This window comes from Hydractinia symbiolongicarpus, chromosome 9, assembly GCF_029227915.1.
Source record: "Hydractinia symbiolongicarpus strain clone_291-10 chromosome 9, HSymV2.1, whole genome shotgun sequence".
NCBI lineage: Eukaryota > Metazoa > Cnidaria > Hydrozoa > Anthoathecata > Hydractiniidae > Hydractinia > Hydractinia symbiolongicarpus.
In genome coordinates this window covers 6212746-6356924 of record NC_079883.1, presented here as the reverse complement: position 1 = coordinate 6356924, position 144179 = coordinate 6212746, and the positions used below count along the sequence as shown (strand labels likewise).

Below are 144179 nucleotides of genomic sequence, written 5' to 3'. Positions count from 1 at the left end.
TACCTAGCTAACTGCATTTAGCATACGTTTTATTGCTTAAGAATGTTGTTGTAGCTAAACTGCATTTTTATACTTTTTTGCCAAAGATATATAGCTATGGAGCTAGCTAAATAACCACAGCCTTAACATGAAAATAAATATTGTAATAAGTAAGTCTCTGATGGCTAGCTAGCTAGCAAAATCTTCATTCCTAGCCAAAAATTCTAAAACTGGTACGTTTAAGATCTGTACGTAGCTAAAAAACGTGACAATATATTTATCTTAACATTAAAAACAATCAGAAAACAACTAAAACAAAAATATGTCTTTCAGCAGATAAAAAGCCTACAAACCTGATCACACATGACCACTTTTAAAATCAAAATAGCCTTCGTCCAGCTGCGTCCAGCGAAAATCTTTGATGTTTTAAAGAATCATGCGTCGTGATTAGTATACTACGTGCGAGCGGGCCAAACAATGTCGGTAAAAATATATCGCATTTCGTATCAGTGTGTAATTTACAAAATTCCGTGTTTCCGTAACGGGACACGGCTTTCGCAGACACACAGACAGACACACGACGGCTATTATTAAAGAGATTTGATTTGGAATTGAAAGTTTGGCATGTGCTTCCGTTTATAATATATCATATTTAAATTTGATTGTTTCTTTGTTACTTTTAGTTTGACTTTCGCCGTGTTCTTTCATATTAAAAGAGACATTGCCCAATGACGATATCTTAAAAGATATCTAGACGATATCTAAAGGAATTAAGCATGAGAACGCTATATCGGATTTCAAATTTTCGATTTCAAATATTCTTATATTCTTCTTGATGCACACTCGTGTTTCAAAATTCTTGACAACCATTATGGAATACCGGAAAAATTGTCTAAAAACTTAAGTCAAAGCCCCATATTATGCTGCGCTATAGTTGAAGTTCTACTGCGCAGTAGATCTGTGACTACTGGGCAGCAGAACTATGACTACTGCGCAGTAGAATTGTTTTTACTGCGCAGTGATGATCCATTTCTGCTGCTCGACAATAGTGGCAGATGTGGGCCACCGTACCTCCATGATCTTTTGAACAGTTGAGCCAACGTGCAAGTTTACTTATGCTCACCATAACATCTGAAAAAAATCGTGAAAACTTTTATGTTTTATCTGCAGCATCCAGGAACAGCTGCTATAAAGAGAAGAGATGAATTAAGTGTTACTTTGAACGTAACAGATAGACATGCAGGTGTCTAGTAGATAAATAGTAGTCGGTGACCCGTTGGCAAAATCCACGGTTTTGCCCCTCCTTTTTATACCACATTGGGTGTGACTCGCTACTTGTGGTACCATTTTGCGTGACAGACACACGTACACGGGTATTATAAAATAGGCTAGTCGGTCACCCGTGGATAAATCCACGGGGTCGCCCGTTCTTTATTTATCGCATTTCTTGTTTTCGTAACACGACGTTTTTCTCGCGCACAAACAGAATAGACAGACGGATTACGGCTATTATTAAAGAGACTAGCCGGAAGACCATGCGTCGAAACGCCGGGTTAAGCCACAAGTAACTGTTGTGAACGCCCTGAGGAGCGCTCAATAAGAACCGCAAACTGTGCCACACGGTCAGATTGAGTACAAGTATGCAGTATGTCGTAAATTAAGTGAAGCGTATACACCATAGCAAAACAATCAGTCAATAATATTAGTCAATATATTATAATAATAGTCAATAATAATATTGAATAGAAGAAAGCTCACACAAAATCAAAGAGTTTCAGTTGTAATGTATTTTTTAATTTATAAAAAACTTTACTGCAACTTTAGCGGAAATAAAAAAAACACAATTTACAACCTGTTGTTACTCCGCCATAGCAAAAACAATTAGTCAGTATTATTTAATTTTGCGGAATAAGATTCAGTAAACCTCAACAAAATAATCATGACAACGGACTGAGCACTTGGAGGTAAATGGTGTCACACATGCGTTATAGGCGTAATAGCCTTTGCCCAAAAACACTTATTAATAAAAAGCCCGTTGTTAATACCAGGCTGAACGTTTATTACATGTAAACCGTGTCACACATGAGGAATAGGCGTAATACCATTTTTCAAAAAAACTTTATAACAATTGTTTAAATAAGAACACAGCAAACAGTCCATCATTACCCTGTACATCTCAAAAATTCATTTGTTAAAAACGGTATACTGAATAGCACTAAAAAGGTAATTAATGCCTTTAAGAACATTATAAGGCCATTGTTGTTCAAACAACTGGCTTTATGTGCAATAACTTAGTATGTTTCTGTGCAGAATTTAGAAGAAAATAGCTGGCTAGATAGGCCAAAAAGTTTTAAAGCTTTTGTTACGAGGAGACTTGATTGAAAAGCAAGATAAGTTTATATAAAAAAAATTATGGAGATCGAATATTTGTAAGGCATTTTTCTGTCGTTTTCAGTTATATTTGGGCGTCCAAAATGATATTTAAGATGATTTAAGATATTTTTTGTCCTCCTTGCTCACAAAAATGTTTCCCTGTCTTGAGCTGGACTTTCGTGTAAGTCACTAAAGTCAATCAACAGCTCGTTTTATAATCCCTTTAAGCATGTATTCCAGCGTCACAATGAATTAGAAGATATAATGGCATAGCCAAAGTTCAAATTGCGAAGATGTGGAAGTCTGACCTACCATAAATGTAGCTGCTACTTTTCGCGGGTTCTTAATTTTGCGTGCAGAAAAATTTAAAATTTTGCTAGTATTAGTTAAAGCGGCTAACGTAAAAAAATGTAATAGTTTCTACCATTAACTAATTTTTACAAGTTTCAAAACAAAACCTACAAGTAGCACGTGATTGCATTAAAATTTAAACTTTAGTCAAGCCTAAGTGACGATATCTTGAGGAAAGTGACAACAAAATCTCAACTAGCTTGAACTTGTTTAGAATAAGTTGATTTGCCAGGATGCTACAAGAGAACCCAGCCGATTTTGAGGAAACTCATCAAAGCTGTTACAAATTATATGCATTTAAAATTGAGTTTTGTGACATTATGATCAATTAGGAATAGCTTTCTGACAATCTTCAAATGTCTCCCACTAATTTTGAATTTTGATGACAATATTCATTTTTTATAATATATTGCACGACATCTACTCCAACATTTTATATCTTTATGCCAGATTGGTAGTTTAACCAGTAGTTCGAAGGCTTTTGGGTTTTTACATTGGAAACGAAGACTGATGATTTAACATGATCCAATAAACTTGAATCTCCAAAGACAAGTGGCATTTTAATGTCTTTAATGCAATATTCTCCATGCATTTCGATTGTTTTTAACATTGTCGAGACAAAAACTTAAGGGAGTATCGCGTTTCTCTAACATATGGATAATGTTAAATGCGACGTTCAAAGAAGAATTAATAAAAAAAATCGAGGCTGTGTGTAATCTTTTTTTAATGTTGTTTATTTATTGTTAATACGAGGAGGAGGGAAAGGGGGAGATAAAGGTTAATAACAAAGGGCCAGAAAAAAAAATATTAAGACTGAAAAGACTTTCGCAACATTAGTAAACTCTTTATTTTGTTAAACAGATTTAAGTGAAAAGACACCAAAACTAGACTATAGTTTTTGTTTTCAGAACTTTTGTTTATTTGTGGATATTCACAATTATAAACTTGTTTTGACATCGAATATTCTGTTAACATAACCTGTTTCATGTTTCACATTGTTTGCATAAACATCGAAGCAACAAACTAATAAAAATATAAGCAAAATCTATAAAGAGACAAAAAGTGAATTTTTAGATGAATGCCATGAAATCCGTTTTCTTGTGTCAAAATCTAAGTTAAGTGAAAGATGAAACTCTTTATTTGTAAGTAACTAAAGCAAGGTTTTGTGTTATTTGCAGCAACAAGAGTTAATAATTGCATCACTGTGTAGTGACGAAAAAAGAAATTGTGGTAAGTCAATGGAGTTTAAAGAAATTGACAAATATGATTGTGATCAATAAATATTTAGCTAATAACGCGTCCTTTTTGTTGTTGCGCTTAGACAGCCAAGTGATGTACAACCAGTCTTGAAGAGAAAATAAGAGTGAAAATTCATGTTGTTTTTTTTCTGGCGACTTCTTTCTACTGAATTTATTTTCCTCAATAATATAAAGTATGTTATTACAGATGATATTATGTCAACAATATAGATTTTAAGGGAATTTTTATTTGTGTTTTAAAAACTTCCCCGACGCTATATTGGTGAAATTTGTAAAGTACTTAGACATGTGACGTAATTATTAAAAAGAACCATTACGTATTGTATTTAATTCGCACTGAGCATTAAAAACCGATTTTTTTTTAAATTGCATAGAAACAATACTACAAGATTAGCTTCCAAATAACAGAAACAAAAACATGCATGCGAAGGCGAAAATATATCTAGATTGTGATTGGTTGAATTCGTGTATAAAAAGCTTCCATGTCTCTGAAAAAAAAAACTCTGTAATTGAAATGATTTGAAATAACAATGTTGGTTAATTTATAAATTAACATTTTATAATGGAATAAAAAAGTGTTCCGTTGTATGAAAATATTGGATGCTTCAGATGTGTTTCAAGAAGGCTTGGTGAATGACTAGATTTACATTCTGGAATAATGTGTTTGCCGTAGTTAGCATTTGCAAATTTGTACACACATTTCATTTCAGTGTAAAAACCGACAATGTGTTTATTTTGTGGATTAAGGTGGTAATCAAACTTGATGTCATTTTTTTAAAGCAAGGATATCATTTAATAAGAAACGTGTTATATTGCACTGATAAGAATTTTTTTTCAAAGAAGATAATGTCAATATTAACCATTTTGATAGATCGACTGAGAACGTAAAACATCATGACTCCTGGCTAAGTACTAGTTTCTATAACAATGCCTGTATTTTGCTCAAAATAATATCCGAATCGATATTTTGTGTTAGGAATCCACCGTGGTTCCTATAATATGAACACGGACAAACAACTGATATGGTTAGTTTTGTTATTATTCTAAGCCTTTTAAACCATTTTCTAGTTAGGGAATAATTTATAACTTGGTCTTTTATTTATATACGTAGTTTATTAACAGGATAGTATAAGAAAGAACGACTCACCATGAAGACTGTTTGTGTGCTGTTGCGTATATTATTACTGCTCATATGTGCTGATCAATCTTATGGATGGAGAACAAGAATGCGCATTGTGAGAGACACAAGGAGAGTTAAATGCTCATATTATATGGGAGAGGTTTGTGAAGAATTTTGTAATGGTGGCGACTGCAATGACTACTGCTATCCTGCAAAGAAGAAGAAATGTACTTCTTAGCTTCAACAAAATACCAAGACTGGTCAAGAACCATTAATGATTTTTTTTCTAGTAGTGAACATTCTGGAGATTTTATATACCGGAAATTAAGATTTGGTAAACCGTAAATCGACAGGTAGTTTGTGTGCAACTTTTTTTTCTTGTTAATACGTTAATGGCACATGTTGGAATTATTTAAAGAAAACGCGTCCTTTCCACTTTTAATATGCTTTGTTATTTTGTAATTTGTCAGTATTAAACTTTATACTTAATTTGGATTCAACATATTAATTCAAAATAATTTATATAAATAATATTGTTGCTTTATTTTCCCCCTTAGGGCTTCTTAGTTTAGCATTGAATTTTTTGTGCAAGCTGTTTGTGTTATGTAGACTACACAATACGCACGTTTACAAGCTGACAAAAACAACATTAAATGGTTGACAATTATGTAAATTATCATTCATGGTTAGGTTTTAAGAATGTAAATATTTGTTTTTGCAACTAACATATTGTAAACGAGCTTAGCTGTTGTGTGGTGATATATTTCATAACTTGTTAAAAAAACTTGACAAAATTATCTCTTTGTTAAGAAGATATACATGTTGGTTAAGTACGCATTTTCAACTTTGTTAAAGGAACGTGGCAATTTACTAAGGCAATTTTTGTGGTTTATGATTTATTTGGAAGGATTTGTGTAAATCACAGCTAGTAATACAATGCAATACTAAAACATATTTTTGTCTTGTGTATAAAAAAATATATGTGCAAGTACAAGACTAGGAAAAAAAATTGTATCAGCAGATGAACTCAAATGCGATATAGGATTGATGTGAATCATTTATATCTGTCTATATTATATTATTTTCTATACTATATCTCTAATGTCAATATTTCATAATTTTGCCCTAGAAAAGATGCCAGTTTTCTAAGGACTTGATTCTAAGGTTGATGCCTTTTTAAATAAGAAGAAATATTGACAGCAAATATTTCTATACCAGAATGATGCGTGGTCTCCTTATAACGCTGAATAATAGAAAAAAGAAATGATGTTAAATGTTCTTGAATGTACTTCTTGATATTTAAATTATAGTTTATACTTCAGTTATAGTTTTTTTTCCTCCAAAAACCCTTCCTTCTCCAACTCTAGCTATTAATAAATCCTAAAAGTATTATAATATTTGTTCTCACTTCTACTTAATTGGAATATTAATATAGTTTTTATATTTAGCAAAATGAAATTACAATTGGTATCTATTGCATTTTTACTTGTAGTACTGGTCGAAACTGTTCCTATCAACTGGAAGAAATTACCAGGGAAAATAGACAAGAGTGTAAGAGCAAATTTTGGTGTAAAATGTAAAAAAATAATTGTAGAAGAATGTGAAGAGTTTTGTGATGACAGTGGAATTTTTTGTTGGGATGTATGTGATGATAAAGAAAAACGTATTTGCAACAGTTAGATATTAAAGAAGGAAATAGTACGAACAAACAATATTGATAATCTGGGAATAAGATTACAAAAAGTTTAGGATTTTCAAAACGTTTTCGAATTTTCAACCTCTCTATCTTACACACAAATGTATACCTGTGTATAGATTTTCTTGACAATAAAAATGTTTTCTTGATACTTTTAATTTGTATTAAAACGTAATCTTAAATCTCACTTTCTTAAATCAATGTACTGATTTACAGGGTTCTCCTTCCTTGTATGATCTAAAAGGATAAAAATTATATCCTACCAGGAGTGATGTATAGGTATTCCTGGTTAGTCGATGAATTAACTATGTTTTAAGAGTCGGGTTTTGCAAAGAATGCTACCAATCATTCGATAGAGTATTGATTTAAAATTTTATTTTCAGGGAGAACCAATTGAATGTTTAACTTATGTCCCTGCAATATTGATATGGATATTAAGAAACTTGGTCGCGTGATAAGATTAATTAATTTATCTGTCTGTATTTACTTCTACATAAATAAAACAAAAAATAAAAAATAAATTGTTTATGAAGTTTCAAATTTAAGTTCAAATGTTTTTGATCTTGTGTTTTATTTTATAAGAGAAAAAAACATGAACTTGCAAATAATATACGTTGCATTGCTACTGTTGGTGTTGGTAGAAACTACCCCTATTAATTTCAATAAAGATTTATTCAAAAAAATACTGAAGAAGGGAGGTAATAAAGAAACGACAAGCAGAGGAAACTTTGGTGCTAATTGTAAAGGTAAAGTTGTGGAAGAATGCAAAGAGTTTTGTGATGACAGTGGAATCTTTTGTTGGGATGTGTGTGATGATAAAGTGAAACTTGTTTGCAAAAGCTAAGCTAACAACGTGCAAAAAGAAGAAGGAGCATTTTTTATTTTATAAAAGCTTATGAATGAAATGTAGATTTTCATACATCTGATTCTATTTTAGTGTTTTTCAACATTTCTTATTGTAACATTATTATTTGTAAAAACATTGAAGACTTCATCTAAATATTCCATCAATAGTAAATATATTTGCTTTCTCACTCCAATTCGTTGTTTGGTGTAGTTAAAACACATTAAATCACACTAGCCTTCCCCCATAGTCTCTGATGAACGTTCAAGTTCCTCATTATTACTCTTTTTTCTCTTGGTCAAGAGTAATGAATTTAGTCAATACCTCTCTGCTCCATACAGGTAATTAACCTTCACTTTGTGGATTGTTTGTCACTTAGCCAAAGATGACTTTTAAAATGTTGCATTTCCAACATCACGTTTTCCTAGCGCTTCTTTACACCCAACTATTTTCTTATAGCTTCAGGTAATATGTGCTTTCCTAATTTCCTTAACATTCACATTGGATAAGGTATTTTGTGTCTTACTTCTTGGTAATAATCTTTTTAGCTGTAGATTGTCGAATGTCAATTAATAAATTTACTGCTAGTATCAGGGCGTTGCGATTGGGAGTCATATTGACCTGAACAAAAATATTATAGATTGGGGCACAGGTTACTAAAATTTTCGTCACCTCCAAAAAAAAAATTCTTTAAAAAGTTCTTTAAATTTAACGGATGGATGGGCGAGAAATATATTGACAAAAATTAATTAGGCAAAACGCAAGGGAACAACAGGGAAGGTTGAACCAACACCTCAGTTTCTCGCTGATGAGAAGTTTACTTTTCAGCGAGCGATATCAGACGCCATCTTGGAACATGACATATGTTTCTCCAGGAAAGTACACCTTTAGTTTTAAAGGTGAAAAGAATGTTTAAGTTTTCTTTACCAAAATTTAAATTTCCCAATTCTTTCTCCGTCACATTCACCAAAAATCATTGGTCAAACACTGAGAAATCAGTTGAGTTTTTTGAGGAAACCATCTTTTCATACCTTAATAAAGTTAAAAACGGAAAATGGGTACCCAAATGAGCAGCATTCGTTTATTGTTATGGATACCTTCAAAGGTCAAGATAACGATACATTGAAGGAATTTTGTTCAAAAAATAACTGCGAGGTTGTAATCGTTCTGCACAACCTGACAAATAAATTTCAACCTCTGGATATTAATGTAAATAAAGGTGCTAAAGCCCTCATTCAAAGTTTGTACAATAAATGGTTTTCAAATCAAGTGGCGATTTAGTTTAAACAATGTTTTGAGCCTGCGAATATAAAGATTTCCTCAAAGTTGTCAGATTTAAAACCATTTTCTTTTTTTTTTGGTTCGTGGGAAGTGGTTGTCAATGAAACATTTGTGCAGTTATTAAAAATGATGAGTTGAGTTCGAATTTATAACATCATATATATTTTTTATATTATCGGCGCTCCTTAAAGAGTGCACTCCACAGAGTGCAATTACGATATAATTTGCACTGTAAAAGAAGCGCCAAATAAGAAAAAATAGGTCATCGTGTGATTATACCTATAAAATCGTGACAAGTGTGTTATAAAAGAAAAGTTACCTTTCGTAACTGATTATGTAAAAAATAATTTGCTGCCACCTTTAAAAATATTTTCCAAGTTGTTTTTCAGAGAAAAAGAGAAAATAGATAAATGTTCAGCCTTGACATTGTTCTTATTTTGTTTTTATTTCAATTTTCAGGTTTATTATTTTTCTTTTAAAATTATTCTTATAGAGAAATGAAGTTTATGTAAGTTAAGTTAGCTATGATTTACAGTTACAATAATAATCAAAATTGAATTTTCAAATTTTAGAATATTCATTGATTTTATTTCCCATATTACTCAGTCCTCTTCAAAGTTCAGATTATTGCTAATGGCGGAAATTTTTAAGCCGCAGGGCTTTTTGTTTATTTTTACATGGTTTGACTGTTTATCAAAGTTTGTATTGGAGGTGATAAAGATAAGAAAATGATCAGAGATGTCTGTTTTGATAATACCCAAATATAGTTCTTTGTCGCAAAATCAATTTAGTAGATATCCGTTAATTCGAACACGCAAGGGACTAAATTATTTGTTCGGATTATCGGAAGTTCAGAAAAAACAAAAATTTTAATAAACATTTAAAAGTTTTATGCTAATATAACTTTATTACAACTTTACTACAACTTTTTTATAAATGTCTTTTAACATTGTTTGCTTGGCGATGGGCAAAGTCTCCAAATTTCTTGTAAATTTCATTTTATTGGAAATGCCAATTTAATTGATAAATTGAAAAAAATTTTACTACCATTGATACAATAAAAATGAATAAAAATGAAAACGTTTTTTTTTTTATTTTCCATAAGATTTTATATATCGATACACAAAATTTCGAATTAACGAGCATTGTGCAGCGTTGGACCTAAAAATTGTTCGAATTAGCGAAATGTTTGAATTAGCGGAGTTCGAATTAAGCAGCTCAAAATATAAGACTTTATTAAGACAAACCCAAGGGACTTGGCAATTTGTTCGAAATAACGGAAAGTTCGAATTAAGCGGCATTCGAATTAACAGACGTTTACTGTATTTAATTCATTTCTAATTACAGAAATTGTTCCTAAAAGGTTAAAAATAGCTAGAGTTGCCCCAGTCTTTAAAGCAGGAGATGTTTATAAAGTATCAATTAATCAATTTTCGTAAAATGCTTGTGATTGCTTTTTATTGAAAATTTCTCCCAAAAGCCTAAAAGTTTGTTCAAAAGTTTTATACCTCAAGGCAAGAAGGATTTACTTTTGGTTTGCTCATGCTTGTGATTGAATTGAGCTTTATTGCTTGGATATCGATAAGTTCGAATTCTGAAAGGAGAAAGGCAATTATTAGGTCAAAAAAGCAGTGAGATTTTGAGTCCTTGGCATGAATTTCAATAAATTTTGTTGTAAAAGGACCAGTTGGTTGCCTAAATTCTATCAACAAAGTATAACCTATATGAATTTTCAAGATATGTGGAAATGTTTAAAATATTAGAAAATTTGCATTTGGAGAAATTTTTCGTCGGACAAAAATTTTCGTTGGACAATCTGAAAAATTGTGAAATCGGTTTGCCACGAGTGAAAACTTAGGTATGGTGTCAATTCTAAATTTTGACTTATAACCCTGTCGACAAAGATTTCATAGAAATTTTAGTTTCGAGGAAGCTCTCTGAGTTATGACACCTTAAAAATTGGCAGATCTACGTTTAAAAGATCAATCAAAAACAAAGTATCAGTCTTGTGCAACATAGCAAAAAAGACTTATTAAAAAATAAGAACAGGCAGGGGGGCGAAACACACACCCCTCCCTCCTCTGCACTGAATAGGGTTCGGTGTATCATCACCCTCAGGTAATATTGGTATTTCAATATCTTTAAAACTTTAATAATATAGAATATGTCTCCAGTACATGAAAATTGTAGTGTATTTTGTTCAATATGTAGAAATATATAAAGTTTTTATTTCTTTTTTTTAATTTTTTTAATTATACAAAAAAACAAACTTAAATAACATCCTTTGTTGAAAATTATTAAAGTAAATATTGGATACTGAGGACCGCAAACCTTATAAAAATTTCATTTTTACATGGCAAGCACACGTTATGTTTCCCGTTGTGTTGTTATTGTTTTTGTTACTTACATTAGTTGACAGAGGATATACATGGACAAGAAATAAAACAAGAAGACGATGTAAATATCCTATGAAAGACGTTTGTAAAGAACTTTGTGATTAATGTCTTGATTTTTGTTAACATGTTAAAAAGAAGAAATGCTCGACTAGATAACACCAAAAGTGAAGTTTTTTAACTTGAACAGTTTTATGTTTTAGCCTTATCATCTTAATACAAAAATTATCCTGTAATTTGCTCGTTTTTAACGTTTGGAGAACCCTCTAGTTCAGTGGTAAAACAGAGATCTTAAACGTTAAAAAAGATATTGTATATCTCACTTTATTTTGATCATATATGACTTTTTCATACGTTGCGTGAATGTATGTGGTATGGTTCTGAAAGTTCCTTACAAATTTCCCTGTTCATCCCTGGTTCCCTACCACTGTTTGCTTATGAAAAGTATTTTAGACTTTGTTTGGTATAATAACGCTTTCCAAGGTTTAAATATAACCGACTAGAAAAGTGAATCAAGGCTTTCTTTTTATTTTTTGATAACAAACCTGCAAGAGACTTGTAAATATCATTGAAATCAGTAAATTTCTAATATATATAGCTACAACAACTATGGACGAGGCAATATGTATGGAACTTAAAAAACTGCCTAAAAAATCTAGAAAAAATTCTACAATTTCTACTATCTATCTACAATTTATTTCATTTCAGTGAAATTTTCACTGTCTTTTTTGTCGACTTTTCTTATTGATTTTTCTCCCGATTAATTATATTAGTTTTATAGTGATGTCGTTTTAAGGGTTCTTTGTTCTTTCTAGCACTTTGTGTTTCTGGGAAACTTAAAGGTTATTAACTGTGTAACGTGACGCAACTGCTTGGTAAAAACATTACATGATGTGTTCAGACCGAGCATAAAAACAGAATTTATTAAAAATCAATTCCATGGAAAGAAAATGTCGATTATGACGCAATGAGATAATTGCTAATCGGAGAAAATTAGCCAGAAAAGTAAAAAGAAAACATTTATACGGAAGAAGAAAATATTTATAAACGACTGGAATTGACTGCGAATTCATAAAAGGCTTTCGTGTCAGTAAATTTAAATATTTTAAGCGAAATATTTTTTAAAGTTGTTTACTTTATATTCAATGTTTTGATGAACTAAAAAAGTTTTCAATAACAACGAGCAACCAAAATAATTTAATAAAAAGCGGCTAGATCGAATGCATTTCAACGATCACTTTGTGTTTCGACGTTAAGAATGACTGTGTCTAAATTATGACATTATAGTGTTTCAATAATTATTTAAAAAATTCTTGTTTTTTTAAATAAATACATAATTGTATTATCAGGATAGAACAAAAAAAAGTCGTACCATGAAGAATGTTTGTGTGTTGTTGTGTATGGTATTTCTGTTGACATGTGCTCATCAATCACATGGATTTCGAAGAATGAGAAGTCGCCTTGTGAGAGACTCAAGAAGAGCTAAGTGTTTGTACTATATGGGACAAGTTTGTGAAGAATTTTGTTATGGTGGCGACTGCCATGACTTCTGCTATCATGCAAGGAAGAAGAAATGTACTTTTTAAACATTCAGTGTATTCTTTATTAGCTACAAAATGTTCAGATTGGTAATAAAATTGCTCAAAAATGAATTGACGAAGTTTTTCTTGAGAATGTTTTTTATAGAACACGAACCGTGAATCGGCAGTCGGCTAGTGTAAAGATATTGTTGTTTTTTTCGCAGGTAACATATATATATGAAATTTTTTTAAAGAAAGCACAAGTTTTGGTGTGCCGCGTTTTTCAAACTTTCAAGTAATAAACTTTACATTAATTCTTGGACTAAATTAGGGAAACATTTTTGTTGTCTCGCCTACCCACTTTAAGTATTTGCAAGGTTTTGTTGCAAACTGATTCCGTTGAGACGCGGATTTACTTGCTAACTAAATTAACATTAAATATTTTGCAATTACTTATCAATCATGGTGAACCGTGTCGTGATTGTTGATTTGCATCGCGTCAAACGGGGTTATTATTAAAAACAACTGAACACAACCACGAGTTTCAGAGTCACAAAAGTTGTTTACCCATTAAGAGCACTAAGAAAAGAAAATTATTAGGTTCCTGATTGGTTGTTCTAAGAGGTATCTTTCTGTGCTGCAAAAAGGGTGAAAGCCGAAAATGTAGCAGACACGGTACAAGAAAAAATCAATTACTACAACACTACTTATACCACTGGACAAAGCTCAAAGAGATGAAAAAGTGATATTAGATGCCTATTTCACTTGTTAGCTACATTATAGAGGTAACTAAATGCTTAAAACAGCTTAAATTTGATATTTTATACTGATTTCTGTGCTAAATTTTACAAACAATGGTCACTCAAAAGTGGACCTCGATTTTTCTGACATTGTTGACATTTTTGCGACAGTTTTTTTAGCTAAAGATCCTGATCCTTTGGATTTTTATCCTACTTTTACCTATAGTTATGGCTGATGAACTAAGAAGATAAAGAAAATGCAAAAAAATGAAGCAAGACTAACTAAAAATGAAAACATTGAAGAAAAAAGCACATGCATTATTGGGACCTGTGGAAGGTTTAAAATTCCCGTCATTTTTTCCTGATATTTCATAAGAAGACCAAACATTTCTGACTGAGAATTCCTGACACAGTGGATATCATGATTTGAAGCATTGGAAGGAAAATAGAAAGACGTTTTGACAAAACGATATAACTTATTATTTTATGATTTTTCGTTAAAAATAAATGTGATGGTGACACTATAACCTACCTTGACCAGTTAAATCGCTATTTCAACACAAGGTTATAAAACACTCCATCGTTTGTAAATTTTGTAACAAATTCATATTATGCGTGACTAATACTATAAATACGCAAAAAAATAGAAATCAAGTAATTATATAGAAATTATTACAAATAAAATAGAGTATATTTATAGTGTGTAAAATAAAAGTCGTTGTGCGTGCTAGCTACATGTCGTGGATATGACATTGACAATTTCATGTCAATGCTTTTGGCAAAAATCTAAGAAAAATTGAGGAAGGGGACATTCAAAGAATGCGTTTGCCTAAGTATTCGCCATGCTGTCTGCCCAAAGTTACTTTTGGCATACTCCCCCCTCCGTATGTACGTATTTGAGGCCTCCTCCACAAAAACAAAGTAAGAAAACTTGTTTCCATTCCTGATAACTACCTTTAGGAAATTAAACGAGAAGTCAGCCCCCTCGTAACATTATTAACGAAAGGCAAAAATCCAGGGGGGTGATTTTTTTACGCATCGAGCGAACAATACGACCAACTACTTCTCGAAATTAACTAATCCAATATTGCACAGCCGCAAAACAATCAATCAAAAAGAAAAAAAGAAAAATATTTTTTTTGGAAAGCAAACGTACACATAGTATATAGAATCCCTGGTCGTTTTGTTCGTCATCACATGACCCCCCTTCCTAATTCCCTCAGGATAAACGTACTTTTTGTATGCGACAAGGGGGGGGGGGGGGGGGGTGTCAAAACATGCGACGAAAAATTCCACATTGTAGGCGACACAATAGAAATTTTAAAATACAATTTCCTCCGCCGTCAACTGTGACAAAATAATTTATTTTATTTAAATAATTGCATACCACAATGTTCCATAAAAATGTATTCATGTATAACTTGGAGAAAAGATGCGCTCTAAGTACTTGAAAAAACACGTAAGGACCTGAAAGCACTTGGTATTAGCCCGCAAACATCATCGGATTCACATGGCATTCTGTTTTTCCTTCAAAATAGAAGACCCTGATCATTTGTCAGATAAAAACATTTTGGTTTTTTAAAAGGTTTCTTGCAGTTCATTGTTCTTACAAAAATACTTAATTTTCTTAATAACAAAATAAATTTCAAAATAAAATAAATTTGCACTAAAATACATATTTTAATATCGCGGAGAATAAGCTTTTTATAAATATCTATATTATACAAAAAAAATGGAAAAGATATGTTCATATATTAAAAATATCCGTAAAAAATTATTTCGTATACATCTAATTAGTTACTAGTATCTCTAACAATGAATTAAAGTCTGTTGTAAACAATAAGAGAAAGCTGGAATCGAAGTTGAGTGAAAAAATAGTAATTTATAGCAGACATCAACGTGTTGTAGAAACACGTTTTAGCTAGTAAAAGTTTTTGTTAAATCAATTAATTAGGAGTACTGCGCATGCGCAGTCAAAAATAATTTATGCCACTTAAAATTCTTATTGATCCTTACTATATCAGCGCTTTTCTTCAGTTAAGGTAGGTTCTTCTTAGTGTTTCTATTCAAAAGACAATGGTCAAACTGTCTCAGAAAAAAATCTAAAAACTTTTCTGTCAAAAATCACCGCCTTGTCAGGGCCTAAGCGCAGACTGACAATGAGACTGAATCTGTAATTGTTAAAATTAAAAAAAAAGAAATAGCTCATGGATCATGAGTAACAACACCAACCAGTTGCTGATATTTTTTCACTCTCCAACCTTCCTAGATTGATGTTATTATTGTCAGATTTGCGATCACGAAACACTTCTTCCCATTCATCACCGTCAATAACATGAACTGGTCCATTCTAAAAAAAAAAATATTTCAAAATCCTCGTTTGAAGGTTACTAGATTTACAAGTTATACCTTTTCAAGAACTCACTAACCAAGCAGTCTATTACCAAGAGAAGAAAATTTAAAAATTAGTATCAATAAAATACGTTCAAATGGCGCATGCGCGAAAACGTCATACATGCGAAAACAAGACGTGCAAAAAGTTACTGCTTGTATCAACAAGTCTAGCTACCTCGAATGGATGGTTGGAATCTTTCATGTTATGAATCAGTAACTCAACCGTCTAAAAAAAGGTATCGTATACTATGTAAGGTTACAAATTGGAAATTATTACTGCAGAAAAACAAAATTATAAATGCACTTACTGATTTTACATTTTCTCCCGTTTTTGCACTTGTTTCGTAATATTTCATACCACAGGCTAGTGCAAGCTAAAAATTCAGTTCATTATTTTATACCACAGGCTAGTGCAAGCTAAAAATTCAATTCAGTTATTTCATACCACAGGCTAGTGCAAGCTAAAAATTCAGTTCATTCATTTTATACCACAGGCTAGTACAGGCTAAAAAATTCAGTTCATGTATTTCATACCACAGGCTAGTGCAAGCTAAATAGGCACTCAAAATTCAGTTCTTTTTTTGAAGGATTTAAGCTTTAGAAAGAAGGGTATAATGAAAAGGCAGTTAAGTATTTTATAGCGAATTTTCACTTCAACATATCCGCCCGTTCGCCCATCAGTATCACTTCAATGAATAAAAATTTAAGTTCGCAGGCTAACCTCTTTTCCTTCTTTGTACGTTACTTCTCGATAATCCAGATCAATTTTATTGCCGATAAGAAAAACTTCTTCTTTATCCAAGTTAAACTACGAAAAGTCAAATATTACTTATTAAGAAAAAGCACAAACCTGATTATTCACTATTCAAAATAAAAGCAAGTCAGGAAATTATATTTTTTCGCAGACAGTACTCTGCTGTGCGAATTTTACAGCTTTTTTAATACCCAGAAGACACTCACCGATTTCAAACTAGATACCCACTCCTCGATTAAAACAAAGGAATTTCGGTTGGTGACGTCAAATAATAATAGAACACCCTATAAAGAAAAATGTTTTAATTATGATTATTATGCGATAACAACTTTTATTGTGTGTATGAGATTATTACGCAATAACCACTTTTACTGTGTATGATTATTACGCAATAACCACTTAAATTGTGTGTATAATTATTATGCGAAAACGACTTAAAATGTGTATATGATTAATGCGATAACCACTTTTACAGTGTATGATTATTATGCAATAACCACTTTTACTGTGCATGATTATTACGCAATAACCACTTTTACTGTGTATGATTATTATGCGATAACCACTTAAATTGTGTGTATGAATTTTGCGATAACCACTTTTACTGTGTATGATTATTACGCAATAACCACTTTTACTGTGTATGGTTATTATGCAATAACCACTTAAATTGTGTATGATTATCATGCGATAACCACTTAAATTGTGTGTATGATTATCATGCGAAAACAACTTTTATTGTGTGTATGATTATTACGCAATAACCACTTTTACTGTGTATGGTTATTATGCAATAACCACTTTCATTGTGTGTATGGTTATTATGCAATAACCACTTTTACTGTGTATGATTATTATGCGATAACCACTTTCATTATGTGTATGATTATTATGCGATAACCACTTTCATTATGTGTATGATTATTATGCGATAACCACTTTCATTATGTGTATGATTATTACACAATAACCACTTTCACTGTGTATGATTATTACGCAATAACCACTTTTACTGTGTATGGTTATTATGCAATAACCACTTAAATTGTGTGTATGATTATCATGCGATACAACTTTTATTGTGTGTATGATTATTATGCAAACGTTGTAGAGTTCTGCATACAGATTAGCGTACAAGGAACAATCAATCAGACTGGATAATTATACAACCAATTAACACAAACCTTAGCACCGCGAAAGAAGTTTTTGGTCATTGTTCTGTACCTTTCTTGACCAACTGTGTCCCTGAAACAGAAAATACGCTTTTTGTACGTTTTACAATAACGTAAATAAAAATAAAAATAAAATCTTTTACGAGCTGAAAATAAATAACTGTATTACACATTTTTATAAGAAAGCACACGACAAACAAATAAAAGTTTTTGAGGTCATTTTTCTTGAAAAAGTTTTCTATAAAGTTTCCTAATTTTAACAGGCCTATAGAGGAATATGCAATCAAAATCAGGACTTCGACACAACAAAGACACTTGAATAGTTGAAATAATGCCACTAGCATTTGAATTATCAACAAAATTATGCATGCTCTGTTAAAATCTTCAATTTTCAAGTATTCATTCTATTTGTTAGGATAATCTACTCGATATTCGTACTATATATTGTTACACCAGGTTCTTATATCTGAATGTCATTGACTGATGGGAGACACGTGTGAAAAGTTTACACAACTTGTAAAAGTTTCTTTGGAAGGCGACAAGTTAGTTTCTTATAAAGTTGTTTCTTATACAAAAAATGTGTATGAATGAAAATAAAGTCGGGTGTATAAGATTCGCATGACGTTCAATTTTTTTAAATTAAATATATCATAGATAAACCATCCAAAATGAATGACACTTCTAAGGAAAACAACTAAACTAAATTTATAACTCACGTAATATCGGCGAATAGTGTTTTTAATTTTTATTTCCGTGAGAGTACTTCTTGGTAAAATGAAATCACAATAACTATTGTTCAATGTCTTGTTTATCATTAGCGTGCAAGCTGATTGGTTAATTTTTCTGTTCAAATCAGCACTTTCTGATGTCATCACACGTGTAAGTATCCGCACAATTTCATTGTAAAAGCGCAACAGTAAATTCTCTTTAAATGACGTCAATACACAGTGAAAATTGTTTACTTTGGAAAGTGGTTACAACAATATGATGAGCTAGGCAAATTTTGTGACTATAAATACTCTGTAATTCCTGCAGTTACATAAACTCTTTTAAATCAAAGTTGCCAACACACGCAGGAGAAAAAAAGAAGATTTGTGCAACCTTGTAGAAGTTGACCAGAGACATGTAAGTTTTAAGTTTTGTCATAGATTTAAAGGAAATTTGTTGAGCTTTGATGAAGCAAAATTATATATCTAAACTACGACAACCACCCTGACGAACGAAGTTCCGTGTTGAAATTAAGCCTTAAATTTTAAATATTTTTTTATTTAGAGCAAAAATGAAATTGGAGTTATTTTGCATAATTATGTTATTATCAGTGCGAGTAGAAACCGGTGTAATCAACTGGAAACAAGCGGTTGTGAAACACTACCAAAAAACAACTACAAGAGATAACGTGGGCTCAAAATGTAACACTGTCAATGAAGAAGTATGTGAAGAATTTTGTGGCGGTGGATTTTGTTACGATGTTTGTGACACAAAACCCAGAATAAACTGCATAGCTTAAGACTTGGTGGAATACTGTATGCAACGTGTAAATTACAGAACAAATTGCATAGCTTAAGGCTTGGTGGAACATTTTATGCAACGTTTAAATTACATAACAACATTATTTATTTATTTTTGCATCACCATTCGAAACAGGAACAAGTAAACGAAAATGTAATTATGTAAAATATTATTATTTTGTAAGATATATTTGTAGAGAAATATATATTAGTTATAAAACATGAAATATGTGTCAAAAGAACGCAACATTTAGTTAATTTAAAAGGCATGCAACAAAACAATTTCGGCGCGGTTATAGGGTGGCTACTCTGATAGCAGTTTTAATATTCATAGAAATATATTTGTATTTCAATGAGCCAGTGTGATTGGTTAGTTCATAATAATCACGAAATTAACTTTCGGTACAACACTCAGGGTGAGCATTTTCATGAGATTTGTGAACACCAATTAACCCTCTTCTTCTCACCTCCATCCCATAGAAATGTCGACTCTATTCAAACTCCAGTCACAGCAGAATCATAACACATTTAGCTCAATGATTGTTCTCAATAAGGAAGTTTGTAAATTATACAAATATACAATTCAACGCTCTACACCAACTCCTTAAAACATTTTTTTAATTCCCAATGATACACATAGCAGACCTGAATAAATAAGCTTGAATAAAAAAAATTTCGAACCAACCAAATAATAAGTAATATAAAGAATAATGGTGTTGAAGCAAATATAGAAAATTTAGGAAAATTTATCAATTAGACAAAGGAGCATCAGTCACGAGTTCCACGCAAAAGGTGTAAAGGTAATCTGCTAGTCTCATTACTTTTCATAGTTATTCATCTTAAAACGTTGTCAATACGCTGTATTTATTTTCCTAAGTGTTCAAAATATACATCACGTTTTAATTATTCATTTTATTTTCATTTTGTCTAATTACTGCTCCTCATTAAAAGATGAAAACGTTAAATTAGTGCAATCTTTTAATAGACACTAGTTTTTCTTAACCCGGCATTCTATTGCTGGAAATTAATTTTTGCTCTAAAAAATTGTGATCAAAAAATTCTGCTACGAAATGATTTATAGTATTTATAGTAAAATAGGAAAAATGGCTTATTTTTCGTGCATGCGACGTCATTTCCAACCTTTGCGACGTCATCAGATTAATTTTACCTAAAATGAGTTTGTGTCTATATATATATAGAATCGTCAACAACATCTAATTGTCCAGCCATTCAAGATCATCTGAAAGCTTGTCACACCACATCGTGTCTTGACGATTTCAGTGTCCTGTTCTTGGCTTCAGGTGGATTTCATAAACAAAATAATTCAAAAAAGGTCGACAACAAAGCAGGGCTGAGCATATTTTTTTGTATTTTAGGACAAGGTTTCCCTTGCAGCCTCCTTTCTCACTAAAAAGTATAACAATTTACATGCTTTGAAATATATTTTTAATACAGCCTAACCTCCTTTCGAACATGTTGGTATAATATAGACAGGTCTGAATTTTATATTTAAAATCTTTTATAAATTCACTGAGCATTCAAAAATTCAAGCAATGTATACATTCTGACATTTTTAATTCTCTAAGCAAATTCTTCTCCCTCTCGAGGTTCGATGTAACACAGAAAAAACAGTTTCAATAGAAATATGGTGATATGACGACATAACAGGGTGGCCAAAATAAAAATTAAAGCAATCATTCAAACTGAACCTTGCTGAAAATGATAAGGTCAAACATAACCAGTGTTCGATTAAAATAGGAAATTTGTGGTATACTCGTGATAAAATAACTTTGATAAAGTTGATAAATGATTGTACACACTCATCAGAATCAAACATCTATCAAATGTGTGTGAAAAATATCCTTTCTTTTTTTATTAGCTTTATAAGCAGCTGCATATACCAAATACACAATTGTCATAATTAAATCAGACATAAAACTTTTATTCATATCATAAGCTCAGACACATTTACCTTGCAGAAGAGTGATTCAAAACAGGTAAAAAATATTTTTAGAAGTTAAACAAAAACCTAAAATGCTCTGATTTGGACATACATTATTTTTTTACTTTTTAGTCAACATGAAAATATCAAAAATCTCACTTGTACTCGTAACCATGTTAATGTTGCTTAGCAACTCAAGTCAGACACATGAGAATGTAAATCCTGGACAGAAACACAAGCAACCAAATGGTTTCAGTATTGAGAAAAATTATCTGAGCAAGAGTAGAACAAGAATAAAGAAAACCTGTCGGAATGTGTGCTTTTTTAACACATGCCGAGATTTATGCTGGTACATTACTGTATATTCCACTTGAAGGAATAAAAACATGTAAATATGTTTGTAGATACACGATGAAAATTTATACCATAACTCTTAATTGTGTTGGATAAATATCCCCAATAACTAAGAGTATACATATGGCAAATAATTTTAGTATTCTTTTTAAAGACTAACTTAAAGCCTTGTTTCTATAATGATCTGGACTTGTTAGTTTAGATATCAACGTTGCACTTGCTATCTTTTTCTATAGGTTTACATTTAGGACTTTCACATCCTTTCTATTTTGTGCAAAGAGTAAAAACAAATTGATTAATCCGAATGACAAGTACTTGTAACTCTTCACTTGTCAAAGTTCAATTATCAACATTCACTTAATTGCTTAGATCCAACATCTTAAACAATACTAAATTTTGCGTCACATTTCTTCAGATTTTCTTATCTTTCCTATCGCGCTGAATGTTTTACAATGCATTTTTTGCGGAAAGCACAGGTAGCGCTTTTTTACTTTGTTTACTAGGCCTATACACCTGTCAATGTAGAGCTTTTGCCTATTGGCTAGCAGCGTACTGGTCATGTGATAGTGTTTAGCCATCTAGAGAAATAGCCAACAAACTATTAGGTTCAAGTTTGTACCCTAATATTTTGTTGAACGAAGCTGCTAGAGCGAGTTGGTGGGCAATGTATTTAAATCCACTCATATCCTAATTAAACATATGATTAAAAATATGAATACAATATCCATGCATTGTATTTATGTTTCATGAGAGAAATAAAAATTTTTTGATACCTCCATTTTTCTATTTTTTGGAAGCTTGCAAGTATTTGCAAAAATATGTTGTAAACAAAAAAAATATATAATTAAAAAGAAATATTACATTAAACTAAAGAATTTTTTTTAATAATTATGTTATATTCAAAAGTTTTATATTAATAGAGTGTATTATAACTTCTGTTTTTAGCATAATTTTTTTTCAAAATCCAGATAACAATGACAAAAATGGTGACCATCTTAGGGGTAATTTGTATTATATTGTCCTTAAATCAAGTTACATGCAGAAAGTTGATAGCTGATATAGTACTATCACGAATAACAGGTGGGTTGAAGCCCTATATGCATAATCAGAAGATCAAGAAATGCTCATTCATATGCATTGGTACAGTGTGTCATAACATCTGCAACGAAAAATCCAGAACTAGATATATGAACTAGACTTATATTTTACTTTATTTTACTGTTATTGCGTGTGCATGTGGAGATGTATGGGTGAATAGACGATGTAGCTTAAATGAATTTTCTGCAACGGTGAATAATAGAATGGTACTAATGATAAGAAAAAAGAAGAAACTAAGAAAACCGAGAACAGCAAAAAAAGGAATGTTGCATGGAACAGCTCAGTGAATCTTCTTGCAGGTTTTTAGAATAAATATATGCTTTTTGCAAGTCTACTTTTTTGTTTTCCATTGTCAGCATTCTTATTTTCCCATTCAGCCATCTATCACAATCTATGCTATGGTGATCTTGCTGTTATCTTTTATCTTCCTAAATAGCCAGCCACACCTACATTTGTTTGAAAAATAGTGCAGTGGACAAATTTGGGGAATTTTTTTTTCCTTTTTGGAACCCAAATGGCAAGAAATGGTTACTTTAACAATAAAAGTACTGTTTATTGCATTTGTTATTTGGACCCCTTAAATGAGAGAATGACTGAAATAAAAAAAAAAGGTATTGCACAGCTTGTATAGCAGGCAAAATATTATTCCGCATAGTTCCATTGTATTAGTTAGCTGTATTATTTTTTATATTAAACTTTCTTCTTGTTGTTTAATTTTTCTGCATAACTTTGACAAACAGTTGTTGCGCTACCTGTTGTCAAAAGCAGGTTCAATAAAAAAAAAATGACTCTTTGCAAGGAATAGCTCCACAATATTCAACAGGAAGAAAAATTTACTAAGTACAAAAGTCTCTATTGCAGCTATTATTTTTATTGTTAACGCTATTTTTTCTCTGAAAATGTTATTATTTGATTGACACCTCCAACAAAACCCAAATCATTTACAGTTCCTTTTCTTTCACTATGTTTGCAAATAAACAGTTCATTTCTTTTAAATTTTTAAGAAAAATGCCAAAACAACGAATCAAATAATTATTCTTGCACGAATTATGATGTCATATTTCAGTAGTAGCAAATTTAGACATTTCCTTTCATCAGTTCGTATTTATATCTATGCATTGATAAAGTTTGAATGCACACTTTACTAATGAAAGAAAATGTCCAAATTTGCTTTTAATGATGTATGACATCATATTTCATGCAGCATAATTAAATCTGAAATTCTTTAAATGTGAATATCTTGAGAACGAAAAGAGCTTTTTAAAAAATTTAAAAAGACTTGTTAGCTAACTTTCTAAGCTCCATAATATAAGTCCAACATCATTTTGTAGCTCGGGTTCCCTTTAATAGGAAGTTAAAAGTCAATATGACACAATGATGTTAATGCATATATGTAGGGTACCTGAAATTAATGTATGGTGTCAGCAATTGTTGGCTACTTCATTCTTCTTTTTTTGTATTTAATACCAGTATATTTAAACTCATTTACATAAGCTAACAAGTCCTTTAAGAAGAGTTTATTTTTTAGTCACATTTAAACATGAAGTTACTTTTTAGTTTTACTTCTTTAAAAATATTGTATCAGTATAAAGCATTTCATTTTAAATAAAACATATACTGGTAAAATCAACACCGGAGTGATTGATAAATACATGAAACAAACAAAAAAGATATAAAAAGAAATTTAAAAGTAAATGTTATATATGCAGCTTTTTGTTACTCAACAAATTGTTGATATCAGGTTTGAAATAATTAAAACATGTACGCTCATTTTGGTATTTCAAGATTGCAGTTTTCTAAAATTTCTCTACGCTTTTTATTTTTAATTCCAGATAAAACAATGTGCAAATCGGCAGCAATTTTAAGCATTATTTATTTTGTGTTCAAATCAAGTTGAAAGCACAAATCAGAAGTTGAAAGAAAAAAATAATCATAAAGCATGACAAACAAATTCTGTCATAAAAGTGATGACTATACCAGGAACAGCAGGTGGACTTGCAACCATGAGACAACAGAATGTCAAGCAATGCTTCCGTGTATGTATTGCAAAAGTGTGTCATATCTTATGTGATAAACAGGGAAGACTTGCATACATGAACTAAACTTTTTATGTGCATAAGAATAGGTAAAATGTATTATGTACGATTCAAATTTTAAGATTTCATCATTGGCAATAAATTTAGATGTTTTTAATACCCTGCCATTAAAATTTCACGAAAAAACCTTGAAGACCACAGTTTGCTTCTTGAAGCAATTTTAACTTATACTTTAGTTGTTACTTTTTTCTTAAATTTATGTAACTAGTTATAACGGTTGTTTGACATTTCAATCTCTCCAACCAAAACAATGGAATAAAAATAAGGTTAAAAATATCTACTCCACAACTCGAGCTAAAAAAATAACACTCCTTCACTATTTTAAACACTTTCATGCTACTAATATGTTACATTTACTATTAGAAAATTTTGAAATGGTTTTTAATTAACATACAATTAACATACAAGAATTTCATTTCATACCTTAACAAAACTTTTTACATAACTTTTTTCAATCATCATCAACATGTAATCTTTTTTAATATTATAAGACAATCATTTACTAAAAGACATACCATAATTGAACACGCACTCGCAATCCATCAATGACCATATCCACAGTACGATAATCAATTCCTATTACAAGATAAATATATTTATTTATTTAGATGTTTTTTTTAATTATTATGTATTGAAGCTACAAAAGTTTTAACAGCAAATTAACTGCTCAACTAACTTTCAAGCAGTGGAAATTTATTTACGTTTTCAAAGAAGTTGCAGATAAAACTTACAACCTTTTACTACCAGTCAGTGCACTTAAAGTCACAGTTTGGTAATAATTTTATGTCATACAATAACTTTGAAATACCTTGGCTAAGAAGAAAATAAACATCCAAATCAAATTTCTATGCATCTACAATATTGCATTTATAAAAAGGGAAACTAGACTATTTTGACTTTTTGAATTTCTGCATGAACAAGCTACATGCATTTAAGACAACAGAAATTGGGAAAACGTAATTTGTTTCTTATTTTATAAAAATTATATATTTTTTTAAAAAAAACACACTAACCTATTGTTGGCAAAAGATTCGGTAGTTTCTTATCTGGATTTTTATACCTCCTAACAAGTGCTGTTTTGCCAACCGATGATTCACCAACAACCAATGCCTTGTATATCACATCGTACTCTTTTCTTGGTACTGGCTCTAAAAAATTAAATGTTTAAAATAAAATTTGTTCCTTACAGTTCTCAAAGCCTTTTTTTCAAAAAACATTTGGTATACTAACAACAGATTTTGCTTTTTTTACAAAGAACACTAAGGTATTTTTTTGAAATTAAAAATATTAGGCATCGCGCTAAGCTTTTACACCCAAATATGTTTTCAAAAACAAAAGGTTTGCAAATTTAAAAGCTTTTCAAAAAGAATTTTTAAAAAAATGCTATACCCATACTTTACTTGTATGAAACACTTTATGTATAAGAAAAACTTTGGTTTCCTTTCTTTATGGAAATTCTTACTACACTGATGTGTATACTATTATAACACTCTTTAGATTTTGGCTCACATAAGAATTTAGTAATGAAAGTGATTATTAGTAATCACAATTTAAATAGTAATGGTTTGAAAAACATTGAAAATATTTCTTAATCACTTGAAAGTAAAACTTTAAGTAGAATTCCTAAGAAGTTTAAAATATATAGTTTCAGCACTGAGAGCATGGACTCCTTATATCAAATTTAAGCTTTAGTTAGATTAGTTTCTAGTGTCTTTCTGAAAATTTTCTTTAAAGAGAAAGTCCATATGCAACAGTATGTATAATAGTATAGTTTTGTAAAAATATGTTGCCATAATCTGTGGTACCAAACAGTCCTATTTTTGCTATGTAAGACAAAGACTTTAAACAAATATACAAAGACAGTGAGTTCCATACGATGGAACATTTTGATAGTTTTTGAAAAAAAATAAGGCGATTGTCAATCTTATAGTATATATCAATGATATCAGTTGTATAGTAAATTGTGATCCCATGCTACGATAATTTAAAGAGTGTGGGTGTAAGCCTAATATACGAAAAAAATCAAATAAAATGTAACACGATTTTCTTTACCCTTACTGCATAAGCTGTTTTTGTGTGGGAATATACCTTTGTCAATTTGACACATTGTACACAACCAGGGTTTTCAATTGATATGTAAGCAAGTTGTAAGTTGAGTCTTCGCAACTTACAACTTGTGGGGCAAACATATACTGTATATTAAATTTGGTGTAACGTAGCTTCGACCCATTTAAAATAAATACTTAATAAAATGCCAAGGCACTTTTATACATGATGGGCTGACCTGAAAACATTGAATGAGGAATTAATTGCGATATTGCTTTTTACAAGTAACATTAAGTTCAACAGCTTTCAATCATTTTAAGATTGAAAGCTGTTTTTTTTAAAAGTATAGCCCAGTTTTTTTTTTAATGTACGATTTGTGATGTACTATTTCAGGCTGGTCTGTTACACTCTAAACTCTTTTCAAATATATTCATTAAAATATTATCATATATATTAATGACTGACAACGCTTATTTTGTTTGTAAACTAAATATACGCAATTTAGGCCTCGTCAGATTAAGCCAACAAATTAAAATGGCTCAGTAGTAAAAATTTTAAAAGAAATAGATAATTCATTACCACAAACTAAGCTATTATTTTAGCAACACTTAGTGCTTGCAAAGATTTATTTAAACTGCCTGTTAGCAAGGGTTAAACAACACAAAGTGACTAAAAAATAGCATATCCTTAAAGAGAAACCAAAAAAAGAATCCAGAATATGCTAACATTATTCATAGGATTTCTATAGAGACTATTATTTATAAAGGAATAAAAATAAAGAAACAACAAAAAAAAACAGTGAAACATACCAAAACCATCAGTGTCATCATCACTGTCAGCCATTTTTAGTTTTTCAAAATCCAGTTATTTATATGTATGATTTTTGTACCTTTAAAATACTATATACAATACTATATACAAGTAAATGAAAACAAAAAGGACTAAAAAAGAACAGAGCATGATAAACCTCGTTGAGTAAGAAGACAAAACGTAATACCCAATAATAAATCAACCTATTAATTTTCATAATAACATATATATATATATACATATGGAAAACATGTTATTGTTCCAGGGGTTGTTATAAAAAACCATATAGTAATAACTTTTCACTGATAAATTTTATTGGTATTCTTGTTGACCTAATTGTAAGGGGAACTGATTTATTCTGCGGAAAATATACTCACCCCCTTTTATTAAAATTAGTCAGAAAGATAAATAAGAATGGCGGAACTGTAAAAGGGAGATCGTATTTTGCCGTATTTTGTCTGTTTGTGCGCAAAATAATGCCAGCTCTTACATCTTACCTTGAAAAAGTAAGAGTTTGATTTATTTCATTTTGTCAAATCTTAGAATGTTATTGAATTTCCGCGCCCGAAGGCGTAGGAAATTCTTTAAAACCATCGTTTTTTTCTTTTGGAGCATTTTTTGAGAAAAAATCGACCCTGGGATTACACGTTCCTCCGTCACAGATGTAAACTTCGCACCCAAGCTCCCCAACTACTGGGAACTCATCTAAATGATGTTTCAGGACAAAATTAGTATTTGTTTTCAACAAAATTTGGCACAGTTAACAAAAAAAGTATGCTGAACATAATGGTGACATCGAAATTTTGATTTTTGTCACCTAAATGCCATTTTAGGCCAAAATTGATCCAAAAATTAAAACTATTTTATTTTCGGCTAAATCTGGCACAGTTAACAAATAAAGTATGCTGAAAATGATGATGGTACAAAAGTTTGATTTTTGTCACCTAAATGTCATTTTAGGCCAAAATTTAACCAAAAATTAAAACTGCTTGATTTTCGACAAAAATTGGCACAGTTAATAAAAAAAGTATGCTGAAAATGATGGTCACAGCAAAATTTTGATTTTTTGTCAACTAAATGCTGTTTAAGACCATAAACGTTTCAATCGCAAGACTTACCATGAATGTTAGGCTGTATTTTTTGTTAGCAATTTATTTTAAAATGTGAGTTTATTATGACACGTTTGGTTTTGTTTGCGTTTGTTGTAAGATATAATGTCACTTGTGTGCTTTATCTTCAGAGGTTCATGCACCAAACCTCCTCAAATGTTTAGCACAATAACACAACGAATTAGCAGGTTTTCATCAAATATTTTGGTAGCGAGCGGAAATTCTTAGAGCCCCCAGGGCTTCTTGTTTGTTTTATATTCATTAATTAAAAAAAATAGTTATGGTTAATATATCTTTTAAACAATGAATGTTTTATTAAAAACAAAAGAAACAAAATTAAAAAAATTGTAAAATTTGATTAAGCCTTTTTAATTATGAACCCCTGTATGCTGTGTAATCCGTTCTGTTGCTGAGTACAGCAAAGTTCTAGCGAAGTGCTTGGTGAATGATCTAATGTGTAATGGTGGCCATTTTGAAGGTTTTTAGGTCGTTTTTTGATGTTTAGATAAAAATATTGTCTTATTTTCTAGCTGCAAATCTTAAAGAAACCAATTTTACGTTTTTGGCTGTGAACGTAGATTCTTTCTTACAAAATTATTTATGTTTGAGTTTGTGGCTACATATCCATCTTGCTAAAAAGTGAAAGTGGCTAAATGCAGTTTGGATACAACAAATTCTTAATAATTCTTATGCTAAATGCAGTAAGGTGGCTACTACACTTTTTATTACTGTCACAAAAAGTTATTCTACATAACAACAGGCTGTCTCTTGTGATTTTATTTAAACCAAAGTTAATACGACCTATACAGATGTGGGACACAGTATACCTGTACTAAGCAGTCAGCCTAGTTTTACGATAGGCTGTTCCTGTGTTTCTATTTACCAAAATTGCAATAATTTCATGGTAAATCTCTGCATTTGTATCATCGGCAAAAATAATGGTGCATTATGATTTATTATTACAAAAATAAAAAAAAATAAAAAAAATAAGATAGTGGAAGTTTCAGCAGAAAAGTATTTATTATGTACTTTGGCATCATGCATGCATATTTCTTTTTTCTTGTGAAGGAGAATAATAATAATTTGTCTTAAAAAAACCAGAAATACAAAGATATATGAAAATTTTTTGAAAATAAATTATGAGAGCATTGTGCACTTCAATTTCATTGCAACAAATGAAGAATCAACTGCAAGTGGCCTTATTTTTTACCTACTTTACATTTTAGCATTCATTGATTCCTAAAAACGATTAAAAAATCTTCTTCTAGCATTAAAAAGATACTTAGTGTGGAAAAGCGATTTGTTTGGCCCCCTTAAAATTGTGAATCAGTAAAATCTCTTACGGAAATTTACAGGCAAGATAATGCACAGGGACTTATTTTCAATGGGAGGCATCTTTTGACCTTGAAATTAAAAAATAGTTTGCAATTTAAATAAATATATAGCAACGCTCCTTTAAATAATTTATGAAATTTTCATAAACATGTAGTTAGATTTAGAACATACTATTCGCAGTAGAAAAGTTTCTAACCATAATTTGTGACTTTCCTTGCCTAGATTCTGCATGTTACTTCCCTTCGATTTTTCAGATTCCCGTCAAAAAATATTCAAACTTGTCAAAAAGACACTGTTACAGCAACTTAGCGGTAGTGAGTAAGGGGCAGATTTACTGACACGAAGTGGCTTTGAGATTCAACATTTATTCCACACTTTCGCGACGCTACAAACAAAAACAAAAAAACTAAGTTACAAATTACGTAGCTATAAAATAACAGAAATTAAACCAAACAACAAAATGCCTGATGCCGAACGACCAATACAACATAAACAAGAGAAAGTTCATACGAAAAAACATATGCTTACTTAAACACAAAAACCCCAAGACTTCACCTTTACACACACACACACGGTACAGAAACTTCACACTAACGAACGAGAAACTTACACATACAAATTACAACAAAAATACACTATACCCAAGAGACAAAATACAAGAAAAACGTTGCATACAATAAACAAAGGCAAAGCGAATACATAAAACGTATAACCAAACAATGCGGGAACAGACACATTGAATATTTGCGCTCAATGCGGGAACAGACACATTGAATATTTTACAAGTTAGAAGAAAGAAAATTTAAAAGAACTTTAAGGGGACTTTAAGAGAAGAAGTTTTTGTAGCTTTTTGTATACTTCATTCCCAAACTCAATTCAAATTCAGCTAAAAGACTTGTGTCCACGAAATGTCACCACGCCAGGAAAGGTGAGAAAGTGTTAAGGAAACAAATTTTAGCTGGCTAGCTAGCTATTTCTTTCCATAATAGTATAAAAAAGGAAAATAAATATGGCTTAAAATCAAAAACAGAAACCCAATTACTGTCACTCATCTTCATCGGAAGTTATAAACAAATTGCAAAATTGCTTGTTGATTGCTCTTCGTTCGATTAGATTTTGTTTTGTTTACCTTACTTACGCAGCTTGCTCTCTGCGAGCGAAGCATACCGGGTTGTCCCTAGGGTCTTTTGGCCCCTGAACCATTATTACGGGAAGTACTTCATGGAAGGATCCATCTGAATATATTGCGATATACCTCAAGGATGTTTAGGAAAGCCTATAGAAGCATCGTTATTTGATATTCCTTTCTTGTTTTCTTTATACTTTTCAACTAATGTTTTTACAATAAGTTTTCTTTTCAACATCTTGACACTACACTCACCACATGCGATTGATTTTTCCAAAAAATACAACCATACAAGATGCGCTGAGGAGGACCTTAATAAAGCTTTGAAAATTTGATAACTGAAATAGCGTTTGGACACATAAACAAAAAAAATTCATGATGAGATGGTGCGATAATTTCTGAAATGCCCGAGATAGGCAGGACATATATCAGTTTAGCGATACCGTAAGTGCTCTTGCTTGAAATATCGTTCGAGATAAAAAGAGTTAACAAGGATCCAATGCATATCACAGGGCGTAGCTCCAAATAATTTACGATAAAGAAATCCAAAAAAGTGACAGTTCGAAATACACGTGAAAGTGCGATAATTTTCATTTTGCTGATGATGAAGTGTTTTGCGATGGCACAGGATTGGGATTCTTGTGATTCTTGTGGTTCGCAATTTTGTTTCCAGAGCCCGTTCGATGTCATAAAAGATTTAAGGGACCTGCGGGACAAGTTTTTAAACTTAAAAAGCACAGCACCGTTTAGAAGCAAATATACTTGAAAACGAGGTTGTGGTGTCAGTAGACACGTCCATGTTTATCAAACATGGGCGTGTCTACTATGTCTACGTATGTACTAACTGCTATCTCAAAAACGTTTGGGAAGTTTTTTTCTTGTCACAACCGAAACATATTGATTAATCTTCCATTGTGTACTCTATACGCTAATTAACCAAATTGTGATTGTCGCTATTCCCTGAAGGTTAAGTTGTTCCTCTTTAAAACCCAAATTTTTGTGATTGGAAATGGTTTGGCATAGGTGCTGATGAAAACATTAGTTGTGTGTTCATAGGGTTAAAATGTGGGAATAGAGCCATCTTTGATAAGGTCAATAACGTCTTCTAAATCTTTCGATAACTTTTGGTTGAATTCAAATTGGATTTGAATACCTTTAAACTTCCGTATCCAAAAATCCGTTCTTCGTTAGCGCATACGCAAAGAATTCAGCGTTGTCATTAAATTTGATCTGCCGGGTTCCTGATTGATTAGAAGTAACTTTCTTTGCTGAATACTTATCTGCTCTTTGATGCTTTGCAACTTTTCAACCTCTCTTTTTTCTTTTTTTTTCCTTTTTAAATCGTGACCATCAAAAACCACACCAGGAGCCCTCCTATGCATCACATCATCTGATGTACCACATTAAACATGACCGGTAATAACTGGTAAAAAATTCGTCTCGCAAAAGATACTCTACAGGTGGAAGGTAACGTCCCATATCAGGGACAGTTTCTCATCCAATTAAGTCTTCTTTTGGAACTGTGCATGTAGACTGTATAGGCTGCTTGAGTTGCAACCTCGGCGATCTTTGACAACAATTTTAACTCGGACATGCATACTGATCCTTATAATCAACACCACTTACGATTGCCCAAAGATGACGTTGACCACGTAATGAAACGCTCTGTTCCATCAAACATCTACTTCGTAATTTTTTTCGCAATTAGTGAAATTTTGCAGGTTTCGGATGGTGCACATATTGGATCACTTTCTACTAAACTGGAATATCACAATTTCAACTGCTGCAACGTTCCCGTACCAGTCAAACCATCTTCAAACGCCACCATTTACGCCTCATTTTTTAACCTAATCAGTACATTCAAAAAAAAACAATTCCTGATGCATGAGTAGACATCACTGCTGGTGTCCCTCAATCTTGTACCAGGAAACCGTCCCGTAAGAATACCATAAGAGTAGCACAGGGCTGGGGACAAGATTGGGCCCCTCCTTGTGCAGTTCCTTTTTTTGAGAGCATTTTTCTTCCACCAATAATGAACAACCGAGCAGGGACCCTGTAGCAATTGTACCCAAAAACATGCAACGTTGGGCATAGGTATTAAATATTATATAACAAAACTTTTATCCAGTTGAAAGCGCTATCAGCATCAACATCCGTACCACCATCTGGAATATGTCGTACACTCCATAAACAGCTGCTTTACAACCACCTTTCTGCCCTGCATACAACTTCAACCTTACCGCCAGTTATGTACATCCTCTTTGAGAATCCTCACAACCACTTTTCCAGCTATTCTCCTCAACACTTCAAACCCCAATTTGAGTCCTGCATTTTTGTCTAACGGTATCAAACGACATGCAAGAAATGATTTATTATAGGAATTACCATTCCTCTACAATTCATTTTCCTCTCTACACAATTTCTTAATCACACGCATAAACGCTCTACGCAAATCAATACTTAAATTCCCAAATCTGTTTGAAGCAAGAAGGTCCAAACCCCCCTTAGTTCCAATCGCAGCTTGTTTAATAATGTCCTCATCAATTTATGTAAACAACATAGAATGGACTTCTGGCACGACATGTGTCATTAAATTTAGTTCGTCAGCTTTTTGCACGTCGGGATATTTTTAATGTAATAAATATAATTGTTCGTTGATCGCGCAGTAAGATAGCATTTGACACGTTTTTTTTCAATAATTGCAATGCTCCATTGCTATTCCCATTGTGCATGAGCGTAGAAAATTATCTTGAAATCTGAAAAATGCTCTTGTTACCCCTAGTAGTTCTCAGTGTACACTAAATCACTTCCGCTTCTCGTACTAGTCTAAAAATGTCTTCTTTCTTCCAAAGATCAAGTCTTCGAGAAACGCATTTATATGATTTACTCGGCTTTTATAAAAGTAAGCTCGGCATCTCATGAATCGCTTTCATTGCCACCATAGAAGGTTGGGAGTTGTTGGATTAAGCATTCAAAAGTGTTGTTATTCAGCTTACATTGTCTTTCCCAGCTGGTAGCGTGAACATGGTTTTTCTTCAAAACGCAAAATTTTCGTAGGTTGCATCTAATGCAGCATGGCAAACAAATTCCATGTCTTTTCATTCCAGAGTCGTGTTGCAATTCGCGTGTTTTTAACCAGTGAGATATCAGAAAACGCAAAAAAGAGCCTGTGGATCGAAAATAAAATTTTAGGGAGAAGGGATAACAGCCTTAGGAAGAAGGGATAAACAGCCTTGGTCCGGATATTTACGATTAGTGAACAATAATGGCAGCTTAATTTGTAAACATTTAGAAAATCGACGTGGGTTTTGAGACGATGATAATTTTGCATGACACAGCAAGGAAGACTCCACTTTAGCTCCGCTTCTCACTTCCGATCTTTTGTTCTTTATTTAACTCCAATTGCAAATTATTTATATTTATCATTCTCAATCTTTTTCTGTGTGGTTTTTGTTCAGCGATGCAGTAGAGCTATAGCTATAACTAGTTAGCTTACTAAAGTAGAAAAAATTACAGATGAAGTACCACGTTATGTTACGTTATTTGTTTTCTTTTAGTGATAGCTTATTCTGAAAATAGTAGGTATATTTTTTTACTGTTTACAGAAAATTGACATAAAGCATCCACCCGTAGGGGAAATATTTATTAAACTAGTACAAACTATCATTGATTGAGACAATAGATTGATAGTTAATAGATTTTAACCCAGGAACTTCAAGCTGGAGCAAGGTTGACATGACCTCCATGTTATATATAGTTTAATTTTTTTGTTTTGCATGTATAACAGGCCGGGTCAGGAAAATTTACCCAGCGAGCGCTAAATCGCTGACAAATGAAAATGGAGTGCAAGTCTTATTGACATACCTTCTGGATGGTGAACTTCGTTAGGTTAATAGTTCACTGCCAACTGGCTTTTTATGTTTCTAGATGAACTTATTAAGTTAGGGCATCATTAGGTTGTATATCGCAGAAGTCGCCGATGACAACCTTCAAAAATGCTTGTAACAGGCACATGAAGTAAAACTTCTAAGAGACTCAATTGTTAGAGTCTTTGCAGAACATCTCTCCTCACAAAACCGAGGGCAGGGCTGACTTATTGACTGCTGTGTCGTGTGGGAGAAAGAACTTCTGGACTTCTTTTAAATACAATATACAATTTTTCGATTATTATTACGAATCGAATGGCAACACAGTATTTCTGTAGCCTGAATTATTTTAGTTAGTAATAAGGCTGGATTTAAAATATATATTCGATGGGGAATTCGCTTTTTAATTTTCACGACAAAATAAATTAGGTGCCAAAGTCATTGTTTACATTAGTTAACCGCTTTCTGATTGGTCAAAAACTAGCAGCGAAACCTTTAGCCGCGAAAAAGTAGGAACTGTTTCTACTTTTAAACGAAACAAATATTTCGATGCAAAATCAAAATAAACAAAACTGTGCATGCTCAGATACAATTCCCCGTCGTATTCGCCGTTCAATTCGCTTCGTGAAAATCCCCCTTAAGTACCACATTTTGTAGTGAATATGATTAGCTCCTCTAATAAATTGGGAAATTTTGTCTAAATTTCAATTGGGAAATAGCTGTTTAACAGGTACTGAGAACACTGAATTACACCCTGAGAAAGTATGCTGCTATAACTAACAACGAGTTATTGATTGTCTAAATGCAATTTCAGGAAAGCTCAATTCTCGAGTTTAAACCTGACCCACTTACTTCGAATGTGATAAAAACGCACCACTTAATAAAGAAACATACATACCATTAAAAAGCCTTAACAAACTTGTATCAAAACAAAGTAAGAAGGTTAAAATGAAAATTTTGTGGACAGTGAGTATTTAAACAACCTTATGACTATGATTTAAAGAAACAAACAAAAATTTTATTTTATAACACTCCTCAATGGCTTATTACAATGCATTGTTCCTACAAGTCTAATATACTTAAAAAGGTAGGCAGACTTTACAGCCGAGAATGATGAATGATGATGATTACTTTTAGTGATATTAAAATGAGATCTTATGATCAATACCCTTATGATGACAAAAAATATGCAAAACAAAGATTTGGTTTGTCAATGTATCTGGTGATTGCTGCAGTATCATTTGGTGTGCTTTTAATTTTACTGAATATATATCAATTGTATCATATTTCTTGGCGGACATTTGGTGACTCCCCTTTTATTGCAAACAGCAGACAAAACCATAAAGCTGCTTGGATATATGCTAAAAAGGTTTTGACATGTTTTAAACGTTTTGATCTAATTTAGAATAAATTTATAGAATGTTTCTAATTATTTTTTATTTTGAACAAGAATGTGTTGAATTTATTTAGAATAACCATTTAAAGCATGTAATTCGCATATTGAAAAAAGCTGGCTACTCTGTTGTGACATCACTCGTTCCACCATCAAGATGGGATCTTATGTGGGCATATGATTTCCCATTCAGAAAAGAATTTTTAGAGACACTGACAAATTTGCAATATGATCAGAAGGTATGTGTGTGTTGCTGATCAGTGTAGGCTTTCACATTTTTCATCACTTTGTGTTCTTGCCATCAGTCACATTTTAAATTATGTATGTGAATAGTTAGGTTAAGGTGGCAGTAACCCTTTTTTAGCTGTCCAAATAGCTGAATTATTTACTCAGTGTTTTATTTATACCATACCAACACTTCTCTTCTGTATAAAAACACTTCTCTTCTGTATAAAAACCATCTCTACTTTGATACCCAAAGTTCTCTTCCGTTCAAACACTTCTCTTCCAAGTGCGAAACACTTCTCTTCCAAGTGCGAAACACTTCTCTTCCATAAGCTCGAAAATTTCCCAGACTGAATCTGGTCCTTAATATATGAATTTATCCAGATCTTGTTTATGAATAAATGGCACACCTCGGGCCCTGCACATAGGAAATTTTGGACCCAGAAAAGTTTGAATAAATTCTTACGGGGGCATATTAACGTTTCTACAAAATTAGATTTTTCGCGGGAAGAAGTTTTCAAGCTACTTCGACGGTCCCAGAAACGTAATACGAGATTGCTTGTTTTTATTTAGTTTCCACTAACTTTGAATTTTTATAATTGCAATTCGGCGAAACTAGAACGTTTTGCGGCTTACAATTAACCCTACTTTATCCGGGAATAAACATTGATTGTGATGTCTGTTGGTGCTAACAGATGTTGATTCCAACTAATCGCAAATTCATTAAGGTCCTTTCTGATCAAATCCATAAAGCAGTAGCGTACACATTCAGCAATGAGTGCATCACCAGCATCAAAAAATCCTAAAAAATAACCTCCACCAACTTGGTCTGTCTTTTGAAAGTTGTGACCAAAAAGATTTGATTCTTTGATTAGCTGTTGATGTACCAACAATCAAACTGCCAGTGCTAGCATATTCGTCATTATGCTGAGATCTTAATGCAAACTGAACAGCTTCCTAAATACAGTTTTCAGTACCATCATCAGACCTTATTCTTGTTGAAAAAATATGTCACATGGCGAGGGGACTGGTCCCGTGTAATAAACCTCACAAAAGGTTAAAACTACGGACCAATGATGTAAAATTGCGGGCCAGATTTTAGAAATCAAGTTGTAAAGAGCCACATGCAGAAAAGTGTTAAGTGCAGAAGGGAAGTGTCAAAATACTGAAGAGAAGTGTCAAAATACAGAAGAGAAGTGTTTCGTTATATAGAAGAGAAGTGTTTTTGATTTGGAAGAGAAGTGAGCCATAGGGGCCATCGTAAAGATTGTCTTAAATTTCTAAATAATGCGCCATCTTTGTTGTTATGAACGTTTCTCTTTAATAATTACGTGATTTCTTTCTCACAATTTCACTAGCACGTAGACTTAAACTATATTCAGTAGAACTAATTAATTAATTATTCATGAATTTTGTTTTAAAGAGGCATTGTTGATGCTGAATATTTTTGATGAAAGATAATAGTACCTTAGCCATAAAATCGTGACAAGTGTGTTATAACAGAAAAAATATGGATATATAGTCTGAAAATAACCTTTTGTAAATAATTATGTAAAAAAAAAATCCGATTTTTAAAAGGGTTACTGCCACCTTAATGAGAAAGAATGAAATCATATTAAGTTTCTGATGTTGTTTAAGTTGATAAAGACATATTTTCAAAACTAACCTATAAATTATAGGTAAATCATTTACCGGGAACTGCTGCGATTACATTGAAAGTCGAGTTAGCACGGACAAAACTTCGATGGATTCCTCAAGCATTTTCAATCCCAAAAGAAAAAGACCAATTTAACTTAGTGGTAAGGATTTTTACGTTATGCCTGATCTTTTTTCCATGTGGTAAACTTTAGAAGTCTGATATTTGTTGCAGGTAGAACGCAGTCCCGAAAAACTTTGGGTGCAAAAAAGTAATAACCATCGTGGTATAAAGATTGTTGAGAGTACTGGTAACAAACCCTTCGATTTTATTACAATGCTTTCTTATTAGATTTTACATTAGCTCACACCTGCATGATTTTATTATTTTTAGAGATTGATCTAAATGCTAAAGATACATTTGTTCAAGAATTTATAGAGCATCCACTCTTAATAGACAAGAAGTGAGTATGGTATTTCAAGTCTGAGTATATTTATGTGTATTAGTTTTAGAGTCAAATATGTACTTGCAAGTACTTTTTTGTGATTTTGTTGTATAATTTTTATAAATGTGATAAATTTTATGTTTTTTTTGTGAATTATGACAATAATTTTTTTTGAAAAGCTAAAACACAAAGATAGAAAAGCACTAAATTCTTTTGTTGTTGTACTTTTTCTATTTTTTTTTTCTGTTTTCTAGTAGAACATAACATAAACATAAAAAAACTACATGTGTTTTTTGCAATTTGACCAAAGATTAACATAATATGTCCTTCATCTTTAGAAAGTTTGATATTGGCATCTATGTTGTATATACCTCCGTAAATCCACTACAAGTTTATGTATACAATGATGATATATTAATAAGGTGTTGTCTTTACTTTAATGTTACTCATAATTCAGACACGATAATACAATTTCTGAATGTAGAGATTAACGTATTATTTTGAAACTTTATCAAAAAAATATTTTTTGACTAAAAAGGAATAGAGTAAATAGTATGTGAAAAATAACATTGGTTCTTCGATTCCCTCATTTACCAGTTTGTCATATTTTCAGCTTTCTGTGGGAGATCCACTGTATAGGTAGAGGGTGTAAGCAATCCACTTGGTAACTGAAGTCTTCACTTTGAATTCACAATGCTTGTTTGAAATCTTCTAAGTTCCAGCACGAATTTTAATTCCATAATTTTTTTCTCTGCAAATGCCTAAGAAAATTGAGTTACACCGTAGCTTAAAAATTTTTATTTGCAGCAAAAAAGAAAAGCTGATTCATCATCAAAACTTTAATCCTCACATTAATCTATCATAAAATAGTTCAACATTTATACTTTTATCGTTCTTCTTGTTTATAGATTTTGTCCTCATGATTACCATCCTCTTGATGCACAAGATGTTGAAAAATATGTTGTTGGCGATCGCTATGTTTCAGTAGCAGAAGTTAGTATTAGGTTGTTCGGAAATAAAAGCGTTAAGAGAATAAAAGAGTTTGATTAACATAAAGATGTAACACAAACTTCACTTTTGTGTGTGACAAAAATCAAATTTTTATATACTCAATCTTAAAAATTATTGAATACGAACGAAAACTTGTTTGTTCATGAAATAATAATATTTCACTAACCGAACGATTGGAGATGACCTTCTGGAATGTTTGGATCCATAACACAAAAAGACACTTCATAAGATGCCTTCCTCACTGATGATTATTTTGTTATTCCTTGTTGTTGTTAGAATAGCTCGGATAAAAACTAAGATTTGTAAAATGACACAAAAACGAGATCGAGAATTGTAATTTTGTGCTATTTTTGTGAAAATTTGAATTAAGAAATGGTAAAAAATACTTCAACAGCTATTATGCATTTCATATCTAAATTTTCTAGATGCCGTCACTTCAAAACAACTTTCAACATGGAAAAATGACTTTTAAAGACAGTTTATTTTCACATTTGAAAGAAATTGGTAAGAAAGTTACAATGTAGATGTCTCCTGTCAAAGTTACTTTGTATTTAAATATTTTTGCTTTCTTGCAGGTTATGATACCAACCAGATTTGGAAAGATATTCACAACTGTATAAGTGAAGTATGATAAAGGTTTTACGTTGTTTTTCGGCAAGATTTTCATTGTCTTTACTATGACATTTGCTTTAGTGAATCGATATAGAAAAACCTGTATGCAGAATTGCTATTTTGGTTAGCGCAGTTTTAATGACCATAACAAAAAACAGCTCAATTTAAGATATGAAATATTGTGTTTGGAATAACAGGAAATAAACACACCTGTACAATTATCATAATTGTTTTTGGTCTAAAAAATATTCTACTGACAACTTGTACGTCATCAATTTAAAAAAGTGCCTATATTTTACGTTTCTAATACAACGAAAATATGTTTTACGATCTGATATTACATGCAATGATGTATTCAACATTGTATGTATTTGTGTTTATTTAGATGTTCATGGCAAAAGCTGAGCAGATGGAAAAAGCCTTTTTTACGTATCATTCTAAACAGTAAGTAGTTGAACTTAAAGTCTGTTTACTCACAGGTTGTGTCAGATACCTTATTTTCAAGGTGTCAATGTGAGAAATGTATCAACAGGTATTTTTTAATTTTAGTAATTTTTTCGAGTTGGTTCGTGTTGATTTTGTACTCGATGATGCAGGGAAAGTTTGGTTAATGGAGGTATGTGGGACAGTTTGTGTTCTGCTGTGTTTTCCTTTTGGCTATGTTGTCTCGTTGCATTGCGCCCCAATCGAGCCATACCAGAGACTATAAAAGTGTGAATTGATCCTTTCTGCTTAACGTTCGCCATGAGAATTTAATTGATATCTTAGGCGGTTGTCTAGCTAAGCGATTGCTGTGCTTGCACGCCTTTTGCAGCTCAAATGGGAGCTCTAAATGCACTAGGACCCCTTCGCAGGACTCTCATTCATAACAGTTCTTTTAGGAACTGAAGAAGCTATCCTGGGTAAATAATAGTAATAATAATAATAACAAGTAACTGTTGTTGTTTTTGTTTTTCTTCGTTTTGTCACAATACTCGTTTTAGTTTATTGCTGTGGTAGTTTGTTTATGTTTGTTGTTTTCGATCGTTGTTACGTTATTGTTTGTTTTCATGGTCCACGTTATCTACCCCAGGTAGCTGTTTTGCATTCATAATAACATTTTATATTTTATTTCAGGTAAACATGTCTCCAAATCTTTCTTCTGATACACATCCACTGAATGCTGTCATGTATCAACAGGTACAAAAGCACATATATTTTTACGGTTTACGCATGCGCAGTAGAATATTACGAGAATTCCATGATTTTAAGTTAAATATTAACTGTAAATTCGTCTTTTAAAGAAATTAGATTTAATTTATTTTAGGTGGTAATGCACACGTTTGCTTTAGCAGGTGTGACCAGTCATCTGGATGATAGATATGAGTATGTATTGATTAATGAGACATTAAATAAGTATTCATAATTAATTTGCTCGACTTTGCTTCAAATTTAATACTGTTAATTTTTGAACGAAACACAGGGTACACCACAGAAGCACAGCAAAAAAATTGTTTTGTTGTTAAATCTCTAGTGAACGCTACAACCTAAAAGTGTTTATTGTCTCATTTGTAGTGTTGATATTAAAGATGTCATAGCTGGTGATCGAGACATCACTCTTCCAAATAATAACTGCAAATCTACAAAATGTGTAAACTCCTGTGCAAGCGAGGTGAGTGTAGTCGTTGTTCTCTGTAACTAAAGCACCCCTACTTTTAATTTAAAGCACCCCTACTTTTAACTTAAAGCATCCCTACTTTTAACTTAAAGCACCCCTACTTTTAACTTAAAGCACCCCTACTTTTAACTTAAAGCACCCCTACTTTTAACTTAAAGACCCCTACCTTTAACTTAAAGCACCCTACTTTTAACTTAAAGCACCCCTACTTTTAACTTTAAGCACCCCTACTTTTAACTTAAAGCACCCCTACTTTTAACTAAAAGATCTTCAATTGCATTTCCAACACTTGTATGGTTTCCTTTACCCCTGAGAGAAGGAGAAACTTAAATTTTGTGGACGGTTTCTTGAGGTATGGTGCATCGCCTCGACCCCACTAACAATTTTCAACATGTTATTCTTTAAGACTCGAAAAGTAATGGAATAGTGAAGTTTTTTTTTGTATATTGTCGGTGGACTAAGGTAACCCCCACCGGAATTTGTTTTCTCAATTAACCCAAAAAAAACATCTTACCTTCGTATATAATATGTTGATTAGCAGGTGCATGACAGTTGGCACACCGTGTTACTCTTTGTATCTTGATTGTTTTTTGTTTGTTTGTTTGTTTTTTGTTGTTTTTTATTTATCTATTTGTTTCAGGATTGCGTTCTTTGCAATCATTGTTTAACAGACGAAGTAAGAATGTATTTAAAGAAAGCGTTTCGAGAACATCAAAATAGGGGCGGATTTCAACGCGTGCTACCTGTACCTTTGGTAAGTAATTTCGCGCGCTCATCACTTTAAGGATTGAAAATTTCGCGAGAGACTTGCTGTTTTCATTTTCTCGTGCCAAAATTTCGATTGAAGAAAAATGTGGCAAAAAAACCTCAAATTTCGATCCACTTTTAAATCTTTAGAAATTTGTGGCTGCGCCTTTTTTTTAATTTTTTGTACGTGACTAATACATGTTCAAACATTTTAGAGGCCTGTCGAAGCTGATCCTATCCATGCGAACATCGAGCCTACGTCTGGTTTAAATAAAATACTAGGATTGTGGTTTAAAGCGAAATGTAAGCTGGACTCATCGTGGTGCCAGTAAAAGCAAAGAAGAAGAGAAATTAAATGCATAACTCTCCATCTGAGAGATTATATTCTACAAAATACTCATGATTTACATGCTTTTATTCCGTACAATGTGTGATAATCATACTGATATACAGGTGCATTCTGAAAAGAAAAGAACTGCGCCAACTCGTCTGCTATACTTTTGAATTTCCAAGATGGATTTTTGTGATTTTAAACCTAAACATGAATAGCTTCGCATGTCATAAAGTTTGTATGTGTGGTGTATCTCTCGTGAAATGATGTTGGCTTGAACAACCGGGATGCATCATTCTATTTCTTGTGTCAAATACGGATCTGCTCTGTAGAGATATATTTCCGTGCTCATAAGTCTGTCGTTTATACGAAAGAAATTGTGTGATACAAGTTCTTGAAAGTTTCGAATCTTTTTGCGCTATCAGAGCGACGTTTTAAGTGAGTTTGTCTGTGTGCCAGCGTTACTGTTTCGTTCTTTCATAGTAATTAGTACATAACTTCATCTTTTAATGTACAAAAAATGACAATATTTAAGTGTATATTTATAGTGAATTGTATTATTAGATGCATTTTTCATACGTTGTATTTATGTTTTGAATTTCAAGTCAAGTATTTTGTACACGTGTCTGTTCATTTTGTAGCCCTTGAGAAACATAAATTCTTGTTAGTTGCCACCAGAGCGGTCTTGTTGACGTTATGACCAAAATCAGTTCTGTTGCGACATTTTTGTTTTCCGCCGGTCGTGTTGTCAAGCAAGAAGTTATGTTCTTACTAATTAATCCTCCATATATGAATGTGATTCTTAATGATCGATATTTTACGGATCCCTCATTCCAACTACATCCTTCATTATTTTACCATGTTCGATATATTTATCAATATTCGCTTGATTCTTTGACCATTTCGAATCTTCTTTAGCATATGCTGGAGCTGAACGCGTGTAGATACCAATAGCGAATGTTATGAAATTCACAAACCATTTAAAGAAGGCTTTATGTTTATCGAGACCAACCTCTCTTGCAGACCAAAACATCAGGCGCATCCATATACGCGAGTCGTCTAACTTAAACCGCTGACCCACTTTTTCAGGTTCGCGCTTATCACACGTCCATGCCTTTTTATGGGAAACCGCTCTCATCCCGTACCTTCCTGATTCAATCCATACGTCTCCCTCACCTCCCATTTTCTCGATAAGCCAATCCCCTAAACGTTGGCCATGGTTAGCTGGACCGTCATTTTCAAACATAAACTTCGATAATGTGTCGTCTTCGTGGGCGTGAGCATAGAATCGAGTTGTCATTTGTCGAATTTTATCTCCCCCGCCAATGTCTCGAAGCAGTTTTGATGTAAAAGATGACCTAAAAACGTCATCAAATCCGTGTCTTTGCCAAGGAGTACTTTTGATACTTTGACTCTCGGGTAATGGTTCGTGTATTTTATGATGGAATGGACACAAAGTGGTTTTCTGATATGTCACTGGTTCGCTTGTATCTTCAAGTGGGCATTCCGGCCGTGTCGCCATGTGGTCAAAAAATTACCTAGACATAGCAAACGGCTGATTATATTAGATTCTTAACGAATAAAAAAGACGTTAAGAGGGCCCAATTTAATCTTTTGGCCCTGAAGATCGCAACGGATTGCATTTTAACCCAACCCGAATTATGACATCTTTTTCTAAGAGTATCACATCCAAGTTCCTAAGGCATCCCCTTTTTGAGTTTTAATCTGGTTTGAATGAGTGCATGAATTGAATTGCAAATTTTCTAAACATAAAGAAACTTTGCTGGTGGTGCATCATATTCTTAGAAAAAACGAAGCGATACAACAGTTTCCATAAAATTGAAAACAACGTAAATTCTGCAGTCTTTAGTTCAGGTTTTGTATATTACTGAAGAAGCTGAAACCTGTTCAGATGTAAGGAAACCAATACAGTGTAGACACACATACCTTGTGGTAAGTTTATGAAAACTTTTAATCGTATATTCTCCTGTTTAATTCAGAACTTTTAGTTCTGTAGGTTTTTCCTGATACATTAAAGGTACCCATTACTTCAACTTATATATACGCAGAGAAAAAATCTTTCTAGAATAACAAGTAGCCTAGAAGTTTCCGTACGAGAATATGTTAACAGTCACCCTCCATCACAGTGCCTCGTTTTAATAAGTTTATAACGATTGGTTATGTTATGTGAGCATAGATGATAGAGAGTTTAATTAGCAATAATTTTTTTCATAAAAAAACAAGACTATAAATCATAATCTGAAAGAACAATTTAAGCAAACATGCTGATTCATTGTTGATTTCGAAATACAAATTCTTTGCACACAAATGATTTTTGATAAAAGGTGCAGGTCAAATTCTTTTTAACAGCGACCTTGTTTCTAACTCCCCTCTATGTGCCATACTTGAACGAGATACTTCTTATCAGAGATATTTATGAAAATGCGCGTTTAGTGCTTTTATTAAATTCTAAATCTTCACAGAGACACTGAATAATCAATAGTAAACTTAAAATTGAAGTAAAAAGAAATTGGTATACGAAGGGAATTTTTCGAGAAACTATTAGCAAGACGAACGTAGATACTTTTATGTTTCATCCACGAGTGATTCGTCCTTTTCTCCTACTGCAATCTTTTACCTCACGATCAGATCTTCTTGCAACATCCCTTTACTTATCCGCATTTCAAACTAGCTTATGATCAGTAGATTACTTCACATATTTATTTTAACAATAATCTTATATACAAGCTGAATTCACAAGGTGAATAAAAAGTTTATGAATAACTTTCATGGGAGAATCGATATAATAAATATTGTCTTAAATCTTCTCTGCGTGAATTTGTACTAATACATTTCTCTGAACAGAATTTCAATTCGGTTTTGTCATTTTATAGTGAGACAATCTTTCTTCAAGATTATCGTTGCCATTTGGCGCGGCGTTAAACTTGGCGCTTCATTACATCTCATCGTCATCGTCAAATCCCAAATCGTCTTCAGGAAAGTCCCCGACTTCCATTTGACTTGGTCGAACAAAACCGCCATACTTCGGCAGACATGTGAAGTAACGTTTTCCTTGGACGCTAAAGCAAAAAAACATCAACATAACGAATAGGATATATGGTCGGTTCTGTGACAACAAGTTTTAGTACTAGACTCGTCAAAGATTCTCATTCCAAACACGTTATTCTTTTGCAAATCTTACCTTCCATCGTTTTTACCAAGTGGCTCATCATACTTTACACCAACCCAACAACCTGGTTTAAACTCTGTTGAACCTAAGTATAAAAATGCAAGCAAATACATGGTCAAAAAGTACTCTCAGTGCAGCACACAATTTTAAAACTCAATTTGTCATATTCCCTTGATATGGATTACTAGATTTTCTGAAATGGATTTAATTCGACAAATGGTCAGGAAAATAACATTTGAAGGTTTAATTTAGTACACGTTGACAAAAAAACGCCAAATTGCCACTACGTTAAAATTTATCTTCGGTAGATTAAAATTCGTACAGTTAGCATCAGTAATTTTAATCATTTGTCGTATCGTAGCTTATAAATTCATTTTCTGATAATTCACAATTCTCCAGACCAGCACTCTCTAAATCTCCTGATTTTCCTGTTTCTACTACGTCATTGAAAACGAAGTGACGAATTGAACTTACCTATATACATGACCACACCACGTCGCTTTGCTTGTTTTGGAACTGATGTTTCACAGCGATCTCCAACCTTAAAAGTTTTTGCTCGGTCTTCTTCACTTTTTTCTTTTTCCAATGCCAGTTCTTCCGCATTTTTAGCGTCTTCGGAAAACTTACCAAGCTTGTTTCTTTTCATAAAATTTCGAACACTATCTGGACGAAACACGCAAAATATATCACTACGGACGGCACAAATATACAAATGCATCGTAAAAGCAAATTTAAAACCATGTTACCTTGTTTTTTATCGTATTCATCTTCAGCCATTTCATATTTTTCCACTTTAGATAAATCATCAAATTCTCCAGCTACTGTGTTAGGGTTTTTGTTTATAACCTACGTTTAAATTTTTTTAGATAATAGCAGCATGTCATGGTTTGGGGGAATCCTTGTCATGTATGTGGTAGTTCAGTAAAAGAACAATTCGATTATTATATGCTTTTATAAGAAACTGATAAATAAAAAATTTCAGACTCAAAAATCTAGATTTTAAGAAACGTTTTACAAACACACTAACAAAATCTTCAACAATAAGAAACTTTTACACAGAACAAATGAGATTTTCTTTAATTTCATTTGCAGTAATTATGCAGAAGTGAGTGAAATCTGAATCTAATCTAAATCGAACATATATACACTTGTTGAAACAACAATAACAAATCTAGACATGCATATTATAAAACTAGTTGAGGATTAGCTGTAAAATGCATTGCCTGAAAAAAGCATATTTGTTAGAATGTTTAAACTACATTTTTTTACTTACATGTATTCGCCAGCTATCCAGTGGAGAATAGTATCCCAACATTTTGTCATCTACAAGCTTACTTATTAATACATTGTTTTCATTATACAATTCCAGTTCCATCCATCCTGAGGTTACACCTGTTATAAGCTCAAGTTTCCCCTGAAAGAGAAGGCACAGTCTACAGCATAAGAAATGTAAAATGTAAAATATTCAGACATAGTAGCGCAACTCATCACCATAAAAATGATGTCTTAGAATAATGGTTGATAATTATTACAGAATACACAAGGACATGGCCTCCTATATACAAGTTTAGGCAAAATCTAGCAGAATTGGTGACAATATAACAAGCCATGTTTGCTGAACTACTACTAAAAAGCAAATATATTTATAAATTGCAATCAGACTTATTTAGGACAGACGTGTGATAACATGCGCACACCCTTGCAAACACAGAAATTGATTACAGCATGCTATTAAAAGCACTACAGAATTCTAAATTTTAAATCAGATTGATTAATATAAAACATAAAAGCACACTTAAAAAACTGCTAAATTTTTACTGAAAAAGTAATGTAGCAGTACCTTCAATGCCGAGATAAGTATGTTCTTTTCAAATCTTTTCTCTGATCCAAATTGAGATATGGTGCTGGATATCTGTAAATTAACCATCTCCGCCATGATAAATGTTACTTACCTACATATATTTCATGTATATATATATACCTTTATATTTAACCAGTCAAAATAAACCGTCTTTTCAATTATAAATCGAAACAAATTTCCTATTTGAGGAATGCGCAGACATTCCAAAACCAAAGGTGCCTTTTAATTAATGCCCTATTAAATTGTTAATAATAATTATAATAACAATAACAATAATAATAACAACAACAACAACAACAACAAATATGTAGTGGCGTATCCAGAGGTTTGTTTGGGCAAACCGCTAGCGCAAAGCGCAGTTTGAAAATCAGCTGGAGGTCTGGAGGGCGCTGTAAGTCTCCTAAGCAGGTACAGGGCAGAGCCCAGTTGGCTGACAAGGTTTATATGCCAGACACGTAGTTAGAGTCAGTATCAATGCTACACGCTAACACTCCAAAGCTCTGCCGTATTTTGTTTGATTGGGATCGAACTGGCGACCCCATTTGGTACTTTGCTACAGGGAGCCTGATATCCTGAATGGCGAGCGCAATACTAAACCAGTCTGTGTAATCCAATCAACTGTGAGGGAGTGCACACCCATGCAAGCTAATAAAACTGCCAGAACATGGGAGAGCTTAGACCACCGAGAGACACAGTTTCTCCTTACAGACAAACAACAGTAGTCCTTTGTCTCTTATATATAAAATAATTGCAATATTTTAAGGCATAAGCATGCCGAAAAGAAGTTATTCAGGGTTAATGTGATTTCTTATACGTCGTTAAATGATTACAGTAAAGGTTTTTTCTTTTATGGATTAAATAAGAAAACCTTTTCAACCACTTTTCAATAATTTGGTCGCCCAAATACTGGCATCTAAAACCCTCTGGATACGCCACTGGCATGCCCAAAAAAATCGCTTTACTTTTAGGCAGCAATTACTGATAGCCCACTAGGCAGATCAAAAACAACGTTTGTCAACCGAGAAACGAAAATAAAATAGGCAACACAATATCTTTTTTAAATTGTTAAAGTTTTATAAAACTATCAGTTAATAAAAAATAAGTTCAGATGTGATGATTATGTCAACATAATGGTAATATCAATAGAGCAAATCCAGATGTTGTAAGTTAAACGTTAAAGAAAACCTGGAATTTATACCTGTTGAGAGGCTTGACTTTTGATATATATAGCATCCAGTACCCTTGTGTCAATAGAAGCCCAATAAATATCCAAATAAAAGATAGTAGGCCAGTGTAAGGGGTGGTCACAGAGCATGGACACTAGTGTTCTTATTGTCCCAGACTTAAAGGTGCTGCCCAGGACTCTTGCAGATCCAGGCTCTCAGATTGCCTCGCCTACCTTAGCTGTCATAGTCAATAAATAGGAGCAGCTAAAGTCAACTAGTTCCCCCTATCATTCATTGTTGACAGTTTGGTTTGCCTAACCCCACCCCTTTTCAATATTTTTTTTTATGTATATCAATCACTTCATTCAATGTCTACAACTGTTATCATACTAATCACTCCTACAACCAACCAAAACCTATGTATCAATTCAAAAATTGGGCCATCATTTGAGATCACACAAACACCTACAAAATATTTTCCTCAGAGGTTCTTCTAGGAGGAACAACGATCAACAACGTTAGTCAATCAACAACGCTGGACAATCTACAACACCAGATGGATAGATCGATTGGCATCAAAGGTGCAGGCTTGCTTATACCAGTGCTCTTGCCTCAAGGTTTCTTGGTGATCCAATTTGGCCGCTCGTGGTTAGCAAAGTTTTTTGTCTAGAGGTAGAAGCACTAATGACACTTGTTGGTGAGGATGTCGGGCTTCCTTTGACAGCCAAATGTTTCCCTAACAAAGAAGTTGTGCAATAGCAGGTAGTAGGCAATTTCACAGGAGTCACTGAGGTGTAGATATTTTCAAGAGATTCGATGAAATGTAGGCAATTATACGAGAGGTGCTGAGATGTAGGCATTTCCACAAGATTTGCCAAGATGTAGGTGATTCCACAACAGTCACCAACACGTAGGCGTTTCCATGAGAATTGCTGAGAGGGTTGCATTACCATGAGAGACGTGGATGTTTCCACAAGACACCACAGGTAAGTTAGCGTTTCCACGAGAGACGCAGGTGTATCCACAAGAGACACCTCAGGTCAGCTAGCCCTTCCATGAAAAACGCACGTTTCCATGAGATATGTCTGAAGGGTAAAGTTGGAAACACACGCATCTGGTTTAGGGTTCCCCAATACCGAACCTGACACCCCCCCCTTCCCCCAAACTCAAGCGTAGTTAACATACAACAAGAGAAATATATTTCTATATATGGCATATTGTTATTTTTGTTGTAGCTTCACAACAATAGCAATTACTCCAGATTTTCTTTTACAAAGAATATTTAATATATTCTGCAAAACAACTTTTAGAATTTCGAGAATAAAAATTTCCCTACATTATATCAAAATAAAATTTGACAAGAAACCGCAGTCCAGGTAAAATCACACATACAGATAGCCAAAGGAGGCTCAGCATGATTTTTCTTACCACTGGAAAATAGGAATAGTTTGAATTTTTGATATCATCTAAGAAAGCTTAAGTTAATTAGGAAAAATATATATTAGCAAAAATTTCTTGAAAAAATTACTTCTCATGGAAATTAATTTCCTTAAATACTAAGGTATAGAGGTTTGAAGTTGGTTGATCAAGTAATGAAATTTATTGAAAGAGTGATTGATAAGTTACTTAGAGAAAGAATTGATATAGATAAGATGCAATTTAGTTTTGTTCCAGGGCGTGGCACTACAGATGCAATATTTTTACTCATACAGCTCCAGGAAAACTATTTAGGAAAGAGAAAGAATCTCTATTTTGCCTTTGTAGATTTAGAGAAAGCTGTTGATAGGGTGCCACGTAAAGTTATTTGGTGGGCTTTGAGAAAATTAGGTGTGGATGAGTGGCTAGTTACGATGGTACAGTCTATGTACAGCAATGCTAGAAGACGTGTCAAGATTAACGATTCACTTAGTGACGAATTTAGTGTAAATGTTGGTGTACATGAGGGTTCTGTACTTAGTCCTTTGTTGTTTGTTCTATTCTTAGAAGCGCTGTCGATGGAGTTCAGAAAAGGTTGTCCATGGTAGTTATTGTATTCAGATGATTTGGTTCTCATAGCAGAGTCGATGGAAGAATTAGTTGAAACATTTGAGAAGTGAAAGAAAGGATTAGTAGCATTGCAGCCAAGTGTGACCTTGTAGTTGGAAAGTGGCCTTGTGGAGTTTGCAGGAAAGGGGTTGGTAGTAACTCAATTTTTTGTCAGACTTGCAAGCATTGGGTACATAAGAAGTGCATTAGTATTGGTGGAAGGTTAAGAGCTGACATTCAGTTTGTATGCAAGCGTTGCAAGGGTGAGATTATAGAGAATGAAGTATTTCCAGCTTCAATGATGTACAACAGTGGCTCGTTAGAGATAGTTGAGAACTTCTGTTACTTGTGATATGTTGGGCAGTGAAGGGGGTGTTGGAAGAAGTGTTACTTGCACGATAGGTTCTGCTTGGAAAAAGTTCAGAGAGTTACTTCCTTTGTTGACTAGCAGAGTCTTGTCAATTGAGTTAAAAGGTAGGTTGTATGAGGCCTGTGTAAGAAGTGTTATGTTGTACGGTAGTGGGACATGGGCAGTGAAGCAGGAAGATCTTGACCGTTTAGAAAGGAATGATATGAGAATGGTTAGGTGGATGTGTAACGCCAATCTGAGAGACTGAAAGAGTTCAGATGAGCTAAGAAGCAGGCTACGTATCCGTAGAATTAAAGATGTTATCCAGATAAGAAGATTGAATTGGCTGGGGCATTTGGAAAGAATGGAGAGGGATAATTGGGTAAGAAAGTGTAGAGACTTGATAGTTCCTGGGGCGAAGCCCAGAGGCAGACCGAGAAAGACTTGGCAGGAGGTTATAAGGACAGACTTGATACAGAGGAAGTTGAGTTTAGATCTAACACAGTCTAGATCAGATTGGAAGAGGGTCATTAATATGGGGTATATTAATGACCCTCCAGCCCATGCTAGCATGGAAAACGGACGTTAAGCCGAGAATGATGATGATGATGATGAACCCATGCTGGCATGGAAAAAGGACATTAAGCCGAGAATGATGATGATGACTGACCTAAATTTTAACGCAAAAAATGAATGCTGGGGGAAGGGGGTGGCTAATGTTTTAGCCTAGTTAACTTAGCTTTCTTCAGGGATATGTAATTCAGTTTCTCTCAAACAAAAGTTTAGATGTAAAAAATGTCACACTAAAATTTAAATTTCCCTCACAGCAAACCCTAATAAAAATCAAACAATAAGCACAAAGTTGGCTTGGACACATGTTACCTCCCCAAATTATACATTAATTTTAACTAATTAAAGCCATTCCCTAGCTTCCTAAAACAACAGATTTCTTGGTATTGACCATGTGAGTAAAGAACAATAGAATTAATCAATCAAAAAGGGTGGTCAGAATTCTGACTTCAGAAAAATTGGTTAAGACCCAGTGAAACTCCATCGCAACTTATTTTGCGATCAGAGGAGGTAAACATCACACTTTTATAAGAGTTTATTAAGGAGAAAACACGTTTTTTTGTGATAACTTTTCTTGCCGCGTTTTGTTTTTAATAAAAAGTACACATAAGTTGTATCTTATTATTATTAACATTTCCTGAAAATTTCAAAGAAATTGATACAACAGAAGTTAAAAAACTGGAGAAAACACGCTTTCGTCTCTAACAACGTCTCATAAAAACACGATTTTTACCTCCTTTTTTCCAATATTGTAAAACGATGGAGAGCATGTACAATTGAATTATCGTAAAGGTGTATTGGGTCTGCGTAGCTGAAAATGAGCATTAAATACTCTAGGACTCTCCATCTAAGCCATGGCCCCTCCTGGAAATAATAGACAGGGTATATCCCTCGATATTAGTGAGGCTAGCCATGTAAAATATGCACATCTATCTAGCTATCTATCTATCTATCTTTAGAAGGAGGATGAATTGTGTCCTACCAAACAGTCTTTTTCGTCCCTGGAGCTCTTTGAGATTAAAATCTCAGAAGTAGGTTTATCTGGGGTCGACAATGCCCAACAGTATAAAACCTGAGCCGTCTAGGTCTTGTCCTAGACACCAAACCCAACCTCGAATTATTGTTGACTTATTAAAAACAGAAGGGTCTTTTCAAAAACGCTCCGCGCTACCATCCTCAATGTGATCCGTGTTTACCTCGCGTTTTAGCCGATTTGACTCGCTTGTCCGTATCTCATTGGTAGTGTGTCTGCAAATTAATGGTTGGTAAAGCAAGCTCCATTAAGCAGATTCGCAAATGTTAGCATCTGCTCTGCCTTCTGCTCCAGCCATATTTATTTTATGACCAAAGGTAAGGTAAACTCGAATTTATTGTTTGTCCCAGGCTACCTTAAATTACATAGATTGTGCTTACCTTTACGGAAACGGTTGCTACCCATTTTAGGAACAGATGTGGTTGCCAGTTGTGGATGTTGTGTTTGTAAAATGCTAGCTAGCTACCCAGCTACTAGAGCCGCTAAGGCCTTCCTTTCCTGAAAATTATTTAAACTCTAGCTAGCAGAATTTCTTTTAAGTACCAGTATAGAAAGTGTTGCGGAGAGGTTGCCAAGGCAAAGGCATTAAGGAAAGGGCACGGCAATATATTTAGTGTTGCATGGCAAAGGCAGGCAAGGAAACAGGAAGAGGAATCAGCAAGGCAGGGGTAGGCAAGACAGGGGTTGGCAAGGCATGGGAGGCACAGGCAAGGGCATAGCAGGCAGGCACCAGAAAAGGCATAGGAAAGGAAGGGATTTATTAAGAACGGCAAGGAAAGGGAGCGACAAAGGCAGGCAAGAAAACAGGAAGAGGAATCAGCAAGGCAGGGGTAGGCAAGGCATGGGAGGCACAGACAAGGGCATAGTAAGCAGGCAACAGAAAAGACATAAAAAGGGTAGGCAATGGCAAACAAACGCAACACGCTCCAGTAAATTTCCAGAGGGTTTGAGAATAAGTAGCGCCAAAAAGCATATTTCGACGGCGTAAACCACGTAATCCATATTGTCCAATCACAGTTAAAATTTTTCGTTTTTTATAAAAGTTCACGTGATCTATTTTGTCCAATCAAAGCAAAAAATGTTTGTTTTTAAAAAACTTAGTTCCCAGCGCTTTTTGTATTAGCAAATGCACTGTTTATTCCGGACGCAATATTTCACGTGCCAATGACATTACGTATTGTTTATAATCTAATGAATCAAAAACTACTAAAATGTAAATAAACAGTATCCCGCGTCTGTTTTCTTACCAATAGGTTAAAGAAGTGTTGGTATGATATTTATTTATTTGAAAGGAATATTTTTTACAGGATAGCCATTCAAAAGCTTGTATATTATATACCAAGTTTTTTCCATGGGTCCTGTTAGATTTCTAAGACAAAGAAAAAACAGAGAAAAACACAATGAACTAAGAAATATAAAAGGAATACATATATAGTTGATAGTTTTGTTCTCAACTTTTTTCAACTGGCTCTAATTTTGTTATTATTCAGCCAGAGGTCGACTTGCGAAGGTTCTAACTCGACCTGCGAGACAAGGGTATCCAAGTTTTTATGGGATGAAATAATTATTGTATTATATGCATATAGGTGGTGGTGGTTTGAATTGATGACAGATTTTAAGTCATCAATATACAAAAGAAAAAGCAGGGGCCCAACACAGATCCCTGCGGCAAAGGTAAAAAGTCAGGGTAAAAATCAGAATATATATATATACATCATAGTATACGGAATATAATATCCTTAATACTGCAATATATAGCTATATGTGCAACATAATTAATGTTTTTCCTAGCCCTGTCCAGGATTCGAACTTGGATCTCTCATTTATAAGAGTGTCATAGCCATTAGACCAACAGGGCATGAATGCATATATACTTTTATAGTTGCACATTATAGCCACACATGTACAGAAAGTCTGATATATAAGAACATCAAAATTTAGTTTTCTTTATACAAGTGTCTCAGAACTGCAATATTAACCACAACAGCAAAAAACAAATCAAAATATAAAAATATATAACCAAAATGAGTCAAAACTTTGTACTGTATGTTACTTATGTTAACTTTTGAAGTTGTAGCTTCACGCCTGTCGTGGACGACCGACGTCAGTCATTTCTTCCTCTTCTTCTACTTCATCTCTAGAGAGAGGAGGATGAGGGTTAGATCGAACTACAGTGACTATACTGTTTTCTGAGGCTTTATATATGGAGAATTTTTACTCACAAATTTTTATATGTCATGGGGCTTCTTTATTAGCAAAAACACAGTCTATTCTGGACACAATATTCTATATGGGTCAGTGACACATTTTATTTAGAACAAAACAAATCAGAAGATGCTACAAAACGTTACGAAGGATTTTTCTAATGCGAATTGGATGGCAAATTTGCAGGCGAAATGTATCTGAGCATGCACATTTTTATTTGTGTTATTTTGCTTCGAAAAGTTTGCTTAACTGAAAAGTAGAAACAAGGTTCTTTTTTCATGTAAATATACATCCTAACAAAGTTTTATCCTAACATAGAAAAAATAACAAAAGAAGTCTTAATTCAAAAAAAAAGATGTATATATATACTCAATAAAATGCATAACTATAAATTCAAATAAAAGCTCAATGTTGTTCAATGTTTATATATATTTGAAGATTTTCTATGTTTCTATGTTATTTTTTCTGTTATTATATAGATGTTTGAAGATTTTCAGGACATGTTAATGATTGCACAAGAACCACTCCTTAGAAATTAAAAAAAATTGTTACTAGAAAATATGGATGTTGGTGTTAATCCTGATATATATATATAGAGTATAAAATTAATTTGAAGACACATGATCCTGTTGCTGTATTAGCGAAAGAGTAGTCTGTTTGGAACGCCAAATAGTCTATAGGTCTACATTTTGTTTAGAATCCGACGACTACAAATTTACATGTTAAACAAAAATTGCATCCAGCACCGTGATGCCCCAGCGGTAGCTAAATATTTACTCCTCTGGGTGTTTGGTGATGCCTCTTAATTTCTAGCTAGCTCCACAATCATATGACTCTCCTCCCCCTGCCCTCTCCCCAACACTTCTCTGTCATCCAATCTTGAAAAAAATTACCTTTGGTGTCGGTAACATGTGACCATGTCAATGTCTATATAAACATTGACAGGAAGTATTATATGTGGAAAAATTAGCGATGTTCTTTTGTTGATTTTGCTAAGTTTTTTTAGTCATTCTTTATATACATTTAAAAAATTTGTCAAGAGCCAACACATTTTGTGGAGCTGGATAAAACTACAAAGTAGTTATGTGATGGACATCACTCACTGTGTGCAGTAGCAGCTAGCTATAGCTTAAAATCTTAGGACGGATTTTTGAGAATTCTCCTATGATGCTATCTTCTAATCATCTAGCATAAGAGAAAACTAGCATTTTTATGCTAGTTAAATTGGTAGTTTTATGCTAGCTTAGCTGCTACTGTTGTGCTAGATAGCTTTAGTGATCATAGCCTCCACTTCTTTCTTGAAAAATCTCATCATTTCGCTTCTAGCTGGCTGACTACGTTTAGCACCATCTTTAAAACACAACAAAAACTCCATCGCCGTGCTAAAAACACGTTGTCTCGCTCAATCGATATTTACGAAAATTTACCAACAAATGACCAGATAAAAATACTGGGCAACACTGATAAAATGGCAGAATTTTTTATAAATTTGATGTATAGGGACGAAATCGTATAGAAATCCTATATACTCTCCACCATGCTTACTTTTCACTTATATTTGGCTTATTTAATGAGGAAATGGGCTTCGCTACGCTCCGTGCGCTAGCGCGCACTCCGCTACTCTCCGCAATAATCAGCCCTCTCATAAAGTCTTTTTGTAAATACATTAGAGATAGAAGTTTTAACAAAAGCAGACTTCCATTACAGGTCACTTGTCTCTGGAAGATTATTCCACACTTTTGCAGCTCTAAACAGGAAGGCTTTTTTGCCAAATTCTGTGTTGACCAAGGGAAGTGTGAACCTGTTTTTTAAAGACTCCTCTTGTTTGGCGATTGTGGCAGTTTTTTGCCGAAAGGAATTTTAGGCGCATAAGGCCACTGTTGAAAATCATTTTGGTTAGCGTCATTTCTAAATACAAAAGTGAGTCGGTCGGTCGGTCGGATAAAAAATTTTCCAAAAATACTAGCTATATTTCGCAGCCATATTTTAAATTTCGTTTTAAATGTACCCCAGCTGTATTTTTAGCCTTAGTTTCAAGTTTCATTTTTGTCAGTCAACGTCGTTCCTATGGTTTTCGCTTGTATTGCCGTATAAATGCGAAGCAGGAAAATATAGCACTGAGTAGCGCAGCGCAGTCCCCTATCGAAATAACATTCGGATGTAACAACCGTAATTCGGAGGACCATTGAAAGGTAAATGGTGGATTTTGTTGCGTGTCGAAGATTGTTCGTGGATTTTTTGGGTTATTTTTTACAAATTTACCGACTCCCCGACTCGACTTTCGCCTTTCAAAGTGAGTCAGTCAGGTGACGCTAACCAATTATATTTTTGAGGATGGCCTAATCATAAATCAGAAAAAATTCTCATTACAAATAGGGAAATTATTTCCAGATTGAAAAATCAGTCTTATTTTTTTGGTTTCTGCTAGTGTGATTTTCAACATTTCTAAATCATGGATGCTAAATTTATATTTACTGAGGGTTTTTAAATTCAGACAAGCAACAACACAAGAGTTTCTATTCTGCGATTCAGTTTGACGTCATAACAATTTTTTTGGAGGTGAAAAGTTTCCATATTTTAGTTGAAGAGGGTGCAGAGCTAGACACATTTTGGAGTTTTAAGAACAATGTTAGGAAGTTTGAGCAAAGACAATCTTTTGGAGCAAAATCTAGATAGCTAAGCATCATTTCCAGACAGATTTTTATTGTGGTTACCTTTCGTTAGCTAATTATTCTTCCATTTCCACAATTTTTAGCATTCTTCCCCTACAAACTAGGTTTGTTTTCAGCCTGCAAAATTTTAAAAATGACGGATGTAGCATAAATGTGATTCGTCAATTAAGCAAAATGTCAATCATCACTACGGCAACAAAGCTGAACTGAATCGCCAAATATATAGGTTTAGCTCTTTATTTTTTGGTTAGCAGGAAAGAACTGTTTTTTTATGAAAAATAATTATTTCCAGAAAACCTATATAATCTATTATGTATATTATTATATTATATATCATTCCAAAAATAAAAATAAAATTCCAACTAAAAAATCCTAAATTTTTAAATTGGGAAAAAATTTCCTGATTAAGAAATAATGATCCGGAAAAATCATTTTTCATTATTTCTGAATTTGCAACATGTAAGAACTTACAGGGTGACCACTCCTCCTTAAATTCCTTAAATAACCTTAGAAAAAGAAAATCTCTTTAAAAGTACTTAAATATACTTAAAAAATTGAAATTTTAGCTATTCTCCTTATTTTCTCCTTATTTCTTAAAATATAAACCTTGTTGAACGTTTGTTGGTGAAAAACCCTGTATGATAAAAAAACTATTATTAAAAGCTAAAATTTATTTCTGGAATTTTTTAAAAAATTAGTTTCACAATCATTTCCTATTTGTATTGCATTTGCTTATCATTTGCTTTCACTTTCTTTTATTTTAAAAATTGTTTCACCTTTGTATCATAAAATGTGTTATGAAAGATTTGAAAAGATTATAATACAATGTTCAAGCAATCATAATTGTTTATTTTTTTATGAAATGTGAAACGATCATGAAGACTTTTCACAATTTAATTACCTTAAAGTAAAAATTTTAATAATTCATGGTTGCCTGATACAGTTTGCCTGATACAGACTTTCACTTTGCATGTGGTAAATACAGTCAATCCTGTCTGTAAGGACCACTTAAAACCAAAAATACTGGTCAGTTAAAATAGGTAGACATTATTATAGAGTCTATAACAGTCATCCTTAGATTTGGCTGTGTAGGACAGGTTTTTGATGTTGAAGTTATTGAGACGTTGGAAAACAAAGGTAAAAGGGTTTGTGTAAAAGTGCTAGTCTAAGATGATATAAATTGCTCTTGTTTTTTCTCACTGACATGAAATCATGCATATTCCATACCTATTTTGTATTGCATAGCACCATCAGACAATTACTATTTCTTATGAAAGCTTCTAGCAGGAACATGGGCAAGGTCACTCAATGCTTTAATAACATTATCAATCTGCAACTAATCTATCACCATAAAAACTAGGATTACCACAAATCCCTACCGTATACAAATTGATCTTATGGTTAAAGACATTAAATTTATGGTCTACCAAAATATGTTCCTTAAAATTCTAGCAACAAAACCTAACATTACAGTTCACAATACTGTATACTGAATAATAACTATTAAAAAACAGATTTAATTAACAATGGTGCATGTCGATAGCTGGTTTCGCATAATGCCTCAATCATTCAAGACTTGCTCTTCCTTAACTTCATTTAGTTGTGTTCTCGTGTTAATAAAATTCATGTGTGAAATTTTGACTATAAAAAATAATGATAATAGTCAAAACAATTTTAATTCCATTAGTACCCTATTCAAAAAAAGTTCTAAGGAATTTATAATCTTGTGGATGTTCAGTTTTTTTTGCCAAAGTTCAATTTTACAAATTTAAGCAATATTACAAAAAATGCTAAGGTGCACTGAAGAGGAATTAAAAGTTATTCTTATTACTTGTTTTATATCTTATATTTCCTAGCTGCATTTATATTTTATTGTAACGATAATTGAAATTGTATTTGTAATGTTTAAACAAATGTACAATAACAATACCCAACCTCCCACAAGTTTCTCCAGTGAGGATCAATATGCAGTTACATAGTTCTAGTTACATAAGTTTTGTATCAACCAGGGAAATCAAGTTGGTAAAACTAGATATAACTCCAATTCAGATGGCTGTTACCTGATGGGACTAGCTTGCAGTACAGATGCCTATTGTGTTGGTGAAAGGTCACAATAAGACTTGACATATTGTAGAACTTTGTCACTCCTTTTTCTAATAACTAATGAATGTTATATATTATTTTTATTTATTTATTCTAGAAAAATGGCATCATTGAAGGGATATGCAAGCGGCTTGTTCTTCATGTTCTTTTTATTCTTTACATCCTTTTTTGGAGGTATTTTTATCATGGGACCATCTTATGCTCTGCTGCTTATAAATGACCGTTGGTTTCGATGGTACAATGATTTTGCTGTAAGGCTATGGCTTGTGCTTCCAGGGGTAAAGAAAACTTATACCGTGTTTTGTATATTTATTGTCTCTCTCTATATATATTATATACTATATATTGTATATTAACGTATACACTTTTTATAAGCATAATGTTTACTAACATATCTAGGCTGACATTCCTGAAGCGATAGGAAAAGTTTATTTTAAGGCTAAACAAAATAAAAACAAATATTTTTATAGAACATTATATATAACAACAGAACTTGAAGATATCTTATGAAGCTAAAAAAATATAAAAAAATGATGTATTTTTAAACAAGAAATATGAAATAAACACAGGTAAAATAATTGTCTGTGAAAAGTGTTGAGAAGTAAGTAAACTAAAAAGTAAAAAAACAATGAATGACAAGATAAAACAGATTTACGAATAATAAGCGTCCCATAAACATAACGATAAATTAAGAAGAGAAATAAGCAAATTGAGGCTGAAGTCAAAATACTTTGTGCTTATAAAAAGGTGTAATAGTCACGGCATGGAATTTTTGTTCCCCCTTTGCAACGAAGTACAATTTTAATGCTTATGTTAAAGAAGTGGTTTGTAGGCTTGTATTTACAATATCTAAATATATTTGTTTCTTTTTTATGTTTGGCCATCTTGCAGGCATTTTTTGGTGAGTGGATTTTTATTCTATTTACGTTTATTGCCTGAAGTATTGCATATTAACAAACAAGAAAACACAAACAAAATGTGTTTGACATATCCTTTTATTTAGCTTTTAGCTCATCTGTGAGACATGAACACAATTTCCTTTATTGTTATAATATTGTGATGTTATAAGTAAATGCTCACTAACTGTTGAGAGGCAACTCTCTTACAAGTGAGATGTGATAATCTAAATTTTTAAAGAACCATACTCTCAAATGCTATAGTTTTACCAACATAAGTGGAATTGGAGCCACTATACAAATTTTTTTTGCCAAGGCCTGGGAAGTTTATCCTTAAATTGAAACATGGCAAGCAATCTTAAAGAAGACTTATAAACCGCATGCAATGAACAACAAGGTTTCTTAAGACGATCCTCGTCTGCTGGGAAACAACTTAAATAAGGCAAGACAATAAAAGTCTTTTTCTTAGGAATATTAAAACTAGGGGAGGTAACCCTTGGTGTGTGTATTTTATTGACAAATCTTTGTACACATGTATCAACAAAACTAGCAGGATAACCATTCTTTGATAAAATATCTCTAAGAAATTTTATGTCAACATGGAATCTAGAAAAATCTAATCAGATACGAAAAACCAAAATTATAAACAATATGGTAAAGGTAAAATTAGTGGCTTCATATATTCATATATATTCATATGTTAGCTGGGGTCAGCCCAAAAGGGGATCATATTGCAACACCATCAATCTGCTTTTAATATTCACCATTAATTATAAGCAGAGGTTCTTTTGTGAACTGAGTAAGTAAAGTACGAAATTTGTTTCTCGTATGTTAATAACCGCATCAGTGTTCACGTATGGCTGAGAAACGCATATGTCAATAGTCTTGTCAAGAGGAATGATTGTAAATAACGAGTCTGCGTCTAAACTAGCCATGTAGAGATTGTCGATTTTGGCTTGGTCCAGAACTTTTTAAAATTAATATTTTCATGGGAATTGTCAAATTTGTTGATAAAAAAAAAAAAAAAGGTCATGTCGAACAGGTTTTGTTTGTGTTTTCTTATTTGGTAATGTTATATATATATGCATAAAAACCGAACAAGTAGTATATTTTTTTTTGTATTTTATTTTTCCCTTTTGACAATACCATTTTGAAAAGTTGTATAATAAACGTACTATAAAAACAAATTTCCAGACATAGTTTAATCAACAAATGAAATGTCAGATACACATCACTCTTGTTTTCAACAGCCTTATTTCAATTGTGAAAAGCTCGATAACTCTGTATGTTTGATTTTTAAAAATTCAATAATCCACCAAATGCTTGTAAACATTAAAATAATCCTGTATCCAATTTATGTACACAGCATTTCATACTTTTTCTTTATTTCATTTTTATAAAAAAAATTTTCCCGTTTCCATTTTAGAACTGGTATTTGGTTGTAAGCTTGTGATTACTGGTGATAAGATTAGTGATAATGACAGTCCATTGATCATCATGAACCACAGGTGTAGACTTGACTGGATGTTTTACTGGATGGCGTTGTTGAGATATGGTCGCTTAGCCAATGAGAAAATCATTATGAAACAGGAGCTGAAATTTATTCCTGGACCTGGTAAGTAGCTACTCAGCAGAAAGTCAAAATCTGAGAAACATTAACTTTGTTTTTTCAAATATTTTCACTTTATTTTTATTCACTTGCAGATTTTCCTGTTTTTCTTTTGCCTGTCATTTTGTACAATTTTTTTGCAGTCACATTGATTTAGTTGACACCTGAAATACACAATCAATTTAAACAGAGTTTTTGACCTTCGAATAAGTCGTAGGTAAAAATGCATCGTGTGTTTTTAAAAACTGATGCATTTTTACCTGTCAGCTTTCATTTATCCGTCATTTCATAAAGATGGACGTGTTCATCTTTTTCATTTTTAAACGGGTGATGTTTTTCTATTAAAATTTGGTAAATTTATTATTTTAACAGCTTGTTTTTGTGAATCAGTCTCGGAACAAGGTGCATATGAGGTGAACGAGCAGTATTTTATTAGCTACAAAATAGAAATATTTGAATATTTTTTTTTTTGTTTTTATTAACTTTGCTGTGGTAAAACCTTGCACACAATGGCTTTTTTCTTCCTTTCTGTACGTTTAAACGTAACACGTTGAAAAAGAAATAATTATCGTGTTGGCTCTGCAACAGGTAATCGATCAGGTTTTAACTCCCCATTTAAACTGATTGTGAATTTTAGCAAAGTAAATAATTTTTGTCAATTTCGTGAAATTAAAGTAAAAGTATTTCGCAAATCTTTTTTTTCGCAAATATCGTCATCTCAAAAAGTGTTGATAATTCTCATTAAAATTCCTTAAATTTTTTTAAGTAAGGAGTGGTAACCCTATTATATTATGCATCTCATAGTTGTGCTTACGTTTCAAAAAAGTGGTTTTACGAAATTTTTTTCGCGAAAATTAATTAGTACAAAACATTCTGTGTGTTACCTTTTCGTCTAACGCTTGCTATTTTTGCGCTCTTTTACAAAAATCAACTCTTCGTCAGGTGCCAGCAGAATGTGCCCATATATTAATTTTACTTCTGTTTAGGTTGGTGCATGCAAAATTTGATGTATTTTTTTCTACTCAGAAGATGGGAACAGGACGAAAGCTATTTGGATCGCATACTAAATTATTTTATCGATATGAATTACCCCTTACAACTTTTCTTGTTCCCAGAAGGTACAGATTTATGCAAGGAGAGTTTAGAAAGAAGTCACAAATACGCAGAGAAAACAGGCCTGGTAAAATATGAGTACTGTCTCCATCCTCGAGTGAAAGGTTTTCATTATTTGGTGCAAAAATTACGAGGTAATATCCTCGATACGGTGCATGATGTTACGGTAGGCTATCCCGTAAATTTATGTTACGGTGAGCTAGACTTACTGCAGGGTAATTTTCCCAAAGAAATTCACATTTTAATTAAAAGATATAAAATGAAAGACATGCCTGCCACCTCGGACGAGCTAGATGAATGGTGTATAGAACGCTGGGCGGAGAAAGAAAGTAGGTTGAAGAAATTCTATGAAGATGGAAAGTTTACCGAAGGTGGTGATGAAGTGTATGATAAAAGCATCGAAGAAAAAATGAAGGCGGTTATGTATTTCATTTTTGCGTTTTGGACGATTTTTCTTGTGTTGGTTACTTACAGTCTGTGGTTTTACTCAGTAGCGCGTTGGTATTGCTTTCTTATGGTCGTATTTTACAGTATCCTAAGTGTGCGAGGAGGTACTGATGCGTTTCAGTTAGGTGTTCGTGATTGGTTGAATGAGCGGAATAAAAAGACCTGAAGTATCTGTAGGTAGTGATGAAGTTTTTGAGAATTACAAAGAATACTAATGTTTAAGAATTTTTAAATCTTGTTGATATTATATATAATTGGTAAAATTCTAGATTTTCATTTTTTTAATTATTATTCTAATGTAGGAGTTTTGGATTTGTACATACATTATCTGTATATTTGCTTAGCTGATCACTTCCGCCATTTGTATTGTGTTTTTATCAGATTTTTAATTTAGTTAATGCTTAGCAACAAATTCAAAGATGTAGTTTTAAGAGAGAAACAACTTTTTTGTCCACTGCGTATTTGTTCTTACCATTCGTAAACTGTAAAAAAAATCAGCATCCATGTGCATTGCCCTCATTGATAGTCGATTATACAACAATTTTGTCCTAAAATATAAACATCTTTTTTCTTTCATAGCGTACATTTCTCAATGTTTGACTGATTCTTTGTTTTGAGATTTTCAAAAGACTGTACGCGCTTAGCATATCCAATTTTATTTACTGAAATATGAAGGTTGAAGACATTTTTCATAAGCATGTGTTTGAGATATAGTTGTACCGAGAAAGATGTTTTATTGAGAAAGATGTTCTTGTGCGTCCAACGAAAAAAGATATCTTAATCAAAAACTGAGATGTTGCTTAACACATTTTTTAAATTGAATCCTTCCCCTGTATTTGACCAATCATGTTAATATATTTGTTCATTTTGTCTAATTACGCTAAACATTTTTAGGTTTCTGTCTCTTAAATACATAAAAAATTATGGAATATATACCTGTTATTATATCTCCATTTATATATAGTTCGTAGTTTTTCGTTTTTTGTTAGTTTTTTATGAGTGTTTTTATTAGAGTCGAAGTGGATGCGAACCGTTTCGTGTGCTCTTCTTTTTAAGCACGCTACTTTTCATCCCTGCACTGAAAACATCTTTATGCTGCAGCATTAAGACTCTTCTACCGCCTTGATTGATTTTCGTGTATGTCACTAAAATCAAAAATTGTATTCCATTTCGTAGCTCTTCTAAAATTTTAGTTAGAAAAAACTTTTTGCGCAAGAAAAACTTTTAGGAGCAAAATATCACTCTTGTGTGTCACACCAATCAGATTTTATATGTATTTGAAACGTTGGCTAATGGAGAGTCATGCAATTGTCGAGTTTTTGCGTTAACTAGTGTTTCTATCGTTCAAAATCTGTAAATAAAGCTTCGAGACACATATTCACCTGTACGGAACACCACCCCGCAGACAGCGGGTTTATTTGTCTTTTTGTGTGTTCACGTTCTGCGCAAAACAATTTAAACTGGCTTTTATGCTTTTCAAGTTATTTTATTGCTCATTTCCAATTAGTTTGTTTGGTCTTGAAACTATCATCTTTTCTCTACGTTATTTTGATGTAATATTTTACGCATGCGTAATACGTCATATTTAAAAAAGCATCAGTTTTCAATGCAAGGATGTAAAAAATATGTTTCCGTTTTAAATTTAGCACGGCACGTTTTTCTTAGGTATGTTCCACTTATTTCTTGTTATTTTATCACTAGTGTAAAACAGGCCTTAACGACACTTTCATATTTATTTTTTATTTTATTTTTATTTTCGCTTTATTACTTTGTTTTTATTATTGATTTTTAAAATAGATTTCTGGAAAGGCCTTGTTGGGTTTTACATTCTTTTTTTTGTTTTGTTGTTTGTTTTGTTTTTCTTAAAAGGTATGGAAGAGTTGTCATTTTTGATATGGAAACGAAAGTTATTAGAAACTGAACAGTTGAAGGGTTTACAATACAAACCAGAATTTAAATATATATCAGGCTGAAATTATAGATGCTATTAACCCGCGAAATGTCAGAAAAATTAAAAAAAGTGATTTTTAAGATTGATTCTGTTGAGGGCATATTTAAGGTATAAAATAAGGGTTAGGCTCTACAATTACAATTTTAAATCATTGAGCTTTATGTCATTAATTTCTTACGTCTGCAGCCATTGCTACATTTATAAAAATGTTTGTGTTTTAGATATTACATACTAAAATGCTTGCTACAAAGGATCCACATCGACGCTTGTTGCAACTATCAGTAGCTAGTGTTTGTAAAGACAGTGGCTTTCAAGGTGTTACGAAAGAAACTCTTGAAACTTTAACCGAACTTCTACAAGCACATTTAACAGAACTAACTCGATCATGTCGGAAATTTGCAGAACATGGTCACCGGACAACGCCTGATTTAACGGATGTTAAAATGGCGCTTGCGGAGGTTGGGTCGAGCGCACATGCAGTGCACGTGTATTCAAACCGAGTGCGCAGTCAACCACCAAAAAACATCAGTTCTGTCAAACCACCAGTTGAACATAAAACTTTAAAAACTAGTTTATCAAAAGTGAACCAGCCTTCATATATTCCCAGTCATTTTCCTGAATATCCCGAAGTGCATACGTTTGTGCGGACGCCAGCTGTACGTGAGCCGATAAATCAATATGAAACTGTACGTGAACGGGTAGCCGTACAGCGAGAAAACACGGAAGAATCGCTAGTCAATTTCTTAGCCCGTACAAACCCGACAGAGACTTGCATATTTGATAATATTGACACTGAATGCTTTCCCCAGGCTAGTGTATCTGACTCTCCTTGTCCGTACCTGAAGGGACTTTCAGAAAATGAAAACGATGAAGATAAAGATCACGAGCACAACGATGGAGAGACATTGGAAGGAAGTCAGTCTCAAAACACTTCACAGGACTCAAATAACTCGAATTCTGAAAACCAATATTTACGTGAGCCGAAGAGATTAAAAATAAAAAAATAATTATTTTTGTAGGCAAATTTTTTAATTTTCGGAAAAAAAGCTATGTAAATTTACGAGATATTCAAGTATTAATTTATGCTTACTATCTTATTACATCATCAATGACGATGTTATAAGGTCATTATGGAGTTTTTTGACTCTGGATATCTTAAAGGGATCCCGAGGCATTTACAAGTTGATCCCACCTAAAGGATTTGCATGAGAATTTTCTAAATGATACATTGGCTTTTTGTTAAAACTTCATGTGACTGCAGATATAGCCTTAAATGCTTGTTTTTCTTGCCTCCTGGATCGCTATTACGATCTTCTTTTTCATTAAAATTTTCAAACTCGCTCCAGTCTCTTTTGTTGCGCGTGACCCTGTTACGTATTATATTAGGGGATGATGTCTCAAAGAGCTCTGGGGACGAGAATGGCATGGATAATTCTCGAAGAAAAAAACTTTAGCGGTATCTAAACAACTGCAAAGTCTTTTGAGAAATTTCCGAGGGAATATATTTTCGCAGTTGAGCAATAGAAGCATGTGTTGCTGAAGAAGCTTTCATGGAGGATTAGGTTAAATTACCGCAGAAGTTTCTTCTTTTGAAATATGCTCTTTGTCGATGAAAGTCCGACCGACTTGTGACATGGTTTAACCTTCCATCTTTTGTTTGAGTATCATTCGAAAATTCTTTCCTCGCATTTTTTATATTTAAACATTCCCGTTTTTACGACGAAACACGCAGTGCTGGTGTTAGCGCTACATACTGGAAAAATGTCATCAGGAAAGAAACTTTAATCCAGCAGTAATATCTGTCTCTTACTGTATCACGAGAGACATTGAACCTGTGGTCTTCAAAGTGCTTCAAACTCGCTTCAGCATTTCTTTTCTATTACTTTTTTAATCTGTATATATATTATTAGCTACGTTTTTATCGCAGGGTAACTACCTCATCTCCAAAAATTAACAATTAACAAACGAGATGGTTTTTATGTATAACAATCCCTGGAAATGGGATTGGTGACGACACAGACTTATTTCTATCATTCTAACTTGAGTAACCCCGCCCAGTACGACAGGTTATAGATCAATAAATTTCAGCTAATATATTAAATATTTCGTTTTATTGCTCACGAGTGTAGACAAATGTAGAAAAGTCGCTAAATAAATGTAGACGAGTGTAAACGAATGTAGACGAGTTACTAAATGATAGTAGACGAGTGTAAACAAATGTAGACGAATCACTAAATATTTGTAGACAAGTATAAACGAATGTAGACGAGTGACTTAATGATTGTAGACGACTGTAAACGAATGTAGACAAGTCACTAAATTTTTGTAGACGAGTATAAACGAATGTAGACGAGTTGCTAAATGATTGTAGACGAGTCGCTAAATGATTGAAGACGAGTGTAAACGAATGTAGACTAGTCACTAAATGATTGTAGACGAGTGTAAACGAATGTACGGACGTAGACGCAAACGAAAGTGTCGGAACAAATCTCTTATTCAAGTTCACCAATAAACACAAAATAATTCGTCTAAACTCGTTTACTCATGCGTCTACACTCGTCTAGATTCGTCTACTGAATCATCCACTATCGTTTACACTCGTCTATTGACTTATCTACAATGGTCTTTTCTCATTTGTCTACAATCATTTACACTCGTCTAGTGACTCATCTAGAATCGTCTACACACATCTGCTGACTCAGCTAGAATCGTCTACACACATCTGCTGACTTAGCTAGAATCGTCTACACACATCTGCTGAATAATCTACAATCGTCTACACACGTGTGCTGACTCAGCTACAATCGTGTGCACTCGTTTACACTTTTCTACACTTATATACAATCGTCTACACTCTTCTACTGACTCGTCTGTGTTTTTAGAACAGATCGTTCCTGCATAAATTTTAGCAGCTTTCTAAAAAATAAAAAGTTATCTAACTCATCTTCTATTTTTGCGCAGTTGGAATATAGCAATATGCAACGTTGTTGCCAGGGCAATATTTCGTTTCATTGATATCTGACATAATGCCCTGGTAACGAGAATGAGCAATATGGTGAAAATTGCCCGGTACTTTAATTTTCGGATAAAATCCAAAAAATCGATTTGGCTCGCGTGTCAAAACTAACCATACACAATAATTTCACTTTATCAAGTAATTCCATGGCGTATTTTTCAAGCTCTATATTTACATGTATCTTCATAAAAAATTGTGAAAAAATACCCACTGTGAATATAGCAATAAACTTTTAACTTACACCAAACCAACATTCTTAATCCCTAAATCTCATTTTCCTTGTTTTGTGACAAAAAAGTCTCGCTCGTCATTCCAAGGAAAGCCTGGCGTCGAATACATGACACGTATTTATTTCCAACAACCAGAAATTTAACCTTAAAGTCCCGATAAAGCGAACTGATGCACGGCAACCTTTCGATGTCGGCCACGACGTGTGTTTTGTATTTCGGCAACAACTTGAGGTAGACTTGGGTTAAGTGTTTTCATATATCTTGAGTCTGCCAAATATTTGTTATCAAAAGGAGTCCATTCCAAGCTGTCTTTCTGCGTTTCTAACAAAATAATAAAAATGCGTATATTCTTCTCTACAAGAATAACAGTTGAAAAAATACAGCCTAACCCTTCTATAAAGCAGAAATCCTATAAAGCGGATGCTTGCAATACAGTGAACAAATGTCATCGGGAAATTTAACAACAGACACTTGTAATAAAGAGATTTGGCGGTATACAGATTTTTTGTATCAAAAGTAACTAAGTATTCTTAAGAATAAAACCTTAAATACATAAAATTGTCAAAAAAGTGGCTTTTGAAGATTTGATGGTGTGCACTTTATTGCACATGCACAATGTAATGACGTGAGAACATGAAGCGTCGATAGACCAAACTCATTTCTTTCACAAAGCAAACAATTTTGAATTGAATGTCTCCAGTTTTTATAACCTGACATAGTAAGTTTGTTTAGTTACGAGGCTGGGGTAGCATATCCTAATTTTTTCTGTATTTTGAATCTTTGTATTTCTATACGCGTATTTAATATTTTTATTTCTAACTTTAAGAAAATCAATTTAAGCGGTTGTACAATGGCGTGTATTTTATTTTTTTGCCGCTGTCGATTTTTGTCACTAAATTCGGAGGAAGAAAAAGTGCCGATGACAAAAGAAATAAAATTAATAGAAATAATAAATAAAAAAAACACGATTACTTACGTCTAGCCATAAGTAAGACGTACGTCTGACCAGTTTTAAGTACGTCAGACGCACGGCTGTCGGAACGAAGACGTATGTTCATATTATTACCATGTTCATCACTCAAATCCACTATTTCTAAATTGGTGACAAAAGTGAAGGGGAAGTAAACATTTCCTTTAACCTTGATGTTTTCTCTCTGATGGGTTCCCAGTTCAGACCTAGCCTGTGGTGGCTCAACAGTTCAGAGATACAAACCCTTTTGTATCTCTGAACTGTTGAGCTTCATATAGAAAATAGAGAGCTCTTTTAGATCGAAATTAATAATCACATCAATCCATGAAAGGAGGAAAATGAACATTTAAACAAAACAGTTCTTCTTTCTCACCATCCACGCGTGCTTTTTTGCAGAGATAAAAATATAAACTTACCTTTATGATTCAGCCTCGCTTTGATTCGTAAATGCGACAAAATGTTACTACAGGTGCAGTCGTTATTGACAAGCAGTGTGTTGCCACCTACAGTGTGTATGAAACTATGAAGTAATGTCAACATACGTTTATTAATGTCGTTTTAACTTACGGGTATATTAACCAGAGGGGCCTGGTCTGCCAATTTACCTAATTTAAAACATTCTGACACTTCAATTGAAGCCTTACCAAGGAAGGAGATAAGTGAGCGGTTACCTTCACTCATACATTGACTGATGCACCGGCCCTAATGGTCTGCGTTAAAATGCATAGAACTGTAGGAAAAAAATGAAAGAAACGCACCACATTTACATCAAAGAAACGCACCATATTTACATCAAAGAAACGCGCCACATTTACATCAAAGAAACGAGTCACATATATTTACCTGTTTCAACGTTCACCACTGTGTTCGTCATTATATTGTACTTGCTTGAAAATATCGTACTTTCTTGGAATTATTTCGTTTTTATCTTACATGTGCCAACATTCAATAAAGATTATTAAAGTTTAACGTAGAAAGTTTTATTTTGACAATAAAGTTAATTTTGAGTGCATATTTTATGACATTTTCCAACGTTACACAACGAGTACGAACTCGTGAGAGCTGGCATTATATACTAACGTTTTTTGCAGAAAAAATCTTGTAATTTGAATCTTTTAAAACTCGATTCAAATGTTTAAAAGTTTTGTCACGAAAGTATTCGTTTACTATGAACTTCACAACAGCAACAGCGATGTAACCTTGATGTGTAAATAAAAAGTCACTTAAGAACCTCTTCAAACTGACATATCTTTTTATGAAACGAGTAAGAAACGCATCGCACGCCTGGGACCAAGGTTGCAAAAGACAATGAAAGTTAAGGTCAATGACTAAAAGTTTACGTTAACAACTTTGTTAACAAATTTCAAGAACAACTTCGTTATCAAAGTTTAAAAAAGGCTACCTACTATTCTTAGTTTTGCTACTCGTTGCAGAATGCAAAAACTTAAACAAGATTCTAGCCTCCCTTGTTTCATAAATAGCTTTGGCTCGTAAATTAGATTTACACCGAGAAATCCAAATGTCACATCGGAAGTGCTGTGCAGACTTCTTGCAACCTTGCTTGTTTTTCGGCCATTTACCATGTGTCATTTACCATGTGTCCGTTGTTAAAAACCAGTGTTCTTCGTCAATAATAATAAAATTTTTGTCGTCGCCTATGTTTTACGATATTAATGGCCGGCGTTTTGTCGTCGTTGATGCTTTACGTCATTAATGATCGGCGTTTTGTTGTCGCCGATGCTTTACGTCATTGATGGCCAGGGTTTCGCCGTCGCTAATGCTTTACGTCATTGATGGCTAGCGTTTTGTCGTTGCTAAAGCTTTAAGTTGTAGAAGAAAGACAAGGAGCCTACATTCTTGTAAGGGAAATGAAATTTTGGCAATGAAGTAAGTTTAACTTTTAGTAACGAAATATTTAACAAATTCAAGGTAAATAAATAAGATATTTTACTTGACTTCATATTATGTGTATTGTTACAGCGAACTGTCCCCAGAACGTGGTTGTACAAAAAGAAAAAACAGACTGTTAAAATTGTACATAAAAAGCAACAAAATGTAGGAGCGTATGACCATTATTGAGACGTTTTGATACAGCTAGCAGACGAGACTGGCAAGATATGGTGGTTTGCAGACGAGGCCATCATCGCCTAATGCCCAGTTAGAGTCAGGAAGTGAAAGCTATCGTTATTTGACAAGTTAGAAACAAGCAGTAATCTAACTGTGTAGAAAAAAAAAACCAAATTAGTACCAACTCCTCATCGGTAAAGAAAGTCATGTCATGTTTTTGAATAAATGTCATGTTAACAAAACAACAAAAAACAACATAATGACGGAACTAACAATTAAAAATCCTAGGTACGTAACCGTTATTTAAGTTTTCTGCAATTTCTCTCGCCTAACACAACAAAAGGCCTGGGAACGAGGTAATACACGACAAGATAATAAAATAAACATTTTAAATAGATACAGTTCATGACAAATAGAACGGTATACGACAATCATTGTACATACTATATATAACACTTTTATAACAAATAATAGTTTGATGTACAATGGAGATTTTGTACACATTAAGATGGAGATATACGTGCGTGTTAAATAGATGTAACTGTTTCATATTACGGAGATTATAAAGAATAAATTTACTTTGCTTATCTATATAATAAAACTATGGAAAATATTTACAATATAAGATATTTTGTGCGTAGTTATTTACAGTAGTTAGACGTTTTATTAAGATTTTTGTTCCGGTTCACAGTTAGGACATCTCTGGTCCTCTAATTTCATCTTTCCTCCACAACCGGCACAAATCTTAACCGGTTCCGATATGGGTGACGGAACGTGGGAAGACACCGGTACATACGGAACCATCCGGTGGGTAGTTTGTGGAGACATCTTCATAGCGGATTGCGGAACGATATGACTTAGATGTGGGCGAATTTGTGTATGCTTTGGTGAATGCGCTATGCTATGATGTACATTGTGAACTATTTTACCGCTCAAACAATCTGAACACTCGCATTTTTGCTGACAGGTACATCCTGGTGGGCACGTAGCTGATCCAGCTGAAAACGAGTGTACCGGCTGTATAGCGTGACTTTGAGTAGAAAATGGAATAAAAGCGGAACCAATCGTCGGTGTTTTCTCAGCTGGTTGTAGCGGAAAGCTTCTTGATGTCACATCATTCTGTTTTGATATAGGTAAATCAAAGCTTTGTCCGGGCAGGTTTGATAGTTGCTGGATTGCACGTTCATGGCTAGGTAGCACACATTCAATAGCTTGCACTATGTCATTGTTACAACCTTTTAAAATCATTTCTAACACACTTCGCTTTTGCTCTGGATACAAGCGAATTAACAGTTCTAAATATCTTTGTTGATCTTGCCTTTGACGAAAGGTGTCGTCCGTACGCGCCATTTTTGACGGAGGATCAGACAATGGCGGCGTCATGGACGGGTTTGGTTGCTTAGTTACAGCACCTACGTTGGGTTCGCTTTCTGGACATGGAGATTTTCGTTTTGGTGTTCTTGATGCTGGAGGTGGAGATGTCCTTTCATTGTTTTTCGGTTCCGTAATTTCTGAACTCTCATGTTTTAATTCTACGGGCGACGGAAATTCGCGGGCGGACATATTCTCGTCATCCTCTGAATTTTCGTCGTATTCTTTCTTTAGGGAAGAGTCTGAAGCTGAACGAGTGTCTAAATAAAAACCACACAACGCTTGGCATATTGCATTTGTTGATGACAAAAGTAAATTGTTTGGTGAAGATAGAAGAAGAAATCGCAACAACAGCCAGAAGCATTTTTTATGAAATAAAGATTTCTAACAAGACAAACAAATAATCATATGGTCACATTTTATAAAAGAATACATATCGTGAAAAAAGATTCAGTTTGAAAAAGTAAGCACGTTTGTTTAAAAAAATACATGTGAAGGAAAGAACAAAGAGAGAAAGAAAAACGCGGTAAATAAAAAAATATATAATTGAAACAAAAGAATCACTAACTAGTAAAATAAAAATAACAAACAATAACAAAAAATAGAAAGAAAGAACAGAAAGTAATAATTCTAAAATAAAACAATTTCAATTTTTTATTTCTTTTCTTAAGATTTTTTCCTTTCTTTAATTCGTATTTTCGTATGAACAAAAAAAACTTTGCAAAGAGATTCGTTGTAACAAGAACATACAGCCTCGTTTTGAAAACGAAGCATGTGTTTAAAGAAAGAAGCAAGCCGTTCTAAAAATGTGTTCAGTTTGTTCACAGCCAGAAAATTCTAAAAAGGGCTGGATTGTAAACATTTCATAATCAAATGGTACTGTTGAAGGTCTGGAAACAAAGGTGGCGATCGAATGAATTTTTTTTTTCTGTTGCTTTATTGTAATTTTGTGAATTTTATTAAATTGATGTTACTGTACATATTAAAAAACATGAAAATAAATGTTTTTATAGGATAACAGTTGTGGAAATTTTTCTAAAAGCAATCATAATTAAACATTTTATCGCGTCTTATTATCAAAGAAAGGCGTCGCTGCGCCAAAAATGTATCACTGTGTCAAATTTCGGTTTGGCTTATCGAGACAACGCAGTCATTTTTATCTGATTTTAAAATAATGTAGAACAGTTGCAATAAATGAACGCGATGTCAAATACTGATTGAAGTCTGTTTACATGAAAACAAAGAAAAATCAATAAAAAGCTTAGAATGAAAGATTTGCGAAAAAATTACAATATAACAATCTATTTAAGAAAAAAGAAACCGCCACTGTAACGTTACTGCGAGAAATTCAAAAGAAATCCATCTCTAACCCCCTGATTAAGCAATCTGTTACAATTAAATATTGTTTTGAAAAGAATAAGCTCGCAGACACTAAGGCGCTGTTAAAAATGTTAATAACATTATTTAAATCTTACTGTTTTACGTTGAAAAAAAGCATTGGGACAATTTGATTTAATCTTATACAAATGTTATACTTATCAAATTAAAAAACGTCAACCAATTAATGACTTATCACGTCGAGAGCGTAAAAAACAATATGAATGCATCTTTATTTCGCCATCTCGTGAGTTTTACCTGAGTGTCTTTTGACCTCATAAAACAAGTTGGAAAGATAACTGTATTTAAAAATATAGACGGCGCTTTCACTGGAGACATTTTTGTGCAACAAATTCAAGTGGTTTAGGAGATAGTAATTTTTTGCAGACATTTAAGCGTTATTCGTTTAAACATGCCAAGGAAAGTTAATTTTTTTAAAAGTTTTAGAATAGCCAACTCTTAGGGCGGAACAAAACGTGCCGTGGCGTACGTGTCAAATTCGATACATTGAAAATGTTTCAAATAACATTTGAATGGGTTGAATACTGTTTAAAAATTTACAAAAACAAGTACAATTTTTCTTTTATTTTGTGAAGATATCCATTTGAATTAGAAACAGTTTATATTTGAATCTGTAACAATTACGTGCAACAAATGAAAAGAAAATATCGAGTCGTTGAAGAGATAAGTTAGTCGCAGAGTTATACGGTTTAAAACATAACAAAACTTAAACCAACCTGAAGAGGGCGGGGTTGGCGGCATTTGAACCTCGTTGTTATGATTAGAATTCCAATTTGACATTGATAACATCGTTGAGGGCGGACTTGAAGAAGGAAGTGGCGCTAATTCTTCATCTGGCTTGAAATTACCTCCGTCGTTTTTTTGTTGAAGTTGTACAGCTCGCATGTACTCTTCTTGGTCCTGCTGCCGCCTCAACGCCACTTGAGCCGCCATAACACGCTGGCGTTCTGCGATTAAGTTACAATCAGGACAGTTGCAATCGCGCCATCGGCAAAATCGTTTGTGACCTTTTAAAATTGAAACTACACCATGATTGCGACATCTAAAACATTTATCAAGCATATAAAACTTGTGAAAAATCGTACACAAATCATTCACTATCAGTTTACTGTAAATGTTTTTCGGCACATGAAAAAGAAGTAAAAATAACATCATTCCTACCTCGCACACTTAGGTAATCTCGGTGGAATTTTGCCGTGACCGGAAACCGCTGTTACACTCATTGCATATATGTATTTATGTATAAAGAAATTTCTATGCTGCCGCAGTTAATAACGTGATGACTTTTTTCTCAAAAGTATTAAAAGTTTGTCTTGCATGCGACTCCTTCGTCTTTGAGATGTAAGTTCTGAATAATAAGTCTAACACAACTTTTGTATAATAACTAACAGTCTGTAACAATAAAATAAATAAACAATTAAACTTTATTTTGATTGGCTAATCTTTTCTATAGAATTATATTTCAGCCTCGTATTGATGTTATCTAAAAAATTTTTTGAATAGCACAAAATGTAACTATTGAAATAGTTTATACATTTTTTTCAAGTTAAAAAAAACTTTTCTTTACAATTTTTGTTTGCTCGGCCAAATATGATCTTTAAAATAAAAACTGTGACAGATGTGTAAGAACCTGAGTAAATATGAAAAAGAGGAATAATAATAGTTATAAAAAAAACTAAAATCTTCTTTACTTTAAACATTGAATAAATTTTTTATTGAGATTTCCATCTTTTTTTGCTGTTTCGTGGTCATACCTATAAAGTCTGGACAGTGTCCTCTCAGTAAATTATTAAAAGCAAGGAAAGGGGTCAATAATTGATTTAAAAAAAATGTACAATTTCTTAGTCACCAAGAATTTTTTACAGGAAATTCTACATGAAAATCGAAAACCATTTTTATCTGTAGTGCCTGGTTTAAAGATATTTTTAACTGGCGCCAATCTTAATGTGCAATACATATGCTCACACGAAAAGGTGTGAAAATTTCTCACCTGAAAAAATTTAGTGTATTTTTTACTAAACATAAATGTCTCTCTCCCTAAATGTTTTTTAGCAGTTTTGTGGATAACGTTAAAGGAAATTCAGTTAGAAGCTCTAAAGAGGAAAGCAATTGCATCAAGTATGCCGATTTCCATGCTACAGTTGAAGAAGAAAAAAACGAAATAAATCTAAAACAAAAAAATTATTATGAGCAAGATTTGTTGTGCAAAAAAATAATTTCCCTGTTTCGTTTTTTGTTTTTAACATTGCTTATAATGTATAAGTCATGTTAAATTGAGAAAAAAAAATACTTTTTTAATAACACATATAGAACAAAAACTTAAATACATATAAATAAAACAACCGTAGGAGGGATAAGCAAGATGTGAAACATACAAGAGCTAATTACTACAATATAAGAAAAACGTAGATCAAATTTAATTAAAAAATATCTTCTTATACAATGAGGTATTAGCTACTGAGACAATTGTATGGTAGATAAACAAAATAAAAGAAATACAGAATACAGGACCTCAAGCAGTAAGCTTAATTCTTTTAGAATTGCTCTCAGGAATGTCATTTTGTATAAAGTCGGTTTATTATTTAATTAATATATATATACTTGTAATTTTTATTATTTGGGCGAATACGTTAGTCATTGAAAAGAGTGTTTTAAAAATTGCAGATTAAGAGAGTCACCTGATGTGTTTTCAACAATAGTTTTTATCTTTAAAAACTTAAAAAATATATTTTTAATATGTGCTTATAGAACAGAGAAATATTATAAAAAATAAATTTGTATGAGATAGAACACAATAAATAAAATAACATAGTCAGTCTAGCTGAGTAGATGGTAATCATGTGTGGAATTCAATGAAATTCGTTTCTTATCGTATTGTGAATAGGAAACAGAAGTACAACGTTGCTGTTCTATTAAAACTTTTTTAAGTTTAAACTTTTTTTTATCGTACCAAGATGTTTATAAAGAAACAAAAGAAAATAAACATCTGATAGGAAAAATAAATTTAAAAAGAAAGAGAAAATAAAGATTTATTTTGTAATGTTTAATTTACAGCATTTCCTCTCCCCTCCGTTTAATAAACAAAACAAAGTTGATGATATTAAGCAGTAATACTAAAAAAAATGAGTTGAGATGTTTGTTTCTATAGGCTGCCTCACACATACCCCCTAAGTCGATGATGTCAATTTAGGGAAGCTTTCTAATTGACCGTTCAGTAGGCACCATACTGGTTTAAAACGAACATGGAAGCTGAAACTTGTTTTTATTGCACAGTTATTTTTTTCAAGCATACTCAATTCAATTCACATCTTGATTTATAATATTATTTCTTTTACCTTACAACTTACAAAAAAATTTCTTTACACTAAATAACAGTGTTTAGAACTTACCACGGAATGACTCACAAAATGGGATATGCACTCCAACCTAACAAAGTTTTGGGATAAGGGGTGGTGGTGCTTAATTTGAAGATGTTTTCTTTTGCCAACCATGAGCGGTGAAAAGGACCGTACATCGTCTACAAGGCGGAATCTATATATTATTACACGCCAAGAACTAAAAATTAAGGACTGGGGATTGAAGATGAAAAAGTGGAGAGTTTTGGTATATTTGTTATCCATTTAACATCGTTTAGGCATGAAAGTTAAAAAATATGTTCGATTTCTGTTTGATGCAAATGTTATACCATTTTTATGGTACGTGTTTCATTTCTAAAAAAAGTTTTTGGAGCGCTGTTTTGTCAAAAATTATGACAATCGGTAAGTCTCCCTTTCATGTTAATTTGAAGAACAGTCGTATCATGTCGCAGAGGTATTCAGATTCAGAAAGCACAACAGCTATTAGTATAAATTTGTTTCTGTTTTTTTTCCCGTTTTTTTGTAAAATAATTTTTTTAATCTGTTAGTATAGTATAGCACAGTCAAGGGAAAGATAAAGATCAAATATATAATTGATAATATCAAATGCGTCCACCCCTCATATAAATAAAAAACTTTCCAATAAATTTAGTTGCAGAATAAAAACTGTTGTAATTTTATTTCCAGGGCTGAACTTACTAAGAAAACACATTATTATTTTTGGGTAATATTGACGTCAGAAGTACCCAGACTCTTTATTTATTTTCTTGTTGGGAGAAAGCTTTTCATAAATGAAGATCCAATTTTGATTTATTAGGTCCATAATAAAAGTGAAAAATCATTTTATATTTTCAAAAAAAGGCGTAGCCTTTTAGGATATAGAAGCGAAAATTACTTTATTGGTTAAAATTATGAAAGTCTAAACTTCTGGTTTCGGTAGTCTTGGATGAACAGTGCGGGGAAGGAAGCCGAATGCAGATGTTTAAGATCGAAGAGAGATTATTTAAATGTTTGATTGTATCTGTGAAAATTTTTTAAAACAGTCAACACAAAAAGTTAACAAAACTTAATGGTAAGCTGATTGGCTGAAAATGTAAATCTGTGCCTCCAAAACGGAATAGACTTTCGGATTTATTTTGTTAGAAAAAGGGATAAATAAATTGCTAGAAAAAATATAATTTAAGATATAAAAGAAATTAAAATTTAAATCTTTAGAACTTATACAATATAAAATGTATTTAAACCTTCGCTGCTAATCCAAATTTTTGAAAAGATTATCAAGAAAAGTATTTTCACAACTCACAGATATAAAACAAATTCGCGACACGAAAACTTTACAAATTTTTCAAGATGTATTTTTCACCTAAATAATCCGATAAATTTTAAACTATAATCCAATTTTGAATTGAACACAATCGGGAAACATTTCCAAAAATTAACTCCAGCGGATTTAAATTCAAAAAGATCAGCGAAAAATTGAAAGTTATCCAAAATTTGTCTATTTATTTGCATCCTTAATCTTATGTGAATGCAAATCCCCCTTCAAAGATATTCTTGGTCACGAATCATCCCTTCCCTTAAACTGATTTGTTGTTGTTGTTGTTGTTGTTGTGGTGGTGTTTATTGTTTATTGTTGCTCATTCCCACATCAATATATTTTCATGTACACCAACAAAAAAAAAATCAACAGATCATTTCGCAACCGTTTAAAAAAGGTTTGAACAAGGATGCTTGGTTTAAATAAGGTCAACCCAAGGCATTCTTACTTATAATATGATAGGAAATACCTATAATGAGTCGCATTAGACCTCTATTGATACATACGTTTAATAAATAGCATGAGAAAATCTTACATTTCCTTCTAATACTTTATATCAAAATAAATTACATTTCTTTTACCGTCATATCAAAGAAACATTATAGCGTTTAATACCCTCTTTCACAATAACATAATTCATGAAAGCATTTTTTTAATTTAATATCGAAATTAATAAGAATACCTTTTAATTGAAAAGATCAAAAAACACCTCTTAGAAATTTTTTATTTTTAATGTATAAGTCTTTCAATCATGTGTCCTGGTAACGAGGTTGACTTACGAATTAATAAAACCTGATAAAATAAGCAAGGAAATATAATTTTTTTTTGCATCATATCGCTTCACCTTTCCTCACATGAAAATATTTTCGCAAAAAAGTTGAAGTACACTTTTTTATTATAAACAATTGATTTTTTGGACCTCGCCTCAAACATTATTTAGCTACTTAGGAAAAACCTGAAACCCAAGCGCTTGTATGGCGTAAGCGAGTATTTTCATTTGCATATGGCTGCTTAAAAACTTTCAAAATAAATTTATATAAAAATTAAAACTCTCTGAAATATGCGGAACAAGCACGTGTTCTCATGATTTCAGGGCATAAACTCGCTGGCGAGTTACAGAGAATTGTCTTATTATCGATTCGCAGATACTACTCGTAACTTTAAAGGTTACTCGACAATTCGCAATCTATTTTGAATGTCTCGATTATTTGCTGTTTTGTGTTGGCTGCGTTGTGCAGTTACTGCTAACGATTATTACGAAGGCCCACAACAACATCAGACTTCTCCACAATTCTCTTTTTCGTTTATCGCGAAGGCCTGGTGAAACAAACGTCATTAGCTACACGTTGCAAAGTTGTTGTTTTTCTCCCATGTGTTCTAAAATATTTTATAAACAAACATGTTTAATATTTTGATCAGTGAGGTAAAAATTGTTTTCACGAGAACAATGCAGTCTAGCTAAGTCCGATTCTTACAAATATCAGTTTAAGATTACTACCTTAATGGTCCAAATTTTAAACCATTTTACGTTTTTGTATAAGAATATCCAAAATAAAATTAAACAAAAAGTTAGGAATATGCTAGGAATATATTCATTTTGAAATTTTATGAACGCTTGGTTTTTAATTCTTTGCATTCTTTTTTTCTTTTGTTAACCATATAAACTCGTATCATATTATTGATGTAAGAATGTCTTTTCTCAGGTTTCATGCCTGTACGTACCTTAGGGGTGATCTTCACACCAGTTCGCACTCTCAGATCTTACAATCTTAACCGTGATAAGAATATGTCAGGATATATCAGGTTGATTTTGCTCAAAAATTAAGAATATTCATTTTGAAATGAAAAAACATTATTCTTGTGTAGCTAAAAGGTTTCTTTTTAAGATAAAAAAAAATTAGATATATTTTGTCCGAAACAATTTATTGTACTGGTTAGCTATTCTTAAATACAAAGCTAAAAAGCACTAAGTTCATAGGAAAAAGGCTTCAGAGATTCAAAATTTAGAACATGTTAAGAACATAAGTACTGAAATATTCTTTCAAACTTCAAGAATGATCAAAGGAGAGAAAATTAAAAATAATTTAAGAACATTTTAAAGTCTTCAAACTGGAAGATGAGCGTTCTTATATAAAAAACCGTGTATGCCCTGGAATGTCCGTAAAATCTCTATCCTCCTGGAAAATATTTTAAACTAAAAAAAAGTACGGCAGCTAAATAATGTCTTTGACCAAATCGAGGCTGGCGAAAAAGATGGCGACACAGTTACAAAATAGCGCGAAAATGAAAATTGAAATACGCCTTATTTACCAAGTCTGTCTCAGCAAAATGACAAACATTAAAGAAGCGGAAAGAATGAGTTGATTTGTTAAAAAAGATATTCTTAGTTTCGTGATTGTAACATTAATAATGAACTTTCATGTGACCGAAATCTTTACACGAACACAAATTAGATTAAAAACAAAAGTTTCTAATTAAAAATTGCAAATAAGACGGCATGATAAGAAAACATAATTAAGAAAACGTGGATGAGTCGGTTGGGTCATAACATAACTTGGATTACGAACTAATTCTGACACTGGAAGATTGAAAATGCCTATTTAACCATCTGAACGTGATGTTGGGTTGAAACTTCTTCTAACAGACTCGTTTGGAAGACTCAAAATCTTACCCGTTAATAAACTAAAATTAGCGAAATTGTGACGTCAACTCAGTTTCCTCTTTACGACCTTTTTCGCTTTCTAATATAATAAAGTGACAAAAAAGACCTCAGAACGAGGTTGAACCTGAACTACATTGCACTATTAACAGATATGCTGGAATTTGATTGGTTACGCTGCGACGTGAAATCACACCAATCCACGTGAGATTGTTTCACATACTTGACCCCAAAGAAATCGACTCTAAGTTATGGGTGAATAAGTGATTCTGGACTTGGGTTGATCAATGAAATTTCATTTTAAATTATTTTTGTGTTCTTGCATCTTGTGATAACTTAAAAATTAAAGTTGAGAAAGATACACGTAGAGTAAGGCTGAATTATTTGTCGCTCCTAACTGACGAGAATTTTCCGTGATGAAAGCGACGAAAAGTTAAGAACTTTGTTGGGGTAGACACGACAAATGAACCCTTTTGTTGGCGGATCTGATAGCTAAACACAAAGAGATTTGAAGATTTCCTAACCATTCACGCCAACCTTTTCTTTTTCAAATTTCAAAACAAGAAATGAGTCTATGATGGAGATATGAATTCACAAACTGCATTCACCATTTGTCACAGTATACAATTTTATTCATGTCCCAGATTGTAAAAAATATTGGTTTGCTAATATTCAACTTCTGATGTGTGCTAACATTCTCCAAAAAGTACTGTTGATACTGGTTTCCTGTAAAATGTTTTAAATATCCCCGTTGATAATGGGAATTTTTTTTTCCCTTTATTTTGAGCATTCGCGCTGAAACATTGCTGGATCCCTATAGATAGCCTTTATTGGTGCGCAATCTATATTAGGAGGTAGCTACAAGTCATCGACAGTTATTTCAAAACTTCGGTTCGAGCAATTGGTTAAGCGAGCTGAAAAAATACGCAAACAAAACAACAGTGGTATTAGTTACATTGTGAAAGGATTGAAAATAAAATAAGAATTTTAAAGTAACCAAATTTACCGCAAAAAACACCTTTTCACACCGGTCTTATACATGAACGACGGGCTATTTTATCTTGCAGCTAGCTTTTAAATGCTCACGATGAAATTCATAGATAAAGACGTCGCGCCGGTTTTGTTTAGTCGCGTCGTAGAAATCAACACCATTGAAGCTAACCAATAAAAGAATCATTAAAGATGAAAATCTGTTTTTAATGAAATCAGACATGTCTGATGGTGAAAAAGCAATTTTTAATAAAATTAACTAAAATCTGATAAGAAATAAATACAAGGTTGACACTTCAATGAAAAAAGTATGCCTTTGTTATCAAGAATCTCGCCAAAATGACAATGTTATAAGTTCATTAAGGTATCAAAAAGAATTAAATCTGTTTTTTGTTACACGTGTAGATAAGTTTAGAGGTGAATTGGATAAGCTGAAACCGACCAATGTAAACAAAAACAAAAAACGGGGGCTATGTTTGCTAGAATAAAAAATAAATTCCAAGACAACTACAAAACTAATGTTATAAGTATATTTCTTCCACTTCACAAAAACACACCTCATCTTACCAACCTCGATCACAGGGCTTATAAAAAAGAGACAAAGAGCCCGGGGGTTGAGGTTGCTTATCCTACCTGATAAAACAAAAACAAAGGTATTGGAACCAAATAAGATGGAGATATGATAAAATATGCCTTTTACATCAAATAATTTTACCGCGCAAACAATTACACGTTAAGTAAGTACTTTTGAACCATTTATTTTTTTATAAACAGCCTCGTTCACAATGGCGTTTTTTTAAATAGATCAGGTAAGCGATAGCAGCTCCGACATCAGGCAACAAGGGAATGGTAGCTAACTAAACATACTTTTGCAAATAGCAGCGTTTTGGGAAACAGTACTAGTACTAGCAAAAACAACAACAATGCTTTCACTAAAGATGGCGGAAAATGCTTAATACAAGGGGATGCATTTGCATTAATTTTTGGGTTATTCTACTCCCCTTTAAAACCTTAGGATCCCTTTCCTACTATTACTTTTAGTTCTCTCAAGATGACGTTTTTAAAAGCTCATTTTGTTTTTACTGAGGACTATAAAACACGTTAAATGGTAACAATTTAAAACGCCAACATTTTCTCGAAGTGCATTCAACACCTCTATCATCCCGCCCTTTTTGCCGCCCTACTTTACCTTGTAAAGTATAAGAAGAGACAAAGTCGCTTTGAATCATTTTTTATATTCGAGCTTTCGGCTGTTTCCATGGTCATCATCAGTAAATACAAAGTATATTAAAGTACGAGTTTATATACAGCAAGTTGTAAACAAACTTACCGAATATGGTAATGAATATATTTAGATGAATAATTACAGTATTTATCAAAAAGATATAATTGAGATGAAAATATGTTCTTGCTGAGCACAGGTTTCTATCAATAGATCATCAAGCTCTCTCTAATTTCTAAAAGAAAATTACTACGAGCCGATGTTATGATACTAAAAATCGTTAAACCGCAGAGAAAAACTTTGGGAACTTTTTCTTTACAATTACGCACGAGACTGGTCAAATTTGTTAATAAAACTCTTACAGTTTGCAGTCTCAAAGTGGCGTCTCGCTCCCCGGTTCGTTTGTCAATATTTTTAAAATTTAAGGATGAAGGCTTTGCTTCCAAATGTGGTTTATCAATTTAAGTATAGTAGCTGCAACGTTATTTATTTTAGCGAAACTAACCGACATTTGAAAGTAAGGGTCTCTAAACATCTGGAAATTTCCCCTGTGACCGGTAAGGCTGTTAAAAGTGCTCAACTATCTGCCGCAAAGAAACACTTTTTACTATGCGGTTTAGCTTCCTTTGACGATGTTAGTGTCATCACATCGGCTCCATAATTTATTTTAGAGATTAAGGAGAGCTTAATGATCTATAGGGAGAAACCTATATTTAGCAAGAACTTTTCTCATAACTCTTTTCATCTCCAATATATCTTTTTGAATACCGTAATTATTCCTCTGGAAATAATAATTACCTTGTTTGATAAATTTGTTTACAACTTGCTGTATATAAACTCGTATTTTAATATATGTTGTATTTACTGATGATGACCATGGAAACAGCCGTAAGGTTTAAATGATTCAAAACGACTTTGTGTCTTTTTTTACCTTACCTGTAGTTATTGACAAAAAATAGGACCAAGTACCATTTGAAATATAATTATTAGCAGCTCTAGAAAATGTTTAAGTCTTAAAATGCTACAAGAATACAGCCTCGCATGTCTGTAAAAAGATATAGTCAGGAACCTGAGATTCTGGAGATAAAGCTTTTATATCTCACGGTACTCATAAACCTTCCCTGTCCACATTAACTCGTTCGTTCAAATTGACAGACAACAACCTTATTTTTCACCTTTAGTAACGTGGTTAATTGCTGACGTAGACAAAATACAATAAAATGTAGATAAAGGATTTTTGCATGTTTTGAGAAGCATTGATTTGAGCTTTTTAAGAATATGCTAGCTGGAAAAAAATATCGTAACATGGCTTTTAGGAGTGCTTTCCAAGAGGAGCTATTCCATGAGGAGCCAAATGTATTCTGTTACAGCTTTACATACAGTTCAGAGGCCAACACTAACCGCCATACGTCATAAGTGGTATTGAGTATTTCACAACTTAGCGTTCCTTTTTTTACATTGTTTATATGTTAGCTCGTCAATAGTGCTCTGTTTCGAATATTTCATGAATTGCAGGAACCACGCGCACTGTTAGACAGGCATTTCTACGAGGTTGTAAGAGTTCTGTCATAGATTGTATACAAGGCATACCGAAACAAGACATATGCATCATGTGTATATATGCATACGTATGTGTATATATGCATACGCATGTGTATATATGCATACGTATGTGTATATATGCATACGTATGTGTATATATGCATACGCATGTGTATATATGCATCCGTATGTGTATATATGCATACGCGTCAGTTTTTCTGTGGAAATTGTATTATTTTCCCTGACTTTTTCCCATAGAACGAACAAGTAGTAGAGTATATGACCAAAATGTAGCGTCACTTTGTACGAATACTTGATCTTTTACAGCTATTTTTTTATTACTATCATCTGTAGTAGCTAATCCTGCGTTTTCCTTACCTTTTTCTCACAACTTTCCGTTTTCTCAAAGAATGAACCACTAAACAATTATTTCATTTCCTAATTTTGAAAAAAAGAACAATAACAACGACCTTCAAAAGTTGTATAATTTCACTTTTAGTTGTCAAATCTCTCCACCAGATAAAGTTGACAAATCATAATGACTAAGGTCCTGCTCCTCCTCCTCATCTTCAACATTGTCTTCATCCTCAATTCCAGGTAGCCTTAAAATCATTTTCACTTTGTCTTCATCTCTTTCTAGGCCGAACTCGTCATTTCGTTGTGGTTCTACACTGGAATGTTCATCCTCACTCAAGAAATCTTCAATAACGTCCTTTTCCTCTGCGTTAGGGCGTGAGCGCACGGTGATTAAGTGAGGAATAATATTGTTAGGGGCTTGATCACTTTCGTGTTCAGACTGACTAAGAGCTACTTCCATTTCACTCATCGCTTCAACTAAAGGAGATGGGTGGCCAGGAATTCGTTTTTGAACAGCAAGCTCTCCGATGGATAACACATCTCTCGAATTTGTTCCAAATGATGCTAAAATAGATATAAAAAAAAGATTTCAAAATTGCACTGTGATGTTAATATCCTTGATGATAAAATGATTATCAAAAAAGCTTTTATAAGAAGTTCAAACAAACGAAAGTTGTCAGAAGAAATTTTTTGACAAAATCAACCTTCGAACGCGTAGTTTGCTGAAACCCACGTTTGTGCCAATAAATAAAATTGCTGGTGTTACTAGCAGCAAATCAAACATCAAGAAAATTATGAATTTGACAGGCTTTATAATTTTAGGACAGTTAATGAGAATTTAGGAGGCTTCAGGGTTAAAATGGCGATTTTGCTAAAATCTTAGCAGGAAATAAAAAGCAATTCGTAATCCTTTTCTTTTTGAATTCAAGAGAGGCTATTCATTTCAAGTGACTATGTAACTACAATTCATCAATCCTGTTGCAAGATAAACATGCGCTCATTTTTTTGTCACGTAATACGTAATAACAAAAAGTTACCATATAAAAAAATAGATCTCCACCATAAACAATTTTAGAAGAGATTATAGAAGGAGTAAATATTTTTGGTCTAAATTTTAGGGTATTCAGGAGGTTTAAGGAGGTGTGACCACTCTGGTTGAAACGAGCACATTCTGACAAAAAGCTTTTTGGCAATAGTGGAAAATGCAGACAAACGCTTCATTCAAACAATCCTCCCTATCATATCGTGTTAGGTACAGTCTCCAAAATATGATGGTTATTCGACTGAATCTCTATAACAGGTTTGTCACTACCTTATCCTAATAAAGCAAAAAGGAAATCAGAGATTTGTAACACCCAAGAGAAATAAATCCACGTTCTGTATTTTATCCGTCAAGACAACAGCAAAATGTTAAAAATGTTCTTACAGCTTCTATGATTTTCGTTTCGCCTTCCATGGTATTCACTCTGACTGGTGATGATCTCACCCTCGCTTTTGTCTGCAAACAATTCTTTAGTTGGGTTTTTTTGATCACGTGGTCGATCAGGCATGTGATTTTTGTTTCGTTGATACGGGAGGTTTTCATTAATGCTGATTTCTTCCAGTGTGTCCTAAAATTTGGAAATGCAAAGGTTGAGTTTTTCTGGTAAACAGGTTTCATGGGTGGGACAGGCGATGCTTGAAACTACATGAGTCTAAAATGGGCAACCGTTTTATGTGTTCTCCGTATGAGTACGCCTCCCTCCATCCCAATGCTGAAAATGTTAATAACCTCTTTGACATCCTTAATTGATGTTTCTGTACGCAGCTGAAGTGGATAATCAACAGCTCATTTTCGCATCCACTCTAATTAGAAAACCACTAAACATATTTGACTAATGCATGTTAACCTGAAAAACTCGATTTGTATCGTGTAAAGTGCCACACTTAGCCCAAAACTACGACAATTTCATAATTTGAGTATTGATGGGTATAGTAAGAACAAAAGAATTACAAAAATTTAGGATCACAGGGTTCCTGTGACTATTTTTTATTGTTGATTTTTTAATGAGTATTACACTTTTCTTCCCAACTAAGCTTCCCGATATGGAACAGGACATCAAAGCACTAATACTACGATATTATTTTCATCGAAACATCACAGCACAGTTTGTTAAGTTGACAAAACACAGTATTTAACTTTGTTAACTTCTTAAGACACGTACAGTGACGAAAAAGGCATAAAAAACACAAAGAGGAATAATTTATTAGCACTGAATGAACAAAATTAAAAGGGTTTAGGAGAAAGCAACATTGTAAAATTTAATGTCCATTTATAAATTAAATATAGCCTCTGCGCAGGAGTGTTATAAATTAAATAACTTTATTCTCAATTGAGTACTTATACATAAAGCAATAACAAACATTAGTTAATATGGTAGACAAGTAGTTGATGAGTGAGCAAAACAGTTAAACGTGCCAACAAGATGGCCGAAATGATCGTAGCTCGTGTTACATTGAAACTAGCATGGCAGTTATTTGCACCAATGACAGCCAACATGTTAGAACAAGGTGATGTTTCCGAAGAAAAAATACGACAGATGCTTTTATCAGAGTTTACCAAAATACATGAACATTTAAATGCGTTAAGAAGGAAAGAGTTAGTCGCAGCAATAGCATTTTTAGAAACAGGTATATTTCAACTTTCATTACCAGACCTCTTTGTAAAGAGTACACGTCATTACATAACGATTATATTTTGCAACTGTTGACTTTTGAGAAGAGAACTGGAGAAGAGGTTCTTTTTTCGAGGATATCGAATATTTTGTTGTTGTAATGTTTTCCTCTTTTTTCTCATACTTTTAGGTTTTGAGGTATTAAAAAAAGACCAAGCCACAGCCAAAGAAGAATTCAAAAAAGCACGAGATGCCGCCCAGATGGCGTTTGGCGTAGTTCCCGAACCTCACGACAAAGTCCTCGCAACAAAGATCTTAGTTACATCCACAATGCACGAGTTCAACACAAATTTGGACACTTCAAAAAGTTTATGCAGTAAATATTTGGAAAGAATGAACACGCTGCCTGAAGTCATCAGAGCGTGCGAATTAATATTTACCCCGCAGATAAGTTTAACCAACAAGTTTTTATCCTATAGTGGTAAATCAAAACGGGAGGACATCTTGCAAGACGTGGCAGAAATAAACAAATGCGTATATGACTATTTTACAGAACAGCTAAGAACAGAGATGACTCCTCCGCCTGTTATTCGCTTTAATAGTTATCATATCAATCCAGTAACAGACATGATTTTAAAAAGGAAACCTGTTGTCGTAACAGAGGTGGAAAAACATTTATCTGGGTACATTTCTGTTTCCATGACAACACATTACATTTTTGCAGCGTTGGGTCAACTCTCTGGTTCTAACATTGTAAACGACATTATAGCTATCCATATCAGCACAGGTAACGTCACGCATCTTCTAGGACACGAGAAAATCGTTCTTTCTATTTGCACTAACACAAAACATCTATTCTCTGCTTCCTATGACAAAACCATTTTAATTTGGGACATCGAGACATTACAACCAGTAAAAACACTGGCGGAACACAAGGGCTCTGTACGTAGTGTTTGCCTTTCGGAAGAGTATTTGTTTAGTGGTTCCGCTGATACAACTGTGAAAGTATGGAGTTTGGAGAATGACTTTGAATGCGTGCACACGTTACAATTACAACAAGCAGTCGTGAAGGTGACATGCTCAAGAAGAAAATTCTTATTCTGCTTAAACGGAATTAAAAATATAGAGATTTGGAATGTAAATAATTTTACGAAGTTGCATTCGTTCGATGCGAAAGATCAAGCCACCAACATCATAGCGAATGATAACTACATGTTCATACCCACTAAGACAAAAGAAGGAGACTCGATAGAGTTTTGGAACCTAGGAAGTCTGCAAATGGTGACAACGATGAAAGAATCTGGACAAAATTTTATGAAAAGTTACAATTCTCCATACTTTTTCTGCGGCAACGAAAAAATTAAAATGTTTAGCACTACATCGCAGAGACTAATTATGGAAGAAAGCGTCTTTGTAGGTGGGAAAATAAAGTACATGTGGATGAGAGCATGTCAGTTATACATACTGTATCAAGACAGTAATGAGAAACACTACATAATTAAGTACTAGACTATTGTAATATTTCTTTCAATTTATGTCGTCTGTCGATTTAAAAAAAACTACACAATCATGTGATGTTATGTCCTTGTGCTCTACTGAAAATAGGGAAATATATGATCAGATTTACAAATGAGGATGAATATTTTCAGGGTTGAAAGAAAAGGATGATTTTTAAGTGATCCTAATGCAAAAACATACAATTATACTAGCAAAAAGAAAGCAAGCATCTTTGGAAATAATTGTTTACTAGCAAATCTAGACTCTCAATCACATTCTTTTAATCCGTGGAACGGAATTCATGCTGAGTATGGTCTTGGGGGATGTTTAAATGAGAGGCGGGACTGGACATTTGCCAGGAACCCGCCCTCCTTAATAATTATACTAAAAATCACTGTGTTTATATGGAAAATTTTTGTCCCAGGACAATAAGCGGGATCCTCAGGCGGGACGTTTTTTCCATATAAACACACACTTAGCCGGGACGGGACGAAATTCTCCCGGGACAAAAATTCTCCATATAAACACAAAGTGATTTTTAGTATAATTATTAATGAGATTGGGATCCCGGCAAATGTCCCGTCCCGGCAATCGTCCCGTTCCGCCTTTCATATAAACAGCCCTAAAGGCGGGACAAAATCATCCCGGCAAACGTCCCGCCCCACCTCTCATATAAACAGCCCCTTTATGTGTTCTTAATTTTTGGCAAAATCTCAGCCTGAACGTTCTTATAATCTAGGTTCTTACAAAAATACCTGTACCTCGTCTGTGTTTACATCTATGATTTCATGGCGCACAGAATTGTGGGTAACCTCTCCAGCAGATCTTATATACCCGGTTTCCACTACTTCCCCTTCAGAACGTTCATTTTGCACATGCGTTGACTCAACGGATGATTTGCTCACTACAGGACCTGGTTTCTTCGTTTGAAGTAATTCTTTCATCATTAGTTTGATTTGGGTGCCCTGTGTGTCTGAATAAATGAGAAATATGTAAAAAAAATATGATTTCAAATATTTGAATTTTTCTAAGCAATTATCAAATGTTGAAAACGTTAGTCATGAGCTCATAGCACTTAAACAATTATGTAAGAAATCAAAAACAGAAATTGAAGCGCGGTCATAAGAAGTAGACTTTGTCTTAACCCTCTGCTTGGCCCTGGCAGGTACGGGAGTGGATGCGGGTAAAGGTGCCCGCACTTCAAGACTTTTGACAGAGTAATTGACATAAAACTTGACACAATTGCAGTACCGACAAAAAGAGTGAAAAAGCATCACTGTTTGGCTAACGTCTGCATTTTTGCGTGAAGTTCGTCATCAGCAATTTTACAATCACAGAAAATACCATTTAAATTGCGTTTGGGAAAGCGTTTTAGTAATATTTTTTATTTTCATTTTCTGTCAGGAATATAAATAGTTTGTAATATATCTTGTGGTATTTCTCGTAAGAGAATAAATACTAGCAATATTACTTTAGAGGGCGTACTATGGTGGTTTTGAGCAATGTCTAATAAGTAGTCATCAACAGGTAGAGTCATCATAACATAACATGGCAGAAGCCATTCATAAAAATGTTGTTAGCCACAAGTAATTTGTAATTGTTCTGCGCAATTATTCCAAAAGATAATAAAATTTAAAATTGCCGCAGGCACTTTATGCCCCCTCCCCCTTTCCTTCCCAATACCATATAGGGTTAATTATATTCTCACCATGATCATAAGGAAACAATTCGTTTTCGATCTCCTCAACAGACTTCATTCCAAATGCTGACACACCCAACTCTCCTTCGCTGACGTTCTCTTCAGATATAACCTGACTAGGATGTAAGTGTTCGCCTGCCGATATTCCTTCAAAAGTACTCAATCCAACAGCTGTGGATGTCATAGTATATGTGGTGGAGGGTGTTGATGGAGAACGTTCAGGAGGAATGACTACGCGAGGCGGTTTAGGTGTTTCTTCTAAATCTTTTGGAGTGAATCTTTTATCGTCTTCTGATGACAAGGACGGAACAGTGCTAAAATAATTAAAATAAAGTGTTTTTTTCTCTTAAGACAGGTAAAAAAAATAATTTAGAAATCTATGAGTACTATAAGGTTTATAGAGAAAAATATATATACAGACTTCTGAGGATTGTGAAAAATTTATTTGGTAATCATACTACACGATGCAGTGATCTACCCGAAATGTAAAAACTAAAAAAGAGAGAAAAAAATTTGTTCTATCTTTTTATTTTGCATTTATTTCTTAAAATTTCAAATCTATGACAAATTTGATCATGCATTGGATGCCAACTTCCATTAAAGCGCTCCTTGGCAACAGCTTAAAGTATTTGCACGTCAAAGTATTCAACTCCCAACGCACGCTGCTAAAATATAGCAGTGGTGTTAGAATTTTAGATTGTAATGTCCGCCCTACACACCCTGGAAATTGACTCGTCTTAAATTCTAATGATAGAAACTTTTCGGCACAACGGTCAAAAAAAACTCGCTGGAAAATTATCAATTAAATCCTTGCTGCAAAACTCTCAAACCAAAAAAACTTACGCGATAAAATCGTCTTGTTCCACATATGTCACGTGATCGATCTCTGATTGGTTGGGCGTGTTAACATGAATATCATGAAGAGAGCTGTCTTTTTCAGTGTGTGTTGGGGTGGCTATCTGTTGAACTGATGGGGGTCGGTGTGATTCAGATAAAGAAGACGCAGGCGTATGAACCAGTGGATAAGAAATATCTAAAAACACATCAAAATTATCGCTAGTGAATCCCTGAAGTATTGATGCGTCGATTGCGGTTGATGTTGTTTTCAAAGTCTTAACAAGAAACGCAAAAAGTTCTAATAATTTACGTGTGTAAGGTGTGTATATAGAGAATTTACTTAGTGCAACAATTCTGTTTTTTTTTCTGAGTTATACTATACAAATTTTTCACACTTTCCATGAAGCGTGACTACCCACAGATACAACATCTCCCTTACTCCGTTCTAGAGGAGGATCTCAATCACATTTTCACACATAAAAACACTAAGTTTCCTGATTTTTCCTAAATCATCATTAATAATGCAGAAAATGAGCACTTGAACTTATATAAAAAAAAACAATTAGACAACCTTTCTCTTCCAAAGGATTAGATTTTACAGTTTCATCGATACTTTGCTCCTCTAAATCTGTAATCGTTTCTTCTGGTGTTTTGACATGAACTTTTTCACTCACCACAGGGCTTGGTATAGGTGTTACACGAGGTGTAGAAATTACTGACGCCTCATGTTCATCAGCAACAGAACCCTGAGATAAAAATGAGAACAAAACATAAGACAGCTTCAGGAAAAGTATTTAGGAAAGAGAAAGAATCTCTATTTTGCCTTTGTAGATTTAGAGAAAGCTTTTGATAGAGTGCCACGTAAAGTTATTTGGTGGGCTATGAGAAAATTAGGTGTGGATGAGTGGCTAGTTACGATGGTTCAGTCTATGTACAGCAATGCTAGAAGTCGTGTCAAGATTAACGATTCACTTAGTGATGAATTTAGTGTAAATGTTGGTGTACATCAGGGTTCTGTACTTAGTCCTTTGTTGTTTATTCTAGTCTTAGAAGCGCTGTCGATGGAGTTCAGAACAGGTTGTCCATGGGAGTTATTGTATGCAGATGATTTGGTTCCCATAGCAGAATCGATGGAAGAATTAGTTGAAAAGTTTGAGAAGTGGAAGAAAGGACTAGAAGAGAAAGGGCTGAAGGTAAACACAGCAAAGTCTAAAGTCATGATAAGTAGCATTGCAGCCAAGTGACCTTGCAGTTGGAAAGTGGCCTTGTGGAGTTTGCAGGAAAGGGGTTGGTAGTAACTCAATTTTTTGTCAGACTTGCAAGCATTGGGTACATAAAAAGTGCAGTAGTATTAGTGGAAGGTTAAGAGCTGGCATACAGTTTGTATGCAAGCGTTGCAAAGGTGAGATTATAGAGAATGAAGTATTTCCAGCTTTAATGATGTACAACAGTGGCTCGTTAGAGATAGTTAAGAACTTCTGTTACTTAGGTGATATGTTGGGCAGTGAAGGGGGTGTTGGAAGAAGTGTTACTTGCAGGATAGGTTCTGCTTGGAAAAAGTTTAGAGAGTTACTTCCTTTATTGACTAGCAGAGTCCTGTCAATTGAGGTAAAAGGTAGGTTGTATGAGGCCTGTGTAAGAAGTGTTATGTTGTGCGGTAGTGAGACATGGGCAGTGAAGCAAGAAGATCTTGACCGTTTAGAAAGGAATGATATGAGAATGGTTAGGTGGATGTGTAATGCCAGTCTGAGAGACAGAAAGAGTTCAGATGAGCTAAGAAGCAGGCTAAGTCTCCGTAGAATTAAAGATGTTATCCAGATAAGAAGATTGAATTGGCTGGGGCACTTGGAAAGAATGGAGGAGGATAATTGGGTAAGAAAGTGTGGAGACTTGATAGTTCCTGGGGCAAAGCCCAGAGGCAGACCGAGAAAGACTTAGCAGGAGGTTATAAGGACAGACTTAATAGAGAGGAAGTTGAGTTTAGATCTAACACAGTCTAGATCAGATTGGAAGAGGGTCATTAATATACCCCGTCCAACCCATGCTAGCATGGAAAACAGACATTAAGCCAAGAATGATGATGATGATGAAAAAATATGGAGAGCAAGTATAGTGGCAAAACCGAAATATCACAAACGTTTCTTGAGCAAACAGGGAAAATATGACCGTCGTTGGCTACTCATTGATACGTTAGATTGCGTATACATCTGTTCACAAGGACTTTCTAATGAGTTACAAAAGGTCAAATAAAGGCAACAGAATTTAAATTTACTTTTCAGTCAAGACATTTAACTATAGGTATAGGGCTTTAATTTTTCCTCACAAATTCTACGGCAAATCTTAACATTTGTACCGCACAAAAACGCAAGTACTGTGAATGATCGTATAAATACCATGGACCCTCGTATTAATTTTTTAACAATATTTGTTTATTCGGGCAGAGGGTTGCGCAAATTATCAAAATGTTTAAAGTATGGGATGTAACTAGAATTCGACGATAATGACGGTTTCTAAGTTTTATCAACATTGGTGTGTATTTAAATTTAGGCCATCTCCTTTTTGGGAGGGACTATTTATAAAAAAATGTTGCTTTACACTTCATTTTTTTAAGAGTATCATATCCCGTTGTCATTCATGGAGGCTTAATGTTAACGTGCGTAAAAGTAATTTACAAAAAAAATAAGATTTGTAACCTGAATTGGCACTTCTTCTCTCAATGGCGGTGGATATCCAAATAAAATATTAAGCCTCTCTATGATGACTCCACGTACCAGATCACGAATTAGATCTTTGTCTACAGGTATACCAGCGTCGATAAAAAGTTGAATACCTTGCAATCCAATGAGATTGTCTAAAAAAATTAGCTTATAGAATTTCCAGAAAGACAAAAGTCCCTGAAACTTTTAAGTTCTTCATGGTTAATGTTAACAAAACATAATTAACTAAAACCTTTTCTTAGGTAGCCTTTACATAGACCTGACATGAGATTTCAAATTGCTATGAAATATCGTTATGTTTAGATGGAGTTTTTTATATCGGCTTGTGTGGACTACACAGGTGATATAACTTTGTACGCGTGCGCAAACAATTTTTACACATGCGCAGTAGTTGCATTGCGGATAAATCCCGTTTACATGAATTTTTCAGGGCGAAATGAAATCAACACCAAAATGAGTCTCATTTAGCCCGAAATCATGTGAACAATTATAAAAGCTAGAAAAGAGACTGAAATGAAACTTCGTGTACAAGCTGCCTTAGTATTGTCAGCACAGATATCGCTCAGTATCAGCTCAGTGTAAAACTGCAACAGATAGCCAAAAAAAATTCTCAACGATACAAAATCCCCTCAACAACAACTAATACTTCAAGCTATTTTACATGTTGACACTCGAACTCGTTGCCGATTTCACACGACACGTTGTACAACTATATATATATTAAGAAACGAAAAAGCATACCAATCCAATTATAACTAGACTGATCCTCATCACCATTTATATCTACTACTTCAACATTATCAGCAAATTCTTGAAGCGTTGGATCTGCTGATTGCTGATCTAGTTGTCCCACAATGCGAGCTAACAACTCTTGTTCAAGCCTACAAAAAAAATAAAGAGATGCTTTAGGAGCATCTTTCAGTACGGAGATCAGATCATGTCAAGGGGTTCTAATGTTTTAAGTTTTTCTTAAATTTTCTAAATCTAATGTTTCTAACGGACTGGTTATAAATTAAAAAATATTGAAAGTACTTTATGCCACAACATACCATTCCTGAGCTTTTTGTTCCAACGGTGTTACGGTCGATATTTCGTTTGGATATTCATCTTTGCTGTACTTTGCAGGTGGGAATGCCGGTCCATGATATTCAGGTTGTCTTTCGGCCACTCCTGAAAACGCCAGCGGTACTTCTTGAACTGATTCGTCTTCTCCTTGCAGGGTTTCTTCATCTTCTGATGCTGCCTAAGGAATTGATACTTTTTTACAACTGACCTTTCTAAGCTAACATGTATGGCAGGTTATATTAAATATACCTTTTAGTCAGTAACACGTTATTTCATTCAAATTTTTAAAAAATGGTAATTTTGACAAGCAGAATTCAAACCTTAGAATACAGGCAAAAAGCGCTTTTCGTCTTTATTATTACCAGGAGTCTGTAATAGAGTATTTTCGCCTATTTTTTTCTGTATTTAAAAGTAAACTAAACCAAGCGAATATTTAAAATATTGCTGAGCTAGATTTTTTTTATTGAAATCTTTTGGAATAAAAGGACTTATATAAATGAACTGGTACAAAAGATATAGGCGCCAACATAATTAAACTTAGCATAAAATTCAGAATTAAGATCCGTAAAACTTTAGTACAGAATTAGGCCTAGGAGAACGTATTATGGGAAATGCTATAAAAAGTTGTATATATACCTTTGATTGTGAATAATCTTTTACTTCGATAAAATCTTGAAATTCATAACTTTTTTCATCGGGATGAGTTAGTTTAGCACTGGTGTTATTCTAAAAACCAAAACGTTTAATTTATTATGAGAACAATTTCCACGGTCTTGCAAACTTAGATTTTAATCCTGCTCTCTGCTTGGCAATATGTTAGTGATGAACAAAGTAGTTCTCTTCAATATGATTTAAGATTTTAAGTTATATAGATTGTACCACTTCAATAGATAAAGAAAAACATTGAGTACCTTTTTCCATTTCTCTTTTTCAGAGATGGATGATTCTGTTGTTGAAAATGATGATGGCTCAGTTGTATCAATGTCAACATTAGGTAGTGACTAGAAAAACAAACAATTTTGTCGAAATTCATTACAACATCTATTTCAAGGCACAACTTTAGACTTTTTCTAATCTAATACAACGACAGTGATAAAATTAAAAATGCTCACAAAAAAAACACACAAGCCTTTTCTACAATTGTAAAAAAAGTTCTACTGACAGAAAAGCAATGTGACATTACAAGGCCAAATAAATTCCTATGGAATTCCTGTTAGTCTTGAAATAAATAAATCCATCCATTTTATATCAAGATAGGTAAAAACAACATTTTAATTAATTAACGATTTTAGCACAGTTCTTTTTTCAGTTTTTATGGTTTTGGAGCACATAAAAGAACAAACAGACAGCGCTGAAAACGAGTAATAATACATCCAGCTATTACAGCTAAAAGTAACCAGTTTTTTTCAGTTTTCTCAAGCCCCTGAGTCCACCATGATCGTGGTGGACTCAGCATTTCAACAATTTAATAGCAGTACCTGCACATTCAACTTCATCTTATTCTTTAAGCGTTCTCGAACCCTCGATCTGATACGATCTTTAATAGTTAAGTCGTTCATATCTTCAGAACGCATGTTAATCACTGCAACATTAGGTCCTGTCTTTGTCAATGTTTTCTCTTTAACTAAAAAAGTTAAAAAAATAACCCTGAATCAAAATGGATTCTTTCATAAATAACACAAGATTTTAAATATCCTTCTTGGAAGCATAGAATACAAATCAATATGGGATGAAGAATTAAAATTCATTCGTATATATTATAAAAGAAAGCAAAATGTATGTAAACTGATGACCTTGTAGTAACGTGCTGTTTATATTCTACTTGTTTCAACAAAGCCATAAAAATTGGTAGAAAAATAAATTCTTTACAGCCAAAAGTTTATTAGAGATAACCCTTAATATTATTAAAAATAGGGTTGAATATCGCAGGTTGTACCCATAAGCACTCCTCCACCCCTTTCTGCATTAAATATACACACATATCGAAATTTTCAAGGTTGTCAACTCTTTGGGCCATATTCTTTAACAACTCTTTTAGATAGTGCTGGAAGGTGTACATATTACAGAGTGCAACAAGTAAATTTTTAAGGCTAAATACTTGCACTATGGGCCTGTGGAAGAGTTAAATTTTGCACCTTTTGGAGTGATACTGGCCAATACACGATAATTTTCAAAAAAAGGATTAACAAGTATAGACCTTAACTTGTAATGGAATCTGTAACTAAAGATAAACAAATGTACAATATACAGCTAATCTGTTAATACCTGGTTTTTGCTTCCTCTGTGTATTCTCAGGGTTCACATACAAAGGTAACCTTCCCGAGGGATCATACGAAGGTTCAGCTAAAGGTGTAGCAGTAGGGTACAGCTCACCAGTCATGTGAATGTTATTGTTGTTAAAACCTGTTTGTGGGTAAAAATAAAAATGTCTTCCATCTTTGCTGTGATTAACATGTGTGTGGTTCTTTGGATGGGGCTGGTGGTGATCTGTTGAAGAAAATTGTGGTACGTATTTGTTTTGAAGTTTCTTTTTGTCAGGCAAGCAAAACTGCTTGTTGTCTGTTTTTAGTGTATGACGGTGAGCCTGATGAGGCTGGCGACCATAAATGTGTTGCATAATCAGATCATCATATGCGGTGGAGGATGTAGGAGGAGGTGGTTTTAACTAATAATACGAAATAAAAAGTGTCAAATTTTAATTTTAATGTGACAAATTTTTGAAAATAATTTTTTGGTATCAGTCACTTTTTTTATTTTAAGAAAAAAAGGTCGATGAATGAACACATTTTTTAACCTGCATGCAAAAGTAGTCATTTTATGCTAAGTGTTTTTATTGCATCTTGACAAGTTCGTTGTTAAGGATTACTGTAAGGTCTTATTTACTAAAATTTAAATGCAAAAAATGTTTACACATTTTGAGCGTTCTTCTAAAAACACAAATTCTGCAAAATTTCTGTAATACATTAAAATTAGAAAGTTAAGACTACAAGATAAGATTATTTGTCATAAAACTCAAACAATGATTCTTATAAAAAAAGGTTAAAAATAGGCCTGTGTAAAGTATTATATAGGTATTTATTTTTTTTGCACTAGAGATTGATTTGGTGTCGTGAAAAAGGACAGAAATTTTTTTTATTGTAATGCACTAAAAATAATACTCAATAAACTCATCTAGGGCGTAATCAAGTGCTCTCAGTAGCCGTTAAACATCTATTTCCTAATTGAAGTTTATCCCACATTTCCCAATTTATTAGAGGAGTTAACTATATTTATTACAAAATATGGGACTTTAGCCCATTTTAAGCAAGTTGTGAAGGAATAAGATTTCAATAATACATAAGACCACCTTGATGAAGTTCCCATTTGGGATTTAGCAGCCCTTATTTTACATTTCTGGATTACATCCTATTATCTTAACCCCTTGAGTTGGCAATCTCATGCATCCGAAGCAGATGGTAAAACAGAAAGATAATAAAGTAATTCCCTGCAAACGCTTAAATTTTCACATTCAAAATAAACTTACTGTTTCCTTTAACTTCTTTTGCTTGGCTGCTTTTAACTTGGAGTAAGATTTTGTTGGCTTTGTTGCAACTTTTTCTGGAGGTTTCCCTACTTCTCTTTTGTATCTTTGCATCAAAGGTATTCTTGTCGTTTTCTTTGAATTCTGAACCTCAGAATTTTCTTTCAAAGGTTTCTTTAGAGAAAGCTGAAGTAAAAAATATCTCTGTATATATAATCCTAACACACGCTACATTTCAGGGGAAATAAATTTTGAGCAACAAATGCAGAATACCTGGACATTGTTCTGAATTTCTTGTATTTTTTCACTAACTTCTTTTCTTATTCTCAACACATTTTCATCTCTATAAAAAATGGTTTAAAAATTCCATGCAAAAAAGTACCTTTTAAAAGCACAGAACTATTTTTTACCAATTTAGTGACTTAAATATGTTTGTCACTTTTATATAAAAAAAATTGCCAGTAAAAAGAAACTTAATTGAGTGATCTTTTTCTTTACAACTAGGTGCAAAAAAGAAATCTGTTTGGAAAGTTTAGTTGTAAGAAAAAAACTTATAAGTTTCGTTGCAGGTAATATACATGTCCACACGTTAAGATAAAAGGTATAAGTTTTTTTCAAAAATTCTCTTTTCACAAAAAATACCAAAGAAAAACATGTAAATATTCCGTTGCGGGTATTGTTATAGCAGCAGCAGGGTAAATGCTTAAAGAAAAAAGTGGTTGTGATTATAAATTGAAAAAATATGCTCAAATCTTTAGTTTAAACAATAGCTCATTAATCATTCTGTAAATTTCAATAGCAAAAACTTAGCAAAAGTTGAACATGTCCAACTTCTAAAAAAACTTATAAAACCAAAAAAAGTTGTACATCTTTGCTGTTTACACGGTAATTTTTCATTTAAACGGTTCGTTTAAACTTACCGTGTATTTTAGCCTTAACAATGCAAACAAAACATAGATAGTAAAACATGTGGTGTTACTTAACTTTACCTGTCATTAACTGAATTTTCAAGATAACCAAACAAGTCGAGCTCTTTGTGTTTGCGTGCAACATCAAACAAGTTCTTCTCCAACCTTTCTCTTGCTTCCTGTGCTTCACGTAAAATTCTCATAGCATGTTCTTTGGTAGTGTCTAATTTTAAAATGTCTGTTATTGGTGGAAAAATTAAATGACTAATCAAAGCAAGTTCTTTTGCACGTTAAAATCCTGAAAAAGTTTATAGAATACTAAGCATAAAAAATCTCAGGAAATAGACACAAATTGACCCATATCAGGGCAACATTTTTTTGCAATTTAGGGCAAAATGTGTATTTCTTGGTTGCAGTAATAATTGACATACGATACAATAGTGAATTACTTGTTGCAAAAAAAAAAGAAAAAAGAAAGCTGATCAAAAGAGCCTAAAATTATTTGACAATTATCATTTTGGACACAAATTGACTCCCATCAGTACTTTGTAGTGTAGTAAGCTGGGTAGCAAAAATAAAAAAATATGGCTATGCCAAGCTTATAAATTTGTTGAATTGTTTTTATTTCTTGATTTATACCTCCCTCCCAAAGAATAAAGTTATCTAAATTACCTTTTTTTGTATCAGTCTTTGCAATGCCATGATGTTCTGTTATTATCTTTTGAGGGCGATTCTAAAACAATGAATGAGATTAACTACCAATGATCCTTTTTTTTCTGTTGAGTTAGGTTTAAAACTTACACTAATTAATTTTAACATTAGAAGTTGTTAGGTTGCAAATCACTTCAATGACAAATAATTTACTGCCTCCTTTTCATAATCTTAATTTAGTGCAATTGTTTATAACAAATTTATACAAAAGATTACATATTCCATACTAAATATTTATCAATTGGACATTCTTCTGACAGGGAATGGTCCACCAACACATCTAACTTTTCTTGCGTTTTTGTTTTTCTGTCTTCTAATGGAGGTTTTAAATTCGATTCACATAATACAGTTAGCTATAAGATAAAAATCAATATTTATATACAGTCCTGTACATATATGTCATGCAATTTTTTTAAAAGGGAATACATAAAGCTTAATTGATTGGTCTACTGCAGTTATTAAAATTACTGAACTCACTTAAGCGCATCCCTTATAAAAGTACATTTTATTCTTTTAGACTGCAGTCCAAAATAAAACAAGCACGATTCCTTAATTTTGCGACACTCCTACTTCAGTACACCCTTTTTGTAAAAGTCAGAAAGTGATGCCAGTAGTAATCTGGATATTTTTAGTAAATAAAAATATTTTTATAAAAAATTAATTATTAACACCAATTACTATTTACTTTATTTAGTAATTTAGGTAACAAACAGAAAATTTATACTGGTTAATTTCCACAAAGTATTACTGTGCTTATTGTTTTACTGGAGGTGGGTAAAACGAAAGAGTATTTTTCCTACCATTTCTTTGTTTACTTCTCTTAAACTGTCTTTAAGCTCTGTTGTTTCCTATTAGAAAAACAAAGGAAATATATAAGTATTCTCTGTACTGAAACGTTAAAGCAAATATATATAATAAACTATTGAAATGGAGACTCGTACATTCATGATATTCTGAACTTCCATTTGCAAATCATCCAAATTACCAGCGATTTTCTTATTCTCCAAATTACCCCCAATCTTCGTATTATCATAATCTCTAAAAAAATTAGAAGATGAATTTATTTCCCTTACCTGCAAAAAAAAATAATGAAAAACTTAAGATGACAAGACTAAATTTCACTCTATTTTTAGAAAAAATGTATAATTTCCTAAAAATATAGGCTTCCTGACTAGGCCGTTAAGTTGCATGCTTCACATTTTACTTTTAATTTTAATTCGTTCAGTGGTGAAATAATCTTGTGCTGATGGTGCAATGTTTTAAAATGTCTGGAATGATTTTCGTTTGTTCTAATCCCCTTCCGTTTTTTCTGTAATAGTAATTATTTGGACTGTTTGTTCTGAAACCATACTGCTGGTTTGTTGTTGGTTCTCTTGTCGTTTTGTAAGGACTGGTGGTTACGTATTATAGTTCTTACAATAAAAAACTATAGCCAACAAAATTTTATCTTTACTAGTCGTTAGCCCGTGGAAAATCCACGGGTTCGCCCGTCCTTTTTATACCAGATTGTGTGCTTCTCGCTACTGGGAAGCTAAGCTACCATTTTGCGTGACAGACAGACAGACAGACGTATACGGGTATTATAATATAGATACCACTAAGGAAAATTACTGAACAAGGCTCTAACAAATCAGATGTCTTTAATTTTTAGATTATGTTCATAAGTTAAAAAAATGTTTCTGTCTATTTTAAAAATTTTAGTAGTAAAAAAAGATTTACAACAAAATTATAAGCAGATTTATGCATCAGAAGTTGAAACAACAAAAGTGTTAACATTCCAAAAAAATTGCTACCATTTTGTTTCTTTAAGGTAATACTACTTTGTATTTGGGGGTAGTCTATCTAAAATTATGGAGAAGGGCTCAACATAGACTCAACATTCTCAACACATAAATGAAAAAAAAAACAGAAAAAATAATTTTTTGAGGAAACTTTGTTGGCAGCAGTAATTCTTTTAGAGTTATACAAAAAGCTGCAGTATACAATTTTTTGGTTAATAATTGCTGGAAATATAGTCTTAAGGCCAGGATAAACTTGTATAATATCATTAAATATATACTATAATACAGTTATAATATTTCTACGATATACTTATAATTTGTTTAAATATCGTTATAATTTCATTTGATTTCATAACATCGTTGCCACAACAACGCTAGCAGATAATAGATCTATTGTCACACAAGCAAAAGGCATTCAAAACCAGATCACCAACAATATTATTAAAATCAAACTCGTTTGATTTTATTCAAATATTATAGCCATGCAGCAAATTATGAGGTTATGACGCACATGCCAGGTGTTGAAATTATACATATTATACCTATATTATAAGAAATTATAAGAATTAAATTATATAAATTATATTGATATATTGATATTATAAGTTACATTTCAGTGATATTGCAAGTGTATTAGGCCCTTTATAAAAAATATAAAAAACGTAAATTTAATATGCGTGGGCCATTCAATAAGTTCAGTAATTTTAGAAGATATTAAGAAAATTCTGATTTTTGTGTCACAAAAAACAACACACACACACAAAAACCATTCTGTATTTTAGAAGATTTAGCAAAATCTTAGGAGAAATGAAAAATCACCATTAGTATAAAAGGGTTGTTTAGTTATTATGCAAAAATAATTATTATCAACTTTGTTGCAAAGGAAATAAAATGCTTCATGTGTTGTTACAAGGCTATGTTGATTTTTTTAAAAAATTATTTTTCAAAATGCCATAAAAGTAAAAAAAAATACTATTTCGAGTCAAGATTTTGGAAGGGTCTAATTACCTGGGTTATTTAAGAGAGTGGACATCTTGTTTTATTGAGAACTAATGATTTTAAAATCATCTTTAAAACAAACACAAAAAAATGTTAATGAAGAAGTACAAGACTATATGCTCCATGCGAAACATAATTAAATAAAAACCTAAGGAACTACTCAAAGCATTGAAAATTCCTCAAAAATTATTTTCTTAATTTTTTAAATTGCCAAACATTTGCAATTGTTACACGTTAAAGAAGACATAGCTGTAAATTCAAAATGAAGGTGTGGCTTTGTCATAAATTTCATAACTTATGTTTTCTGCTGGATTGATTAAATTAAATATTAATTGAAAAAAAGTTTTATATCTTAATGATCACACGTGAACATTAAACAACATTGCGAACAACAAAAAACATAAAGAAATTTTTCAGACAAACATGAAAACCTTATTTACAGTTACTTTGGGGGTAGTTAAGGCCTGTTGCCTAGGAGCATAATTTTTCTCAAATGTGAAATCAACTGAAATTTGTATATAATCATCTGTTCTTAGATTATCTATACAAGGTAAACTTCAATGGACCTAGCAACATCAGAATAAACAAAAATCCAATCCTCAGAAATCCGTATTTTTGAATGGTTATGACTTATTTTGCTCACCAATCCATGATTATTGGGCCAAAAAAAATAAATTTTCAAAAAACTGACTTTGTCATATTTGAGGATCAATTGTTCTCTATTTTTGTGCAAATAAACATAATAAACGAATGATCGAATCCTGACAAATGTCATATTATAGAACAGTTCATGTTCATTTTGCACATAAATCCGTCATCTTGATCTGATTAGAATTTTTCTCAGAAAACTGATTTCGTCACATTCCAGGGTCTATTGTTCCATGTTATTGTGCAAAACATCAGAAAAAGCTGATGATTTAATCCTAAGGAAAATCTATTTGTTGGACCGTATTGGCTCATTTTGTGCACAAATCTGCCATTTTTGAGTCGAAAAGATTTTTCCTAAAAGAACTGACTTCGTCACATTCGACGGTCTATTGTGCCCTGTAATAGGGCAAAAAATCAGAAAAAAGTATTAATCCAATGCTGAAAAATGTCGTGAAAACCGTATTTTTGGCTCATTTTGCAAATAAATCTGCCATTTTTGAACCAATAAACTCAAAAAAATCTATTTTTGGGCCAAATTTGGTTTTTCTTTGTCCAAAATAGCACCCTTATGAGCAGATCCAAAGAAAAACTGTGACGTATGGACGTACTTCTAACTCATAGGTCATTTCGCTATCGCGTGTGACCAAGTAAACCTATTAACTACTTCCATGGAATCTTGTGTATTAGCTGTTTAATTTTTTAGGGTGAACTGGAGTATTATGTTTTATAAGTGATTTCCGACCTTCCTGAGAAGATGCGTTTAAAAAGTTATTCTATGAAAACATATTCTTTGCTTTATAAACAATTACAGGTTTCATTGAAAAATTATCCTTTTAAATGTTTTTATCATGAACAAAATGTCGGTAAAATTTTAGCCTGACCATTATCATTATTTAGTTCTTATTTTTTAGCCTCATTCTTCTCTAAAAATTCTTTAAAAAATAATTATATTTTAATAATAAAATAACACATTAAACGCAACACATATTACCGCGAATGGTAGGAGCTGAAACTGCTACAAAAAATATTTAAACACCCCCCCCCCCCCCCACTACTCCCGTCGTCCCCGTCCCCGCCCCCGCCCCCGCCCGCGCATTACATGCTTGCTCCAATAAAGTAATCAGCTTTGAAATCATTCATTCGGGACACGATTCTACTTGTTGTAACAAAATGATTGACATAAATTCTTTTCTCAACTTTCTTGTCTATCACAACTAGATCACAAGTATGCTTGCAAACAATAACAATTAATATTTCGTCTTTGTTAAAGTTACAAAACATTCACTTGCAAACTAAAAAATAGCACACATATTTATTCGGGCTATTTTGGGTTGTTATTTACAAAAAGGAAAAAAACCATATGACCACCCTATCATAATAAAAGAATGGAATCAGGAAAACCATCATTACCGTGTTATAAACATGCAATATACATCCGCATGTCTGACTGCACGTACTTAAAAAAAATTTGTTTCGTCGTTGTGACCACTTTAGGTTTGCGCTGTTTCCATTGTATATCTTATTCATAAAAATTTCCCGCACATTTGAATTTCGCACACAGCCGCTGAGCGAACAATTAAATACGCGAAAATAGTATGTGCGCAAAAAAAAAAAGAAAACGGATAAGAAGATGTATTAAAAGTAGCGTAATATCTTTTCCAAAAAAATTTTTTCATCTATATTATAATACTTTTCTTTTGTCTGTGAGCAAAAATGAGAACTGAGGGTAGTGGATGGATTTCCCCATGGGCTAACGACTGGTCGAATAAAATAACAGCGACAATCCGTGTTAGTTTTAAGCGCCAATCAGTCATAGAAAATGATTCCTTTACATAAAATAAAATTTGTTTTAAAACTTATGAAATGCGTGTACGTATTTCTCTTCAGCCTATTGTATTAGTCGTTAGTTCGCCCGTAATTAATTTACCGCATTTGTTATTTCGCGTAAGCGTAGCACGACTTTTTATTTATTTATTTTCGCGAACAAACATGTGCGTGTTTTGGATTTCCAACCATCGCACATATTCTGCGCATCACTATTTCGTGCATCCTTAGCATGAAGTAACACCCATTACAAAAAATTTGATAACGTCACTGAGAACACAAATGACATCACATCTCGATATTTAACTGTTTTACTACTACCGCGATCTTTTTCAGTTTTTCTCGAGCTAACAACGCTACTACCTAATTATTATCCGACTTTTAAAATGAATCAGAGTGGAAAAATATGAAGAATCAAAAATGACGCAATTTCCGTAATTAGATTTCTTCTTTGTGTTTTAGTTTATTCCTAGTACCCATAGCATCTATGAAAGTCAAGAAATTTTAGCGTCAATGCGTTATGCGCACAAAAATGCTATACCGTGTTTGACAGGCTGCGGGCACTTTGCATTTTTATTGAAAAATTGACGAATGTTACAGATTTCCCGACAGAAAAAAACGACGATTTTTTTCACAACACGAAATGTCTATTTGTTATTGTGTATTTATTTCTTTTCTTTTTTTTTAATGTTTACGCAAGGGTATGACAATTGAAAGTTGATCCAGTGTTAATATTTACATGAGTAAACAAACAGATCATCATCATCAGCGTTCCACATTTTATTCTCATCTCCAGTCTTTACCATTTTATTTTCATCTCCAGTCTTCCACATTTTATTCTAATGCAAGTCTCTCACACTTTATTCTTATCTCCAGTCTTTCACATTTTATTATACTCCCCAGTTTCTCACATTTAATTCTCATCCCCAGTCTTTCACATTATATTCTCAAGGGACAAAACAAGATTTAAGCGAATAAATTTCTATTTTATTTCGCGGTTAAAAAAAATCCTAACATTTTTTGCGGGTTTAATTTTCACAAGCGACGGAAAGCAGTGGATATCTTGAGAATTAACTTTTTTGGACGATTAAAAACGGTGATTTATATTTTATTTAAAAGACGGGCATTTTGACAGCCTAATGAAGTGCGATAATATTCAATATTAAATAGACGCCAAACCGCAAAATTTCTCTTAAATAAAGCAACTAATAGAAAGGAGGGAAAAAAATGAAAATCACGAATGAAATTTCAAAGCGTTTTACAACGTTTTTGATATTTCAATTTGCATAAAACTTTCGTGGACGGCTGATTTTTAGAGATATTTCGCTAAAATAAACTTTTCAGAATGTTTAAAAAAAAATTGTAAGAAAAAAAAACTTCAAGTTTGCGGGAAAATTTTTTTTTGAATGCAACTTCAAAAAAATTCGCGGAATAAACTTTTGCGGGAAGGGTTAACAATTGTGAAAGTTATTTTATTAAAGATAAAACTAAATCGTTTCTTCTTGAAAACTTTTAGCAAACTTTCCCACTTTTGAGGGTTTTTTAAAAACTGTTTAAAAACTACACTTTCTCACTCAAAAGTTTTGAAAGCCACTCAATTAAAAATGAAGGTAACGTTATGCGCCTCTGGACGATTGTTCAAAGTTATTTGGAATTTAAAACACACTTGCTTTGCTTGTTTACTAAAAAAGCAATTAATCATAGCTCAAAACAACTCTTTGGTAATATCATACTACGTGACATCTCATCACCAATCAATGTTGTGAACTGTCATACGTTCTTGACCTTCGAGATGACAACCTTAAAATTATAATCACAGGAAGTGCTAATAATAATTCCACAGCTGTGAAATAATTTTAATTTCATTTCCATGCTCCCTAGTAATATAACTTCATGCTAGGCTAAAGTCTGGTTATCGTATACACGTAGCGCCTTATTTGAGAAACATTGAAAGAATATTATTTTTGGCCTGTTTCCATATTTTTAGGATGATGTAATACTCGGTTCAACTTTAATCTCGCATGACCACACAACAACATCATGACGCGTCCTCTCTATTTCGCTACGATAAAATTAGCATATTATTGTTAACGAGAATTGCAGTAGTTTCTAGAATTTTTAAACATCAAAATTTGTAAAGTAAAATTTGTTTGAAACATTTCAATAAAAATGACGTCAAGAATTTTTGCACACATTGTTAACGTTACGAACAGGTACAATGTCGCAAACTATCGCTGACGTCACAAAACAAGAGAAATAAATATTGTTGCTATGGTAACAATAGTCACAGGTTATTGGTTTTCTTGCTAGTTGAAAAACGGACTCTTGGGAAATGATTTGTGTAAAACTTACTAAAATCACTGTCAACACAAGGACGAAATATAATTCGCACAGCAAAGAAAAAAAGTATAAAGGGACAACCCAAATTGCTTTTTTTACCAAAACTCAACATGCGTATTTTTGTACATACTGGCGCCCTTTGTAACATATTAACACAGCTATAGGTATGAGGACGGAGATTGAAAAAAACAAAATAACAGCTGAAAATTCTGTCGTCACAGATAATATACATAGCATGATATAAACACAAACAAAAGCGATGTAATTTAAATTTCTATCTCCATAAAAGGAATCATTGATGGTATAGCTGGTATTACGTAATCAGTTTTCTTTAATTGCGAATAATGGAAAAAATAATTTCACTAAAACATTAACATTTTTCTCACACGTGAAGACATTAAAAATCACGTTAAAAACTGTGGTAACGTAAACGTCTGGCTAAATTATTTTTTAACGACACTTTTAAAACGACTTTTAAAACGTCGAAGTAAAAATAGTTTCAAAAATCAGAAGATAAAAAAAGTAGCAATCCATTTTTTAAATTAACGTAAGGGAAGTGTAAATTTTATTACTGCTAACATCAGCACACATTAAAAAACCCATAAAAGAACGGTATTTACACCAATATAATGTCTCTATAATTACATTCCCGTGTTACCATAGCAACGCTATAATAATAGACTTATCCAATGAAACCAACTTTATTTTGTGACAATCTAGTTTCTTAATAAATAAGCAAATCAAGTATCTCGCCTTGTTTTTACTGAGTATTTTTTTATCGCATTTCATAAACTCATTTTAACACTTCGATGTCAACGAGTTACGTCATTGATGAAATAGCACGAAACAATTTTGTTTGTTTTATACAATGAAGTAAGAGCGAAAATGTGTCTAACTAAAAACAGTATTGAATCGTACTGCGTTTTTCTATAAAAGAATATTAAAAATAAAATGCCATACTTAAAATAACGTGACTGTTGAAAACGTAAAATGGACACGGAAAAATTTTTTCTCAGTATTGCAGATCATTCAAAAAGTCCTGCAATTGCTTCGTTTCAGATACTTTTTATTTAAATTATATTAAAACCCAGCAATTTTTCAATATTTACAACTGACTTTTTTAAATCTTAGCAACCCGCCGGCCATGGCGTTAACGCTTTTATAAGAAACCTTTTTATAAGAAACTTAGTGCTGAACACTATAAAGTTTTGTGATGTTAAAGAAGCGTATGGGACTTATCATCAAAATCCAGCAGAATTACGTTTGAAAGTTTTTATCCAGGACTGAATGCTATTCTTAATATTCAAACCCGTTATATTTTTAAGCTTTATTGGGGAGGAAACTTTTACAAAAACGAGCAGCATGGCTTGCACTTTTATAAAGAATTCTTCTGCTAAAAATTAATAAGGACCGATTTCTGAAATTTTAAGAATATTTAAGGAAAAATTATTTATGTACCGTTTGAAACTTAGATTGCGTAGATTAAAGAAAAAGTTCAGTTGTCTGTTTTCCTATTGTGAGGCCTTGTTTAATTAAACATGAAAGTTTCTCTCTTAAAGAAAGGGTACTTGTTTAAACTTAGCCCAATTTCTACGATAATAAATATTTTAAGAGGAAGAAGTTTTTATCCTTAAGATTTATAAAATAATAACTTTATATAAAAAGAAGTGATGATGCCTCTCCTACATATTGTAGTTTTTTACAAGTCATAAACGGAAACTTCATGGTTAGCTATAAAATTGGCTAAAAATTCCATATATATATAACTGCTCCCCTTTTTCACATTTGCCTCAAACTGAAAACTGACACTATAGACATGCAACGACTGAAAAGCATTTTTATTTTCAAAGACAAGTAACACATTGTATGAGAGAATTATGCTTTCTAATCACACACATACACACTCACATTTCATATATACAATACAGATTACTAAAAATAAAACAGGAAAATGTTATAATCAAATTGTGCTTAATACCAATCACATTTAAAAAAAGGCAAACAAAACACACTAAGTACTACTTTCCATCTTCTTCCTTAACACCCTCATCTTTCACTTGTTTCGGACGACCTTTTGTTGCCAATATAGTTTGTATTTCACTCTGCATAAAAGCCCAAGGAAGATTACTACCAATAAGTGGACATCGCTTTCCACTCGGACAAAATACATCGTTACCAAATCCTTGTTTCTTTATACTGTCTTTTGAGCAAGGAAAACAAAATTTATGTGAAGTTACAGAGGGACACTGTACGAAATGTGTATCTTCCAACCAGTCGTCACAAATACTACATTTTAATTGGCTTGATCCCTTTGGACCAACCTTTTTAGTATGGCTTTCAGAGTTATTGTCTTTCCTTTCATTATTTATATCTTCTGTCTTAACATTTACAGAATTTTCGTCCTTGTTTTCATTATTTGAGTCTTTATCTATTGAAGGAGGAGTCTTTGATTTTATATCTGAAAGTTGTGTTTTTCTTGATTCCTTCATAGCATTTGGATTAGTTTCTGCACTAGCAGCACTGATTAGTGCTGCCATTGATGAGGGTACGCCCCATGGTGCTTTTGGTGATGGTTGATGTGGTGTAGGCGGCTGGCTACCTGGTGTCATGGGAGCATGGGGAAGTGGAGCAGGATGACGCTGATGATCTAACATTGCTGAAGATCTAACCGAATGCATAGCAGCTTCAGGTGGTCCTGTCAAATGAGCCATTGACAACCGCAGGGCATCTACCTGAGACTGCATCCATAAATGACGTTGTATTTGTTCATCTTCTCTTTCTTTGTAAGTTCTTCTTGGAGCACGGGATGGAACTCCTGGAGGTTCTATATCTTCTGCCTTCCTTTTAGTGCGATATTTATTTTGTTGGCACACAGGAGGGGGTCCTATCATTGGATGAAAGGCCGGGTGGTCTGTTACTCTTTGTGGTAAAAAGGTACGGCTAATAGGTTCCTTAAATATACGAATATTCTCTGGAAGTAAGTCACCTAGAAGACGCCACTCATTTGGATTTCCTTGAACTTCATATTCCAGGTATTTAAAACCAGACGACAAGCCCCTTCCTAGTTCTTTCATGGAGTCTTGATACATTTGCTTAGCAACCGAAGATGCACTTTGGCAAAAATTTTCTGATCCCCGTGGATATTCAATGTGAATTTTAAGTTCAAAATCACTAGGTGAAGTTGCACCTGTGCGAGGGGCTGCTTCAAATAAAAACACTCTGCCAACATGGTTATGATCCTTTTTAAACCTTACATCAAATGGAACACAAGAATTTAATACTTCTAACGTTTCTCTGACAATATCAGGGTATTCTGAATATTCTGGAGGCCTTCGAATAATTGGCATACGAGGTGGCAGTGGTTCTTTTCCTGCCGCTACACTAGCCATGTAACGCCTGTGTTCTTCAGCATGAGCAGCCTCCTCAGAACTTCGTTGATTTACAACCACTGATTGTGACCCAGGCTCACTGGGTACAACAAATGAACTTTTTGAAGGAAAGTTATCAGGCGGTATATCAGCATGTGAATTCTGCTCAGACTTTACAGCATGCATGAAACGCATGTGATCACTGTGATGAGGAACAATATTGTGATACTGTCCAAAAGGATACAAAGTACCAGCCATGCTAGTCACAGCATCCATGGATCCATTTGAATGCCCCCCAGGACTAGGACTTGATCCAATTGATGTTCCAGTAGAATTTAAATTCGGATTTTTTAGCGAACGAACTTGATGATCCCACCCTTTTCTCAGTGATCTAACATAATCTATAACGGCCTCTATTCTGTCAGGACCTTCATAATTACAACAACCTCTACATATAGGCTCACTAAAGTCATTTAAGATAGCCCAAGGTGCCCGTGGGCAATCACAAAGGTAACATTGTTGCCGTTGTAATCTGCTTGAATTCATATTTTGAGTCCAAGAGGAATACGCCATAAACTACAATTTACAAACACCATCCGAATTAACAAAATTGTAAAATCTTGCTATTAATGTCTTGTAAATATATTTTCGTTAACAACAAAACCTGAATCTGCTATTATATTGTTACTAAATTCCAGATCTTGTACCTTCTGACGCAAATCACCGACATAAAGAATTTGTCTGCATCTCATTCAGCTGCAAAACCCGAACCGATCAACACGCTGACGTCAAAGTCTTTTGATTGTATTAAATATTCCATATGCCATATTTGGTAACGCGCAATCGACATAATTTTTTTAACATTGAAAAGTCATATAAACGAAAATAAACAAAGCCCACAAGATAAGGGAAATTAAACGACAGCCCACGCAGTTAACTCGAGAAGTCGTAAAATTTTGGATTGTAAAAAAGAAAGAAAGACGGTTTTAACTTTTTAATTCTGCGTAGACAAAAAAGTGTAATTTACTAATACTTTTTTTTTTTTTTTTGGGGGGGGAAACAAATTTTGAAAAGACCTCTTTTTGTCGGAAAGAACGGATTTTGGAATTTTTACCAGAGGAGTCTGGTAACTAGTGCGCAATTAACAACAAAACGCTAGTGACAAGCGGAAAGAATTACCTGACATTTTATAAAGGCATCTTAAAATAAGCCATGACGGTATGTAGTTCAAACAAAAGTTAACTACGCCTAATTACCATGCAACGTGTACAAAGGGCCTTTTAATAGAAATCTAGCGAATTAGCTCGCCATAACAAAACACAATTAAATATATTTTATGACACGCATTAGTGCTGACAATAATTGCTCTAAATCGTCCCATCTTACGCAGAGGCGTTTCAAAACATTTGAAACATTGCTCATTAATTACGCATTGACTCAGGGGACATTTCCTTAATAAGAGTTGTGATGTCAAACCTTTTGCATTTTGAATTAGCATTTAAAAAACAAAAAAATCCCAGTGAATCAAGATTTTTGCGATTATGTTAATGTATGTATGAGTCTGAATGCACAGGAAAACATACTTTTCCAATAAAAGAGGGCGGGACTCCCACACTCCGTATAGCACAACGCAGGTGTGACATTTTTAGTGAAACATTTTGATTGGCTATGACAGAGAGGGCAATCTAGGCTATCAGCAACAAACTGCAAATCAGCCAGCTGCAAAACGCAAACAAATGACAAAGAAATTGACTAAATGAACAAAGCTTTTCCATTTTCAAAGAATTATTGAGGTTACGTGAAGGTGTTTATCCTATCTTCAGTAGACAATCTACGTGACCTGTCTAAAAAAGTTTCAAAAGTTCATTCGTGTTACATATATATTTTTGTTCAAATTCCATGTAGACAGTAATGATTAAAACAAAAGCAAGATGAGATAAGATGGCATGATAAATTTTACATACGAAAAATATTACGTAGGCGTGTATAAAACGCCTTAATAAAAAACAAATACGGTTTGTTGATCAAACACAAAACATTCCTGACGGCACACTGAAAAGAAAATTGCGCAATTTCGTTGCCAGGCTCTTATGACATTTATTATCATAACCATTAAAAAGTTCTCCAAGGAAAAAGTTAATTACGAAACCATAAATAACCTTGCAGATGGAGACCTTGACATAACATTATATTTTGATGTTTCACATCGAAACAACAACACAAAAATAAGCTGTCTTTCTTCTTACATTCATTGATGAATTATTTAGAAGATCAGAACAGGACGAATGATTCTTAAAATAAACGGCACCGTTTATTAGTGAGATGTAATTAATGCGTAATTTCCTACATTTTGACTCGTCATCACCAAACACATATTCATTCAAAACTGTTGAATACAAAATTTAAAGTAACCAGGGCAACGTCAAGAAAAATTAAACTGCGCTTCAACGTTTTTATGACCCGGCTTTAAAATGCGATATAAATGCATTCCAACATATCATGTTTAATTTCGGTAATTTCTTGTTAAATTTAGTTTCCAAACCCCCATTAATTGAGTTTAGTTTATGTGACTAATTCTGAAAACGAAGTTTTTCTGTGCATTATTATCACTATGACAACGTAATAACTTTAAACGTTACTAAAAACAGGGCGATTTATTTACGTCAAACAAACGAAAGAAGGGATTAACTGTTGTGTAGCATTCCAATGTAATAAGCATTCACAGTATGACTTCTTTCGAACAAGTATGGCAGGGTTAAATCTTGTGGAAAAATAGTAGGAGCCCTTTGTTGATCGCGTACTAGAAAAATCACATTTTTCACTGGTTGCCCAAAAGCCGGGAAAAAAGAAGAAAATTATTGAATGTTTTATAACCCTTAGTAGCTTGAGTTGGCAAGGCTAACTTACCTTCCGCCAATAACCGGTGTTGGATAACTGGGAGGGGGCGGCGCGTCGACGTTTTCAGCAACGTCAATCATGGGTGGTGTTGAAACATCTTTCATTATCTCTTGCAACAGGGCAACTCCTAGGAGAAATAATATTTTTAGAATAATATATAATACTTTCAACTTTTACTTTAGGGAAACACATCCTGCACAACAGGGTGCAACTTTTTTATAAGAGCAAAATGAGCTTACTGTTGCATCCCTTACATTGAGAAACCTACCTTTTCTACTTAACCGTGGATCTGTATGTTCTTTTCCACTTTCACTAAGACGATGAGAAAATGGTTTAGGAGCTTTCCTCCTGGGAACAGGCGTTTGCAGTAAAACTGCTTGCGGGATTGAAGACGAAACGTCAGTCACTGGTTTCATGTGCCGTAATATTTTCTTAGCAGGCTTGTTGTACTTCTGTGTTACTTCTTTGTCTGCGTTTTTAAGCACCCGTGGTGGAGAGCGTAGCCTATTGTCTCGTAAAGCCGGCTGGTGAGTTATCTTGTCGTCGTTGCAACTCCTAATTTCACTTTTGGTCGTAGAATACTAAAACATATAAAGGTTTCTTGTTCCTAATAAAACAAAACACAAATATGTAGCAGCTGCCGGACTTAAATAAATAAATAAATAATTTTCCAGTCGCATTACTCATGTACGAGCAAATTTGCAATCTCCTCCGATGATGTGTCGTTCATAGGTCTAATAACAAGGTGTAAAGAGAAGGAGAGGCTTATCTGGATGTAATTTGTCAAATTTTACCTGAGATGTACTTGATTTTTTCAAATCGTTGATTTCTTTTGCCATGTGTTCAAGTCTGTAAAGTACTTCATTTTCTTTCGACGCAGCAACTTTTGACTGTTTAGACAGGACATCTTTCTCAGTTGTGTGTGCAGCTTGAAGAGTGGATACCAAACTTGTGATTTGAGTTTCTAACGCATTTTGGATCTAAAATAAACACATTGGCTATCGTTATTATTCGATTCTTTTGAGCACCGAATAAACAAGGGTTGGGGCGAGGGGTGGTGGAGAATGTATTAAACATTTATAATTAGGGTAGGGTAGGGGTTGGGGAGAAAGATAATTCCTACTAAGGATTCATTTACGAGTTAAATAGATGTTTTTTTATATTAATTAAACCATATGCATAAAAACACAGAAAGTTCTTCTTTCATTATCACTTCTACGTTAATATAAAATGTTATTTTACCATCTTGTTTTTTCGGCGCTTCTACACATTTTTTACAACTATTAGGTTGACTTTGAGTTAAGTCGCAAAAGCTAAAAACAGTCCGTTTCGCAGTTCCTTTAAAGGGGCTACGGAACGGCTGTTGGTTTTCGACTTTAGTGACTTACACGAAAGTCGAGCCAATGGCAGCGAAAAACAAAAATGGCTATTTTCCGGCATGTATGTAATTTACAGACTCGAACATATAGATATATCTAGAATTTTTATCTTCTCCAGCCTTAGCCATGTTTTCATCCAGAATGAGTCGTAACATACTTTTCGAAAAAAATATTGAACAAAGCGAGCAAAGTGTGCTGGTCTGTTCATTGCGCAAAACGCGTTTGCCGGATTCTTAATATGTGCGCGGGATATACCCGTAACCCCTTCAAGGCAAAAATCCCGTATAACCGTAGCAATAACTCAGAAATACCATTTGAATTTTTGTAAAGAAAACAAACTCGTTAGCGTATAGAAATTCGTTAGGAAGATATTTGAAGCTTTCTATTTTCTCTGTTTTACAAGAAAAAAAAACTGCTGTGGGCTTGTAAAATTTTTTGTCCGATTTTGTAGGAGTTCATTTTGAATTCCTGGATAAAAACTTAATAAGCGCTGATGTTGGTTTCTTAAATATGTTTGATATAGTTGTGAAGCATTAACGGTTTCTTAATGATTAAAATTTCTAGCAAGTAAGACAGAGAAATGAACGTTACATACCTGGATAAATGGCCCAATCGCTGCTTGTGTAGCCAAACCAACTGCTTCAGATGCTGCTGTCAAAGTAGTACATACAGCTGCTTCTGAAACATCTTCTGCTTTTGTAGGCACAGCAAAAACATTTTGAGATTGTGAAGGCTTCACAATCTTTGGATAAAAAACCTGTGCACTTGGTGATTTTTTTCTGTAAAGAAGAATAAAAATGACAGCGTTACAATTAAAAGCCACGAATTGACTCATCAAAAGAAATATTATTTCTTTGTGGGACTTAGGGTCAGGGACGATGCATAAACCACAAGTAGGGTTTTGAAATATAAACCTCAGAAGACCTTGAAAAGTCTTGTAAACTTAATGAAATTCTTGCTGATTTAGCATTTAAGTCAATGCAATTATGGAGTACTTCTAGTTGGTATATTACATTAAAGGGAGGACGAACAACAAACTATTTCGTGACTTCCACAAAATGAATAATAAGCGAGAAAAAATTAAACATTTTTTAAATCCTAAAATTTGCTAAAATAATTACTAAGAAAACATTAAAAAACTGCAGTGGTAACTCTCAAGGGACCGAAAAAAAAATTCAAAAAATCGAGGATTTGCAAACAAAGCCTTCTTAACTATCTCATTGTTCGTATCTTCATTGTTCGTATCGCTTAATACCCTGCATTATTATGGTAACATAACATGTAAAATTTTAGGTATACCTATTAAAGAACTAAAAACCACACACAGCTTTTATCACAAGATTTAATATCCGTATTATTATCGTAATCACCACCATAAATTTGCGAAAATATAGATTTCTTTGATTTTTATATTTGCCTAGCTTATAATTTAAAAATTCGTGTATTTTCGGGACCTAAAAGTTTGTTCGAAGATTTGGGGAATTCGAAAAAAGTTTGAAAAATGCGGGGTTAAAGCATAGGGTTTCTTCATGCAGGTTGAAAAACCACAAGAAAAGTTTGAAAAATCAAGAAATTTAAAAAAATTAAAACGGTTAAGTAAGATCTCCGCTACTCTTCATTCCATTTTGAATAATATTGTGCAATTTAACCAGGCCACTTAAAAGGTCAAGGTACAAAAAATTATACCTACTTCATTGCAGCTATATAGAAAACCTATTGAGATGTAGTGCTTACTTTAAGTATAATTACTTTTTTATGATTTACTATTTTTTTTTAATGGCACTTTCCAAAGATTATCTTCCAATATTTTTTTGGGCGGCTAATTAAGCTACGGTCTGCAAAATTTAATAGATAACAGCAAAATTGAAGGTTTGTTTTGATGCCGAAGCAAAGACAACACGAGGGACATACTATACAGCCTTAAGAAGGTAAGGTACCTCCAAAAGATTTTAAAGTCATTGTTATTGCTTCGACTGGCTTTATATATGCAATAATTTGGTATGCTTCTGTGCAGAATTTAAAAGAAAATAGCTATTTAGTATTTGTTACCGGAAAACTTAATTTAAAAGCAAGATAAGTGCTAATATGGAATAAATTTTTGTCGTTATATTTGGGCGTCCAAATGGATATTCAAGATGATTAAAGATGTTTTGTTGTCCTCATTGCTCATAAACTATTTCCCTGCTACAGGTTTGACTTTGGTGTAAATCAAAATCAACGACTCTTCTGTGCCCCTTTACCCGAGTGTCTACACCTTTTAGATTCACCTGTATATAAGGTGAGTTTCGCTGACGGTAAAGCTTGGTTGGTGACGCGTCAAGAAAAGGGTTTAAGGTAACCATGTAAGTAACGGGAAGTTTTACCGTCCTTGTGGATTCCATCCTAACAGCTGGCTCTTCCACCCCTCGACTGTAAATATGTTACATTACCGCTAGAGACACGTATAGCATTCCTCAAACTTACTTAACTGCCAAACACGCCAATTGTCGGTCAGTAGATGGCACCAAATAGGCTGACAACAGTACATTTAGAGTGGGCCGGAGTACTCGCAAAGAACTGAAAGTTCTGTTCAGTTAAATAGTCACGTAGACCATCTCAACTATTTTTTTGCGACTGTTGTAAAAATGTTTGAACCAGCATTGGATATATCTTGCAAGTCTAACAGTTATACTTCTACACATAAAATTTTGCAAAGACAGCTCTATGAAAAACTCGAAATCTTGTTCTAGAAAATCCAAAGGCATTTTCAACTATTTTTCGAGCCTGTGAAACACAATATTTTGCAATAAATTTGCAATTACTTCCACGGAAACTTTTCCATCACTGAGTGTGCCATTGCTGTTTTCATCGTTATATTTTACGCCTGAAATCGAGCCTCATCAGTACTTCAAAATCCATTATCGGATCTATACTAAACAATTTTTTTCTATACTGATCCACAAATCAACATGTCAAAATAATTACGCGATCACGTTTTATTTCTCAGGCCGTATTAATTTTCGTTAACTTTTGATCAGACAAGTCATGTGCAACTTTTGCATATGCGAAGTAAAACCAGGAAGAGTTCCATAATGTGAAGTGAATTTCAATAATCATTTCTCATCACAGAGACTTAAAGGATTTTGGCTACAGCTCTAAATTATTCCACGCAAAATTTTTCGAATCTCATTATTCGCAAAAATTAATTCACGCGAATTTTTCGAACTTCATCATTCAAAGGTTATCCAGAGTTCCAGATACACAACGAAAAAAGCTGGTAAAGACCTGGGTCAATTGCCACCTCTAGAGACCAACGTACATCACTGCAACTTTCATTATTCATTTAAATGACTCTTTTTTACCCACGCTATTAATCTACGAAGTAAAAACCAATCAAAGTATCCCAAACGTCCACTTTCGAAGAAGTTTTTCCCTAAGTGCAAATCGAAAACATTATAGCAATGAAGGGGAGACAAAGAAGATAATAATTGACATTATATTACCCCTAATTTACATTAATTTACACTTGTCTGACGAGTCTCTGCCTTGTTAATTATGGATGTATTTCAAGGGCAGATGACAATGAGAGAATGGCTTGGTACCAATTGTTTATAGGCATCGCTAAGCTCCTTCAGTTCTCCGTAAAGTAAAGTGCCTGGTAGTGTTAATTATGCTTCATTTAAGACACAGGCTTTTAAACATTGGATTGTGGAATTTGTTATTAGTAAATTCCTGTTCCTGAAAAATTACAGAAACTACCTAGATTTTTATATTTCGATTTAATTTCAAAACAGAGACATCTATAATCATTTATAGCGTTAATTCCCTAGCATTCGCACCAAATTTTCGCGTATTCGTCAAAACTTAGTAATATAATTCCTGCATCAGTTTGGAGCACAAATAAATACTGGGTGTACACATATCTTTGCCAATTTGGTCTGAAATAGTATTTTTTAGGCGACAATAATTCATTATATTTTAGACATGCTTTTCTGTTTACCGAGCCAAATTTGTGAAAATAAAGCATTTTCTAATTTTTGGACTAATTTAGGCCTAAAACGGTATTAAAGTGGCACAAATCAACATTTTGGCGTTATTTTAGGTATATTGCACAAATTTTTGTCTTAAACGGAAACGAGAACTGCATTCTCTGTTTAATTATCATTAAAAGTGAGGCAAAAATTATCTAACCCATACCGCATGAGCATTGTCTTTATAGCCTACTCTCCTTTTGAGCACGATTCAACCACAGCTGCTTTAATTCCGACTTATGGTACCATAAAAGTCACCCAAAAAGGTTTCTGTAGTCAAGTTGTCCACAAACTGTCAGTTATTTTATATAAGTCAGGTTTAGACCTGATGTAATTGTAAATAAATCAGAAATGTTAAAAAAAGAGTGTTCCTTAAGTTTTACGATTTCACTACCTGCACTTTTGCACACTTCTTTAACTTAACTAAAGGAACAATAAGACACATAAGGTAGTAGTAACTTTAAAAATTAACATTAGGGAATGGTAAAATTATCCTAAATTGTTAAAAGACTATAAAAAATGCTATAATGCATATAAAAATGCATACAAATATAATTAAGATACCAATACTCAGCTTACTTTGGTTTTATTTTAGCAAGAATCCTTTGCCTCTCACCTGCTTTGTACTTTTCTGCAATAACATCGTTAACTAAGAAAACAATTGTATACACTTTTAGAACGATATGTGTTCTATATTGGATGTGCACAACGAAAATTTGTCCAGGAAAACATGAGGAGGGGAAAAAAACACAACCAAAAAAAAGCACCAGGAAAGATTGCCTCATATAACAAATTCTTGAATCAAAGTTGTCATTGCAAGCATAATGTACTTCAGCCGTTTTTTAGCTATTGCTTGAAATGGACAAACTGCATCACTTGGCCAAAACTCTCCGCCGACAGGCTGCAAAAATTTTACTACGACAGGGATGTAGGTCGAGTATTCAATGTCAAAAATGCATTAGCAGCCCTTGCCATAAAGTCTGCATTATGGTAAAATCAGCGTCACAACACGTTAAGGTGTTGAAAAATCGTGGAATTTGGACATTAGCAAAAATTAGTACCCTTTAAGTTTTAAATTCGAACCAATTAACCGAGGATCTGAAGTACTAAGTCCACTATGAACATTGACAAAAAAATTTTTGAAAAGTTCAGAGTGTTACTTACATAGAAACAGCTTTGTCAATTGCTTGTGGTTTTAGAGCTCTGAAATTTCACCCTTCTTTTGCAATAATTTATATTATTACAGGAGTATATGGTGTGAAATTAAAAACTCCTAGAAAACTTACATTGTCCCGAGTATATTATTACAGGAGTATATGGTGTGAAATTAAAAACTCCTAGAAAACTTGCATTGTCCCGAGTTTGTTTGTCACCTCACCCACTGGTACATATTGGGAAATCTGACTTAATGGGTAGAATATTTGCAGACGATAGTAAATTTCTTATACTGGAAGCAAAAACATCTGGGATTCAAAATACATATTATTATTATTAAATTGGAATTTGCTGTGTCTATTGTGTTTCTCTGTTCTATTCCAACTTAAAACAGTCTAGCTAATCCCAGCTTTTCTAGCTGTAATGATCCTGTCTAGTAAAGACTTATAGTTATCACACTATATCAGAAATTACCTAACTAAACTGTCAAAAAAATATCACCAACCATCAAATGATGAATCTCCAGATACTTCTGAATATGGCAACTGTTGTCCTTGTATTAAAGCCTTTGATTTTTGCTGCTTTACCTAAACAGACAAATAATTAATACACTGTACAGTAATGGTACTTTTTATTTGATAAATTTGTGCATTTTCACAAAACCACTCTGGTCGTTGCATTTGAAGGAAAAAAAATATACAGAGCTTTGTAAAGTTTGTATACATACAATAGCTGGTTCTTCATAACCTGCATCCATAACAACAACATTGCCTTTAACAAGATCTAAACGCAGTGAATATAAATTAAAACTTGGTCTTGCTTGTTCAAAATAATGTCAATATCAAATTGTAGGTGTCTATGCCACGTGACTACAAAGGTTGTACCTCTACTTAAATTATGTTTGGTTATGTTTTCCATAATTTTGTTTTTGCTGTGTGAGTTAGTTGTAGTATTCTTAGCACCAGAAGGAGATATTACTGTTTTATTTCTTGAAATCTAAAAGTAAAAATTGATTCATAAACAGCTAAGTCGTGCTTATTATTGTATTGTGCTCTTAACTTTGCTGACACAATGCAAATGTCATTGGACATTTAAGGAATTGGGATTGGTGAGCTCTACCAAGAATGGGAAACAAAATGGTCATTTCAACAAGTAACAAGTAGATCAATATTTTAAAAAGAATCCACTGATATAATTTATTCTCTTGGGTAATTTTATAAAGAACTCGAACATACTAAACATACTTTAGAAATAATTTTAATAAAAAAGTGTTCACCTGAACATTTGACAATCCAATATTTAAGTCTACTTGTTTATTCACCACAGAATGGTATGCTTTGTCAGTTATTGCTAATAAGCTAGACGACATTTTTGTTTGCTACCCATTATTTTCAAAAACAATATAGAATAGTTTTATGTTTTCAATGTATGATAAGGTCTCTAAACAAAACAGAAAATCTTGGCATAAGGACATGTTCATTAGTTAGTTCAAATGTTAAATTGAGTTGTTACCTGATTAAGGAATTAGTTTTTGTGGGAATAAATTTTTAAGAATTTCTCAAGTTTTTGTCAATTTCGCGAAAATTGATTCCCGCAAAATCTGGATTTTTCTCCTTTTAGTGTAACAATTTACACTAATTTTTTTCTTCTGATTTACCAGGAACTACATATAATTCATATGTGAACTTTAACTTTGACAGTCTTTATTTTATGCTTCAAGGCCTTCAAAAACGGTATAAATGGAGGAACAATATGGCATTAATTTATGTTTTATTGATATTCACAATTTTTTTATTCTTGCAAAATGTTAGGACTACTTTGTAAAAATTAAAATAATTTTCTTGTTAAAATTAATTCCCTTTAGGTAGATATCATTCTATTTGACTAATACTCACAAGGTAGATAACACTAGATTGAGGATGGCTAGTGTAAACGTTGGTACTCTGAGAGGTACAGCAGGTGAAGTAGTTGAAATGTTAGAACGTAGATCTGTTGATATGTGTTGAGTTCAGGAAGTCAGGTGGAGAGGAGCTTCAGTGAGATTTGTGGAAGGTAGGAGGGCAAGGTATAAGCTTTTTTGGATTGGTAATAGTGATGGATATGGAGAAGTTGGCATATTCGTTGCAGAGAAGTGGGTAGAAAAAGTAATAGATGTTATGCGTGTTAATAGTCGTATTATAGTGAAAAAGTTTTTGATATGTAATATGATTGTTACGTTCCTGTCAGTTTATGCTCCACAGTGTGGACTCAGTGAGGAAGATAAAGATAAGTTTTATGATGAGTTAATAGCAGTCACATCAAAGTTTGGAGACACTGAACTTGTCATGGTGGGCGGTGACTTAAATGGTCATGTTGGGAAGTCATCTGAAGGTTATAGAGGTGTGCATGGAGGCTATGGATTTAGGAGTAGAAATAAGGCAGGGGAGAGATTGCTTGAGTTTGAAATGGCAACGGACATGGTGGTTTGCAACACATCATTCAGTAAGAGACAGAGTAGGCTGATAACATATGAGTCAGGTGGCTGTAAGACACAGATAGATTACTTCTTGGTTAGAAAGTCAGACAAGAAAGTGGTGAAGGACGTGAAAGTTATATCGGGGGAAGAGTGTGTTTCCCAGCATAGGTTGCGGGTTTGTGATATTATCTTGAAGAGTGTTAAAGAAGCCAAGGGAAAGTACAGGCCCCGTCGTAAAGTCTGGAAGCTGAAGGAAGAGATTGTAGCAAAACAATTTAGTGCAAAAGCTCAGCAGTTAGCCCACAATGGTCAGTGTGATAGTGACAATGTTGAAAATACTTGGACTACTTTGAAGAATTGCCTTCTAGAAGCTTCTGATGACACCTGTGGATAAACGAAAGGACCAGCTAGACATAGACAGACCTGGTGGTGGAATAATGAGGTTGACCAGTGTATATAGGAAAAGGGGAAACTTTGGAAAGAGTGGAAGTCAGGTAGTAGTAAAAATATTTACTTAGAAGCTAAGCGTCGTGCTCGTACAGCAATGTATAAGGCAAAATCAGAAGCAGAGAGAAACAGATTTGCAGATGTGTTAAGAAGGGAAGACCATCACAATGAGGTATTCAAGATAGCAAAGCAAATGAAGAAGACTAATCAAGATGTTGTAGGTGAGAAGTGTATATGTAATGATCAAGGTGTTTTGGCTAGCACAGAGGAGAAGAAAAAGGTAGCTTGGAAGAATTATTATCAGAGGTTGCTTAACACTGAGTTTGATTGGGATGAGGATAATTTGTCTGATGATGATGTTGTAGAAGGGCCAGCTATGCAGATCAAGACAGAATGGGTAGTGGAGGCTATTAGGAAATTGAAGATTGGCAAGGCTGCAGGAGTATCAGGTATTGTTGCAGAGATAGTAAAAGCATCTGGATATATTGGAGTTGAGCTTATTACAAGTATTGCAAATCAGATTATAAAGGATGGTGCTATTCCGAGTGAGTGGCAGTCGAGTGTAATAGTGAATTGTTCCAAGGACAAGGGTGATGCATTAGAAAGAGGTAACTATAGAGGTTTGAAGTTGGTTGATCAAGTAATGAAAGTTATTGAAAGAATGATTGATAAGTTACTCAGACAAAGAATTGACATAGATAAGATGCAATTTGGTTTTGTTCCAGGGTGTGGCACTACAGATGCAATATTTTTACTCAGACAGCTTCAGGAAAAGTATTTAGGAAAGAGAAAGAATCTCTATTTTGCCTTTGTAGATTTAGAGAAAGCTTTTAACAGAGTGCCACGTAAAGTTATTTGTTGGGCTATGAGAAAATTAGGTGTGGATGAGTGGTTAGTTACGATGGTACAGTCTATGTACAGCAATGCTAAAAGTCGTGTGAGGATTAACGATTCACTTAATGATTAATTTAGTGTCAATGTTAGTGTACATCAGGGTTCTGTACTTAGACCTTTGCTGTTTGTTCCAGTCTTAGAAGCGCTTTCGATGGAGTTCAGAACAGGTTGTCCATGGGAGTTATTGTATGCAGATGATTTGGTTCTCATAGCAGAGTGGATCGAAGAATTAGTTGAAAAGTTTGAGAAGTGGAAGAAAGGACTAGAAGAGAAAGGGCTAAGGGTGAACACAGCAAAGTCTAAAGGAATGATTAGTAGCATTGCAGCCAAGTGTGACCTTGTAGTTGGAAAGTGGCCTTGTGGAGTTTGCTGTAAAGGGGTTGGTAGTAACTCAATTTTTGATCAGACTTGCAAGCATTGGGTACATAAGAAGTACTGTAGTATTGGTCGAAGGTTAAGAGCTGACATCCAGTTTGTATGCAAGCATTGCAAAGGTGAGATTATAGAGAATGAAGTATTTCCAGCTTAAATGATGTACAACAGTGGCTCGTTAGAGATAGTTGAGAACTTCTGTTACTTAGGTGACATGTTGGGCAGTGAAGGGGGTGTTGGAAGAAGTGTTACTTGCAGGATAGGTTCTGCTTGGAAAAAGTTCAGAGAGTTACTTCCTTTGTTGACTAGCAGAGTCTTGTCAATTGAGTTAAAAGGTAGGTTGTATGAGGCCTGAGACGTGATAGTTCCTGGAGAAAAGCCCAGAGGCAGACCGAGAAAGACTTGGCAGGAGGTTATAAGGACAGACTTGATACAGAGGAAGTTGAATTTAGATCTAACACAGTCTAGATCAGATTGGAAGAGGGTCATTAATATACCCTGTCCAACACATGCTAGCATGGAAAGCGGACGTTAAGCCGAGAATGATGATGATGATGCTGATGATGATATTTTATGCCAATTTGGACAGCGGTATGCTGATTTTGAGCACATCTTTTATGTATGACAAAAAAACCCACATAGCTCAAACACTTCCTCCTATAGCTAAACTGTAAGGAGCCACTATGCCTGATAGCATATAGAACAATACATTCTGTGACTTAGAGTTGAGGGTTTTTATGGTAGGGTAGGTGTGTAGTTTTAATGGTAAGGTAGGTTTGTAGAATTAGTCTAAGATCCTAAAAGAGTTTGGATGATGTAAGCCAGGTATTTGGCACTATCATGTCAAATTAAGAAATTTACTCAGTTAGACTTTTTATAGCCTAGTTGGGTTCTCATTTTCTTTCAAGCTACCTCAAAAAACCAAGTCCAATCACCATCTTTTTTTGTGGTAATGTTTACTTTCCAGGGTTAAAAGTCTGATGTAAAGTTGATTAAGCCAGGGATAGAATTTAGGAAAATCAGTTTTTTTAGATGTATAGCCAGGGTCATAATACAAAGAAGTCACACTATAGTGCAAGCCTTTTTCAATTAAAACAAATGCGACATCTTTTCATAGTTTTCTATGTACTATTCTCCCTTCAGTCGTAATGTCCTGTGGCACCACTTTCGGTTGACGGAAAACACAGATTTCACAGTCAAACTCTCACAAAAGAAGCTTTGATTAAACAAGAACCATAAGTATCTGAAGTAAAGTAAAGCTGAATTAGCAAAAGGTCTGGTTTGAAGTTAGAAAAAAAAGATTTATGAGAAATTCACCCCTATTTATAAAGAGCTTACCGCATAAATGGCATTTTTTTCCTTAAATCAAAAAATGGGGACATGTAATATACCTTTACGATAGTTTGAGAAAACCAACACTCCATCACAGTCCATTTTGCGATTGGGGGAGGTAAACATTGCACTTTTATAATAGTTTATCAAGGAGAAAACACGTTCTTTTCTTGCTGCATTGTGTTTTTAATGAAAAGTACATATAAGTTGTATCTTATTATTATTAACGTTTCTTAAAAATTTGAAAGAAATTGATACGAAGGAAGATAAAAAACTGGAGAAAACATGATTTCATCTCTAACAAACACTTATAAAAACATGTTTTTTACCTCCTTTCTTCCGATATTGTAAAACAATGGAGAGCCGTAGGAACATATGTACAACTGAATTATATTGTGGCGCCATAGATTAGTGGTTATAGCTCTTGTACTCTGTGCAAGAGACAGGGGTTCGATTCTTCTTGACGGCAATTCAACATGGGCGAGTTAATTTTACCATAGCCTCAGGTTAACCTGAGTCATGTGTGGGAAATTGGGGAGCTGACTCCATGTGTGGGCCGTTGGATGTTACCGAGAGTTGTCTAGTAGAGCGCAGGCCCTATTTGTGAATTGGGTCTGCTTAGCTCAAAATAAGCAATAAATAAGCGATGGCCCCTCCTGGAAATAATAGACAGGGTATATCCCTCGATATTAGTGAGGTTAGCCATGTAAAATATACACATCTATCTATCTATCGTAAAGGTGTATTGGTTAAAAAAAATCATGTTATACTTGGTCGACCAAGAGAATACAATGGTTAGCAACCATCAATGTAAGCTTCATTGGATTTCTTTATTTACAGTGGTCTATTGTTCATAATTAATGCATCCGTGGTGTAGCTAGCTATATGTGTTTGTCCATAAATTAAAGTGCTACACCAGAACACAGTGCATGCAACACTGCAGACAATTTTTAGTTTGGGTTGGGACGTAGGATGTTTCTAGCTTTGGAATAGTATCAATTTTGTACCCTCTGCTGTTGGCTGACATGCTAAAATTAATACACAGTAGAAGTGGAAGCAGTAACATTACCAAAATGAAAAAACTTATTCAGGATGAGACGAATGGTGTTTTGATATTTTGCCGCCATTGAAATTCTCGGCTGCCGTATATTAACAATGTTTTCCAAAATTCGTTTACGGGGGGAAGCAGTGTGAATGTAAGCAAAGAACAAAAACATTTCTATGACAATTCGATTAAATTTCTTTTTTATGTGTACCATGACTTATGAAATCATTGTATAAGACATTCTATGAAATATATTATTTTAAAAACGTAGTGTAAGTTATGTAAATATGTTCATGTTGACGTCCATCGTTACCTTGCTGCCAAAAGTTCTCGGAACTGTATCCAATGGCAATTTCTTTGAGAGCAAGCAATATGGTAGACGCGAAGTGTGTAATAATAATTTAGCCTCTGATCGTAAGTATTCAAATGAGATTCGGCTTCCGTAAATTTCCTCTTTCGATTTCGTAAACAAATGTGAACGGACGTGAAGTGCCAAGTGCTCGAGTAGACACGTTTAGGTATCTTTTGTATTGATACATAGCTAAGTGATATAAACTAAATGAGTTTATAGTGCTGGTGTTAGGTTAGGATAATTCCTCTAGTGTTTATTCTTTTTACTAATTATTCAGTTTAAGAATAATGCAACACGAAAGCGACGATCCCATGCTCCCACAGCACAGCAAAAATGGCGACCATGACTTCCCCTTACAGGACCCCGAACACCCTGTTCCTATCCCCGTGGACTGCACAGGTATCGTAGACCAAGTCGTATCCATCGTATCCGAGCGACAAAAGGCCGAACTAAGTCGAATACACGACACACTGGCCAGCATGAACACCTTTATGGCAAGACTTAGCCACCTGACAGACCCTATTGTCCCAGAGGGGACCCGGTCTAGTCTTAATCCTAGCCCCAATGTTCCAGATGGAACTCTGGCTAGCAAATCCAGTACCCAACAGGAGGAAGAAAGAATATCTATCACTGGTTCAAACCTCTGGTTTAGATCCACGCGCTCAGAATCGCCTTCTTCCAAAGATGAAGCACCAGAGCATTCTAAAAAGGGTACCAAAGAGCCAGCCCAAGAGTACTGGCAACAGTCCACTGATGACTATGAAGAGGACAGCAAGGCCTCGGGACCAGAGGTCACGTCATCAGTGGCATGTGCTGCCAAAGTGTTTTGGCAAAAAAGGCTCAAGGGTGATGTTCTCAAGCGGAAGTTAGAAACGGCAGCAATTCCATCAAACTGCAACTTTCTACTCCCAAAGAGAACAAACACCGAAATTTGGAAAACACTTTCCAATTTTCACAGGTCCACTGACGTTAAGATGCAGGACATCCAAAACATGCACTCAGCGTCGGTTGCTATGCTTCTGAAAGCTTCATCTACGTTGGTGGAGAAATCCGGTGATGCCAACGCAGACACAAAGGGTCCGTTAAACGACCTTAAGGACGCCATGACCCTCGCTGGTAAGACCTCCCAGCTGCTAAATCAGGTCAGGCGAGACTTAATTAAGCCTTCCTTGCCAAAAGAGTACGTAGCCTTAGCTACAGAAGTGGAAGAGGATTCCGAATGGCTGTTTGGTTCCTCCGTCTGCGAAAGGCTTGAGAAGCTGAAAAAGGAGAACCAGCTCAAATCACTCCTGGAAAGAGGCCAAAAAAGAAGATTCGAGCCTTCATCAAACAAAGGGCCCTCTTACAAGCCCCAAAAGAGGGCCAACTACCACAATGGGCAATCCCAATCAAAGAAACCGTACCGCAGCCACAACAGCAACTTTTCCAAGCACACCAACAGGAAAAATTAATCCCTGAGGTAAGCGATACTGAGACCCTAAAAGCTTTTCTAAGGTCAAAAGTCAAATATTTTAAACCCGGTTCTCTCAGGTTTCATTTTGATCAGTGGAAAGACATAACTACCGATAGGGAGATCCTCCAGACAGTGTCTGGTTTGCAAATTCCAGTAAACGAGATGCCCCAAACCCCATATCGGACATACCCCCTAGATAGAAAAAAGAAACTTTTCATTGACGAAGAAATACAAAGCCTTTTGGGGAAAGGTGTAATAAGGTTGAGCAGTCGCGAACCAGGCGACTTTATCTCACCCATATTCGTCACCGAGAAATCAGACGGGGGGTTCAGGCTCATCCTAAACCTCAAAAAACTCAATGTACACATTGAGAAAAGAAAGTTTAAGATGCAAACCTTAACGTCCATTCTTCGATTAATCCAAAAGGACATGTATTTGGCCAAACTTGATATCAAGGATGCATACTATAGCATACCAATACACAAAGAAAGCCAGAAGCTCCTAAAATTCGAACATGAGGGTAAGGTATACGTGTTCCTGGTACTCCCCTTCGGCTATACAGAAGGACCTCGTAAATTCACCAAGATAATGAAACCACCCTTATCTAAATTAAGGAAGGAACAGGTCACCATTGCTGACTACATTGACGACTTGATCACTATGAACGTCAGTAAACAACAGTGCTGCAATAACGTACACAAAACCGTTGTTTTGTTAGATTCACTGGGATTTACGGTCCACCCAGACAAATCCGAGTTCGAACCAAAACAAGTTTTGGAATTCCTTGGATTCGTCATCGATACAGTGAATATGACTGTCGCTCTCACCCCCAAAAAGAAGGCAGCCATAATCGATCTGTGTCAAGCAGTGACACAGAGAGAGAAGATAACAATAAGAACTCTAGCGCGATTAATTGGTAAGTTTACCAGCAGCCTTATTGGGGTACCACACGGTAGACTCTACTACAGATCTACCGAAAGACTAAAAATTGAGTCCTTAAAAAAGAGCGCCGGAAACTTCGATGTGCAGATCACATTAACCCCTACTGCCATGGGTGACATATCTTGGTGGAAGAATAATTTATGGGGTAGCATAGCCCCAATAGTTCGAGGCAACCCTCAGATCATTATATCCACGGATGCCTCAACAAGAGGTTGGGGAGCGTCAATGACACAAACCCACACAGGGGGTGAGTTTTCATCTCTGGAGCAGGAACACCACATAAATGTCCTAAAACTAATGGCAGCATTCTTTGGACTACAGGCTCTTTGCAACCATACTGCAAACACTAACATATTGCTAAAGATGGATAACACTTCAGCAGTAGCCTGTGTAAACAAAATGGGTAGCGTAAAATCTATCCCAATGGATAAGATTACACATAGCATTTGGGAATGGGCAATAAGCAAAAATAATTGGATAGTCGCTACACATCTCCCTGGCATTCTTAACGTAGAAGCAGACAGAGAGTCGCGACAACAGGAGACAAGAACAGAATGGATGTTAAACAAATCAACATTCCGCTATGCGCTGAACGAACTGGACTTCCGTCCAGAAACAGACCTCTTCGCGAGTAGAATAAACACGCAGTTACCTGCCTTCTTCTCATATCGACCTGATCCCAACTGCATCGGAGTAAACTCGTTTACTGAGGATTGGCACAATATCTCGTTTTATGCCTTTCCACCCTTCGCCTGCCTTCCCCAGGTAATTCAAAAGATCCATAGTGATAAGGCAGTAGGTATCCTGGTAGTTCCGGACTGGCCTAACCAACCATGGTTCACAGGGTATTCTGAACTAATAATTAAAGAGATTCTTGTTTTACCTAGATCCACAGCAACCAAGTGTCTTTCATCCACTGCACCCAAATCTAAGTCTTCGGATAGCAATTGTCTCAGGGAGGCAATAAACCTAAAACAGTCATGTTCTGACGATCTTAAACAACTGCTCACTGCATCGTGGTCAGAAAAAACCCAATCCAGCTATAATCTCTATTTAAGGAAATGGCTGAAGTTTTGTAAAAGTGAAAAAATCCCAGAACCTTATGGGGCTAGTCATAAACAAGGTATGGACTTCCTTGCTTTCCTTTTCCACGTAGAAAAGGCAAGTTATGGTTACATCGCAGCGGCAAGGTCAGCCCTGTCAGCTGTATTACCAAAGGATGCAGGAACAAGCTTTGGTAAGAACGAGGACGTTAGCAGACTAATCAAGGGAGTTTTCAAGCTACGTCCTTCCCTACCAAAACACACTGTGATATATGACCCTGATGTAGTATTAAACTATATGACAACCTTGCCTGGTAACCAGCACCTGGAGTTAGAGTTACTAACGAAAAAACTAGCCACCTTGTTGTGCCTCCTGAGTGGCCAGAGAGCCCAGACAATAGGTGCCCTAAAGGTTAACTTTTGTCATCGCTCTTCAGATATGTACACTTTCTACATCTCTACAATCATGAAGACAACAAAACCAGGCAAACATCAGGAACCTCTGCAATTCGAGAAGTACCACCTCGATAACCGGATATGTATAGTCCACTGCCTAGATGAATACCTGAGGAGGACAGACCTTATACGAGAGAACCTCGAAAACCAACCAAGGGAACTACTTCTCTCCTATGCATATCCCCATAAACCTATCGGAATCACCACCATTGCAAAGTACGTTAAAACTTTCTTAGGCTTGGCTGGCATCGATATTAAGACGTTCAGCACCCACTCTACAAGGAGTGCGTCTACCAGCAAGGCAGAGGACATAGGCGTACCTATGAAGACAATCGCAAAGGCGGCAGGCTGGAGAGGCACTAGCACGTTTGCAAAACATTACAAATTGCCCATAAGCAAGAACTTTGGAAACGAACTTCTTAAATGTTTATGAACACATTTGCTTGCGTTAGATTTTGTATATATATATGTAATAGACATGTACCGTTATGGTACAATGTGGCATTGCCAGGAGTCATAACAGACAAACCATAAATATGTAGTTCTGTTTAATCATATACTGGTCCTTGCCCAGTTTTTACTAAACTGTTTGTTGAATCCAAAATAGGTGGCTTTGAAATCTCATTTGAATACTTACGATCAGAGGCTAAATTATTATTTACAAAATTAGACAAATGAAATGAAGTTTAATTAAAATAATAATTTAGCTCTGATCTAAGTATTCAAGTGCCCACCACCACTCCCCTAACACCTTTAGCACTATTATTCACTATTTTGGCCTTCACAATGGGTCTTTAAAGCAGGAAATTTACGGAAGCCGAATCTCACTTGAATACTTAGATCAGAGCTAAATTATTATTTTAATTAAACTTCATTTCATTTGTCTAATTTTGTAAAAAAGATCATCTGACCGTCTCAAAATTTATCTTTTGCTTGATCATTAGGCATTAGAGCTCTATTATAGGTTGTGTAAAAAAACTGAAGTAATCTATCCCAATAATTGTTCTTTGTCTTTGTCATTTATTTATAGCTGTGGGTAATTGGGCATGGCTACATTTAGTAGAGCACTGATATGGATTTGGCCACTGCATTTTTAGCTAGCTAGCTTTATTTCACAGGCTTAGTGGTTATAACTCCCGCACTTTGTGCTGGAGACTGGGGCGATTCCCCTTGGCAGCGATTCAATATGTGTGAGTGAATGTTACCATAGCCAGGAGGGAGATGGAACACACTCACGTGGCCAGCGCTGCGTTTGGCTAATCTGCTCTCTCTGATAAGCGCAGACCCTAATTGGGTTTGCATAGCTCAAAATGAGCATTAAGTACTCCAGGAACCCCCACCCAAGCCATGGCTTTCCCAGGGTACATCTTTGATATTTGTGAGGCTAGCCATGTAAAATGCCATACATATCAATCTATCTAGCTGAAGTACTTTTTCAGGTTGTAATCCAAAATATAGGTGTTGTAAGATCCCAATTGAAAGATCATTATTATCACCTTGGATAAAAAAGAGGGTTTTTGTTGCTAATTGAGAAAAGAAACAATCAGAAGCAATTGTGTAAAATATGTCTATCTATCTCTCTGTCTGTATGTCTGTCTGTCTGTCTGTCTGTCTGTCTGTCTGTCTTTCTATCTGTAGCTAGCTGTTCTTATTTATCAGCCAAACATAAGGCTTGCGTTCTTCTAAAATTGTTCTTAAAAAAAGGCAGATATGAAAAGTTAAGGACAAAATAAAAAAAGAATAAGAACAGTTTTTGACTGAACATCATCATTCTCGGCTTAACGTCCGTTTTCCATGCTAGCATGGGTTGGACGGGGTATATTAATGACCAATCTGTTCTAGACTGTGTTAGATCTAAACTCAACTTCATCTGTATCAAGTCTGTCCTTATAACCTCCTGTCAAGGCTTTCTCGAACAAGCAAGAAACTAAGTAAACCGGGCTAGAACCAATTTTTCTGGCTTTTATAGAAAATGTGTACTATTATTAAGTTTCTTATTTTTTCGTGTATATGTTCTGCCCAGATTGCAAAAACAACCTGTTTATAAACGGCCGGCTGAGCTATGTACACATGGCTCGATTATGTTTTTTGCCCATACGTCGTGGTGACCGGATCATGGTAGAACATATAATAGCGCAAAATTAAAATTGCTTCTCCTGATAAAACTTGCAATGAATTTTCTAGCTGTATTTCTTTCACAATTTTTTTGTAAAGATCATTATATTTTCTAGCAGGTCGAATTTTAATCTTATCATCATCATCATCATTCATCATTCTTGCCTTAACGTCCGTTTTCCATGCTAGCATGGGTTGGACGGGGTATATTAATGACCCTCTTCCAATCTGATCTAGACTGTGTTAGATCTAAACTCAACTTCCTCTCTATCAAGTCTGTCCTTATAACCTCCTGCCAAGTCTTTCTCGGTCTGCCTCTGGGCTTTGCCCCAGGAACTATCAAGTCTCTACACTTTCTTACCCAATTATCCTCCTCCATTCTTTCCAAGTGCCCCAGCCAATTCAATCTTCTTATCTGGATAACATCTTTAATTCTACGGAGACTTAGCCTGCTTCTTAGCTCATCTGAACTCTTTCTGTCTCTCAGACTGGCATTACACATCCACCTAACCATTCTCATATCATTCCTTTCTAAACGGTCAAGATCTTCCTGCTTCACTGCCCATGTCTCACTACCGTACAACATAACACTTCTTACACAGGCCTCATACAACCTACCTTTTACCTCAATTGACAGGACTCTGCTAGTCAATAAAGGAAGTAACTCTCTAAACTTTTTCCAAGCAGAACCTATCCTGCAAGTAACACTTCTTCCAACACCCCCTTTACTGCCCAACATATCACCTAAGTAACAGAAGTTCTTAACTATCTCTAACGAGCCACTGTTATACATCATTAAAGCTGGAAATACTTCATTCTCTATAATCTCACCGTTGCAACGCTTGCATACAAACTGTATGTCAGCTCTTAACCTTCCACTAATACTACTGCACTTCTTATGTACCCAATGCTTGCAAGTCTGAAAAAAAATTGAGTTACTACCAACCCCTTTCCTGCAAACTCCACAAGGCCACTTTCCAACTACAAGGTCACATTTGGCTGCAATGCTACTTATCATGACTTTAGACTTTGCTGTGTTTACCTTCAGCCCTTTCTCTTCTAGTCCTTTCTTCCACTTCTCAAACTTTTCAACTAATTCTTCCATCGACTCTGCTATGAGAACCAAATCATCTGCATACAATAACTCCCATGGACAACCTGTTCTGAACTCCATCGACAGCGCTTCTAAGACTAGAATAAACAACAAAGGACTAAGTACAGAACCCTGATGTACACCAACATTTACACTAAATTCATCACTAAGTGAATCCTTAATCCTGACGCAACTTCTAGCATTGTTGTACATAGACTGTACCATTGTAACTAGCACTCTTCCACACCTAATATTCTCATAGCCCACCAAATAACTTTACGTGGCACTCTATCAAAAGCTTTCTCTAAATCTACAAAGGCAAAATAGAGATTCTTTCTCTTTCCTAAATACTTTTCCTGAAGCTGTCTGAGTAAAAATATTGCATCTGTAGTGCCACGCCTTGGAACAAAACCAAATTGCATCTTATCTATATCAATTCTTTCTCTAAGTAACTTATCAATCACTCTTTCAATAACTTTCATTACTTGATCAACCAACTTCAAACCTCTATAGTTACCCCTTTCTAATGCATCACCCTTGCCCTTGAAACAATTCACTATTACACTCGACTGCCACTCACTCGGAATAGCACTATCCTTTATAATCTGGTTAGCAAGACTTGTAATAAGCTCAACTCCAATATATCCAGATGCTTTTACCATCTCTGCAACAATACCTGATACTCCTGCAGCCTTGCCAATCTTCAATTTCCTAATAGCCTCCACTACCCATTCTGTCTTGATGTGCATAGCTGGCCCTTCTACGACATCATCATCAGACAAATTATCCTCGTCCCAATCAAACTCAGTGTTAAGCAACCTCTGATAATGATTCTTCCAAGCTACCCTTTTCTCCTCCTCTGTGCTAGTCAAAACACCTTCATCATTACGTATACACTTCTCACCTACAATATCTTGATTAGTCTTCTTCATTTGCTTTGCTATCTTGAATACCTCATTGCGCTGGTCTTCCCTTCTTAACACATCTGCAAATCTGTTTCTCTCTGCTTCTGATTTTGCCTTATACACTGCTGTACGAGCGCGACGCTTAGCTTCTAAGTAAATGTTTTTACTACCACCTGACTTCCACACTTTCCAAAGTTTTCTCTTTTCCTTTATACACTGATCAACCTCATTATTCCACCACCAGGTCTGTCTATGTCTAGCTGGTCCTTTCGTCCACCCACAGGTATCATCAGAAGCTTCTAGAAGACAATTCTTCAAAGTAGTCCAAGTACTTTCAACATTGTCACTATCACATTGACTATTGTAGGCTAACTGCTGAGCTTTTGCACTAAATTGTCTTGCTACAATCTTTTCCTTCAGCTTCCAGACTTTTCGACGGGGCCTGTACTTTCCCTTGGCTTCTTTAACACTCTTCAAGATAATATCACAAACCAGCAACCTATGCTGGGAAACACACTCTTCCCCCGATATAACTTTCACGTCCTTCACCACTTTCTTGTCTGACTTTCTATCCAAAAAGTAATCTATCTGTGTCTTACAACTCATATGTTATCAGCCTACTCTATCTCTTACTGAATGATGTGTTGCAAACCACCATGTCCGTTGCCATTCCAAACTCAAGCAATCTCTCCCCTTCCTTATTTCTGCTCCCAAATCCATAGCCTCCATGCACACCTCTATAACCTTCAGATGACTTCCCAACATGACCATTAAAGTCGCCGCCCACCATGACAAGTTCAGTGTCTCCAAACTTTGATGTGACTGCTATTAACTCATCATAAAACTTATCTTTATCTTCCTCACTGAGTCCACACTGTGGAGCATAAACTGACAGAAAAGTGACAATCCTATTACCTATCAAAAACTTTATCACTATAATACGACTATTAACACGCATAACATCTATTACTTTTTTTACCCACTTCTCCGCAACGAATATGCCAACTCCTCCATATCCATCATCTTTGTTTTTTATCCATGCTGATACTTGATTATTTCAAAAATGTTTCACAACTGCGGACTTTTTACCACAAGCTTTAACTTCCATAATAACTTAAGCTATGAATTTATTCCATATCGACTTTCTCTGATCTCTGCCTCGTAAATATTGGTTATTATAAATTTCTGCTCACAGTCTGAAAAGATTCTTCTAGCTATCTCCAATTGTTTCTGATGGTATATCAATTTTTTGAGCTTTGCCTCTGTGCACCACAGTTTTCATAAAGTTAAAACCACCCTGTTGTTAACTGCTTCTTTGGCATGTTATTTTACTACACTAGAAAAGTCGCAGAATGAACTAAAGTGAAAAAAATAAACAATGAGAAAAATCACAATAAGAGCACACAAGTAAAAAATCATTTTACAGCAAAATTCGAATTTGTAAAGTGTTGTCAGTTTTGTTCCATGTGCTTTAACTATTGTATTATTACTGAACCTGTAATGGAATTCATCAAAAATTTCATATACAAAATTAATAATTTAAGAAGCTCTTCAGGGTTAAAACCAGGATAGTTGAGAAATTTTTGAGGCTCAATTTATAAAATGTTTTAGAACCTTGAGGTTTAACCTTTTGATTAGGTTTCTTATAAAAAACAATGTGTACAGATATTAATCAACAACCTTTCACGTGAGCATTTACTCATGACATCACACTATGCTGATGACAACAATATTAGTGTCTTACCAGCTAACGTTTATAATTATACTTTAGAAATAAAATAGAGTATCTTTATTTTTAAAGAGAAACCTCTACTCAATAGTATTCGTGGAAATTATTGATATCTTTTATTTGTTTTAAACGGAAAGCTTAATCAAATGAATATGTCAAGCACGTGTTGTTGTTTTGTCTTATTTTGTGTTATGCTGTCGTCTTCTGATCATACTGATTATGTATACAACCAGTATTTTTGTAACTTATATATTTTACTTTAGTTTGGTAATTGCTGTTGTTTTCTAACAGAATTTTTTCTGCTAATTCATTATCCTTACATGTTGCTTAGTGTCCATTAGAAGTTTGAATAAGATTTAACACCAAAAAAATACTCCAGGCAAGTAGATAGAATTTTGGTTTCCTAATTTCTACAAAATCTGACGTGGTAACCAAACATACATGCTAAACGATGGTGACATTTTTGTATATTTAAATTGATTATTATTTCTTACTGCGATCTTAGAAATTCGAAATATTTGAGCCTACAAGGCTAAAAATAAAAAAATATTTTCTAGCTCAGTGTTTTGAATACAAATTAATTTTACATTTTGTTTTATGAGAACTGTATTAAAAGATGTTGTTCATTTCAGTTAAAATATATCTTACAAGTAAAATATGGAGGATGCTGAAAGCAATGTGTCACATGATGAAAACCAACTGGAAATATTATGTAATAATGTTCAAACTTGTTTGGAGTTTTTAGGTTCTACTACTCAAGAAATTATAGAGTTTAATTTATTACTCGGTAAATATGAACTCCCTACAACATTACTGCTAAGGTTATCATTAGTTTGTTCCAAGCTGCAGCGAAAGATGTCTGATTTGACTACTCAAGTTGATGAATTAACTCGGTTAGTCAGATTATATTCTGTTCCCTGGGAGAAGCAAAGTTTATCATTGAAAAATAAACAATACACAAGCAAACAGCACAGATTAGATATTGCTTTAAAAAAGCTTGAAATTTTAAGTGGCAGAAATAAAATGCTGGAAAGGCAAAGAGTTATTATGAACTGGGAAAAAATGTTTTTGAAAGTAAATAGTTCAAAACATCCTAGTTTGGGCTGGCGACAAGTTGTGGAAGAATACAGCACAAAACTGAATGCTGGTGAAAGTGTGGCATATCTATTCAGAAATTTAGATTCTTCAGCAGAAGATGTAGGAAAATTTCAAGAATGCGCTGAAGTCGAGTTCAAGGAACAATCCCAGCAGAATGATAGTCTACATCGTAGCTCTCAGATGACTGGTCTTGACGATGCAATTGAAAATGATGTCGATTTATTTTCGAATCTAAGTGAAAGTGAAGATGAATTCTCATTTAACTCGCATCAAGATTCACCTAGCGTTTCAGATTGGATAACTAAAAATGAATCTGGTAACATCCCTAGTGAAGAGAAACCACCAAGTAAAAATAGAGAATTTGTCAAAGAAAAACAAACCTTTGTATTGGAGTCAAATTCTGCTATCGAAAAAGAAAATATAGAAATTTCACCCTCTAATATGGACATTTCCGAAATGAACAAATCGTTTTTAAAGGGTTTTAACCCTAACGTTGAGAAATCAGATAAAGGTACATCAACGGAGGAGAATAAGTATTGTTACTATCTTCACGTGTTATGTTTTAAACCGAAGCTTGATATTCAAAACCCGAGCGTAGTTGTTGCTATTGGAGACCAATTAAAGAAAGGTATTCCATTTGGAATGAATAGATCTGATGAAGAAGTATCGCTGGAACTTTCTCCAGCAAATGAGTCTTCTTCATTTGACGAAGAAAACGAAACACAAGAATTTTGTTTCGATGTAAAGGAGGAAGATGTTGAAAATTTTGAAGGGTTCAATGAGCTTGTGCTGAGAGTAGCTGTTCACGCTGGTTCATCGAAAAACATGATAGCTTTTGGCTCAAAAAAAATCGTGAATCTAGAAGTGGCTAAACATTATAAGGAACATGATAACAAAAACAACGAGAACACGCAGAACAACGAGTTGCAGCTTGTTGCAGCTATTGAAAAAGATGATTTTAAGTTTAATCATCTGTGCGGCTCCGTGCGGATTAAATGCTTTTTAACTCGTCGACAAAAGTTGAATTGTGAAAACAAAAGCACGGAAACGCTTTCTTTGCAAGAAATTGTCGAAGAAATTCTTCAGGAGAAAGCTGCTGCGTATCGACAACGTTGTAAAAGTGCAGGTGTTGACACGATGGAAAATAATTCTATCTTCTCTGAAGAGGGTGTTAAACAAGTCCGTGAGCGGTTAACACAAGAGCTGAGCATACTCAAAAACGAATACGAAGAGAATATTAAAACTATTATTTCAACTTACAACGTTGAAAATCCAAAAGATTATTTCAACATGGCCACGTCTTTGAATTTTATATGGGATAAAAAAAATGATAACATTAGTCTCGATAACAAAAATGAAGATATTTCTGACAAAGATCTAGGTAACATATGTAGAAAAACTCCGAAAAAGCAACAAATTTCGAAAAAATGGGGAGAAAAGCTTCCACGTGACTTTTTCACTCGTTTAAGTATGTTTCAAGAGGCAAGCGAGAAATATCACACGGAGTTAAAAACCGAAACAAAAAGACAAATGGACGAGAGAATAACAAAACAACTTCAAGCAGAAAAAAAGTTATGGAGACCTGGAGCTGAAAGTATCTTTTCCACAGATGTTTGTTTACCTTCTGTGTTCATGCCATTTAAAAGTAATCGAGTGTCTACACCTAGTGCCAGGTCGTTTCTTAGTCAATACAAATCGAATCGATTTGCTCAACGTTCAGTTCATTTACCTCGGTTGCTCAAACAAAGCAATGAAAGAAACTTGCACGGACTTTGTGTGGAGTTGGAACACTCTCCTTCGTGATGTTCATATGGAGTTTTCAGCTGTAGATTTTTTTCGATTTGTTTTTGTTGAGTCGTTGTTATATTTTTAGTAAATTAAACTTTACCAAAACCGAAAAGAATTACAATTTTACGCGGATTCCTTTTATTACAAAAAGGAAAGAGGTTTTCCTTTAAGGTAAACAAAATTTTCTCGCGTTTGGCTTGTTTTGTGCTGACTCTAATTAAAGTTTTTTGTACATTTTTCACAATGTTTTTAAATTTTGTAACTCAATGAAATATTATTTTTAATGGGAATTTTTGTATTTAATTTATTTTTATATGTTTTAGTAATAAATTCACGTTTTTATACATACTTGCACCTTTTTTTTTTTCTCACAAGTGAGGGTCATTGAAAAATATGCAGGGCTACTTCTTGCTCATATGAAATGTCGACGTTAAGTTTATCCAAAAATTGACAAAAAATAGGACAAAAAGACAAGCTATTTTCCGTCAAAATACTTGGCTTATCACTTTAAAAACAGTATACTTTAGAGTTTATAACTCTAACCTCTAAAAGTCTAAAAAAAACAGTCCGAGTTTTTTAATGCTCTTCATATTAATTCGGCATTCGATAACTCAACCTTTGGCAAAAGTTGAAAATAGATGGACTTAGCAAAAGTTTTGGTGATATCGAGTGCAAGAGACATTGATGTTTGCTAAAAAGGACATTAGTATGCTCCTTAACATTTCGTCTTCCTTGGAGCTATTGGGGTTCGAGTTATTATATCGTACTTTGGTTCACACCATAGTTTATAGATAGAACCACTTCACGTTTATTTTCACGCATTCGTGGAAATAAATATCCGATAAATAAACAAAAGTCAGTTTCCTAAATAAAATGAATTTTGACTAAAATTAGATTTCGCGAATATTTAGGCTTTTCGCGAAATGCTTTAATTGCCACTCGTGAATTTTTGTCAATCTCTACATTTGCGAAATTCATTTTTTCAAAACCTCGCCCCTAGAAAACTTTTTGGAATAATAAGCTATTGTGTTGGCGTAAATTTACAAAATTCTAACCCCGCCTGAGTCAGAATACAGAAATATTTTTCATGATCAGAGCGTATACCGTCCCCAGGGTTTGTTCCCTATGCCAAAGTCGCTCGAATTTCAAAAACCCAAAAGCCCTTAGGGACGAGGTTGGATAAGAGCTTAAAAAGAGGGGAATGACAATAAAACAAAATCACTAAACCAGGGAAATATGATATCTGATGTTGTAGGTTGCATGCATGTTTATGCAACGTTAATTGTAGATTGATTGTGGATTGATTGTTTTTCGGCTTTCTGTAACTGTATCCGAAACTATCCAGAAAATTTATTCCATAAGGCAAAAATAATAATAACGCGCGCAAATGGAAATATATGTTGAATGCTTTTACTGCTTTTTCCTGATCTCCTGCGTACAATAGGTCTGTATGCCCGAAAAATGTAAACAACATTTTAAATCTAAAACACTTTGCTCGACAATTCCTTTAACTAGTTGATACCAGATTTTCTTATATAAACATCTCTGATAACAATTTTGACCCAAAAACTCTTGCTTGAAAAAGAAAACTAGAGAATAACTATCGCAGATGGGCAAATTTAAAAGTTTACAAAAAAAATTGTTGCGCCAAAAAAAAAAGAATATAAAAAAAGTTTTAACACGAAAGAAAGCTTTTTCAACGAAACTTATACCTTTTCTTATACCTATCTATATAGACTTT

At 33.8% G+C, this 144179-nt stretch overlaps 14 protein-coding genes and 2 long non-coding RNA genes across 18 annotated transcripts; 9 read left to right on the top strand and 7 right to left on the bottom strand.

Annotated features, from left to right (window-relative positions):
• Nucleotides 1-14139: 14139 nt before the first annotated feature.
• Nucleotides 14140-27852, bottom strand: LOC130656140 (uncharacterized). The gene is made up of 9 exons (XM_057458964.1): nt 27730-27852; nt 25888-26022; nt 25390-25450; nt 17889-17949; nt 16911-16988; nt 16672-16758; nt 16259-16324; nt 16126-16176; nt 14140-15906 (listed from the first exon to the last, which is right to left on the bottom strand). The coding sequence occupies exons 1-9, from the start codon at nt 27761-27763 to the stop codon at nt 15769-15771; spliced, it is 711 nt and encodes a 236-aa protein (XP_057314947.1). The 5' UTR covers nt 27764-27852; the 3' UTR covers nt 14140-15768.
• Nucleotides 18898-19611, top strand: LOC130656143 (uncharacterized). The gene is made up of 2 exons (XR_008984856.1): nt 18898-19001; nt 19149-19611. It is a non-coding gene; the product is annotated as an uncharacterized LOC130656143 (long non-coding RNA).
• LOC130656144 (uncharacterized) lies at nt 21262-21748 on the top strand. Its single transcript, XR_008984857.1, has 2 exons — nt 21262-21381; nt 21459-21748. It is a non-coding gene; the product is annotated as an uncharacterized LOC130656144 (long non-coding RNA).
• An 8419-nt stretch (nt 27853-36271) lies between the features above and the next one.
• Nucleotides 36272-43842, top strand: LOC130656415 (probable tubulin polyglutamylase ttll-15). The gene is made up of 16 exons (XM_057459261.1): nt 36272-36535; nt 36637-36798; nt 38464-38583; nt 38655-38730; nt 38814-38883; nt 39204-39287; nt 39774-39858; nt 40302-40380; nt 40452-40501; nt 40874-40932; nt 41038-41104; nt 41605-41667; nt 41795-41853; nt 42043-42139; nt 42786-42899; nt 43108-43842. The coding sequence occupies exons 1-16, from the start codon at nt 36284-36286 to the stop codon at nt 43222-43224; spliced, it is 1554 nt and encodes a 517-aa protein (XP_057315244.1). The 5' UTR covers nt 36272-36283; the 3' UTR covers nt 43225-43842.
• LOC130656423 (uncharacterized) lies at nt 43249-45535 on the bottom strand. The gene is made up of 2 exons (XM_057459269.1): nt 45171-45535; nt 43249-44761 (listed from the first exon to the last, which is right to left on the bottom strand). The coding sequence occupies exon 2, from the start codon at nt 44743-44745 to the stop codon at nt 44041-44043; it is 705 nt and encodes a 234-aa protein (XP_057315252.1). The 5' UTR covers nt 44746-44761; nt 45171-45535; the 3' UTR covers nt 43249-44040.
• A 387-nt stretch (nt 45536-45922) lies between these two features.
• LOC130656422 (tubulin-folding cofactor B-like) lies at nt 45923-48649 on the bottom strand. The gene is made up of 6 exons (XM_057459268.1): nt 48254-48649; nt 47687-47827; nt 47160-47259; nt 46888-47076; nt 46426-46498; nt 45923-46303 (listed from the first exon to the last, which is right to left on the bottom strand). The coding sequence occupies exons 1-6, from the start codon at nt 48347-48349 to the stop codon at nt 46180-46182; spliced, it is 723 nt and encodes a 240-aa protein (XP_057315251.1). The 5' UTR covers nt 48350-48649; the 3' UTR covers nt 45923-46179.
• Nucleotides 48650-60944: 12295 nt separating this feature from the next.
• On the top strand, nt 60945-66273 carry LOC130656419 (lysocardiolipin acyltransferase 1-like). Its single transcript, XM_057459266.1, has 3 exons — nt 60945-61298; nt 62720-62908; nt 63889-66273. The coding sequence occupies exons 1-3, from the start codon at nt 61202-61204 to the stop codon at nt 64626-64628; spliced, it is 1026 nt and encodes a 341-aa protein (XP_057315249.1). The 5' UTR covers nt 60945-61201; the 3' UTR covers nt 64629-66273.
• A 142-nt stretch (nt 66274-66415) lies between these two features.
• On the top strand, nt 66416-67541 carry LOC130656420 (transcription initiation factor TFIID subunit 8-like). Its single transcript, XM_057459267.1, has one exon. The coding sequence runs from the start codon at nt 66650-66652 to the stop codon at nt 67418-67420; it is 771 nt and encodes a 256-aa protein (XP_057315250.1). The 5' UTR covers nt 66416-66649; the 3' UTR covers nt 67421-67541.
• A 904-nt stretch (nt 67542-68445) lies between these two features.
• LOC130656424 (uncharacterized) lies at nt 68446-72729 on the bottom strand. Its single transcript, XM_057459270.1, has 3 exons — nt 71046-72729; nt 70636-70752; nt 68446-69980 (listed from the first exon to the last, which is right to left on the bottom strand). Exons 1-3 carry the CDS (start codon nt 71167-71169, stop codon nt 69805-69807), a joined length of 417 nt encoding a protein of 138 aa, XP_057315253.1. The 5' UTR covers nt 71170-72729; the 3' UTR covers nt 68446-69804.
• Nucleotides 72730-72874: 145 nt separating this feature from the next.
• On the bottom strand, nt 72875-76857 carry LOC130656417 (doublesex and mab-3 related transcription factor 3, truncated-like). The gene is made up of 3 exons (XM_057459263.1): nt 76627-76857; nt 76182-76507; nt 72875-74327 (listed from the first exon to the last, which is right to left on the bottom strand). Exons 1-3 carry the CDS (start codon nt 76686-76688, stop codon nt 73363-73365), a joined length of 1353 nt encoding a protein of 450 aa, XP_057315246.1. The 5' UTR covers nt 76689-76857; the 3' UTR covers nt 72875-73362.
• A 10121-nt stretch (nt 76858-86978) lies between these two features.
• On the bottom strand, nt 86979-124369 carry LOC130656411 (TALPID3 protein-like). Of its 2 annotated transcripts, none has more exons than XM_057459257.1 (29): nt 124196-124369; nt 123804-123915; nt 123647-123702; nt 123425-123506; nt 122344-122413; nt 118350-118533; nt 117170-117355; nt 116644-116956; nt 116385-116502; nt 103459-103555; nt 103318-103365; nt 102745-102870; nt 102479-102539; nt 101888-102044; nt 101172-101241; nt 100902-101084; nt 99644-100043; nt 98857-99002; nt 98290-98379; nt 98015-98104; nt 97363-97556; nt 97055-97194; nt 96290-96447; nt 94168-94342; nt 93603-93792; nt 92769-93073; nt 91822-92033; nt 88336-88519; nt 86979-87473 (listed from the first exon to the last, which is right to left on the bottom strand). In XM_057459257.1, exons 1-29 carry the CDS (start codon nt 124286-124288, stop codon nt 87055-87057), a joined length of 4659 nt encoding a protein of 1552 aa, XP_057315240.1. In that variant the 5' UTR covers nt 124289-124369; the 3' UTR covers nt 86979-87054. The 2 variants fall into 2 exon arrangements, with proteins under 2 accessions (XP_057315240.1, XP_057315241.1); XM_057459258.1 differs by having other exon boundaries at nt 101888-102029; nt 124196-124368.
• LOC130656416 (uncharacterized) lies at nt 89285-91138 on the top strand. Its single transcript, XM_057459262.1, has 2 exons — nt 89285-89579; nt 89754-91138. The coding sequence occupies exons 1-2, from the start codon at nt 89375-89377 to the stop codon at nt 91070-91072; spliced, it is 1524 nt and encodes a 507-aa protein (XP_057315245.1). The 5' UTR covers nt 89285-89374; the 3' UTR covers nt 91073-91138.
• LOC130656413 (interferon regulatory factor 2-binding protein-like A) lies at nt 111000-114280 on the bottom strand. The gene has a single exon (XM_057459260.1). The coding sequence runs from the start codon at nt 114048-114050 to the stop codon at nt 112128-112130; it is 1923 nt and encodes a 640-aa protein (XP_057315243.1). The 5' UTR covers nt 114051-114280; the 3' UTR covers nt 111000-112127.
• Nucleotides 124370-129899: 5530 nt separating the features above from the next.
• On the top strand, nt 129900-134086 carry LOC130656418 (uncharacterized). Of its 2 annotated transcripts, none has more exons than XM_057459264.1 (2): nt 129900-129982; nt 130094-131280. In XM_057459264.1, the coding sequence occupies exon 2, from the start codon at nt 130104-130106 to the stop codon at nt 131265-131267; it is 1164 nt and encodes a 387-aa protein (XP_057315247.1). In that variant the 5' UTR covers nt 129900-129982; nt 130094-130103; the 3' UTR covers nt 131268-131280. The 2 variants fall into 2 exon arrangements, with proteins under 2 accessions (XP_057315247.1, XP_057315248.1); XM_057459265.1 differs by adding an exon at nt 133947-134086 and having other exon boundaries at nt 129905-131275.
• On the top strand, nt 131432-134143 carry LOC130657755 (uncharacterized). Its single transcript, XM_057460761.1, has one exon. It carries the CDS (start codon nt 131432-131434, stop codon nt 134141-134143), a length of 2712 nt encoding a protein of 903 aa, XP_057316744.1.
• A 5951-nt stretch (nt 134144-140094) lies between these two features.
• Nucleotides 140095-142522, top strand: LOC130656412 (uncharacterized). The gene has a single exon (XM_057459259.1). It carries the CDS (start codon nt 140210-140212, stop codon nt 142451-142453), a length of 2244 nt encoding a protein of 747 aa, XP_057315242.1. The 5' UTR covers nt 140095-140209; the 3' UTR covers nt 142454-142522.
• The last annotated feature ends 1657 nt before the right edge of the window (nt 142523-144179 follow it).

Bases quoted from the DNA above. Each gene is read 5' to 3' on its own strand.
- LOC130656140 (XM_057458964.1), bottom strand. From the start codon at position 27,763: ATGGCTGACAGTGATGATGACACTGATGGTTTTG. The intron at 26,023-27,729 runs GTATGTTTCACT...TTAATTTTTTAG, and splicing joins TGATGACACTGATGGTTTTG to AGCCAGTACCAAGAAAAGAG. The intron at 16,759-16,910 runs GTGAGTGTCTTC...GACTTTTCGTAG, and splicing joins GGGTATCTAGTTTGAAATCG to TTTAACTTGGATAAAGAAGA.
- LOC130656415 (XM_057459261.1), top strand. From the start codon at position 36,284: ATGATGATGATTACTTTTAGTGATATTAAAATGAGATCTTATGATCAA. The intron at 40,933-41,037 runs GTAAGTAGTTGA...TTTTAATTTTAG, and splicing joins TTTACGTATCATTCTAAACA to TAATTTTTTCGAGTTGGTTC. The intron at 41,105-41,604 runs GTATGTGGGACA...ATTTTATTTCAG, and splicing joins GGAAAGTTTGGTTAATGGAG to GTAAACATGTCTCCAAATCT.
- LOC130656423 (XM_057459269.1), bottom strand. From the start codon at position 44,745: ATGGCGACACGGCCGGAATGCCCACTTGAAGATACAAGCGAACCAGTG.
- LOC130656422 (XM_057459268.1), bottom strand. From the start codon at position 48,349: ATGGCGGAGATGGTTAATTTACAGATATCCAGCACCATATCTCAATTT. The intron at 47,828-48,253 runs GTACTGCTACAT...CTTCTCTTTCAG, and splicing joins TACTTATCTCGGCATTGAAG to GGGAAACTTGAGCTTATAAC. The intron at 46,304-46,425 runs GTAAGATTTGCA...TTTTTGCTTTAG, and splicing joins CTTGGTAAAAACGATGGAAG to CGTCCAAGGAAAACGTTACT.
- LOC130656419 (XM_057459266.1), top strand. From the start codon at position 61,202: ATGCTTATGTTAAAGAAGTGGTTTGTAGGCTTGTATTTACAATATCTA. The intron at 61,299-62,719 runs GTGAGTGGATTT...TTTCCATTTTAG, and splicing joins CATCTTGCAGGCATTTTTTG to AACTGGTATTTGGTTGTAAG. The intron at 62,909-63,888 runs GTAAGTAGCTAC...ACTTCTGTTTAG, and splicing joins GAAATTTATTCCTGGACCTG to GTTGGTGCATGCAAAATTTG.
- LOC130656420 (XM_057459267.1), top strand. From the start codon at position 66,650: ATGCTTGCTACAAAGGATCCACATCGACGCTTGTTGCAACTATCAGTA.
- LOC130656424 (XM_057459270.1), bottom strand. From the start codon at position 71,169: ATGTTGACATTACTTCATAGTTTCATACACACTGTAGGTGGCAACACA. The intron at 70,753-71,045 runs GTAAGTTTATAT...TCACCAATTTAG, and splicing joins AGCGAGGCTGAATCATAAAG to AAATAGTGGATTTGAGTGAT. The intron at 69,981-70,635 runs GTAAGTAATCGT...TTATTTTGTTAG, and splicing joins CGTCTTACTTATGGCTAGAC to AAACGCAGAAAGACAGCTTG.
- LOC130656417 (XM_057459263.1), bottom strand. From the start codon at position 76,688: ATGAGTGTAACAGCGGTTTCCGGTCACGGCAAAATTCCACCGAGATTA. The intron at 76,508-76,626 runs GTAGGAATGATG...TAAATGTTTTAG, and splicing joins AGATTACCTAAGTGTGCGAG to ATGTCGCAATCATGGTGTAG. The intron at 74,328-76,181 runs GTTGGTTTAAGT...GTTTTTATTTAG, and splicing joins GCCAACCCCGCCCTCTTCAG to ACACTCGTTCAGCTTCAGAC.
- LOC130656416 (XM_057459262.1), top strand. From the start codon at position 89,375: ATGGCCGAAATGATCGTAGCTCGTGTTACATTGAAACTAGCATGGCAG. The intron at 89,580-89,753 runs GTATATTTCAAC...TCATACTTTTAG, and splicing joins AATAGCATTTTTAGAAACAG to GTTTTGAGGTATTAAAAAAA.
- LOC130656413 (XM_057459260.1), bottom strand. From the start codon at position 114,050: ATGGCGTATTCCTCTTGGACTCAAAATATGAATTCAAGCAGATTACAA.
- LOC130656411 (XM_057459257.1), bottom strand. From the start codon at position 124,288: ATGTCGTCTAGCTTATTAGCAATAACTGACAAAGCATACCATTCTGTG. The intron at 123,703-123,803 runs GTACAACCTTTG...CACTGCGTTTAG, and splicing joins CAAACATAATTTAAGTAGAG to ATCTTGTTAAAGGCAATGTT. The intron at 88,520-91,821 runs GTACAGGTATTT...TCCAAATTTTAG, and splicing joins TAGATGTAAACACAGACGAG to GACACACTGGAAGAAATCAG.
- LOC130656418 (XM_057459265.1), top strand. From the start codon at position 130,104: ATGCAACACGAAAGCGACGATCCCATGCTCCCACAGCACAGCAAAAAT.
- LOC130657755 (XM_057460761.1), top strand. From the start codon at position 131,432: ATGCCCCAAACCCCATATCGGACATACCCCCTAGATAGAAAAAAGAAA.
- LOC130656412 (XM_057459259.1), top strand. From the start codon at position 140,210: ATGGAGGATGCTGAAAGCAATGTGTCACATGATGAAAACCAACTGGAA.